The sequence below is a fragment of the Rattus norvegicus genome, chromosome 3 (genome assembly GCF_021556685.1).
Source record: "Rattus norvegicus strain SHRSP/BbbUtx chromosome 3, alternate assembly SHRSP_T2T, whole genome shotgun sequence".
NCBI lineage: Eukaryota > Metazoa > Chordata > Mammalia > Rodentia > Muridae > Rattus > Rattus norvegicus.
The window spans coordinates 138344639-138469845 of NC_141536.1; the positions used below are offsets into that span (position 1 = coordinate 138344639).

Below are 125207 nucleotides of genomic sequence, written 5' to 3' on the forward strand. Positions count from 1 at the left end.
ATATGTATTTCTTTTATACTAAAAGAAGAAGAAGAAGAAAAAGAAGGAGGAGGAGGAAGAGGAGCAGGAGGAGAAGAAGTAGAAGGAGAAGGAAAAGAAGAAGAAAAAGAAGAAGAAGGAGAAGAAGGAGAAGGAGAAGGAGAAGGAGAAGGAGAAGGAGAAGAAGAAGAAGAAGAAGAAGAAGAAGAAGAAGAAGAAGAAGAAGAAGAAGAAGAAGAAGAAGAAGAAGAAGGAGGAGGAGGAGGAGGAGGAGAAGAAGAAGAAGAAGAAGAAAGAAGAAAACAGAAACAGAAACTGGACCTCCTGCCACACCAAACACTAATATTAGTGGTGACCATATATTGCCCCCTTAAGCCACTTGTTAGAAGCCTATTTTTGATATCAAGATGGGCCTTGTAGCTTATTATGAACCAGAATTGTCTCCTTTGTTATTGTTTGTAGACAAATGTCTAATCCTGGTAAACAAACACATGTATACTAGCATTCTATTTTCTAACAGGCCTGGTTAGCATACAGTGTATGTGTCCAGTGTTTTAGAAGCAGTCATCCCTCCGCAACATTCTACTTGGTGTCACTAAATTTTGATAAACCCTTTCCATCATTATTTTTACTGTTCTACTTCACAGCTTAATATTGGGGAGTTACCTAACATATGAGATGCCTTTACAGCCTCCAAAAAGTTAACTCCAAATGGAACTTACACCTTCATGTTAACAGCTAAATGCTAACAGCTAAGGCCAGAACTTACTGAAGATAGTAGAGAAACTAGGGCTCTCTGAGTTTGGCATCCTGCCAAGTATGTTTATACACAGAAGCCCTTTTTCCAAATATTTTGTGCAGATGGAGCCACCCTGGTGAAGTTATTCACAGACCATCTCCTGATCCAGGGAGGGAAACAAACCACAAGGAACCACACAAGTCATTGCTTCTGTCTGGCTGCTGTTTACCACAGAGCCCAGGGACAACCCACCACACCAGCTCCCTCCCCCTTGTTGGAGATGGCCCTGCACTTACCATGTGCAGACTTCTGAGTTTGCCTGAGCTCTCTGCATAGCACCCAGCAGCTGTACTCAGAACAGAACAAAAAGAAACACTCCTGACTGCTCAGCTTCAAGAGGAACTTGCAGGAAACCATCCAGAAAAGCCCACCTTCCACTCTGATTGGCAGATCCACTTGGATGTTCTGATTGGCTAGTGAGTCCTTAGTGACATAAGCACCACCCTTAGGGTTAAGGGGACTCAGTGGAGTAGTTCCAGGCCAAGGCTACTCCTCACAGACCGGTCCCTTTGGAGATTTGCAGAGCTTTGCATTTCACACAACTTTTATCTGTTTTCCCACCCAGGTCCAGGGAGGACCCATTACTCCAGCTTCCAGATGTTCAGCCACCTGCTTATCCCCTTTGTGGACAGTGCCTCTATCCTCCCATGTTGCAGCTTTGGAACTTGCCTAAGCTCAAATCACAACACTCAGTAGGCACTTCCCCTTCTTCTACCTAGAATTAAGGTGCATAACTTGCACAGCCCATTTCTAAATTTGCAGTGAGGTTATCTGTAGTACCTCCACCTGAATTGGTGCCCGAAATCTTAACAATTAAGGAGGGATTTAGGAAACAAGATTTTTGTTTTGTGCCTTCTTCTGTGTTCAAGTAAACTGCAAATCCTTTTTGCGTGATAGTCATGAAACAACCCTCAGAGCAAAGGAGGAATCATATGACCAACAGGGTGGAGCATTCTTGTTAAGCAGCACATCTTCCTCAGTACCATAAACAAACAAAGAACAACAACAAAACCCACAGCTATATTAGTAAAGATTTCTAGATAAAGAGAACTGATAGATTCAATCTCTATCATGTTAGAAATGGATTTATTAGATTGGCTGAAGGGCTGTGTTGTTCTACTAGCCCAACAGTGCCTGTCTACCAGTGAAAACTTGAAGAAACCAGAAGTGCTTTAGTCCATGTGGCTGCATGCTTAACCTGGTCTTCAGTATATATCAGAATTCCTAAGAAACAGGCTCTGATGCCAGAAACAAACAAACAAACAAACAAACAACCTTCTTGGGCAGAAGTAGAGCAATCAGACAAAGAGAACGAGGTATCTATCATCTTTAGTGTCCTTAATATATGTAAGCTGTGGCACAGATTAAAGATGGATCTTATCATCTCAAAAAATCCAGATTAAAGAAGGGTTTTCCAAATTCAAAAGCTTTAAGAAAACCCCCCACAATAACCACCTATTTTGTTTTAGATAATTTCTGATAAGAGTTACATTGAGTACTACGAATTGCCAGTCCAACGATTTAGACAGGAGTGGTGAGAAAGACCCCCTCCCCCCTTGTGGGAGTCAAAAAAGCATGGAAGCCATTTCTAAAGCAACAATTTTCTTCTAAAAGAGGAAGTATTTAGACTTAGTGAATGTGGATACCTTCACATATAGGTTCGCCTTTTCTTAGCATGCTAAGTTACATCCTCTTCTGTACACTGTGATAATGCAAAAGAATAAATATTTAGGAGAATTCTTAGCTCAAAGTCATGCAGAAACAAATGTAAATCATGAAAATGATGGACAAAAATGCCTTTCTGGAATTTCCATCTTGCAGTACAAGGTCTTAGCTGACATCAAGCAAATGACATTGTAAAGCCTATGGCTAAAGAGCCAATGCTACTAATCATGACCTGTGATCTAAGCAATGACTATACCAGTGCCACTATTCTCACATATAGAAAGGACAAAGAACACAACAGCTAAGGACCAACCTTGAATAGGTCTGGGTTCCTAAGAGAAGGGGTGTTTGAGAGCAGCAGGGAAACAAACAAACAACTTGAAATCAAATCATGGGTCCAATGGTGCTGGTTCAACTGGAGGTCAGCATGTAGAGAATGCAAACCGATTCATGCTTATCACCACGTGCAAAGCTTAAGACCAAGTGGATCAAGGACCTCCACATCAAACCAGATACACTCAACCTAATAGAAGGAAAAGTGGGGAAGAGTCTTGGACATATGGGCATTGGGGAAAATTTCCTGAACAAAACACCAATGGTTCATGCTCTAAGATCAAGAATCAACAAATGGGACCTCATAAAACTGCAAAGCTTCTGTAAGACAAAAGACACTGTCATTAGGACAAAATGGCAACCAACAGATTGGGAAAGATCTTTACCAATCCTACATCTGACAGAAGGCTAATATCCAAAACATACAAAGAACTCAAGAAGCCACTACCGAAAGACTATACATGGACTGACCCTGGGCTCCAACTGCATAGGTAGGAATGAATAGCCCAGTAAGAGCACCAGTGGAAGGAGAAGCCCTTGGTCCTGCCAAGGGTGAATCCCCAATGAATGTGATTGTTGGGGGGAGGGTGGTAATGGGGGGAGGATGGGTAAGGCAACACGCATATAGAAGGGGAGGGGGAAGGGTTAGCGGGAAGTTGGCCAGGAAAAAGGGAAAGAGAATAACAATTGAAATGTAAATAAGAAATAACCAAATTAATAAAGATGGAGAAAAAAAGAAGTCAGACTCCAGAGAACCAAATAACCCTATTAAAAAATAGGGTACAGAGCTAAACAAAACATTTTAAACTGAGGATTATGGAACGGCCAAAAAGCACCTAAAGAAATGTTCAACATCTTTCATCATCAGGGAAATGCAAATCAAAACAACCCTGAGATTCTACTTCACTCCAGTCAGAATGTCTAAAATAAAAAACTCAGGTGACAGCAGAGGCTGGCAAGGATGTGGAGGAAGAGGAACACTCCTCCATTGTTGGTGGGATTGCAAACTGGTACAACCATTCTGGAAATCAGTCTGAAGGTTCCTCAGAAAATTGGACATTGCACCCCCTGAGGACCCAGCTATAACACTCCTGGGCATATACCCAAAAGATGATCCAACATACACCAAAGACACATGCTCCACTATGTTCATAGCAGCCTTATTTATAATAGCCAGAAGCTGGAAAGAACCCAGATGCTCTTCAACAGAGAAATGGATTCAAACAAATGTGGTACATCTACACAATGGAGTACTTGTCAGATAACAAAAACAATGACTTTATGAAATTCATAAGGAAAGGGAATGAACTAGAAAGTATCATCCTGAGTGAGATTACTCAATCACAGGAAAACACACTTGCTATGCATTCATTGATAAGTGGATATTAGCCAAAAAGCTCAAATTACCCAAGATGCAATCTACAGACCACAGGAAGCTCAAGAAGAAGGATGACCAAAATGCAGATGCTCCCACTCCTTCTTAAAAGGGGAAAAATATGTCCATAGGAGGATATATGGAAGCAAACTTTAGAAAAACTCAAAGAACGGCCATTGAGCCTGCCCCACATGTGGCCCATATATATACACAGCCACCAAAACTAGATAAGATTGATGAAGCAAAAAAAAAAAAAAAACCACATGCTGAAATGGACCAGATATAGATCTCTCCTGAGAGACACATCCAGAGCATGTCCAATACAGAGGTCAATGCTAGCAGCAAACCACTGAACTGAGAACAAGACCCCCTGAGGGGAATTAGAGGAAGTATTGAAAGAGTTGAAGGAGCTTGCAAACCCATAAGAACAACAATGCCAACCAACCAGAGCTTCTGTGTACTAAACCACTACAGAAAGACTATACATGGACTGACTCAGGGCTCCAACTGCATATATAGCAGAGTATAGCCTTATTGGGACACCAGTGGAAAAGGAAACCCTTAGTCCTGCCGTTGTTGAACCCCCAGTGCAGGGGAATATGGGGGTGTCAATAAGGAGGATGTATGGGGAAAATACCCATATGGGGGAAGGGGCAGGGAGGGGATGGGGGCTTATGGATGGGAAACCTGGAAGGGGAATAGCATTTGAAATGTAAGTAAAGAAATATATCTAATAAAAAAATAAAAGAAAATTTAGATGGGAAAAGATAATATGAAATTTAAATAAAGAGAATATTAAGGATTGAAGAAAAAAAAAGCACTGTTCATACTTTTGTCCTTCCCCAACACTCACATGGCAGCTCACCATGGTCTGTAACTACTCTTCCATAAGAAACATAAATCAAAATAGTTAGGTATATTCTAGTACTTGGGATTGACTTGTATGGTTTCATAAAGAATATGTTTTCTATAAGTCCGAACATATAGATTCAAAATTTAGCGGTATAAAAATAAACCTCTATTACCAAGGACCAAGAGGGATGTTCTAAAAGAAGGGATGTCTGGGAGCAGCAAAAACAAAGGAGTGACAGTCAAATCTTAGATCAACCTAGAGGCCTATGCCCTGCTGGAGACAGCTTTCCAGCGTGCTTTCTCTCTGTTCTGCTTCCTCTGGAGATCTCCAGACAGCTCTCTCTAAGTTCTGCTAAAGACCCTTCTCCAAGCAGTTCTCTCTTGTTATTCTATCTCTGGATCCTCACCTCCTGCATATAAGCACAGGCTTTTCTATATATCAATTCAGTCATTTTCACCTTTCCCTTTGACTATCTTAAGAATTAGCATCCTGTGACCCAGGCCCTTAATTCTTAGAAATCAACAATTCTGATTTTCTTTTTCTTTTAACATTGCAAAAGCACTCGGAGATCTGCTTGCCTCTGTTAAGCACAGAGGCTAAACTAGCTGGGTGGGACCTAGTCCTGAAATTAGCATTTCTACCATACCTGGGCCTAACCCGAAAAGTTAATTCTGGAGCCAAATATCAGAGATCACGACCTGGTAAAATAGACTGGATTACTACACACCACGCTCCTATATAACAGCACTGTCACAGTTTTTCTAATTTGTTCACAATAATAGAACAAAGGAAGTTATTAAGAGAAGCATTTAAAATATATGAATGGAAGCATGGCATAGGTATTTTACATCAAATTGGGGGATTTCATCTTATGGACTTCAGATTGGACTTCATGATAATGTTAGTCTCTCCAGGGTGAACATTGAGGCAGAATGGCCATGGGGACAATGATGATGCTAAAAGTTACATGGACCTCAAGAATGGATAAATTCCGATATCACCATGGATTTCAGTGTTGTCCTTCCTTTCTGTTTTCTTGGCTCACTTGTAAATGGAACGCTCATGCTAGAGGATCAATATGCTCTATATCAGTGACAACTGAACCATTTCTCTTCTCTTTTAGAAGAAAATCTAAGTGTAATGTGATTTGTAACTAGGGTAACATCAGTACTTATTCCCTTATATGGTGGTCAGAATGTTTTGCAGAAAAAGAGGAAGGCACTCACTTTCTCCTTATGTAATCAAGAACACATTATATTCAGTGGGACCGATTCTAGCCAATTTAGATTATGGCAAGAGTAAGGGGATGTTTCCCTGGTGATTTAAGAGAGATACTTAAAGAACCAGAATGGTAAATTTCTTAGGGGTACAAAGTTCTTGTCAGGTATCCCTTACAATTCCCTGAAGCAGGCCATTTGGCCATTTTTTAATCCCATTCACACATTGAGTTCTCTGGAGTCTCCAGCACTTGTTAAGTACTGCTGCCAGCTCATTTGGAGCAACCTTTCCTAATTATATCATATCCCCAAATACTGACAGTCTCACTTTTGCCTTGTTTGCCCATGTACCTCTCAGCAGTGAGAGGAAGTTATTTCTATCTTACTGCAGTTAATGATATTGTAGGTGTTTGTTGAAATATTTACATAGTTTCTAAAGGCCTTATAATAGCTAAATTTATGTACAGTGCAAATTTACATGCATTGCGGAAGGCTATACACATGACTGGTACATCTTTACTAATTTTGACGTGAAAAGGAAGCAACACAAGTATTTGGACAATTATAAAAATTCATCTGCCTATTTGATTACCTTTTACTGAAAAACCTTGATCATTGTTTTTGTTTTAAGACTACTTTTGGGAAAGAATTCATTCCCAATGCTACTAATTGAACAAAATGTCAGGATATATTTAGTGTTATCTGATCAAAATAAAGCATTAAAAATAGAATGCCGGGTTTTTAGCTGGATTCCCAACCTGGCTGATCCCCACCTGCAGCTCCTGCTCCCAAACCCCTTGGGAGAGAGAGCTCACCGTTCAGACAGGTGGGCACTCCTGAGACTGCAGAGCAGAAGAGACCACCAATACTGCCCACCCCTGCCCACATCCCTGGCCCAAAAGGAAACTGTATACAGCCTCTGGGAACGGGAAGATAGGGGCATGGAGCTACAGGTCCCCTGCGCCCCAGACACCGCTGGAACCTGAAGGACCCGGTCAAAAGCCCCCTGCACCCAAATCCAGTGGGAGGGAGAGCTAAACCTTCAGAGAGGCAGACACGCCTGGGAAGCCAGAAGAGACTACACTCTGCCCACATTTCTGACTCCAGAGGAAAACACCAAACACCATCTTGGACCCTGGTGCATGGGGGCTCCTGGAAAGGGGGGCTCAGGTTCTCCTGGTTGCTGCCCTCGTGGAGAGCTCATAAACAACTCCCCACGAGCAAACTTGAGCCTCCGGACCACAGGTAAGACCAGCTTTTCTGCTCCAAGTGACCTGCCTGGTGAACTCAGGACACAGGCCCACAGGAACAGCTGAAGACCTGTAGACAATAAAAACTACACGCCCAAAAGGAGAATGCTCTGTTCCCATAACTAGCTGAAAGAAAACAGGAAAACAGGTCTACAGCACTCCTGACACACAGGCCTATAGGACAGTCTAGCCACTGTCAGAATTAGCAGAACAAAGTAACACTAGAGATAATCTGATGACGAGAGGCAAGAGCAGGAACACAAGCAACAGAAATCAAGACTACGTGGCATCATTGGAGCAAAATTCTCCCATCAAAGCAAACACTGAACATCCAAACACACAAGAAAAGCAAAATCTAGATTAAAAATCATATTTGATCATGATGCTGGAGGACTTCAAGAAAGACATGAAGGACTCCCTTAGAGAAATGCAGAAAAATATAAATAAACAAGTAGAAGCCTATAGAGAGGAATCACAAAAATCCCTGAAAGAATTCCAGGAAAACACAATCAAACAGTTGAAGGTATTAAATATGGAAATAGAAGCAATGAAGAAAGAACACAGGGAAACAACCCTGGATATAGAAAACCAAAGGAAGAGACAAGGAGCCATAGATAAAAGCATCACCAACAGAATTCAAGAGATAGAAGAAAGAATCTCAGGAGCAGAAGATTCCATAGAAACCATCAACACAACTGTCAAAGATAATGTAAAATTCAAAAAGCTACTGGTCCAAAATACACAGGAAATCCAGGACTCAATGAGAAGATCAAACCTAAGGATAATACATATAGAAGAGAATGAAGACTTCCAGCTCAAAGGACCAGTAAATATCTTCAACAAAATCATAGAAGAAAACTTCCCTAACCTAAAGAAAGAGATGCCCATAAGCATACAAGAAGCCTACAGAAGTCCAAATAGATAGGACCAGAAAAGAAACTCCTCCCAACACATAATAGTCAAAACACCAAACGCACAAACTAAAGAAAGAATATTAAAAGAAGTAAGGGAAAAGGGTCAAGTAACATATAAAGGCAGACCTATCAGAATCACACCAGACATCTCACCAGAGACTATGAAAGCCAGAGGATCCTGGACAGATGTCATACAGACCCTAAGAGAACACAAATGCCAGTCCAGGTTACTGTATCCTGCAAAACTCTCAATTAACATAGATGGAGAAACCAAGATATTCCATGACAAAACCAAATTTACACAATATCTTTCTACAAATCAGGCCCTACAAAGGATAATAAATGGTAAAGCCCAACATAAGGAGGAAAGCTACACACTAGAAAAAGCAAGAAATTAATCGTCTTGGCAACCAAAGAGAAGAAAAGCACACAAACATAACCTCACACCCAAATATGAATATAACAGGAAGCAATAATCACTATTCCTTAATATCTCTCAACATCAATGGTCTCAACTCCCCATAAAAAGACAAAGATTAACAAACTGGATACACAATGAGGACCCTGCATTCTGCTGCCTACAGGAAACACACTTCAGAGACTAAGACAGACACTACCTCAGAGTGAAAGGCTGGAAAACAACCTTCCAAGCAAATGGTCGGAAGAAGCAAGCTGGAGTAGCCATTCTAATATTGAATAAAATCAATTTTCAACTAAGAGTCATCAAAAAAGATAAGGAAGGGCACTTCATATTCATTAAAGGAAAAATCCACCAAGATGAACTCTCAATCCTAAATATATATGCTCCAAATACAAGGGCACCTACATACATAAAAGAAACATTACTAAAGCTCAAAGCACACATTGCACCTCATACAATAATAGTAGGAGATTTCAACACCCCACTCGCATCAATGGACAGGTCATGGAAACAGAAATTAAACAGAGACGTAGAAAGACGAAGAGAAGTCATGAAACAAATGGACTTAGCAGATATTTATAGAACATTCTATACTAAAGCAAAAGGATATACATTCTTCTCAGCTCCTCATGGTACTTTCTCCAAAATTGACCATATAGTTGGTCAAAAAACAGGCCTCAACAGATACAGAAAGATAGAAATAATCCCATGTGTCCTATCAGACCACCACGGCCTAAAGCTGGTCTTCAATAACAATAAGGGAAGAACGCCCACATATACATGGAAGTTGAACAATGCTCTACTCAACAATAACCTGGTCAAGGAAGAAATAAGGAAAGAAATTAAAGACTTCCTAGAATTTAATGAAAATGAAGGTACAACATACCCAAACTTATGGGAGATAATGAAAGCTGTGCTAAGAGGAAAATTCTTACCTCTGAGTGCCTGCAGAAAGAAACAGGAGAGAACATATGTCACCAGCTTGACAGCACACCTAAAAGCTCTAGAACAAAAAGAAGCAAATACACCCAGGAGGAGTAGAAGGCAGGAACTAATGAAACTCAGAGCTGAAATCAACCAAGTAGAAACAAAAAGGACCATAGAAAGAATCAACAGAACTAAAAGTTGGTTCTTTGAGAAAATCAACAAGATAGATAAACCCTTAGCCAGACTAACGAGAGGATACAGAGAGTGTGTCCAAATTAACAAACCAGAAATGAAAAGGGAGACATAACTACAGAATCAGAGGAAATTCAAAAAACCATCAGATCCTACTACAAAAGCCAATATTCAACAAAACTTGAAAATCTGCAGGAAATGGACAATTTCCTACACAGATACCAGGTACCGAAGTTAAATCAGGAACAGATAAACCATTCAAACACCCCCATAACTCCCAAGGAAATAGAAGCAGTCATTAAAGGTCTCCCAATCAAAAAAAGCCCAGGTCCAGACGGGTTTTGTGCAGAATTCTATCAGACCTTCATAGAATACCTAATACCAATACTATCCAAACTATTCCATAAAATTGAAACAGATGGAGCATTACTGAATTCCTTCTATGAAGCCACAATTACTCTTATACCTAAACCACACAAAGACACAACAAAGAAAGAGAACTTCAGACCAATTTCCCTTATGAATATCGACACAAAAATACTCAATAAAATTCTGGCAAACCGAATCCAAGAGCATATCAAAACAATCATCCACTATGATCAAGAAGGCTTCATCCCAGGCATTCAGGGACGGTTTAATACACGGAAAACCATCAACATGATCCATTATATAAACAAACTGAAAGAACAGAACCACATGATCCTTTCATTAGATGCTGAGAAAGCATTTGACAAAATTCAACACCCCTTCATGATAAAAGTCCTGGAAAGAATAGGAATTCAAGGCCCATACCTAAACATAGTAAAACCCATATACAGCAAACCAGTTGCTAACATTAAACTAAATGGAGAGAAACTTGAAGCAATCCCACTAAAATCTGGGACTAGACAAGGCTGCCTACTCTCTCCTTACTTATTCAATATACTTCTTGAAGTTCTAGCCAGAGCAATCAGACAACAAAAGGAGATCAAAGGGATACAGATTGGAAAAGAAGAAGTCAAAATATCTCTATTTGCAGATGATATGATAGTATATTTAACTGATCCCAAAAGTTCCCCCAGAGAACTACTGAAGCTGATAAACAACTTCAGCAAAGTGGTTGGGTATAAAATTAACTCAAATAAATCAGTTGCCTTCCTCTACACAAAAGAGAAACAACCTGAGAAAGAAATTAGGGAAACGACACCCTTCATAATAGTCCCAAATAATATAAAGTACCTCGGTGTGACTTTAACCAAGCAGGTAAAAGATCTCTACAAGAAGAACTTCAAGCCTCTGAAGAAAGAAATTGAAGAAGACCTCAGAAGATTTGAAAGATCTCCCATGCTCATGGATTGGCAGGATTAATACAGTAAAAATGGCCACTTTACCAAAAGCGATCTACAGATTCAATGCAATCCCCATCAAAATACCAATCCAATTCTTCAAAGAGTTAGACAGAACAATTTGCAAATTCATCTGGAATAACAAAAAACCCAGGATAGCTAAAACTATCCTCAACAATAAAAGGACTTCAGGGGGAATCACTATCCCTGAACTCAAGCAGTATTACAGAGCAATAGTGATAAAAACTGCATGGTATTGGTACAGAGACAGACAGATACCAACGGAACAGAATTGAAGACCAAGAAATGAACCCACACACCTATGGGCACCTGATTTTTGACAAAGAAGACAAAACCATCCAATGGAAAAAAGATAGCATTTTCAGCAAATGGTGCTGGTTCAACTGGAGGGCAACATGTAGAAGAATGCAGATCGATCCATGCTTATCACCCTGTACAAAGCTTAAGTCCAAGTGGATTAAGGACCTCCACATCAAACCAGATACACTCAAACTAATAGAAGAAAAACTAGGGCAGCATCTGGAACACATGGGCACTGGAAAAAATTTCCTGAACAAAACACCAATGGCTTATGCTCTAAAATCAAGAATCGACAAATGGGATCTCATAAAACTGCAAAGCTTCTGTAAGGCAAAGGACACTGTGGTTAGGACAAAACAGCAACCAACAGATTGGGAAAAGATCTTTACCAATCCTACAACAGATAGAGGCCTTATATCCAAAATATACAAAGAACTCAAGAAGTTAGACCGCAGGGAGACAAATAATCCTATTAAAAAATGGGGTTCAGAACTAAACAAAGAATTCACAGCTGAGGAATGCCGAATGACTGAGAAACACCTAAAGAAATGTTCAACATCTTTAGTCATAAGGGAAATGCAAATCAAAACAACCCTGAGATTTCACCTCACACCAGTGAGAATGGCTAAGATCAAAAACTCAGGTGACAGCAAATGCTGGCAAGGATGTGGAGAAAGAGGAACACTCCTCCATTGTTGGTTGGATTGCAGACTGGTAAAACCATTCTGGAAATCAGTCTGGAGGTTCCTCAGAAAATTGGACATTGAACTATCTGAGGACCCAGCTATACCTCTCTTGGACATATACCCAAAAGATGCCCTAACATGTAACGAAGACACATGCTCCACTGTGTTCATATCAACCTTGTTTATAATAGCCAGAAGCTGGAAAGAACCCAGATGCCCTTCAACAGAGGAATGGATACAGAAAATGTGGTACATCTACACAATGGAATATTACTCAGCTATCAAAAACATTGACTTTATGAAATTCATAGGCAATTGGAGGGAACTGGAAAATATCATCCTGAGTGAGGTAACCTAATCACAGAAAAACACACATGGTATGCACTCATTGATATGTGGCTATTAGCCCAAATGCTTGAATTACCCTAGATACAGAGAACACATGAATCTCAAGACGGATGATCAAAATGTGAATGCTTCACTCCTTCTTTAAAAGGGGAACAAGAATACCCTTGGCAGGGAATAGAGAGGCAAAGATTAAAACAGAGACAGAAGGAACACCCATTCAGAGCCTGCCCCACATGTGGCCCATACATATACTGCCACCCAATTAGACAAGATAGATGAAGCAAAGTAGTGCAGGCTGACAGGAGCCGGATGTAGATCTCTCCTGAGAGACACAGCCAGAATACAGCAAATACAGAGGCGAATGCCAGCAGCAAACCACTAAACTGAGAACAGGACCCCCGTTGAAGGAATCAGAGAAAGAACTGGAAGAGCTTGAAGGGGCTCGAGACCCCATATGAACAACAATGCCAAGCAACCAGAGCTTCCAGGGACTAAGCCACTACCTAACGACTATACATGGACTGACCCTGGACTCTGACCTCATAGGTAGCAATGAATAGCCTAGTAAGAGCACCAGTGGAAGGGGAAGCCCTTGTTCCTGCTAAGACTGAACCTCCAGTGAACGTGATTGTTGGGGGGAGGGTGGTAATGGGGGGAAGATAGGGAGGGGAACACCCATATAGAAGGAGAGGGGGAGGAGTTAGGGGGATGTTGGTAGGGAAACCGGGAAAGGGAATAACATTCGAAATGTAAATAAGAAATACTCAATTTAATAAAGAAAAAAAGAGGAAAAAATAGAATGCCATGAGCTGGGCATGCTGCATGTGTCTTTAATGATAGCAGTCATGAGCTGGAGGCAAGAGGATCTCTGTGAGTTTGAGGGTATACTGGTCTATAAAGCATGCCCATTACAGCCAGTATTCAGTTACACAAAGAAATCCTGCCTAGAAAAATAACACAAGACAAAACAGAACAGGAAATATATAAAAATAAAAATTCCAGTTTACAGTCTTTCCTATTAGGTATGTGTGATAAGTGGGATGTGGCTTCTGGTAGTTCATTTTTTTTGTCAACTTGTTATGAGATAGAGTCATCGGGAAAGGAGAATTTCTATTGAATAAATGTATACAATACAGAGGTCTGCTGCCTAATCAGTGGGGGTTTTATTTGATTGATGTGTGAGGACTCAGACCATCATGTTTTATGACACCTTAGCAAGTTGTTCAGAACTGCCCAAGAAAGGTATGGAGTGGGGGGTTGGGGCAGATGGGGAGAGGAACACCCTTAAGAAGAAGGGGTGTGGGAGGGGATAGGAGCTTATGGACAGGAAACCGGGAAAGGGAATAACATTTGAAATGTGAATTAAAAAGTATCTAATTTGAAAAAAAAAGTTATGTAATGAACCTGGTGCCATGGCACCCTGAGTAAGAGCACACAAAGTCCTTTCAGCGAACCGGAGTTTAGTTCCTAACACCTACAGCAGGCAATGGAAAACTGTATGTTACCGTGACTTCATGGAGAATATATGTCATTAGTTGCCATAGGCCAGCCTGTGGAGTGGTCTTCTTTCTTGTTCTTGGTTCTCTATAAGGCAGCAGAGAAGGAAGGGCAATGTTGGAGGATAAGAGTTGTCTTTCAAGATTTCGGAATAAAATTCTGTCTTAAGAGATATAATAATAATATATATTATTATATATTATAATATATAATCTAAGTGTAATGTGATTCGTAACTAGGGTAACATCAGTGCTTATTCTCTTATATGGTGGTCTTGCTGTATAATAATAAAAGGTTTTCTTATCTAAATTTAAGATACTTTTCTACTGTGGCTGACCTACTTTCTGTGTTCCTCTGAGGCCAGAAACTACAGTGTCTGGCATTTAGCACCTCATCCTAAAACAGCAGGAGATTGAGTAATGTAGACTGTTTTATTTCTGAAGGAATTGAATGGCTCTCACTTTCAGCCAGCTAGTCTAAGACTCAGGTGGGGGGAAAAAGGACACTTTGAAAAGTGAACTTAGTGTTTATTTCTAGGTTGTAAAACTTTTCCGGATATAGGTCTCTCCTGAGAGATACATCCAGAGCATATCCAATACAGAGGTCAATACTAGCAGCAAACCACTGAACTAAGAACAGGACACCCTTGGGGGGAATTACAGGAAGTATTGAAAGAGTAGAAGGAGCTTGCAAACCCATAAGAACAACAATGCCAACCACCCAGAGTTTCCAGGAACTAAACCAAAAACTATACATGGACTGACCCAGGGCTCCAACTGCATATGTAGCAGAGAATAGCCTTGTTGGGGCACTAGGGGAAGGGGAAGCCCTTGGTCCTGCCAAGGTTGGACCACCAGAGCAGGGGAATATGGGGGGGCAGTACGGGGGATGTATGGGGGGAATACCCATATGGGGGACGGGGAAGGGAGTAGATGGGGACTTATGGGCAGGAAACCAGGAAGGGGAATAACATTTGAAATGTAAGTAAAGAAATATATCTAATAAAAACTAAAAAAAAAACAACTTTTCTTATGAAAGCTCTTGCAGGAAAAAGGAAAAAGCTGAATGATCAGAAAAGGGATAAGGAGTGCTAAGAAAAGGAGGAGGGATAAGAAAAGAGGAAAGGAGGAGAATGAGTGCATGAGAGTGAGAGTGTCCTGTTTGTCCTTGGCACTTAAACATCTTTCCGAATACAGGATCACATAATACAAGCTCATCACAAGTTTATACATAAATTCAAATCATAAATCAAATAACAAGTTTACAACGGACAGTGTTTGTATGCATCTCCATATGCATCTCCATTCAGAGTAATTGCTTGGCTCAACATTCATCACCTGTCTCAGCTCCACAAGTTCTTGAAGAGTTAAAACCCTCAACTAAGTTATTAGTGAAATTTTACATAGATAAACCCAGTCAATATTTTATCTTCTGTCCTAGCACCTATAATAAATCATTAGTTCTTTTCATGACCTTTCATTAATGGTTTTACAACCTCCTGGAATGTGTGCTCTTAGTAGTAGAATGTCTGCTTACTCTGAGAAACACATAATAGGCGACACTGGGAGACTGGCAGAGTTCTCCTTGCAGTTTTGAATATAAGGAATGCTTTGAATATAAGGAACTGCTTCCAGTAATAGCAGTCCCACAATAAAAGAGATTAATAAATACTGATGCAATTTTAGGAATTTTGATAGGATCATCATTAAGAATGAAGATATCATCTTCTGGAGAGATGACTCAGTGGTTAAGAGCACTGATTGTTCTTTCAGAGGTCCTGAGTTCAATTCCCAGCAATCACATGGTGACTCACCACCTTTGGTAATGGGATCTTATGTCCTCTTCTGGTGTGTCTGAAGACAGCTACAGTGTACTCATATACATAAAATGAATACATCTTTTTTTAAAAGTGTCATCTATTTGTCAACATGGCATCACTACAAGACAGTACATCTTTGTTGTTCTTCAGAGATCTGCTCAAAATGTTGGGCTGTTACCTAGTGATTGTTATATATTTAATAATAACAGGAAAAGTATGTTAATGGCAGGAATAGTTCCTAAAATTATTTTCTCCTGGGTCTTGTGTATTAGAGCAAATTTGCTGTGGATTATTTATTAATACAAGGCAGGCGTGTCTCAGGAAGTTCATCTGATAGTTATTATCTTGTTCACTCCTGAGAATTAGTTTGTGTTCTGTCTATTAACATTCATCCATGTACATTCACATATATGTGCATGCACACACACACACACAGAGTAAATACAAAGGCTAAATATATATCTTTTTAATGGAGGTAAATAAGAGTCTGAAGACAAAGGAGGTACAAAGCATTTCTGTGTGGTCTCAACTATAGTTCCAGCTACTAGATTCCTACACTAGTTTAATTCATTCTTTATTTTCCCTCCTTAATAAGTACAAATAAAATAAAGACATGTTCTTCCATATTGTTTTCCGTCATGGTATTTATCACAGTAAGGGAGAACAAAATAATACAAATTTTTGTACAAACAGCATGACAGTTTTGTTAGGACAAGTGTGATCTGTTGCTTATGTGACAATGGTGGACATCGTTTGAATTTCTGGTCAAAAGAGCCTTGGGCATTTAGAGCTTGCTAAGCTATTGTAGTAAATTAAAATATAATTCTAAGAGCAATCCTCATGATGTAGACCTGGTTTATAAAGCCCTAAAGCACCTGGAATGGCTATCACATTGCATGTTCGATGGCATGTTCATGGCTATAATTTGGCATGATACACACACACACACACACACACACACACACACACACTTTGGCAAACTCAAGGCTACATACCAATATTACCAGTATTTGTGGGGACTCATGGATGTAACTCACAACTCATGGTGAATGTATTATAACAGACTCATACCTGTAAGCCAGAACACATAATCTGTGTACTCTGATAGGCTCACTCCCATAGCCAAGCACTCATGGTGCCTCTAGTAATGGAAGGTCATTCCTATATCCTATCATTCGTGTTCTATTTACTTTAATCCTACTCCAGCAAACCCTGGGTACCCTTTTTCACAGATGAAAAGCAAAACTCTGATGCCGGGATCCAGCCTCAACACAGGATCGGGGTTCTCAACTGGAAGCAGGGATATCTGTAAGGCGCATAATAAATATACACAGACTACTCTTTGGGTACAAACTGACAGGCAATTTCAAGACTTAAAGTCTCTCTCTCTTTCTCTCTCTCTCTCAGCTTGAGGCTGCACAAATTTTGCATTCTTTTGTGCACTCTGCTTTTTTTTTAATGCAGGTTTCTTTTCTCAAACTCCCACACTCATTCACACCTCTGTTCATTACCCTTTCATTCTCACACATACTCTTCATACACACCTCACACATATCGCACACACACCACATGCACTCTCCTTTCACTCATACACACAGTCTTCACACACACCTCACATTCTCTCTTCACTCACTCTTCACATGCTCTTCTCATGCTCTCACTCACTCTCACATTTGTTCTCAGACTCGCTCTCTCATTCGCTTCCCCATACGCTCTCTCATTCACTCTTCACTTGCTCTCTCTCATTCCCTCTTCACATACTCTTCTCATTCTCTCTAGCCTTTCTCTTGCTCCAGTCTTTTATTGATAATTCAAAAGTAGGTAGAAAAAAGACATTGAATAATCATTGTCAAATCAAATTCAAAAGAATAACCACATCCCACAAAGAACTAAGAATTACAATTGTTCCTCAAAGTTTTAAGCTTCTTCTGTTCCCAGGCCTGTGGCCAAAATAATAATAATTGTAAACTTATCATTATTTAAACTTTCACTTTTAACTTATTATACTTCAGAGCTCAAAGCTCTGAGGTCAAGTACTTTGCATGATAAGTGACACAGGCAAAGCTGTCAGGCAGTGGCCAGAAAGAATCAAGTTAACCCTTCACTCAGTGGTTCCGCTAGCTTTCTGTTTCTTGCACACAATGACTCTTTAAGAGTCCCAGTATTTTGACTTAGTTTACTAGTATATAATTTTATATATTCTATACTTCCTTATCCAGAAACCACTCTCAAATATTATGTAAAACTCATTTCCTAACTTCAATAACTTTTTCCTTTCTTAGGGTCCCAATGTTGGCTCTAATTCATTTTCTAATAATTTCTTTAAAGTTTCTTCACAAGTCAAGCATTGATCTGGAACTACTATTGTGCAGTTATTACATTGTTTCCAAGATAAGAACACGCAGCATGCACCTGGGCCATTAGGGCTGTGCCATGCTGTGCCCCTGTGCCTCAATTTCCAATTGTTTAAGAATCATAACATCAAGGAACATCTAGTTTCACAGAATTCACCAGAGCAAAAGGAGAAAGAAGTAGGAAAGTCAGATATAATAGAATAATTATGCACACCAAGGCCAACTGAAAGGCAGTCATGCACAAATGAAATCTATACAGCCGTTGTCCAGGGCTAAGGTTAGGAGAAACAGGAACAACCAGTTTTTACAAAGAGCTGCTGTGGGCTACTGAGATGTCTGTATCCCAGCCTACTGCAGGCAGCCAGCCTCTTATTTCAGATGGCAGGTCTCATGGAGGGATGTGTCTCCTGCTTCTGAGGGTCCCAGACGCCACCCTACTTAACAAGGAGTTACCTTGGGCTTCTGAGATGTCTCCATTCTGGCCTACTGCTGGCAGTCCCTGTCATTGTATGCTATCCCCAGTACTCTGACTTTATATCTCAGCTTAAAAAGAGGATTGAGGGGCTGTAGAGTTGGCTCAGTGGTTAAGAGCACTGACTGCTCTTCCAAGAGGTCCTGAGTTCAAATCCCAGCAACCACATGGTGTCTTACAACCATCTGTAATGGGATCTGATGCCCTCTTCTGGTGTGTCTGAACACAGCTACAGTATACTTATATATAATAAATAAATAAATCTTTTTTTAAAAAAAGAGGATTGAGGTCTTTAAAGAGGACATAAATAAACCCCTTAAAGAAATAAATGAAATATAATCAAACATGGGAAGGTTTTGGACAAAACAGTCCAAGACCTAAATTTAGAAATAAAACAAGAAAGAAATCACAAATGCAGGCAAACCTGGAGATGGAAAATATGGGAAAGAGCAAAGGAACTACATATGCAGACATCACTACCAGAATACAAGAAAAGAGCGAATATCAGATGTAGAAGATACCATACAAGATGTTCATATACCAGTAAAAGAAACTGCAAAGTGTTAAAAGCTCCTAACAAAAAGAACAAACCTAAGAAGAACAGAAATAAAACAGGGTGAAGATTCCCAGTTCAAAGGGTCAGAAAACATTTTCAACAAAATCATACAATACTTTGCTAAACTAAAGAAAGAGATTGCCAAAAACACACAAGAAGTCTACAGAAACAAAACACTAAATTCACAGAACAACAACAAAAAGAATATGAAAAGCTAGCTATAAGGAGAATAGGCCAAGTGTCAAATAAAGACAGACCTATCAGAATATTCTAGACAGATGTCAGGCACACTCTTAGAGATCCTGGATGACTGAGTAGGCTACTCACCTAGCAAAACTCTCAATTACCATATATAGAGAAACCAATATATTCCACAAAGAAACAAATTTAAACAATTTAATCCAGGCATACAGAGGATACTCGAATGAACATTCCAACTCAAGGAGTGAATCTATACCCATGAAACCACAAGAAATAAATTTTCTCACAACACACCCCAAAGAAGAGAAACACACACACACACACACACACACACACTACTATCCCCCAAAACAAAAATCACAGGAACTAGCCATCATTGGTCTTTAATACCTCTCAACGTCAATATAGTGATGTCCCCAATAAAAAGACACATCATAACATATTGGATACTTAAACAGGATCCATCCTTCTGCTGTATACAAGAAACATACATCAGCAACAAGGATAAACTCTACCTCAGACTAAAGAGCTGGAAAAGACTTTTCCAAGCAACTGGTCACAAGACAAAACGCCGGATTACCCATTATAACATCCAATAAAACCGACTTTCGACCAAATGTAATCAAAAGATGTAGGCAAGACACTTCATTCTCATAAATGGAAAAACCCACCAAGATGCAGTATCAATTCTGAACATCAATGCCCCAAATGCAAAGACACTCTCATTTATAAAAGGAACTTTACTAAAGTTCTAAACACACATTGAACCCTGAACAATAATAGTGGGAGATTTCAAAATTCTAATCTCACTAATGCACAAGTCAGTGAAACAAAAATTACACAGAGACACAGTGAAACTAACAAACTTAATGAAACAAACGCATTTAATGCATTTAGTAGATATCTACAGAACATGTCACCCACAAACAAAAAAAATACCTTTTCAGCACCTCATGGAACCTTCTCCAAAATTGAAAACAAGCTTCAACAGATATAAGAATATAAAAGTAACCCTTAAGTAATAGAAGCCATTATTAAAAACCTTCAACCACAAAAAGCCCATGACCAGATGGTTTTACTGCAGAATTCTACCAGACCTTCAAAGAAAAGCTAATGGCAATACTCCTCAAACTATCCTGCAAAATAGAAATAAAAAGAACACTACCTAATTCATTCTAGGAAGCCAGATTTACTCTGAAATCTAAACCACAGAAAGACACAACAAAGAAAGAGGACTTCAGAAAATTTCACATATGAATATTGATACAAAATACTCAATAATATTCTCATAAACTAAGTCAAGAACACATTGAAACCAGCATTCATAATGATTAAGGAGGCTTCATTCCAGGGATACAGGAATGATTCAATATACAAAATTCAATCAACATAATTCACCGTATAAACAATCTCAAAACAAAAAACACCACATGATCATCACACTGGATGTTGATAAAGCCTTTAAAAATTCAAAAACCCATACATGTTAAAAGTCTTGGAGAGATCAGGAATTCATGGCAAAAATACCTAAACACAATAAATGTAATATTACAACAGCCAACATCAAATTAAATGGAAAGGCACTTGAAGGAATCCCACTAAAATCTGGGGCAAGACAAGGCTGACCATTCTCTCCCTATATAAGCAATAGAGTCCATGAAGTTCTAGCTGGAGCAGTTAGACAAGAAAAGAAGATGAAGGGAATAAAAATGGAAAAGGGAGAGTTGGTCTAGAGTGCTCAGCAGTTAAGAGCACTGACTGTTCTTCCAGTAGTTCTGTAGTGAGATCTGATGTCCTCTTCTGCTGTGTCTGAAGATAGCTACAGTGAAATTATGTATAATAAATAAATCTTTCAAAAAGAAAAGGGAAAGATATCAGTATTCTCAGAAGATATGATCATTTATATAAATGATTCCCGAAATTCTACCTGAGAACTTTTACAGGTGATAGCTTCAGAAAAGTGACTGGTATCAAATTAACTCAAAGAAATCAGTAGCCCTTTATAAAAGCATTAAATGGGCTCAGAAAGAATCTAAGAAAGGGACACTCTTCACAATGGCATAAATAATATAAAATATATTGGTGTGACTTTAACCAGGCAAGAAAAGACCTGTAAGACAAGACTTTTAAGTCCCTGAAAAAGAATCAAAGAAGACCTCAGAAGATTCAAAGATTTCCAATACTCATGGATAGATAGGATTAATAAGTGAAATGGCCATCTAGCTGAAAGCAATCTACAGATTCAATGCAATCCCCATAAAAATTACAATGCAATTCTTCATAGAGTTAGAAAGAGCAATTGGTAAATTCATTTGGAATAACGAAAAATCTGGGATAGCAAAACCTATCCTGAACAATAGAAGAACTTCTGGGGAAATCACCATCCCTAACCTCAAGCTGTATTACAGAGCAATAGTAATAAAAACTGTATGGTATTGGTACAGAGACAGGCAGGTAGAGCAATGGAATGGAATTGAAGACCCAGAAAAGAATGCACACATCTATGGTCACTTGATGTTTGACAAAGCAGCTAAAACCATCCAGTGGAAAAAAAACAGCATTTTCAACAAATGGTGCTAGTTCAACTGGAAATCAGCAAATCAAAGAATTCAAATTGATCCATTATTATCATCCTGTAAAAAGCTCAAGTCCAATTCAACCAATGACCTCCACATAAAATCAGATATAGTCAAACTAATAGAAGAGAAAGTGGGGAAAAGTCTCTAGCACATTTGTGCAGGGGAAAATTTACTGAACAGAACACCAAGGGTTTATGTTCTAAGATCAAAAATAGAAAAATGGGACCTCATAAAATTGCAAAGATTCTGTAAGGAAAAGACCCTGTCAATAGGGCAAATAAGCAACCAACAGATTGGGAAAAGATATTTTCCAACCAATACTACATCTGATAGACAGTTAATATCCATTATGTACAAAGAATTCAAGAAGTTAGACTCTAGAGAGCCAAATAACCATATTAAAAAGTGGGGTACAGAGTTAAACAAAGAATTCTCAATTAAGGAATATCCAATGACTGAAAAGCACCTAAAAATGTTCAACATCCTTAGTCATCAGGGAAGTGCAAATCAAAAGAACCCTGAGATTCCTCCTCACAACAGTCAGAATGGCTAAGATAAAAATTTCAAGTTTCGACAGACACTGGCAAGGATGTAGACAATGATGAAAACTCCACCATAGCCTGTGTGATTGGAAGCTGGTAAAACCACTCTGGAAATCAGTCTGAAAGTTCCTCAGAAAAATGAAAATAGTCATACTTGTGGACCTATCTATACCTCTCCTGGGCATATACTCAAAAGACGTTCTAACATATCACAAGGACACATGCTCCATTATGCTCATAGCAGCCTAATTTATAATAGCCAGAATCTAGAGAGAACTCAGATGTCCCTCAAAAGAAGAATAGATACAGAAAATGTAGCACATTTACACAATGGTGTACTACTCAGCTATGAAAAACAATGACTACGTGAAATTCATAGGCAAATATGTGGAGCTAGAAAATGTCATCCTGAGTGAAGTAACCCAGCCACAAAGAAAAACAAAACAAACAAAAACAAAAAACAAAAAAAAAACATGGTTTGCTCTCACTGATTAGACATTAACTTAAAAGCTCAGATTGCCCAAGATACAATCCATAGACGACATGAAGCCCAAGAAGAAAAACGACCAATGTGTGGATTCTTCAGTCCTTCTTAGAAGGCAGAACAAAAATATTTATAGGAGGAAATACAGAGATAAAGTTTGGAGCAGAGACTGAAGGAAAACCTATCCAGAGGACTGCCCTCCTGGGGATCCAGCCCATATTCCTACAGCCACCAAACCCAGACAATATTGCTGATACCAAGGAGTGCATGTTAAAAGGAACCTGATATAACTGCCTCCTGAGAGGCTCTCCCAGAGCATAACAAATACAGAGGTGGATGTTCATAGCCAAACTTTGAACTGAGAATGGGGTGCCCAATGAAGAGTTAGAGAAAGATTGAAGGAGTCGAAGGAGTTTGCAATCCCATAAGAACGACAATACCAACCAACCAGAGCTCACAGGGACTAAACTACCATCCAATGAGTACACATAGCCAGACCCATGGCTCCAGCACCATATGTAGCAGAGAATGACCTAGTTGGGTATCAATGGGAGGAGAAGCCCTTGGTCCTGTCCCAGTATTGTGGAATGTCAGAAAGGGGAGGCCAGAATGGTTGGGTGGCTGTGTGGGGGAACATGCTCATAGAAGTAGTGGGAGGGGGAATGGAATAGGGGTTTTCTGTAGGGGAAACCTGGAAACAGCATTTGAAATGTAAGAAAAAAAATACAATTGAAAACAAGAAATTTGCGAATTCAGTTGGAATAACAAAAAACCCATGATTGCAAAGACAATTCTTAACATTAAAAAAAAAAAAAACTTCTGGCAGAATCACCATACCTAACCTCAAGCTGTATTACAGAGCAATATTAATAAGAATTGTGCAGTGTTTGTCCAGAGACAGGCAGGTAGATCAATGGAATAGAACTGCACACTCAGAAAAGAACACACATACCCATGGTCACTTGATTTTTTCACAAAGGAGCCAAAACCATTCAGTAGAAAAAGGATAGCATTCTCAACAAACGGTGCTGGTTCAACTGGAGGTCAGCATGTAGAATAATGCAAATTGATCTATTTTATTGTCCTGTACAAAGTTCAAGCCCAAGTGGATCAAAGTCCCCCACATAAAACCAGATACACTCAAACTAATAGAAGAGAAAGTGGGTAAGAGTCTTGAACACATGGACACAGGGGGAAATTTCCTGGACAGAACACCAATGACTTATGCTCAAAGATCAAGAATTGACACGTGCAAAATTGCAAAGCTCCTGTAATGTAATGGGCCCTGTCAATAGGACAAATAGGCAACCAATAAATTGGGAAAGAGCTTTACCAGTACTGCATCTGATACAGGGTTAATATCCATTATGTATAAAGTACTCAAGAAGTTAGTGTCCAGATAATCAAATAACCCTATTAAAAATAGCATACACACCTAAACAAAGAATTGTCAAGTGAGGAATATCAACTGGCTATGAAGCTCCTAAAGAAATGTTCAGCATCTTTAATGATCAGGGAAATGCAAATCAAAACAACCCTGAGATTGTACCCCATACCAGTCAGAATGGCTAAGATCAAAAAATTCAGGTGACAGATGTGGGAGGGGGATATGGAAAAAGAGGACACTCTTCCACTGGGATTGCAAGCTGGTACAACCACTCTGGAAATCAGTCTGGCATTCCTCAGAAAATTGGACATAGTACTACCTGACGAACCAGCCATATCACTCCTGGGCATATGCCCAAAAGATTCTCCAACATATAACAAGGACACATGCTCCACTATGTTATAAAAGCCTTATTTATAATAGCCAGAAGCTGGAAAGAAGCCAAATGTCCTTCAACAGAAGAATGGATAGAGAAAATGTGATATATTTACACAATGGTTTACTACTCTGCTATTAAAAACAATGACTTCATGAAATTCTTAGTCAAATGGATGGAACTAGAAAAATATCATCCTTTGTGAGATAACCCAGTCACAAAACAACACACATGGTATGCACTCATTGATAAGTGAATTTTAGCCCCAAAACTCAGAATACTGAAAATACAATTTAAAGATCATATGAAGCTCAAGAAGTATGACTAAAGTGGGGAGGCTTCAGTCCTTCTTAGAAGGGGGAACAAAATACAGGAGGAAATACAGAGACAAAGTGTTGAGCAGAGACTGAAGGAAAGGCCATCCAGAGACTGCCACATCCAGGGATTTATTCCACATACAGTCACCAAACCCAGACACTATTGTGGATTCCAAGAAGCGCATGCTGATAGGAGCCTTATATAGCTGTCTTCTGATAATTTCTGCTAGAGCCTGACAAATACAGAGGTGGATGCTCACAGCCTACTATTGGACTGAAAACAGGCGTTAGAGAAAGGACTGAAGGAGCTGAAGCGGTTTGCAACCCCATAGCAAGAGCAAGAATACCAACCAAGCAGATACCCCAGAGGTCTCATGGACTAAACCATCAACCGAAAACTACACATGGGCAACTCCTGGTCCAGCTGCATATGAACCAGAGGATGGCCTTGTCAGGCATCAATGAGAGGAGAGGCCCTTTGTCCTGCCAAGGTTTATTGCCCCAATGTAGGAAAATGCCAAGGCCAGGAGTTGGAAGGGAGTGTGTGGGTGGGTTGGTGGGTGGGGGAGCACTCTCACAGAAGCATGGGGATGTGGAATGGGATAGGGTGTTTCTGCATGAAAAACCATGAAAGGGGATAAAATTTGAAATGTGAATAAAGTATTAATAATAGTAAATATTAATAATAATATTATCCATAGTAATAATAAACCCTGAAAGATATTGATACAGAGACAGATATTTCAATCAATGGAACAGAATCAAAGATACATAAATAAACCCACGTACCTATGGACACTTTATCTTTGAGAAAGAAGTTAAAAATCATACAGTGGGAAAAAAATAAGCTGATCTAATTGCAGTCTGCATCTAGAAGAATGTAAATTGACCCTTATTTATCACTCTGAAGAAAGTTCAATTCACAGTGGATCAAGGACCTCAACCTAATACCAGACACAGTGAATCTAATAGAAGAGAAAGTAGGAAATATCACAGGAGAATTTTTCTGACCATTGGACTAATGGCCAGGGCTCTATGCTCAATGATTAGAAAATGGGACCTCTAGAAACTCCAAAGTTTTGGCAAAGCAAAGGACTCTGTCAATAGGACAAGAAGGCAAGCTACAAATTAGGTAAAGATATTCATTAACTCTACATCCTATAGAGGGATCATATCTAAAATATATGAAGAACCCAAGAAATTAACATACCAAACACCAAATAACCCAATTTAAAATAAAATGGAGTACAGAGGTAAACAGAGAATTCTCAACAGAGGAATCTCAAATGGCCAAGTTGTGTCTTCTACCTGAAGATTCATCTATTCCAACCTAGGCATATATGCAAACATGTTCATATATATATATATATATATATATATATATATATATATTCGCCAGAAATTATAAACAACCCAGATGTACCCGGACTGAAGAATGGACAGAGACAATATGGTTTACTTATACAATACATGGTTAGGCAATGAAGATAGAGACTCTACACGAACACCAATAGAGTCAACTAACCTGGACTCTAACCCTTGGGCTCTCAGAGACTGAATCACCAGCCAAAGAGTGAGCACAGGGTAGACTAGGCCCTATGCACATATGTACTAGAAGAGTGAGCACAGGCTAGACTAGGCCCTATGCACATATGTACTAGGAGAGTGAGCACAGGCTAGACTAGGCCCTATGCACATATGCACTAGAAGAGTGAGCACAGGCTAGACTAGGCCCTATGCACATATGTACTAGGAGAGTGAGCACAGGCTAGACTAGGCCCTATGCACATATGCACTAGAAGAGTGAGCACAGGCTAGACTAGGCCCTATGCACATATGTACTAGGAGAGTGAGCACAGGCTAGACTAGGCCCTATGCACATATGCACTAGAAGAGTGAGCACAGGCTAGACTAGGCCATATGCACATATGCACTAGATGAGCATCTTGGTCTTCATGTGGGTCTCCACACAACTGGAACAGTGGCTGTCCCTGAGCCTGTTGCTTACCTGCCTGCCTAGGGATCCTGCACCTCTAAATGCACAGCCTTGTCCGGTTTCAGTGGGAAAGAATATGGCTAGTCCCAGAGAAACTTGAGAAGTAGGGTGGGGAGGTGAGGAGATAATGAGTTGGAGCTAGAAGTTGGGAGGATGAGAGGGTGAGGATGGAATGAGTGTGTGAGATGTTCACACCCAGAATGAAGATTCTCCTTCTAAGGTGAATGGGGACAAATTAAGTGAGGAGGGTACTGGGTAAAGAGGGACAGTTGATATTCATTCGTAAACAAATAAATAAAATAAAACAACAACAATAGGTTAAGAAAGAAAACCTTTAATAATAGAGATTATCTAGCTCTGGCTATTGCTAGGAGGAGCCAATGTAGAACAGACTCTGTGTTCCACGTATGCCATCATCCTTAAGTGTCTTTTAGGTTCCAGCCCTAGGTTACATTTGAACAACTTGAATAGATACAGAAGACTGAAAGTCTAACCACTTAGCAAGCTAGAGCTACACAGTAAAGATATTCCCAGAATTATTTCCTAAGTACACAGATGACATGAAACAGCACGTCGTTGTTCTGTAATAAGACCCTGAGGAGGAGATGCCAGGGAGGTGAAAAATAAGAAAAGTGGAAGACAGGACAGGATAAAAGTGGGTGGGAAATGTCTTGCATAGCTATGTCTCATGCATCCAATCTTATTAAGAAAAGTAGCTTACAAACTACTTCAGGGCAGAAAGGAAGAAAATCACAGACATCTGTGAAGTCAGCAGAAACTATCACACCTTGGGAAAAACTTCAGGGGCAGAAAAATAAACAACATTACACAACAGAAACCTATGATATCTCAAGAAAATTATTGACCAAGCTCACAGTTGCATTCAAACTGATAATCAGAGCTCCATATTTTGGGAAGACTTGGGTTCTCAGGATCTGAAGAAACCTCTTCCTAAAGGTATTGCCCATAATCCATTGCAAGCTTTCCTAAGCCTATTCCTGGTTTTAGGGATGATATTTTGGGTTTGCTCTATACCTCAGAACCTTAGGGAATACTGCTGAGGTCTCAAGCTGTTTCTGGCCTTTCCAAGGATATTCTTGGGATTGAGATGAAGCTACCTTCCTTTGTCTTCTCATACATGCATGCTTAAGGCAAAGCCCTTGCTTGGTCAGTCCAGCCCTCAACACAACTGTGTTTTTCCTTTTCAAATAGTTGTCACCCAGCATCCTGTTGCCCATGTGTAAGAAACATGCTTTTATCAAAAAGGAAAGTGGACTTTTATGCCACACCAGGCATTAATATCAGTTGTGATCCTGTAATGCCTCCATGAGCAGTGTTTTAGAGGACTTTTCTTTAATATGGATATGGGCCTAGTAGTTGGTTATAAGTCAGTGGTGTCTCCTTTGTCAGGTTTTGGAGACAAATGTCTTAACAATCCTAAGGAAGAAACATGTATCCTCGCGACCTCATATCTGGTTAGCATACTCATTATTTTCCAGGTATTTTATATTGTGTAATTTACTATTTCCTAAACATTGACAAATCCTTTATATCATCAACTGTATTCTTCTACAGCACAGCTTAGTAGTGTACTGCTACCCAACACATGAGAAGCCATTTACAATCTTCATAAACTTAACCAGAATGAAACTTACACTAAACTGTTAAATTCAGAGTACAGAACTTGTGGAAGATACTGGAGAAACTAAGCCTCTCTGACTTTGTCAGCCTGCATATCTAGGATGCACCAAAAGCACAGTGACCTTAACTACAAGGGTATTTGTACACACAGCTCCCTCTGTCCAATACTCTGAAGATGCAGCCCACTGAGGCAAGATATTCAAAAGCTGGCAGCTGGGTCCAGGGAGATGTACTTATTGCATGGGACCTCACAGGATACTGGTTCTCTCCTCGGGTTCCCACCCCTCCTCAGGGAGGACCAGCTTCCCAAGTTCTCTTGACTTACCATAGGATCCTTCCTACCTGGGGATGGCAGTACCTTGCTTACTAAGCCATGGCTTTCAAGCTCACCCATGATTCCCTCAGATCTCCTGCAGCTGCACTCAGAGCAACAAACAATCCCACTAGCACGGGCTCAGCTAACAAAGCCAAGCCTGCATCCTGGCTCTCTGAAGAACCTTGCATCACTTCAGACTGGTCTGACTGGAGGTCATGATTGGCTAATAAGGCCAGAGTGACATGAGAACTGTCCTTAGAGTTAAGTTACAGCAGGGTGAATAAACACTGCACAATGATTCCTGGTGTTGGCTCCCACTCTAGACTACAACATTTTCAAATTCTGCAGGGATATTCTTTTCTATAGTGCATGCCTATGGCCTCCAGTGGCTAATCCTTCTGTCTTTTTGCACTCCATCCCAACTTCTTTATCTTCCTTCTGGACATAATTTGCCTAGCTCAAGCAGCCCATTATGTAACATGGAGTGGATCAGTTTCCCTGACCCACATGAGAAGGGTGTCCAGAATATTGTTGGTTAATGAGAGTTTAGGACACAAAGGGTGATGTTTGTTCAGAGTTTTCAAGCAGTGGTCAGGTAAATTTGAAGGTACTGTGTACCTGGTAATCACAGGGACTTCACACAATCATGAGGCCATAGACAGGCCCAGGTGACAAACATCATGATGGATCTTTCTCCTACCAAGAATGTGGATGATGGCACCATTGCTTTGTCAGGTTTCTTTCTAAATTCAGGTCAATTTCTTGAAAAATAAACATTTGTAAAAAATGTATAGTTCATGATAAGTTGAATATTTAAAAAAATGGAACAAAGAGGATACCTTTATGAATACTAATGTTAGCCAGCAAATCCCACAGTGGGTAGATAAAAATAACAGAGGTTTATTAGTCAAGATTACTCACATGAAGAGGACTGGTAAAATGAATAGATATATTTAGAAAGTGCGTTATTAGAATGTTTCAAAGGTTGTGATTCAGCCAATTCAAGAATGGCTGTCTACCTATGGAAAGCTGAAGAATTTAGTAGTTGCTAAATACCTAAGACTGGATGTCTTAGCTCGTCTTCAATAGGTACCAGTATTCAAACAAACAGACAAACAAACAAAAATAAACAAATCCCCCTACTTTCTAATGTCCGTAAAGTAATGAACTTTCTTGCCAGATCTACTGCAAGAGTGCAGAGAGTGAAATCTTCCTTCTTAAATATTCATTATATATGTAGGCGGTCACTAGAAGTATTGGCCTGGATTAAAGATTAATTTTATAATCTCGAAGGATCCAGATTAAAGAAGTGCCTACCCACTTTAAAAGCTTTATTTAGTAAAAATCCCTCACAATTGTTTGGGGTATTTAGTAATCATTTTGACTACAAAAATAGCATTCACAAGAGCCAAGATGCAAGACCTAAGAAAGATTTCTTACCTATAGAAGGGCGAACATGGGAGTCATCTCCAAAACAATATTTTTCTTCCAAAAGAAAGCATGGGGATTTTACTTAGAGTGTAAACAAGTTCATGTAGACTATCCATGGTCAATTAAGAAATCCACTTCTGGACACAGTCACATAGTAAGAGCATAGGTACTTTTGGTCATGAATTTTGGTAAATTATTGATTAAAGTTATGCAGAAACATATGTAAATTATAAAATGGACAGAAATTTTTCTAGAATGTCCATCTTGTTACAGAAGATCATGGCTGAAAGTCAAGTAAATGATACCAAAAGTTGATTTCTTGAGATACAATGCTACTTGCTAATCATGATGTGTGATCTAAAAGGCACATGTATCAGTGCACTGAGCCAAATCCTGACTATCTGTACCTGGTTATCACAGGGGCTTCACACAATCATGAGGCAATAGCCAGGCCCACGTGACAAATATTATGAAGGCTCTTTCTTCTACCAGAAATGTGGATGATGGCATCATTGCTTTGGCAGTTTTCTTTCTGAATTCAGGTCAATTCCTTGTCACTGAGCCAAATCCTGACCATCACCAAGGCTAGAATGATTCATTACTAGCCTCTCCTCTAAAATGCTCCCAGGATATCCTTTCAGGCACCAGCCTCCCTAAGACCAGCTCTCCTGCAGCCTGATACAGACCTTGATGGGTCTCTGCATAACTGCTTGGTTATATTGTCCCCCATCCATGGAATGAGACCAGATCTTCAGGATACTCCCTTGATGGACACAGAGGTTAACATGGTTCACCAATGGCAACAGCCTCATTCAGGACAGACAGAGGTATACTGGGTCAGCAGTGGTTCCAAACACAGAGATCACAAGTGTGGGGTCACTCCTGGAAGGAATGTCAGCCCAGAAAGCTGAACTGGTAGCTTTAACCAATGCTTTAGAGCTGGGAAAAGACAAAATGCCTTTGCTACTGCTCATGTACATGGGCCTATTTATAGGGAGAGAGGCCTTCTGATGGCAGAAAGAAATACTATAAAACAAAATGCTTTCCCTACTTAGAGTCTTATTGGGGCCCAAAAAAGCTGGCCATCATCCACTGCTTGGGACACCAGAAAAGGAAGGACCTAGTTTTGGAGGACAACAATAGGGCAGATCAAGCAGCCAATCATGCTTGGACCTCTCATTCCCTTGACTGCCCTGGGTCTGGGGAATCCTATGCTCCCTGACCACCCTTCACATTCAAAAGATGAGATAATCTGGGCTAGGAATTTGCCATTCCACAACATTATGACAGATAGTGGAGAACAGCACATTTCAAACTCATTGTGCCAGAAGAAATGGGACTGTGCATATTTAAGAAGATCTACCACTCTTCCCATATTTGGACTGAAGAACACAGGATTTGAAAAGACATGCTACTTTCAGGATTAGAGATGGCAACTCAAAGCTAGCTGGGATTGTCTATTACTGTAAAGCTTGCCAGTGAGGCAGGAGGCATGGAGTCTACGAAGAGACAGAATCTCAGAGGTAAAACCAGAAATATTTAGATATAAATATTTACTGATGTTTCTAGATACCTTTTCAGGTTGGATTGAGGCTTTCCCCACCAAACATGAAACTATATCCTCAACAACAAAGAAGATCTTAAAGTACATACTGCCAAGGGATGGGATTTCTGAGATGATGGGGTCAGACAACAGACCACCTGCTGCATCCCAAATACATCAGAAACTGGCTAATATTCTGAGGATTGATTGAAAACTATACTGTGCATATAGACGCCAGAGTTCCAGATAGGTAGAGAGAATGAACAAAACCCTAAGAGACCGTAACTAAATTGACCTAAGAGATTAGAAATGACTGAGTAACTCTATTTCCTTTAGCTTTCTGCCAGGTATGAAACTCCCCTTACCAGATGGATTTCACTCCTTTTAAAATCATGGTCAAGATACCTTTCATAACCTCATTGTTATTAACATATGAGCAGAAGTCATCCCTGAGTTTGAGGATCACCAATTGCTAGACAATCTCAAAGATGTCCAGTAGGCTTATAAACATGTTTGGCCTAAACATTGTGTGCTCTATGAAACAGGTCCCCCTCCAGCCAGGGCTCATTGAGCCTCATTAAAAGGTTCAGGTGTTTTCTACTTGACCACACCCACATCCCTGAAGGTCAATGTGATTGCATCTAGGAAACACCATACCGCCAATTGCAGTTGAAGACAACGCTGATTGACAGGAAGAAAGAGCTGCATTACTCTCCCGTCTCCCATTGTTGGGCCCCTAGCCAAGGCCCAGGGACACCATGAGAAAAACAAACTTTATAATGGGCTGAGACAAATAATGTATACTAATATAAAAAAGCTTGAGACTATTCAGCTTAGGGTCATAAAGAGTCACTACCAGTCTCTCTATGACGACACCTATACGCTTTAGGAGCTCCCATGATGGGACCTTCTAATTACCAGAGAAAAGGGGAGAGACCAGAACTTTTGGGTTCAGACTTCATCTTAGAGAACCTGACATTAGGTTGACCTAACAGGCCCGTACATAGCACCAGTTTCCAGGCACAAGAAATCTACACCTCCAGGTTACAAGGCTACCCTTGACGTTTACTTCCTAACAACCACCAATCAGGAGGAAAACAGAAGTTAAGTTTATGGTTTGTCTCCCAGCACCAGCCAATACGGTAAAGGACATAATGGCCCCCACAATCAGGTGTACCAGGCTACTTAACCCCTTCTTCCCTCTATAAATGCTTGCCTGGAGCTGGGCTGGGGGCTCCATTTTCCCATCTGGCTGTGTCAGTGCTGCCGTGGTACCCAAGCTCAACTTTCAATAAGGAGACCCTAATGTGATTGCACCAGAATCAACTCCTTGGTGGGTTTTTTGGGGGGCGGTGCGGGGGGTTCACAGATGCTTCCTGGCACAATAGGAGGACTGCCAGTCACTACTCAACAGCTGCAGGCAGCTGCTTTGAGTTTATTCTTCTTAGCCTTTTTATACTCCACAGTACGGTAGGAAGCAAAGACACAATGTAACAGAAACAATTGCGGAAATAAACATGGGCATCTGTTCCCATTCAAAAGTCTCCCTATTCCTTCCCCTCAGGAAAATAGAATCTTCAGCTCCTAGCCCTTCAGCCTTAAATGCAGATCCCCTTACCATCCCATGGCTCTCAGGCCTGGAAATCTGCCCACAGGCTTGACCTGCCTTGACTCTGCCTGGTAAGTAGATTTTCTCTCTCTCCTTTCCCTGTTTTAGAGAAGTGGCAAACAACTTCCAACACCACAGCACAAATATACACACATGCATAACTAAGGCTATGTAACTGGCATTTTGTTTTGACGTATGCATGTATGTATGTATGTATGTAGGTAGGTATGTATGTATTTATGTATGTATGTATGCATTTAGTTAAGTAGTAATGTATTTATTTATTTATTTATTTATCTATTTTGGTTTTTTGTGATAGAGATTCTCTGTGTAACTGAGATCTGGCTGTCCTAGACTCAATTTGTAGACCAGGACTGCTCCAAATCACAGAGATCCTCTGCCTCTGCCTCTTGAGTGTTCACATTTAAAGGATATGCTGTCATGCCCAGCCCACCTCATTTGATTTTAATGCTTTCTATTGATCAAATATCACTAAATGTATGCTGAACTATTTGTTTAAATACTTCCATTGGAAATGGATTATCTCAGTTCTTAGTACTCTTACTACAAAGAAAATGACCAACCTATTTTTTCCTAAAAGTATATCATATAGACAGTCAAATTTGTATGGTTGTCACAATTATTTGTGTTGCTTCCTTTTCATATCAATATTAGTGAAGATGTAGTGCCCACGAGGACAACCTTCCACAAATGTTGTAAGTGTGCTCTGTATACTACAAATTGGATGTGAATATGGGCTTTTAAGCCATGACAGATACATGGAGACTGGGTGACACAATTATAGTGCCTACTTTAGCCATCTTTATGTAATGATCAAGGTCAGGTTGCCAGCATTGCATACCATTGACATTCCTACTAAGCCATCTCAATGATGCACAAATAAAATGAGCTCAAACATTGCATTAGTAAAATATTCTCTTCTTATCAGATGGCAAACAGCAAGTCACTTTTTGCTATTTCCATTTCCATAAGAAAAAGTTTCCAGGAGAGTAATGCAAAGTTATGAAAACTTCCAAATTTGCATGACAATAGCATTACACTCTCTTATGTCATACATTTTGCAGTTATTGAAAGTTGTGCTTTCAATTTTAAATAGTGTATTATTGAAAAATAGAAGCCATTCTGGACTTTTGCCTCATGACCATGACAAGGAGAGGAGAACAAAACAGTGATAACTAGGAAAATTGCAATGAAGTGTTGATATTCCCTAAGTAGGAATTCTACATATTAACCCCTCACATAGCTTAGAGTGATCTATGGAAATGAAGTACTATGTAAAAAGTAGAATGTGGAAATAAAAGTGACTTTAAGGTGTAGCTTCTAAAAGGATACCATCCATGATGGAGTGGTGATTAGCAGTAATTCTGATTCTATTAGTAAACTTCATCCATGGTCTACAAAAAGGCCAATAAACTCACTAGTCACACAAAAAAATTAATTAAATAAAATATTTGTGTTTAAAATAATCTCTAAAGGTCAAAATATTCTTCATATAACATTTTTCCAGTCCTTTTCCTAAAAACCTAACTTCTTTGTCTACCACAAAGACCAAGAGAAAGACATCATGGCCAAGATACCTTGAACACCTTCTGGAGCAACGGAGACACATTCTGGGAGTCTATCCTTTCTGCCCATGGGTGCTTGAAGCACTAAGAGCAACTTCTCTCAATGTTTGCCTATGGAACATGTGTCCTCAGTGTGCGACATGAAAGGCTTGCTGTCAGGAAAGTTCATACCATTCAGTAATATGAGTACAAAATTCTGTCCTTTATCCACCGGATGGTTTTAGCTCCTTTGTCAAAGATCAAGTGACCTTAGATATGTGGGATCATTTCTGGGTCTTTAATTCTATTCCATTGACCTACCTGTCAATCTCTGTACCAATACCATACAGTATTTATCATGGTTACTCTACAATACAGATTGAGGTCAGGGATGGTGATTCACTCAGAAGTTCTTTTATTGTTGAGAGTAGTTTTAGCTATTTTCAACAAATGGTGCTGGTTCAACTGGAGGTCAGCAGGTAGAAGAATGCAAATCGATCCATTCTTATCTCCTTGTACAAAGCTCAAGTCCAAGTGGATCAAGGACCTCCACATAAAACCAGATACATTCAAACTAATAGAAGAAAAGGGGGAAGAGCCTGGAACACAAAGGCACAGGGGAAATTTTCCTGAACAAAACACCAATGGCTTAGGCTCTAAGATCAAAAATTGAAAAATGGGACCTCATAAAATTGCGAAACTTCTATAAGGCAAAGGACACTGTCAACAGGACAAGATGGCAACCAACAGACTGGGAAAGATCTTTACCAATTCTACATCTGATAGAAAGCTAATATCTAATATATACAAAAACACAAAAAAGTAGACTCCAGAGAACCAAATAACCCTATTAAAAATGGGGTACAGAGCTAAACAAAGAATTCTCAACTGTGGAATACCAAATGGCTGAGAAGTACCTAAAGAAATGTTCAACATCCTTCGTCATCAGGGAAATGCAAATCAAAATAACCCTGAGATCCCACCTCACACCTGTCAGAATGGCTAAGACCAGAAACTCAGGTGACAGCAGATGCTTGCAAAAATGTGGAGAAAAAGAAACACTTGATTGCTCTGGAAAGCAGTTTTGTGGTTCCTCATAAAATTGGACATAGTGCTACCTGAGAACCCAGCTACAACACTACTTGGCATATACCCAAAAGATGCTCCAACACATAACTGGGACACATTCTCCATTATGTTCATAGCAGCTTTATTTATAATAGCCAGAAGATGGAAAGAACCCAGATGTCCTTAAACACATGAATGGAAACAGAAAATGTGATAGATTTACACAATGGTATACTGCTCAGCTCTTAAAAACAATGAATTCATTTAATTCACAGGCAAGTGGATGGAACTAGACAATATCATCCTGAGTGAGGTAACACAAAAGAACACATATGGTTTGCACTCACTGATCAACGGATATACTCGGAATACCCAAGATACAATTTACAGACCACATGAAGCTCAAGAAGAAAGACCTGCTTCAGTACTTATTAGAAGAGGGAGCAAAATATTCAAGGAAGGAAATATGGAGACAAATTGTAGAGCAGAGAATGAAGGAAAGTCCATCTAGAGACTGCGCAAACTGGGGATCCAGCCCATACACATACAGCTACTGAACCAAGACAATATTGTGGATGCCAAAAAGTGCATGCTGACAGAAGCCTGATATAGCTGTCTCATGAGAGGCTCTGCCAGAGCCTGACAAATACAGAGGCAGATGCTTACAGCCAACTACTGAACTGAGAACGGAGTCCCCAATGGAAGAGTTAGAGAAAGGACTGAAGGAGATGAAAGGGTTTGCAATCCCATGAAAACAGCAACAATATCAGCCAACCTTACCACCTCAAAGTCTCAGGGACTAAACCACCATCCCATGAGTCAGAGAGATGGACCTATGGCTCTAGCTGCATATATCACAAAGGATGGCCTTGGCAGGCATCAATGTGAGGAAAGGCCCTTGGTCCTGTAAAGGCTCAGTACATCAGTGTAGAGGAATGTCAGGGTGGGGAGATTGAAGGGGATGGTTGTGTGGGTGGGGGTGCACACTCACAAAAGCAGGGAAAGGGGGGATGGGATAGAGAGATTCTCTTGGGGAAACCTGGAAAGAGGATAATATTTGAAATGTAAATTAAAAACAGCAAATGAAAGAAACATTTAAAAAACTTGAGGTACAGCAGCAGAAGCTGCCAAGGCCACTGCAGAATATCCTTCCGACACTTACTGAAGAGCTCCATGACTGTGCCCTAGAACCTAAGCCGAAGCATCCTGTGGCCTGAAAGGACTTCCCATCCTGAACAATGGACCATGTGTAGGAACAAACCGGGTGAAGCAAGCAATTAAACCAAAAAACAAACCTGAGTAATCACTGAGCAAGAAAAGTCACCAGATCCTCAACAGAAAAGCCACCCATCTCTGATCTCCATAAGATCAAGACATGAATCTCCATAAGATCCAATCCTGATCCTTGGAAATGCCTACCCTCAGAAATCTCTGCTCACTAAGGAATCCAATCTAAGCCTTGACTACTGTTCAATTTGCTCTTGCTTGTTCTTGGAGCAGAGATGTTTCGTTCCCCCCAAATTCCCCCCACGTGAATTTTGCTGTAATTTTACACATCAGGGTGGACACACACACAAATACAAAAACGCACATGCGCGCGCACACACACACACACACACACAGAGAGACAGAGACAGATACAGAGACAGACACAGAGACAGAAAGACAGAAACAGAGACAAACAGAAACAGAGACAGAGAGAGAGAAGAGAGAGACAGAGAAAGATCATATATATCTTGTTATTTGCCTTTCTGGAATCTAGATGTTTCCCAAACAAAGCACCCCTATCTAAAACATTCTTTTTCTCAGGAGACTAATGCCCCAGTAAGGGGGGACCCCAACATTCTGAGCAAATCCCTCATACCCTGAATCTAAATGAATTCTCTGTCCCTTAAGGTGCCTCTTGTCTGGTCATTGTTCTCAGTAAAATGAACAGCAACAGGTAGAGCCCCTTGATGCTAAGAAGTAAGAAAAGTCACTGTGGGTTATGCCAGCTCTGAGTGGTCACTAATGCTGTGATGTCACAGAGAGCCATTGTGAGAAATGACCAACAGCTGATCATATAACTCACTGTCTGGACTGTTTTGTGTCCTTCTGTACAGAGAGTGGTTTGGTGGACTGTGGGACTTGGAGATTGGTGGTCGGATTGAAATTGGCGGTCAGTGATTGGATTGGATTTGGACTTTGGTGACTGGAGTTTGACATTGATCATCAGCTACACTTACACCCACAGGGTGAGTTCTTTCCTTCTGTTTTCTTTCCACGAGCTCAGAGGTTTAGTTTCCTGTTTATGTCACTTTATTCATTTGTAGGGTTTATTTACAGTTTTGCCTTCTTGTTTTTTTGTTTAATTTTATTTCTTTTTTTCTTCCTGAATTAATGTCTATTCTGCTTTCATTCTTTCTTCCTTCTTTCTCTTCTTTTGCCTTTTTTTCTTTCGTCCAGTCTACTTTAGTTTGGTTCGGTTTTCTTGTTCTTTTGAGGCTGCGTTTCATCGTGTGGCCTTGGAAAGCCTGAACTTTCTCTGTAGACCAGGGCAGCCTCAAACTAAGAGATTTGCCTGCCTTGCCTCCCAAGTGCTATGATGAAATGTGGGGACAAATCTAAGTAGCACCCTGCCTGGCTGTCTAAGTTAGGGTCTTATTGCTTTGAACAGACACCATGACCAATGTAAGTTTTATAACGGACAACATATAATTGGGATTGGCTTACAGGTTCAGAGGTTCAGTCCATTATCACCAAGACAGGAGCATGGCAGCACCTAGGCAAGCATGGTACAGGAGGAGCTGAGTTCTACATCTTCACCCGAAGGAAGCCAGGAACAGATTGAGAGCTTCCCCAGGCAGCTAGGAGGAGGGTCTCCAAGCCCACCGCCATAGTGACACTCTTCCTCCAACAAGGCCACACCTTCTAATAGTCCCACTCCCTGGGTCAGGCATATGCAAACCATCACACTGGCCAACATCCGTATTTCTTTTCCTGACATCTTCTGACTTTGTCACTTTCTGGTACTCTACAGCTCATCCTACCTCTTATCCTCCAGTCCTCTCATAGTTCCCCTTTCCTTTAACTCGGCTGCAATCCACCCAGATACTACATATGAGGAAAAATTTGTGGTATTTATCTCTGTTGGGCTGTATTATTCCATATATAACAGTGACCTCAAAGTGAATCCATTTTCAGAAAAAAATTGACAAATTTTCATTCTTATTCATAGGTGCTGTGCTACTCTTGCCCTCATCCCGTGTATAAACTAGGGCAGCTTATATCCCTTACCTTTCTTGATCCCTTGATCAAGTGCAGCCTTTCACTCAGTGCTTCCCTTCATAATGGACGTCTTAGGTAAGTTATTCAAAGGGTTGTCCTTTGAAATGGGGATCCTTGTTCTCCTGAGGAAAATGTTGTCTTGCGTTGCCTTTGCTTTCTTTCTACTGTGAGCCTTCTTCCTTCTTTCCATCCACTGTGTTTGTCTTTGCTATATTCTGGTTTCCCTGTGCCCTGGAGCCATAGCTGGACTTTTTTTTGAAGATATCTCTGAATTTTAATCTTAGAATCTTTAGTACTAAGTTTTCCTAGCAGTAATTCTAATTTGTTTCTCTGCCATTTTTACATGCTGTAGTTTCTGGGACCCCGGCTGAAGATGAGCAAATTTCGATGAAGTCAAGGGAGCTTGAGGCCAGTGGCCACGAAGGGAACACTCTGACAGAGGATTATTACATACTGGGCACCGTAGGGGAAGGGTCCTTTGCTCAAGTCAAGGTTGCTCTCCACCTTATTACCCAGACTCTGGTAGCCATCAAGATATTGAAAAGAGGCACAAGAAAAGACTTCTTAGTAATCTCTGAGATTGACCTAATGACCTCACTATACCATAATCATGTAATAAGGCTTCTCCAGATCATTGACACCGATCGCAAAACTTTCCTTGTGATGGAATACGCAGCCCAGGGATCCCTGCGGAAACTCGTCAACAAGCGTGGGCCTCTGGGTGAAGAAGAGGCACGCAGCATATTTAGGGAGTTGTGCTTGGCCGTCAACTATATTCACAGTCAGAATATTGCCCACCGTGACATCAAGGCGGAGAATGTCCTATTAGATTGGGAGGGGCATGTGAAGCTTTCTGACTTTGGTTTAAGCAAAAGACTGGCCTCTGGGGAAAAAGCCAAGGGCTTTTGTGGCACGGCACAATATTGCGCTCCTGAAGTGTTTGGTCACACACAATATGATATGCTCCCTGCCGATATATGGAGCATGGGAATTTTATTATATTACTTAGTTCTCGGAAAGCTCCCATATAAGGGGACAGTGCACAGCAAGATAAGGTATCAAATACTGTCCCGGAGCTGTTGGATACCATATCACCTCTCTCCGCAGCTCCGAAACCTGTTGAAGAGATTAATGACAATAGACCCAACAATGAGACCATCTACAACAGAAATATTGGCCCACCCTTGGCTGTGCCATGATCAAGAGATATTGAGCTCCTCAGGGGAAATCCCTAGATATCCTGAGTCCAACATTGCTTTCACCATGTTTCAAATGGGATACAGCATTCAAGAGCTCAGAAAGGCTTTGTGGGAAAGGAAATATAACGAAGCCATGGCTACATATCTTATTTTAAAAAGGAAATCGCCCTGGCAGCCCCAATTTTATCATGATGGAGGTCACAGTGGTACACTGGACCCTAGAGAAGATACCAACCTTTCTCGTTCTGTACGAAGAGTAGTAAGTGCCCCTAGCCTTCCCATCTTCCCTTTGTACACACACTCTGAGGTGCGTGGAGATAGGATAAGAGGCTGTAAGAGGAGGCACAGTTCGCTTACTGCCCTTTCTTCTCTTAAGGATAGCTTCCAGGAAAACAATTTCTCAGTGCAGATGCTTATGCCACACATCGGAAAGGGGACATTTAGAGAGAATGAGGGCAGCATTGATTCCACTGCTTCATCTTCAAGGAAAGGAAATGCAACAACACAAACAACAACGACGATGACAACGACGACGACAGAAACAACATCAACAACAATGACAATGATAACAACCACTACATCTGAAAACACTTCCTCACTGTTCGCATTCTCACAAAGCTCAATCTTTGAAAGCAGGCAACATGCAGTCAGTGAGAGCTCTGAGTCTCCAGACACAAGTAGCAGCACATCCTCTTGGGGGTCCACAAACAGCAGCCCCTTCCCCAGTAAGATCCAGGAAGAGAATATAGTCACCGAATCATTGCAAGTGAACAGATCATCTTCCATAGACTCAGACCATGAGAAGAAACTCAGAATGCAGCACCAGGAAGTGCCCAGAGTCCCTCTGAGAAGGTCGCGATGGAAGGGCCTGAAGAAGAGGATTGGCAAAGCCCTAAGAACCTTGTGTTGTTGCATCCCAGTGACAAATAACAACATGGCAGCCAATGAAGAGGGCTGCAGAGATACAGGCTAAGACAAGTAGGTGGGGTGTGATGGGAAAGGATACACTCTCTAGTTCTTTCTTCCCTTGTCAGCATGCACATTGAGGGGTTTGGTGACATTGTATCTATCATGCCAGAGTGAAAATCTCATTCTGCCCTCTCTCCTATAAGGAGTCCTCCAAAACCTGAGCTACTTGTAGACAGCAGAAGACAGTGACCCATTGCTAGGCAAGGATGCTGGAGAGGGATTCATGGAGCACGTGGGAAGAAGCAACCCGAGGGCCCATGTCAGCATAGGGAGAGCACAGAGAAGCATAAGTCCTACAAATCTGTGCTAAGATTTTTTGTCTGTTTAAAGGGCTGTAGGATGCTCTGTGGTCTCTGGAGGATGACAACAGAGAGTGGAGAGGAGTCTGCTGAGGATGCAGACAGTAGCAGGGAGGATAGAGTCAGGATGGAATTTCAAGTGGCTGTGTGACAGTGGGACAGAGGTCCATGTTGCTGACTTAAACTAGAGGCACAATTTTGTTTTTCCCTGAAGTCTGAAGGAAGATTCTGGGAAAAAAGTCTGAATGTTGTTCCTTCTGCCTATTCTCTGTACAGAGTTCCACCCTGGGCTGCAGTCCCGGAATAGCTATGGCCCAGTACAGTGCTTTTCATAGCACTCAGAAGCCCCTGGAAGAAACATCCATGCAGTACTGGTAATTAGCAAGAAAATGGAGAAGAAACAAGAGACTCTAGAGAACCTTTAAGCACAGTGAGAGTGTCAACCCTGCTGCCTGTCTCATGGTGTACTTGTGAGCTAAGGAGACAGTGGTCCTGGAGGCACTCAGAGGACTATGTTCCATGTCTCCAAGAGATCTGTGTGAACTGGTTAGAGGCAGCAACAGAACTGAGAAGCAGCGAAAGTGCATCTGGAGCAGAGAGGAGAATTCAGAGGGTGCAGAGACCGCTCAGCCCCACAGCTCTGCTGCAGTCCTCCATAGCACAGTCACGACGAGATGGATCCTGAAGCCCTCACAAATCTACCAGCTCTAGTCACTTATTTTATATGGTGCACTCAAATTTGAGTCATTTGATAGGTATTCTTTACATTCTATACACACACGTGCACACACTTACATACACACACACACACACACACACACACACACACACACACACACACACACACAAATGAGTTTTATTTGAAATGGAGAGAATCCCCATTCCAAACCAGGTAATTTCATATTGAGTGATTCTGCCTTCTGGAAACATTTCTCCAAATCAGCTTTCTCTTTTCTCCACTCCCTTCTGACACTTTAACTACCTATTGTACTGCTTTCTAGGAGTCATCGGAGGCCAGTATGTGTCTTGTTCCCCACTTTGGGCAAGGGTACCTAGCCATGTGCAAAGTGAGGCTTACCTATGGTCTGTCTTTTGAGGCGATCCAAGGTGAGGTCTGAAGTGCTTGAGTCCAGAGAAGGTGCTGGTAAGAAATATTGCAAGGTCGGGTGGGGCAGGGATATGTTGATAAAACAGATGAGATCCCCTGATATGACAGTGTGGGGTTTCCTCTGATTGGCCCATGGTGACTTGCCCCATTTCCACCAAGTACAAAGACACAGGGACCGCCAATTGTGTTAAGGAGGAACTGGATTTCTCTATCCTCTGGCCCCACTCTCTATTGCAAACTATTTGTTGTATATTGATCATTGTTACCACAGAACTTACTCTTGGCATGCTCAGATCCTTGCTACCTCTGCCACCCCTGCTGCTGCTTCTGCTTCTGCTTCTGCTTCTGGTGCTTCTGCTTCAATGTTTTGTCCATTGCAGGCTTGGAAGGGCCAGGAGCTTCTGGAGCCAATAAGTGAGCATTCCAAAGCCTCATGCTCAGGAAACTGCAGAAAACACCAGTAATGTCACTCAACACAGAATAACCCTTGCAGCCAGAGTCACCTGCAGGGACTTGGGAAAGGCTATACCTTTTTGAGCAAAGAAAACCTGGGTGGAAGAGAGGCACACAGTTGGTGCTTCTTGGCTCAGGCCATATGGGAAGGGACGGTCATTTACAGATTCACAACTGGCCTTTTCTAATTCTTTGAAAAACTCCTTATTTTCAGATCTCTTTCAGGGAAGAGGCTCCAGTTGGTTGATACAGATGTGGGGCAAAGGCAGACCCACAAGTGCATGGGTCAAGAAGTACAAGAAAAGAAATATGTGTTCTGATTCCAGGAGCATATAGCACCTTATCCTGACCAGTGTCGTGAGAGAACACTATCTGAGGCAGCTTGAAGAACTTCCTCACTGGGAACAGTTCCTTTCTGTTCTGGCAAGAGTCAAGTGACCAGGGTAAGGTTTTCTCACGTCCCATCCAACTATCGCCTCCACTCCTGTATGAATGGGACAAGGAGAGATAGCTGGGGGCTGTTGCAGTAAAAAATGAAAAAGGGTGGAACAGTTCACATGAGTGTCCTAGTGCTCTACCTAGTTCAATGTTTTGCTGCTAGCATTCGCCTCTGTATTTGTCATGACCCTCTCAGGAGAGAGATATATGAGGCTCCTGTCAGCTTATACTTCTTGATATCAGCAATATTTCTTGGTTTCGTGGCTGAATGGGGTTGATCCACAGAGGGGGAGGCACCAAAAGGCCATTCCTTCAGTCTCTGCTCCAAACTTTGTCTCCATACTCCTCCTATGAATATTTTTGTTCTCCCTTCTAAGAAGGACTGAAGCATCTGCTCTTTGGTCGCCCTTTTTCTTGAGGTTCCTGTGGTCTGTGGATTGTATTTTGGGTAGTCCTAGATTTTAGGCTAATATCCACTTATCAGTGAGTGCATACCATGTGTGCTTTTTTGTGCTTGGGTTACATCACTCAGGATTTTGCCTAAAAATTTCATGAAGTCATTGTTTTTGACAGCTAAGTAGTACTCCATTGTGTAGATGTACCATATTTTTCTATCTATTCCTCTGTTGAAGGACATCCTGGTTCTTTTCCAGCTTCTGGCTATTATAAAAAGAAGCTGCTATGAACACAGAAGAGCATGTGTCCTTGTTATAGGTTGGAGCATGTTTTGAGTATATGCCCAGGAGTGGTATAGCTGGGTCCTCAGGTAGAACTATATCCAATTTTCTGAGGAACTTCCAGACTGATATCCAGAGTGGTTGCACCAGCTTGCAATCCCACCAATTATGGAGGAGTGTTTCTCTTTCTCCACATCCTTGCCAGCATCTGTTGTCACCTGAGTTTTTGATCTTAGCCATTCTGACTGGTGTGATGTGGAATCTGAATTGTTTTGCTTTGCATTTCCCTGATGACTAAGGATGTTGAACATTTCTTTAGGTACTTCTCAGCCATACAATATCCCTCAGTTGAGAATTCTTTTTTAGTTCTGTGCCCCATTTTTAATAGAGTTATTTGACTCTCTGCACTCTAACTTCTTGACTTATCTGTATATATTGGATATTAGCCCTCTATCGAATGTAAAATTGGTAAAGTTCTTTTCCCAATAGATTGGTTGCCATTTTGTCCTAATGACAGTGTCCTTTGCCTTACAGAAGCTTTGCAATTTTATGTGGTCCCATTTGTCATTGCTTGATCGTTGAGTATAAGCCATTGGCGTTCTGTTCAGGAAATTTTCTACTGTGCCTTTGTGTTTAAGGCTCTTCCCTACTTTCTCTTCTATAACTTTGAGTGTATCTGGTTTAATGTAGAGATCCTGGATACATTTGGACTTGAGCTTTGTACATGACGGTACAATCTGCATTCTTCTACATGTTGACTTCCAGTTGAACTTGCACCATTTGTTCAAAATGCAATCTTTTTCCCCTGGATGGTTTTAGCTTCTTTGTCAAACATCAAATGACCATAGGTGTGTGCCTTCTTTTCTGTGTCCTCAATTCTACTCCATTGAGCTACCTCCTGTCTCTGAACCAATAGCATACAGTTTTTATCACTATAGTTCTGTAATATAGCTTGAAGTTAGGATGTTGATTCTTCTAGAAGTTCTTTTAGAGTTGAAGATAGTTTTTGCTATCCTGAGTTTTTCATTATTCCAAACGAATTTGTAAATTGCTCTAACTTTATGAAGAATTGAGGTGGAAATGTGATGGGTATTGCATTGAATCAGTTGATTGCTTTTGGCAAGATGGCCATTTTCACTATATTAATCCTACCTATCCATGAGCATGGGAGATCTTTGAATCTTCTGAGATCATCTTTGATTTCTTTATTCAGGGACTTGAAATTCTTGTCATACATTTCTTACGCTTTCCTAGATAAAATCACACCAATATATTCTATATTATGTATGCCATTGTGAAGGGAGTCCTTTCCTAAACTTCTTCTGAGCCCATTTAATGCTTTTATGAAGGACTACTGATTTCTTTGAGCTAATTTAATACCAGTCACTAGAACATTCAGTGCTCTTAACTGCTGAGTCATCTCTCCAGCTTGACTCTCCCTTTGCAATTTGTGTTCCCTTGTTCTTCTTTTCTTGTCTAATTGCTCCAACTAGAATTTCATGAACTATATTGAAATCCTTGCCTTTTCCCAGATTTTAGAGGATCACTTCAAGTGTCTCCATTTAATTTGGTGTTGGCTGTTGTTTTGCTCAATATTAAATTTATCATGTTTAGGTATTTTGCCATGAATTCCTGATCTCTCCAAGACTTTTAACATGAGTCGGTTTGATTTTATTAAAAGCTTTATCATTTCTCTTGTTCATGCCCATATAATGCTCTCTGGACAGCCCTGAATGTCAGCTCACGATTCTGATCCCATAGATTTTGGAAATATGCTGTGATAGCAGTCTTTACCCAGCTGTTTGCATGCCAACAATAGCTGAAGATTCCAAATCTGTCACTTTATGGTGATAATCCGTAACGATAGTGTCTGGATCTTTCAAACCTTTCTGAGTATAAAGATTCCAACAAGGTAAACCCTCCTATGCTAGAATAAAATTCTGACTGTGCATGGTTCATGCATTTAGCTGCTTACCTGTTACCTCTGCACTTACTAAGCAACACTGTGGGAGGTTTGGACTTTCTCTGTTTGGTAGTCCGTATTTCACTGTCTATCACACAGAACCAAATTCTCTCTTCCCTAGAACACAAACAGCTGTGCAACTGATACACTTGGACTTCCGCAGGACCTTGGAAAACAGAGCTCTTTCTCATACGGCATAAGCTTCACATCAAGTCACTTTAGGTTTCTACAAGTCCATCGCTGTAATCACACCTCGTTCACTGGAGTACCTTAAAAAAATCACACATTTCTCATAGGATATGGAGTTCATTCCAAGTCACCTCAAGTCTTCAGAAATTCATCTTCGTAATCCCCATCTAACACTTGGAAATCTAAGGCTCCCTTTGCCCTTCTGCCACCTCCAGCTAGATTATGCTTCCGTCAGTGGGATTGGCAGAACTCTTTGCTACTGGTACAATGGCGATGGGTAGAAATGTGTGCCAGGAACCCTTCTGTCTATGCTGCAACCCGGCCGCAAAGCCTCTAGTGAAGTACTTAGCAGGATATAGCACAAAGGCGCAAAGGCCTCTGGGTAGAGCTGTTGACTGGGAATAGCGCGAGGAAAAGAAGGGCGCTGGGTGAAGCAGTTGCTCAGGTACTGCACTAGGGTTCAAAGGCCTCTGAGTAAAACAGTTCGTAGGTGTTCCTGTTTCTTGCCATGGAGATCACTGGGAGCATCTCAGGAGTTGTAGTCTTTGGGCTTTTTGCCATAGGTAAAAAGGGACAGATTAAAAATATGCAACTGCATAACGGTACTCTATAATACAAGTACAATTGCTTGGGTCTTTTAATTTTGTATGTACGAGAACTTCCGTCCTAAGTTACACTGGTTTAAAATAACGTATCTACAGTAATTCCCAACATGTACACATTATAGTTAGATAAGGTTCACTTGTTTCTCCGGTCTCTAACTGCAGCAGGGCATTTTTTTTGTTAACCAAGTGAAGTGAGTACTGTCTCCTGTAATTATGTCTTCAAGTAGCCACAGCTTTGTCCTCCTTTAAGGACCACATGGAAACATGCATGTGTGCACCAAAACCTACATACTCATGAACGCATACAAACCAATACAATCTCTCCTTATCACTCTCTAACCCCGCGCCCTTCTGCTTTTTGTAGAAGTTCCTTGCCTTGCTTGTACCTAGTCCTTGAGCTTTCATAGATTCTGTTGGAATTCACATCAAGTAGATTTTCATCTTTCTTACTTTATTGAAATTCTTGCTATCTTGCAGGTCCCTGAAAGCCCTTTCTTCGCATTCAAATTCAGTGGTCAGGCCTTGGCACTAACCGGCCTGTCCTAGCGTTAGCACAGTGCATCACTGAGTCTTCTGTGATGCTGTGTTCAGCTGCTCCTGGTGATTCACTCTAGACTTTACCTCATGTCCCAGTGGCTACTTCTGAGTCCTGCTTGCTGGGACTCCTGCCTGAGGTGATGATTTTGATGGAATTTCTGTGCAATTCTTTTAATGTTTTTTTTTTATTTTCATGGATGTCTGCATTCTTTTCCTTGTGGTGCTAATTTCACAATCTTTTTAATATTGAAGATATTGATCATAATTTAAATAACAGAAGAATTTTTATTGTTTTGTTGATGGAATTAGTGAATCCAGAAGTTGCTCGACATATTCTGAACTAGTTGCTAAAGTATAAGAACAATTGCAAGATTTTGTATATAAACTTATTTAGATGGCTGCTCAAAGGCTAAACTGTGGTAGACATCTGCCACCAAGGTTTATGAAGTGACTTCAATCTCTGGAACTCATTTATTGGGAGGAAGGAAGGGACTCCTACAAGTTTTCCTCTGACCTTCACAAGTGAACTGTGCCTGATGTCCACCCACATACAAACAACTACTCACATTTAAATCTAATTAAAATAACCACTTTTCTTGCTTGCTTAAATGATGCTGGCCTCTTTCTGGACCACTCAATGATTTATTCACACAGAATGATAGAAATATCATTTACAATCTAGAAATAAATTCAATAAACAAATGAGGCTGGCCAAACTCCAGATTACAAATTGATTTAAAGGGAATAATTAATATAATCAATACCATCAATGCTGATAAACAGGGTATCAAATTTGTTCTGGGTTAAACTGAACAGAAGATCCTGTGATTGGTTCCCACAGGAGAACACACTGTGTCGTATGCTTCCAAGTGCTTTGCCATGAAATAAGGCTAAGGAAAGGAATAGCAAAAGATGAAATATTCTGGAACTAGACCAAGCTCCCCAAATGGCACTAACACAGATAATTTAAGGCAGCGTACACAGGTCTCAGAGCACAGTTGAGCCCTGCAGCATAATTTATTAAGAGATGTGAGCGGTTGACTTCTGAGGCAAGGAAATAGGAGCAAATAAGGGACTTCTCTTACAATCCCATAGGACATTTCTCTGGCAAGGATCGTCACAAACGTGTGAAATGTTTGCCCGGGGAAAACACACAGAATGAAATGTGATGCCAGAGCTTACTGCTGTTTTGTCACATGAGTGTTTTCGACTAAGATAAGCCAACTTCCCAGATTCCCAGAGAGGTAGGTATTCAGCGGAAATGACTTGGGTTTTGTACCTCTTAGATACTTGGGACTCTTATCAGTGACTGTTAGAAACTTTCTTTGCAGCCCGCTTTCTGTCTCCCAGGATGAGCACACATATGTAAAAGTCAGACTTTGAGAGAAGCCGTTCTTTGTGCTTCAAGCATCCATGAATGAAAAGGGCAGAGTGCCAGGGTATGTCTTCATTGCTCTGTGAGATGTCAAGGATTATGCGTGATCTTTTTGTCTTGCTTCTGGTGATGGATCAAGGGCGAAAGTTAGTGTTTGTCAATAGCAGGAGCTAGTCCTGCAGCTAAAATGTCACAGAAAGAATGGTTTTTACCTTTAGAGATTATTTTAAACAAAATGAGTTTTAAAATGTTTACAGATTTTATTTGCCTTGTACTTTTAAATAGATTATTTCTTCTGCTGCCGAAAGAATCCCAGGATGTAGCAGTGGAAATAGAGAACTTCAACAGTAAACTTGGATTGGGAAGTCCTAACCTGTATCTGTAAGTATGCATAACCTGGAGGTAGAGGAATAAAAATGAAAAGTGTGACGTAAGCCCAGGAGTTCATATACTAGAAGAACGAATTTCCACACATGGAATCCATTGTCATGGGATCCACAGAAGTAGCATGCTGGTTATTCCACCCTGTTTCCTTAAGGCATCTCTAATTTTATTTCTACTTTAATGACAATCAATTCCATACAATTATGACACCAGTGTTACTTTATACATGTATAGGTATATTTTGACCATGCCAACCCCTACTCATCTCATCTCTCTCTCTCTCTCCCTCCCTCTCTCTCTCTCTCTCTCTCTCTCTCTCTCTCTCTCTCTCCCATGAGAGGCTCCCACTCCAACCCAGTCACTCCACCTCAATACCCTAGCATTCTGCTACATTGGAGAAAGGAGCTTTCACAGGACCAAGGGCTTTTCCTCCTATTGATTTTGGACAATGCCATCCTCGGCTACATATGAAGCTGGAGCCATGGATCCTTCCATGCTTACTCATTGGTTGGTGGTTTAGTCTCTGGGAACTCTGCTGGGGTCTGGTTGGTTGCTGTTATTGTTCTTCCTATGGGGTTGCAAACTCCTTCTGCTCCTTCAGTCCTTTCTCTAACTTCTCCATTTTGCTCCCTATGCTCAGCCCAATGGTTAACTGCAAGCATCCTCATCTGTATCAGTAAGGCTCTATCAGAGTCTCTTAGGAGACATCTATATCTGGCTCTTGGCAGCAAACACTTCTTGGCATCAGCAATAGTGACTGGGTTTGGTGGACATTCCCCCCATGCCACCCCATTGTTTCTAATCCTGCTTCCAATACCTGTTAAACCACCAATTCTTCTCAATGAGTAGCTGTCCAGTTTTGAGATCTTTCATTCTATTGTGCGTTCAATGAACTAGGTTTAAATAGGGGTGCTATGTGAGTGTGGGTGTAATTTATTCAGGAGAACATGAAAACATCACTCCAGAAGAGCACAACATTTCTCCCCCTAGCAGCCATTGACTGTTAAGGACATTTTAGTATAGAAATGTGACAAATGACTCTTCATCCTCATAACCATATGTGGTTTCATGAGTGTAATGGCCATGGTAGTGCTTCACAGCAGTTAGTTCTGTCACATGGCTCTCATATACTTTCCTCCCTCTTTCCATGGTGTTTTCTTAGCATGGGAGGATAGATATCCATGTTCTGCTGGGCACTCAATGGTTGCTTACTCCTAGCACTTTAATCAGGCATGAGTCTGTGCATAAGTTTCCTGTTAGTCACCTATTTTCTTTCTCTGAAATAAAACAATCACCCTTGTGAGGGGGAAAGGGAAGGTGTGAAAATCATTCCACCCATCTCCAGGGTTCTCCTCTCAGAGATATTTCAGAAGCCTTTGGCGTTGGTGGATTCATATAAGCCAATAGTAGATCGCTCCCAAGTGACACAGCATGAGCTGTAGCAGGATCACCAGCATCCCTCTAAAGGGAACTCCATTCTAGCCATAACTCTTGGTTGGTTGAGAACTATCAAGTTGACTGGGTATGCCCATTCACACAAGATCTCCAATCTGCTGCCCAGCATCTTTGAGTCTCGGTATGATTTACTGTGAAGGTATTTGGGAAAATTTGGGAGGTGACAGAGACCAGACCTTTTGCCTCATAAAAACATAGTTCCCCAATTTAACAAGGCTTTTTAAAAAAAATATCACTCTGAGGGCTTGTACTCCTTTGTCTCATTCCTAAACCTCACCAGTTTCTTTGTGGTAGTGTGTCCTGGCATGCTGGGAGCTCACGTCTTCTGTAAACTGTTGGCATCTAGGAGTGTGGAGCTTCGATGATCTCGGAGCTGGATATGGATGAAGAACCTAGGGAGAGGGGACAGAAAAGGTGGGCAAATTTTGGAAAGTAAATAAAAAATATCTTAACAACAACAGCAACAACAAAGCAATAATAATAATAACAATAATGGGAAAAAACACATAGATCCTGAGATCTAAAACCTGAAGGTGTCCTTTGGCCTTCACATGCACCTACATACATTTAAACATTAATATGCACCCTCTTAGAGTCACTGGATTACAAAAATACAAGCCCTATTCTTGCAAAAAAAAAAGTAGCATAAATTTCAGTAGTAAAGTAAGGACTCTGATAGAATGAATACCCATAAAAGTCTAAATTCAATGAGATGAATTAATTGGACCCCAATTCTATCAATTCTATACCTTTCCCCATTTGATGTCACAATGCTCTGAATGAAGCAGTAGCCAGGATGACACTAGAATAAGGCCCAATAGAAGAAACCCAATACTTAGCAGACCACCTGCTTGCTGCTCCATTTTTATCTGGTTCCTGGGACATCAATCTCATGCTGACATCAGGGAGGACCAGTAGCCATGCACAACAGGTACGCCTCCTGTACCTCCTTGGCAATAGAGGGTCCCATAGCATGGTGATGTCTAATGCAGGTCGAGTACTCAGGATCCCATGTCATAGTGGTCTGCAGGCTGTAATACTAATTCTAGAGGGAATTCCGTGTTTTAATTTTTTTTAATTTTGTATTTGGTTATTTTCTTTATTTACATTTCAAATGTTATTTTTCTTTCTGGTTTCTCCTCCACAAACCCCATATCCTATTGCACCTCCCCTGTGCTGTGCTTCTGTGATAGTGCTGCCCCACCTACCTTGGCACTCTTGCCTCACTGACCTAGCATACCCCTACTCTGGGGCATCTAGCCATCAGAGGAACAAGTGCTTCCCTTTCCATTGATACCAGGTGAGGCCATGATCTACTACATATGCAGCTGGAGCCATGGGTACATGCCTCCATGTATATTCTTTAGTTGGTGGTTTAGTGCCTGGGAACTTTGGAGCTTCTGGTTCATTGATATTGTTGTTCTTCCTATGGGGATGCAAACTCCTTTAGCTTCACACCTTCCCCTAACCTTCCCGTGGGTTCCCCGGGCTCAGCCCAATGGTTGGCTGCAGTAATCGGAATCTGTATTGGTAAGGCACTGGTAAAACTTCTAGCAGACAGCTATATCAGGATCCTGTTAGCAAGCTCTTCTTGGCATCAGCAATAGTGTCTGGGTTTGCTTGGTGCATATGGGATGGATCCTCAGCCTGGGAAGACTCTGGATGACCTTTCCTTCAGTCTCTGCTGCATTCTTTGTCCCTGTATTTCCTTTAAACAGAAGCAATACTGGGTTAATATTTTTCAAAGGGGTGGGTGGCCCCATTCCTCAAAAGGGCGCTGTTCCTAACCCCTGTATATGGTCTCCACAGGTTCTCTCTTCCCTTTGTTGGTTATTTCAGCTAATGGCATCCCAGTTGGTGCCTGGGAACCTCTTGCTTTCCTGGCACCTGGGACTTTCTGGTGGCTGCCTCTAATTCCCTATTCCTTTACTACACAAGTCTGTTCAATTTCCTAACCCTCTGTATATATTTCCTGTCTCCTCCCACACTCGATCCTGCCCCCTCCCACTCCCCCTCCTCTCTCAGTCCCAGGTCCCTTCCTTCCTCTACCTCCTGCGATCATTTTGTTCATCCAACTCAGTAGTACTGAAGCATCCACACTTTGATTTTCCTTCTTCTTGAGCTCATATGATACATCTGCGAGTTAAATCATGGGTACTCTGAACTTTGTTTCTAGTATCTGATTGTCAGTGAATACACACCATGTGTGTACTTTTGTGACTTGGGCTATTGCACTTAGGATATTTTCTAGTTCCCTTCATTTGCCTAAGAATTTCATGAAGTTGTTTTAATAGCTGAGTAGTAGTACCCCATTGTGTAAATGTACCACATTTTCTGTATCTATTCCTCTGTTGAAGGACATCTGGTTCTTTCCAGGTTCTGGATATTATAAATATTGCTGCTATGAACATAGCGGAGGATGTGTCCTTGTTATGTGTTGGAGCACATTTTGGGTGCCCAGGACTGGGTATTGCTGGTTCCTCAGTTAGTACTGTGTCCAATTTTCAGAGTAGCTGCCAGACTGATTTCCAGAGTGGTTTTACCATCTTGCAATCCCACCAGCAATGGAGGAGTGTTTGTCTTTGTTCACAGTTCACATCCTTGTCAGTCTCTGTTGTCACCTGACATTTTTATCTTAGCCATTCTGACTCATGAGTGGTGGAATCTCAGGGTTGCTTTGATGTGCATTTCCCTGAAGACTAAGGATATTGAACATTTATTTAAGAGTTTCTCATCCATTTGAGATTCCTCAGTTGAGAATTCTTTGTTTAGCTCTGTACCCCATTTTTAATAGGGTTATTTGGTTCTCTGGAGTCTAGCTTCTTGAGTTCTTTGGGTATATTGGATATTAGCCCTCTATCTGATATATGATTGGTAAAGATCTTTTCCCAAACTGTTGGTTGCCATTTTGTCCTAATGACAGTGTCCATTGACTTACAGAATCTTTGCAATTTTATGAGATCCCATTTGTCTGTGGTTGATCTTAGAGCCTTGGCCATTGGTGTTCTGTTTAGGCAAATTTTGCCCATGTCTATGTATTGAAGGTTTCTCAATTTCCCTTCTAATAGATTCAGTGTATTTGTCTTTGACTCCTCCACCCCCTTGGCCTTGAGCTTTATACTGAGAGATAAGAATATATCACATGCTGACATCAAGGAAAAACTGGTAGCTATGAAACAACTCTTATGTTGCCTGTACTTCCTTGGCAATAGATGATCCCATAGCATGTTGATGTCTAACATAGATCTAGTAAACAGGATCCTATCTCATACTGGTCTGCAGGTTGTAGTACTAAAAGTCCAGGCACTGACAGACCAAGTAAACCGTACATGCAGTGCTATACATGAAAGAGAGGGGAATGCAACCCAACCCATTCAATCAGTCTATGCCTTCTTTATCTAGCAAACATCTCACCCATCCCAACCGTGTCTAAATGTCTACTTTGTACATGTCCTTGTCTGATGTCCTAGATCTGTCTTCTCTGGGATCCCACTACCTGGCTCTTTCCCAAATCTTCTAGTCACAAGTTTACTCAGAGCATTTTGTGATTCATGGCCTCTCCAAAAGATAATACCTGTTCATATCTATAATTAAAATCTAATTTGATGATTGCTGTTACAGAAAACTCTGTCTCAGCTGCCATTTTGAGAGCTTTAGTACTTGAAGTAATTAATAAATATATATATTTATTTATTCATTCATTCATTTATATTAACTTTATATCTGCTTCATCCCCTCCTTTCTAATTTGCCCCTCACAAATCAGTGAGAACTCCCTGCTCCTATTGTTGAGGACCCCTTATGAAGACTAAGCTGCAATCTGTTACATATGACTTGAAAGTGCTAGATCTAGTCCATGCATCCTGTTAGATTAGTGGTTAGGTCTCTTGGAGCCACCAAGTTTTGAGGATAGTTGAATCTGTTGGGATTTATGTAGGAATCATGAAGGGTTCCTTTCCATTCCAGGTCCCCCAATCTTTCCCCCAACTCTTCTACAAGATGCCCGTGGTCTGTTTAATTTTTGACTGTGCATCTCTTCATCTGTTTAGGTCTGTTGAGGAGTGTAGCCTCTCAGCGGACCGTTACACTAGTCTACTGTCTGCAAGAATAAAAGACTGTTAATTAATAGTGTCATGAATGAGTTCTTGCCTATGGGATGGATCTCAAGTTGGTTCATCAATTCCTCAGTTTCTGCAACCTCTTTGTCTTTGTATTTCTTGAAAGTTACCAATTTTAGGGTTGAAATTTTGTGGGTATGTCGTTGCCCTTTCCCTCCACTGGGAGTTCTGGCTGTCCACAGCAGGTGGCCACTTTAAGCTCCATTTCCCCACTGCCAAAAGTCTCAGCTAGAATCCTCTTTATAGACTTTCTGGACTCTTCCTCATCACAGGTCTCTGGCACATTCTACGAATGACCACCCACCCACCCACCCACACAAAAACACTTTTGGTCACTATCCCCTACCCTCTCTTCTTAGTTTCCCCTATAACTGATGTCCTTGTTCTAGTTTCTATTCTCTCTATCCCTTCCAGTTCCCTCTCGCACTCCATCTCAGATGACTATTTTATTTCCTCTTGGGTGAGATTCAAGCATCTTCCTTTGTACCTTCCTTGTTTTTAGATTCTTTTAGGTCTGTGGATTGTAGCATGTATAGCCTGTACTTTACAGTTAATATGTACTTTTGAATGAGTACATAACATACATGTCCTTTCACATATGGGTTACCTCACCCAGGATATTTTATAGTTCCAATGAGGAATAATTATTAATTAATTAATTAATTAAATGAACATCCTACTCACCCACTGTCCCATTCTCAAAATCCTTTTCCATCCCCTTCTGCTTTTCTGCTCTAAGAAAATAGAGGTCACCTGAGTAGCCCCCAACTTTGGCTGTTCAAGTCTCTATTAAGGCTAGGAGTTTCTTCTCCCACTGAGGCTCGACAAGACAACCCAGTTGGAAGAACATATCCCACATATAGGCAACAGTTTTTAGGATAGATCCCAATCAAGTTCTTTGGAATCTACATGAAGACCAATGTGCACATCTGCTACTTATGTGCGGAAAGGCTTCCATCCAGCCTGATACTGTTCTTTGGTTGGTGGTTCAATTTCTGAGAACCCAAAGCATCCAGATCTTCCTGTAGAGTTCCTATCCTCTTACAGGGTGTAATCCTTCCTTCCACTCAAACTCCACCCACTCTTTGGCTATGGTTGTCTGTACCTATCTGAGTCAGTTGTTGAATGGGGGCTCTCAGAGAACATATGTCTGTAAGCCTAACAGAGAATCATTAATAGTGTAAGGAACTGGTGCTTACCCATGAGTTGGGTCTCGAGTTGGGTAGGTTATTGATTGGCTGTTCATTAGTCTCTGATCCACCCCCTGTGCCTGAATCTTTTATAGACTGGATAAGTTTTGGGTTGAAATTTTTGTGGGTTATTTCATGTGCCTATTTCTCCACTGGGATTCCTGCATGGCTACAAGAGGCAACCTCCTCAGGCTTCATATTCCCACTGCTGTGAGTCACAGCTAATGAGACCCTCACTGACTTTTAGGCACCTATCCTATCCCAGGTCTCTGTCTCTTCCTGGAGATGCCCCTATTTTCCTCTACTCTGTTAGTTGCAGATTTGACAGGAAGAATTTTTAAGATTGGTCTTCTATGAGGTCTTGATACCTACAAAAGGGTACCTTCCCTTGTGCAGTACTTGAAGGCCAGATGTGGGCAATAATGTGCAGAAACATGAATTTTGTTGAATGTTTATATCCCAAGCCTTCCAAAATACTGGGAGCCCACTGAAGCATATTGGGACTGTTTGAATTACTACCTTTTAATTTTGCTTTCCACAGTGTAAACATCTTGAGTGCTTTTGCTCTCAGAAGCTGAGCTGTTCTTTTCATGTGTTCCTAGGTGTCCCGACTTAAGAACAACCAAAGGGAAGTTCTTTCAGTCACTTGAGTAAATATCTCCATTGAAGGAGTCCAAGAAAGAAGCTGACTGAAGGACAGTTGTCTCTGTTCATGCAGTGGTCACATGCTTTGGAGATGATTTGAAGGTATACTACACATGGATCTAAGGTTGAGTACTTCTACCCGGCCTGTTAATACAGAGAGACAGTATACATTTTCCGAGGTGGGGTCCAATGTGGCATGATTAGGGTACTAGATGCCCACCTTGTGAAAGCTCCATTGGTGTGATGACGCGTTATTCTGAAAGTATCTCTTCTTTCCTAACACACTGTAACTTTCCGTGGACCTCAGAGCCACAGTTAGTGAGACACTGTGAGGTCACTTAAGAGTGATATTTCACTGTGTAATCAGGCTGTCTGCTGAATCTGATTTTAAGAGAACAATATGACAAACAACTGTACTTGCCTTGGATCTCCAGTGAAAACCCCTCTTACAGCCTAAGCTTTCAAATGATCTACTCTTCGATGCTTCCAAACTATTAGCAGTTATGGGAATGCATGCTGGGAAGGAAAAATACAGTTTGAAAGCACTGCTACTAAATGACAATTGATCAGCCATATATGGGCAAAACAGCTTCTTGTTGTTTGTTACCTGTGGAATGTGGGGTCAGCTGAAGTCAGTGACTCAATCCCCTATGAGTGTTAAAGATTTCTGTGAAGTATTCCTCATTCTCACCACATGGGATATTTTCTCTGTTGTTCAAGGAAAGGGATAATGAAGATCTTTGTTTGGGGCATAGACATACAGAGACAGAAATGCAAACACAGACATGTAAACAAATTAATAAGACAACATTCAGGCAGGCACAAATTCAGACTCATACAACACACAGGAAAAATTCAAGACCTAGGGAGAGAGAAGTAGAGAATTCTAATCTGGGCTTGCTCTTGGGGTAGTTCTGCCCTTGAATTTATTTTCCTTAATGCAACACAGTCACATTTGGGTTGGTCTGGAGATTTATAATTTATTCAAGTCAAACCTTTGGAGGGAAGGAATATCTCTGGCATCATTTTCATCCTGCTACCTGTTATGGATGCCTGCCAGCTGCAATGATGCCACCGCTGTGAGGTTGTCCTCAGAGGACTCCAAAACAGGATGTTTGTTTTCTTTCTTTATGAGACTTTAATTTAATCTGGGTGCTTTATTTTTTGATTATGTGTAGTATATTTGTATCAGTGTAGGGTATGGTGGATATGGGCACACAAACAGAGATAAATAAGGAGATCAAGAGATCACTTTTGAACACCAGGAGCATAGCCAATTTTGGCTACCTATGTGCTTACTGATAATTAAACTAGAAAGTACTGAGCCATCAATCCATCCCAAGACTCAGAATTTGTTAGGCAAGTGCAAATCAAAGTACCATTTAGTTTGCATTGATTGATTGATGCAGCGCAATAAATCTACTAAAACTGTCAACCTTGTGCTATCAAACTACCATGTGGGTTTTCTTCTTTCATTTTACAGTTGGTGAAACTGAGGCCCAGAGACAGATACAATTTTCCTAAGTCATTGTGACTATTCCAGCAGCACATTGGCCAGACAAGCTCTTTATACGTAAGGTATGGTCTTCAGAAGAGTTGCTCAAATGAATGTGGGTGTGGCAGAGAGCAGGCAGAGCATCTGCTGGATCCCTATGGTGTTCGGAAAGACTGGCCTTGTCAGGAATGATGTGTCACTGCAATGCTTCTCATGAGAGTGCTCTTTCCTACTGCTGTTCTTCATGCAGATGTGTGTGGAGAGACTTTGGAAGCCTGGTGACTTGGTTCTTGCTCCACACACTGAACACAAAAGGCAGAGAGAGGGCATGCATGCTAGGAAGAGACACAGTACTTAGAAAGGCAGTGGAGACGAGTCTGGGACACGGAGCCATGGGAAACCTGCCACCATCCCATGGCTCTGGCATCTGTCACTCCTCCAGGTTTACGGAAGTGATTTGTGTGTTCCTGTCACCTACAGATTCTCATGATCTTCTCTGGGGAAGAGCTTTGTCATGAATGTGAACACATTCACTGATCAATAGAAGAAGAACATATGGGATTGGATGTGGTTTGGGGAGGGTTCTGAAGAACATGCATTAGGACCCTGTGTTCTCAGTCTTGAGTCTGCTTTGTGGGTGGATGAAGCACTTGCTGATAATTACCAGTCAGAAAAAAATGGCATGATTCTGTCACCATGTCCCTTCTCAGTAGGAGCACAGCTCTGTAATGAGAACCAACTGGAAAAGAACTACACAAAAACTTGCTGCTGTGCCAAGCTCACCTTATCATGCTTATTACTCATTTATATTTAGTCCTCTTATGGAGAGCCCGCAGCAGCGTGACAGAGGACTGTGATGCTCCCAGGTGATCTGTCTGGAACAGACATCACTGTGTTTGAGACATAGAGAAAAGGGGATGAGTTACAGATCCCTGCAGAGTACACACACAGGGACTTTTGGCTGTGCTCATATGGACCATAGGTAAGGGAAGGGAAAGTAAAAGCCTGTATGTAACACATTCTGCTGGGGCAAAAGAGCAGTCTGTCCAGGGAAATGAAGTGGTTTAAGGAAAGTGGATGTGCTGGCTAGTTATGGGTCAACTTGACACACACTAGAGTCATCAGAGAGAAGGGGGTCACAGTTGAGAAAATGTCTCCGAGAGCAGGCCATGTGTTATCAACCAGTAAGAAGCACCCATCCATGACCTCTGCATCAGCTTCAGCCTACAGATTCCTGCCCTGTTTTATTTTCTATCCTGACATCCTCTGATGATTTCTAGTGCTGTGGAAGTGTAATCATTACACACACACACACACACACACACACACACACACACACACACACACACACATTCTCCACATGCATACAAACACATATATACATACATATCTAATATGCATATATATGTTTGTATGTATATGTACCAGAGAATTATTGCATTTAACTTATGTAGAAAATGAAATATTTGAATAGTAGTAACATTATTATTGAAGTATATTGTTTTGCCTACCCTTTGTGTGACATTTTGGTTAGTACATCTATAGACCACAATCTTGAGCATAGCTCCCTGTGTGTACCTCAGACAGCTTCATTGAGATGCTCTATTTTATCAGTGAAACAGTCCCTGCATTCTAGGTTATTTTTAATATTAATGAATGAAACAATTTTATTAAATTTCATACATTTTTTTTACTTTGTCAGGACCATAAGCATAAGGTAGATGGTTTATCTTGTATTCTGCTCAAATTAATAGTCCATTAGTACCTTAGGGGTAATTAGAGGAAATATTGAAAGAGTCAGAGGAGCTTGCAACCCCATAAAAACAACAATGCCAACCAACCAGAGCTTCCAGGGACTAAACCACTACCAAAAGTCTATACATGGACTGACCCAGGGTCCACCTGCATATGTAGCAGAGAATAGACTTGTTGGGGCACCAGGGGAAGGGGAAGCCCTTGGTTGTGCCAAGGTTTGACCCCCCCCAGTGCAGGGGAATAATGGGGGTGGGCAATAAGGGGGATGGACAGGGGAAATACCCATATGGGGTAGGGGAAGGGGAGGGAATGGGGGCTTATGGACAGGAAACCGGGAAGGGGAATAAAGTTTGAAATGTAAGTAAAGAAATAAATCTAATAAAAGATTAAAAAATAATACATTAATTCTTTATCTATCTCTGTAAACTACTATATTACTTTGTCTGGTACCAAATATGGTCGAGGAATAGAGTAGTGTGAGAAGACTTCTCAGTGCTTGTGAGAATATTCCTAAAAATCCAGACATTGGCCTTGTGACCAAAGTTTCCTCAAAATACCAAATTGTCCATGGACTGTGTTTTCATGCTCCTCACGTGTTTTGGATAGAAGTGAGTTTACTTCAAATTACTCATTATTACTTGCTATTGTAAGTGTTTAAATTACCCTTTATATACCTTTATGGAAAACCATATTTGGCAACCTGTAGCTAGTTCTTGTGATTGTATACAGCTTGAAATCAGGAGAATTATATTTTGAACTTCATATATACATACATATAAATACACACACACACACACACACACACACACACACACTGAGGCTTTACATGAATTTGGCTTTAGCATAAGCCTTTAATATACCTTATATTGGGGCTCCATTCTCCTAGGTCCACTGCCTATAGAGCAGTGGCAGACAGGTGTGAATAAACTGGGTAAACAAAACCCAGAGGCAGGAAGAACTTAAGGTTACATTGTATTTTAATATTGAGCTCCTTGAAAACACACAAGTATTGTATTTTTATTATTAATGGTACCAGGGCTGCGGTATTAATACACAATTTTGCATGGGCTGACCACTAATGTAAACATTTTTATCTTTAGGTCACAGTGCTGATTTGTCCCTGCCCTTAATCTGCCTGTTGGGATTACAGTGATTCTGGAAGAATTACAGCACTTTTTATGTGATGCTGATTTTCAGGGTTAATTTAATAAAATTTTGTTCTCTAATGTTTTGCAGCTATAATTATGTTTCGACATGTAGTCATCTTCATTTTCGCTTAACTTTTTGTATCCTGTTAAAAACATTTTGAATGCAACATTGAGATCTGGATCTTAAAGGATTTTGACTGCTGAAATCTTTGATGTATGTACATCAAAGCGCAGGTTAGGGTGTTTAAAACACTTCATTCCATCAACTGCTATTAGTACTCAAAGAAATATACATGTATGCTTTGGGAGAAACAATTGAGGACACATGTTTCAAGAAAAAGTTTGATATTGAACCTTAAATTCTGTTTTTCTGACTAGGGTGAGATTGTTAACTAAAACTTAGAGGACCACTCCAAGGCTCTGCTTGTAAATGTGACCTAGTTCTGCTCCTTAGAATGAGAGGAGGGTGGAGAGGTCATGAATATTTCATGATACTGCTCTGATCTTTATTGTGGGCAAATTTGTGCTACCAATAAGGACTTCGTTTTCAGGATTAAGTAGGTTTTTATTTCATGGTACTGTTTCTCTAAAGGGCCTTTGATCTTTTCCTACCACATTGAGAACGTTTCTAATGATACCTTTGTGCAAGGTCCCTATGGATTTTTTCTTAAAGAATCATTGACAATTATATATATATATATATATATATATATATATATCAATAAATTTTGTTCATGGATAAGAGCTGTTATTTGAATTTTCAGTCTCAATATAAATTCTTCATCACTAAAAAGCAGAGGACAACTGCAAGGCCCAAGGTATCAGTGGGAAACCCTTCAGATAATCCTCCTGACCACCCATGCAGCACAGTATTTTGCCTTATTCACACCATTGCACAGACATCACAGCTTCTCCTGAGCATCTCTTTCCTTAGAGGATGGGCTGTCTCTGAGGATTCTAGGCTTGTGCTCTTACTCTGAACATCTTCACTAGAAAAGGGCCTCAGTCCAGAGAGGAGCCTGTGTTTGACCCTAGGTTCTTTGTGATGTCAGTGGTCACAGCATAGTATGAGGTTGGTAAATATGTGCTTCTCGGTAATAATTCCTCAGAGCTAATACTACCTACACCTAGTCTCTCTGTGAGTCCTGTTTGAGACAAGGCTTAAGTGATGGGGGCAGATTTTGCCCGGCAATGTCCTCTTTTGCATAGGCAGAGTAGAAGCTGTGGCAAGTGTAGAAACAATGGTTTCCCTCTTTAGAAGCAGAGGAAGTTCTGGAGATTTTACTTGGGTCTTTGTTCCCTGCTTCTATTGTGTTCAAATATTCATTGGCAAATTAAATCCTAGCATATGATTAAATGTGGTACCATGTACTTTGTTACTGTAAAGAGTATTTGATATCCCATAATTTCCACTCCCATTTATGAAGTCTGGTTCCTTCCAGATTTCTTCTGTTGACGTGGATCATATTTCTTCAGATTGGTGTAGCTACAAGTGTGCCAGAACCTCCAGAATTATGGGCCTGTTGTGGCATCCTCCACAATTTATTGATTATATAGATTTTCAGGCTCTGGGGTTAGATGACGTGAGGGTATATGTTTCATAAAGGTACCTACAATTTAGCCTTTGAATTCTGCTTCTAAGAATGGAACGTTCATAGAGCTTCATTGTGTGTGTGCTTCTCAGTACCCCAGGGACACAATGATCAGTTTAATAGGAACCCTGTTTAACCCTTGAAGTGCTGCAGAGGGTGTGTTTCACTAAAGGACAGGCTTCTAACATTTATAGGTTTTATGCTTGTGTTCTTCCTGTGGGTATCTTCCCTGGAAAAGAACCCAATACTCCTGTGAAGAAGGATGTGCTTTTATCTAGCTTCTGAATCTAGACCAGAATTAAAGGACCGTTTGTATTTTATGTTCAATTATTCATTTAGTAGATCTTTAAGCTTTTGGGAAATGTTATTAAGTATCAAAGTTTCCATCCGTAAACCTGGCTTTTTGATTTTTGAATTCTCTCTCTGACGTGGGAGATGTCATGTTACTAAATAATATAGTATCAATATAGGTCACACCATGTCAATAGAAGCCCTTCAGACTCTGTGTGCCACAACACCTTGGGAGAACGGTATTCACTGATACCATGAAACTTGTGACCTTTTAGTTTCGAGTAGAGTCTTTTTTTCTAAACGAACACAACAGAGTTTAATGAGCCCTCTCTAATCTACTGAGATGTTTTCATGCTCAGTATGTTACTAACAGCACACTGACTATACAAAGCTATGATAGCCAAAGTAATTTCTGTAAAGAGAGGATGGGCCTCCTCTACATATGAACTGGTAGCAACCAATTTCAGCAGGGTTCCCTATGCTGCATACTCCATAACCAGGTAGGACTTTTTCCTTGTCTCCATGGCCTGAAGCAGTTGTGTGATGTGAGCATGAGGCAATGCTTTCAGGAACCCAGGCTGAGAACTAATCAAGGCACCTGGACACTTGTCCCTTCTCAGAAGTTGATGGCCACCAGGTAGTGAGTGATAGGATAGAAAACAAAGGGCTCTGACCCTAGGGTGCCAAGAGAGAACACATTTTGTAAAAATGTTCTCTTTAGAAAAACTGACCTTGAGCTCCCATATCAGCATCAGAATTTGCTTTTTTTGAAAGACATGAAAACTACCAACAGCAAATATTGATGTTAGGGAAGTAAATTACATCCAGAATAAGCCATTTATAGTATAAATCCTGACATGAATTATCACAGATACTTAAAGAACCAGTCAAAACATAGATGAAGGGCTTAGGGAAATATAAGAGCAAATCAAGGCCAAACAGTGGGTTGTACGAATGAATAAGTGTCATCGTAGAAAATCAAGAAAGGCAAAACAAATGAAAGGGCCGGTATCCACTGTCATTACATGGTGACGTACATCATTACGCGCTGGGGAGAATTCATCTGGGATACAAGTCTCAGCATGGAATCTGCCCTTTGATTTGTTCCAGGAACACAGGATGGAAGCAATTCTGTGCCTCCTACAGCCTTTCCTGCTGTGTCCAGGAAGCTCAGGCAGAGTAGGCAACAGGAAGGTGGGAGAGGAAGGGGAAGTGGTTCTCCTTACAAATAGAGAGGAAGTTGGTGAGTTTGTAAATGTGACCGTGTACTACACTGCCCTTTATTGTGCTTAAATTTGTTCTATCAGGAGGACTTCCTTTTCAAAATTAAGATAAGTTATCATCACATGGCTGTGGTTTTGCCATTTTAGAATATGTTTGACATCCTGTATTTCTAACCCCATTAACACATTTCTGATGCTACCTTTGGGTAATGTCCTTCTGGATTTCTTCTAAAGAAACCTATATTGATTCTATGTCATAGAACTTCCATAGGAGTGCCATGCAGTGATCATTTTTGGCCTATTTTTGTTACTATTTAAACATACGGCACTTCAAATTCTTGGAAGAAACAATGAGGTGATCACAGAAAGAACAAATTCTATCTATGTTCTTATTTGAACTTTCTGAGTCTCTTAATTAAGAAGCCTTATCACTGAAAAGCAGAGGACCACTTCAAGGCTGCAGATATCAGTGAGAAGTTCTTCAGATTGTGCCATGCTGTGGACCTGCGGGGTCAAATATTCACACCTATGCAGAGGCACCATAGTCGCTCCTGGGCATCTCTTTCCTTCAGAATTGGCTGCTGTTTTCTGTAGATTCTATCCTTGTGCTCTTACTTCAATACATTGAGAAGACCATACTTGTGCTTGGGTTCTTAATTCTCTCAGTGATAATAAGAAAATTTGATTTTTGTGACTATCTGATTGTTGATAAAAATTCCTTTATGCTTGTGCTCCACTCAGTCTCATTGCAAGACTTGTTTTGAGATGAATCAATGATGGGGTCAGAACTTTTCTGGGAATGCCCACTTCAGTGTAGATAGGGGAAGAGGCACACTCTACCTCATATAGTCCTTTTTGTTGTCTCCTACCTGCTCAAATAGAGGGTCCCTAAATACTCTGGCAACTGTAGAAAAACTGGTTTACCTCTACACAATCAGAAAGTTAAAGAGGTTTTACAGGTATCATTGTTCCCCCCCTCTAGTGTGTTAAAATTTTCAATGGCAAGTGAAATTCTTATTTATAATTAAACATGTTACCATGTATTTTTCTTGTTTTAAAGCATATTTGATACCCTGTATCTTATACTCTATGTAAATTATTTACAATTCAGATTTAGAATCTGGTTCCCTCTGGATTTCTTCTAGGATCCTCCTTAGTTGTCTTCAGCTTGGTGCATCTACAGGTGTGCAAAACCTTCCATTATTACGGTGCTCTTTTTTGCATCTTCTGTCTTGAATCGATTAAGTACATCGTCAATCTCTATTCGGTGATGCAATGATTGGTGATGTGAGGGTACAAGATTTCAGCATGAAATCTACCATGTATTCTTTGAATTTTCTGTCAGGCTGAAGGGGAGATACCCAATTAGTATATAGTAACACTCCAAGGCTCTATATGTCAGTGGGAAATGTGTGCTACACAGCCTTTCTGGGACACAATATTCAGTCTAATGCAAACCCTGGTTCTAACCATGGAAGGGCTCCAGAGGGTGTGTTTCTTGGAGGATAGGCTGCTAAATGTGTTGTCTTTTATGCTTGTGCTCTTACTCTTGTCTATTTCCTTGGAAAAATGAAGCGATCCTTCTATAAAGGGGGATGTGCTTGTGTCTAGGTTCTGAGCTATGAGTGGTCACACCTTGGGTTTTTCATGTTTGATGTTTGTGAAGATGTATACTCTGCAAACCTGCTCAGTACAGTGAATCCTTGGAGCTGGTGCTGCTGTTCTGTCTCTCAGGTTCTCCTGTTCCTCAGGAAAGGACAGTGTCCATGCTGTGGGGAGCTTTTGCCTTATACAATCTTTTTAAAGGATGAAAGATTGGAAGGTACACTGTTTCCTCATGCCATTTCCTCTCATCTCCAGGCAGCTCTGGCAGAGAAGGAGAAAAGAAGGTTTGAAGGGAAGGACACTTTTTCACCTCAGATTCAATGGGAAGTTGGGAGGTTTTGTGTGTGTTTGTGTGTGTGTGTGTGTGTGTGTGTGTGTGTGTGTGTATGTTATTGTACAACTCTCCCCTTTCTAATTTGCACTGCTAGGTGAACTGCTATTTTTTTAATTAATTTATTGTTATTACAGAGTAATATTTTAGATGCTTTAAAGCATCTCTGACTATCTGGGTTCAGTTAACCATTAAAAAATTCTATTGATTGGTTGAGAATCAGGGTTCTCTTTGGATTTCTTCCAAGGAAATTTTTGTTTTGTCCTCATCATAGGTGTGTCGTGGGTGTGTCATTAGTACCAGGATTGTCTGACTTTACATGATTCTATCTTCAGTTACTGACAACTTTGTTCTTTGTACAGGTGATCTGGCATATAAGTTGGCTTACATTAAAATCTGCCTTTTGATCTTCAAATTGTCTGCCTCTATAAATGAGAGGTGTCCAGTCTCTAAAAATGGAGGGTAAAAATCAGTCCTTGGTTGTCAGAGGGAAGCCCTCTGTGTCCTTGAACACCTCAGGAGAACAGTACTCAAGATTCCATAGAAGCTTTTGACCAATTACCCAGAGCTGAGTCATTTCCTCACATCTAAATCACTAAATTTAATGAGCTCTTCATAAGCTACTGAGTTGTTTTCATGCTTACTAACTCACTTGGAAACATGGTGGATATGTGATTGTTAGACATAGACAGTTCCCTAAATAATATATATGTAGCCTCCCCTCCTCCTCCAGATACCCACATTTAGTGACATGTTTCAGAAGGGTTAACTTTGCTCCCTCTTCCATAACCAGGTAAGGTTTCATGCTGGTCTCAATGACCTGCAACAGTTGTTTGATGTGAGAATGATGTAATGATTTCAGGAGCTCAATACCAGAGCTAATCAGGAGCCTGTACGCTTACCTCCTCTCAGTATTTGGACGGGCACTAAGGTCTCAGTCCTAAGACGGAAAGACAAAGACTCCTGAAACAAGGGTACCCATGACATAATTTTTACAAGATTTTTCTTCAAAGGAACTGGCCTTAAGCCCCTTTGACATTGTCACTACTTCCTTCTGTTGGTAGAAGTGGTCAATTATAATAGCAAATAAAGATGAAGATATGATATCTTCCTGGAATAAATCCGTTCTAGGAATGATTATATTTACAAATACTAATGCTGCATATCAGAGATACCTAAATGAACTACAGTGCTAGGGAACTGCTAGTGATCCCCCCCAAAAAAATTAATAAAACAGACATGAGCTGATCTGATGCAACTCTCACAGCAGGCTCCTTGTAATATATGAGCTAGTTCAGGCCCTTCGGGTCAGTACTTACTGGCAGGAAGGTTTTGAGTGGAGATGGGAGCCCTGAATATCTACTGGTCAAGGTTTTATAGTAAACTGCAAGATGGGGTGGGAGAGAGAGTGTGCAAGCATCTAATTGGTGATCTACTCTGACCTTTAACCTACTTGGCTGGTGCTGGGGATCATAGCATAAACTTCATTTCTGCTTGCTTCTGTGTTGTTGGTCCTTAGGCAGGGGGTGTGCTTGTGACCTGGGGGTGTGTATTTGTTGGGGTAATAACCTGGAGACAGTGGGCTTGTTGGGGGGTATAACCTGTTCTAGGTAAGCCTAGAGAAAGGAGCAAGATTCAGATTTTCTTTGGGGGTAACTAATGCTAGGTGCCAGATTACCTGAGTTCAAACTTAGGTCAGATCCTCTAAAATGTCACCTGAATTTAAAAGATTTGGCCTCTCATATACCCTTTCTCTTGTGACTAGAAGGCCCAATCATGGGACTTTCTGATGCTTTATGAGAACAGTAACAGGGCTATGCCTTTGTGGTGTCCCTGGGACATGGGTAGGGGCCCGTTAGTGGGAGACCTCGTGGAGTTCTGAGGTTGAATTCTCCTCCTGTTGGCCAGGGTGTTCTTTAACTGCAACTGGATATGCAGTGCACCCACCCTGTATCACAGGGACCCTTTCAGTGAGGCTGTAGTAACCCGTGGCAGTGTCAGTTGAACAGGGCCCAGTCTCAGGGTTAAAGTTGGTGGAAAGCAGAAAGTTTAAGCCAAATATATTTGTATACCCACTGGATACCTTCAAAATCATATATTAATTAGCATTTTCTGCTTCTGTAATAACTTCTGTAAGTTGTTGAATCAGACATAATGTTAAACGGCGTGAGTCCCATCTACGATGAAGTGCTCTGCACTCTATAAAGGATTAAGGGGAGAAGGGTCATCCAGTCACCATCAGTCTTTAAGGTGAATTTAGTTAGTCTCCTGTAGGGGTTTGTTTATTTTCTCTATCTCTGCTGAACTCTGGGGTCTGTAAGGACAATGAAGTTTCCAATGAATCCCCAGAATATTAATTTCTAGCTTACCTGGGACACAAATGTAGGTCATTTATCTGACCCTATAAACTTAGAAAAACCATATCTTGGAAGAATTTATTTTAATATTTCCTATGTTAGCATCTGCAAAGTCTCTTGCTTAGTGGCAAAAGACTCAGTCCATCCTGAAAAGGTATCTATAAATATCAGAAATATTTGTATCTGATTTTTCCTGAGTTTACCTCAATGAATTGTGTGTCCTGATAGAGTCCTGGCTTTTTGCTCTGCTACTAAGTACTGTGTTTCTTTAACTGGCAACCACATAGGTCAATTGACAGGTACAGGGTGAATTTCCTTCTTCTAGTCAAATATGTTGCCATTACACGCTCTTGAATTTGTTTCTTTAGTAATGCTTGATATCCTGTTTTTAGCATTGTATGAAAAAGCTCTCTAATTAGGGGATGGGAATTTTTCCCCTTGGGATTCCTTGTAAGGATATTGGTGATATGTCTTTTCATGGCTCATCCATGTGTATGCCACAAACTCAATGACTGTGCACCTCTTTGTGTCATCCAAGGTCAATAATTGATTTAAGAGAATTGTATAAGAGGTGATCCGGGATGCAAGATTCTGGACAAATTTCTGCCAAATGTTCTTGAAATTCTTCATCATTCTGGATGGGACATGCCTTATCACTGAACTATAGAGGACATGGGATGGACATGGCAATTGGAATCCTTTCATGCTTTGTGCTACTAAGTCCCCAGCGTACAACACGCACTCCAGGGCTCTCTCTGGTACTTCTAGCAGAGGTGCTCCTGGGAGTCTGTTTCCCTGGATGAGGCAATGCAGAGGCTCCTATGGTTGTTTGCTCACCCAGAGACCCTTGATACTTTCTAGGAGGATGTGCTTATGTCTAGGTTCTCAGTGCTATCAGTGATGACATCTGGGATTTTTCCTGTTTTAAGTTTGTGAAGATTTTCTTATTGACACTAAATCCTTAGCATCTATGACACTCTAAGTCTTCCCTCAAGTTGTGCTCCTGTCGAGAGGCTTATGTTCATGTTGGGGTTAGGTTATGTAAGGAAAGCTCCTCTTTAAGAGGACAAAATGAGAAGGGTAGGGGTAATGGTTCAGCTCCTTAGAGGCAGAGGCGAGTTGAGAAATTGTGTCTGTTTTATTGTACAACATATGTAGAGCCCTATCCTCTGCTGTAGTCTAATTTGATCTGCCAGGTTGACATCATATTCATGATTAAATGTTACCTTTACATGGTCATACATAAAGGGCTTTGAAGCATCATTTATATCTTGGATTTGGTATACCATTAAAAATATTTCCAATGAGATTTTGGCAGTCCTCTCTCAGGACTGCTCTTGAGGCTGATGGGTTTTTGTTGTGGTGGTGGTTTTATCACGGCATATTCACATTTCTTATGTCTTCTATGATTGTGGGCCTCTTTGTGGATTGTAATATCCATTGCTGATTAAACTTTCTCAATTTTGTAGACATGATAGGGAAAAAAATAAAACTTTGAGGTAAAAATGCTATTCAACTTTATGTTCTTTGTGACCATGACTAGAGCTTGTACAATAAAAAGTTTATAGGCCAACTGTCAGCCTCAGATTGTCCATTGAAAGAACTTTGTACTGCGTGCTACTGGACACCTCTATTGAAATTTATTCAGTATAACACCCTGGCACAGCCATTAGATATCTGCATGCGAGTTTGTTTCCATGAAGCATGGGCTGATGATTTCTAAGGCTTCTATAGCTGGTCTCTCATCCTGAGACCACAATACAATTGTTCTTTGCTGCACAATACAATCAATCCTTTCTAGGAGGATAAGCTTGTGTCTAGGTTCTGTTTGTTCCTAAGGTTCACATCTTGGATTTGTAGAGGAAGGAGCAAAGCAGTGATCATCTCATAAATAAAGGACAGAAACAAGAAAAGGGCGATGTGACTAGCAATTCCGTCTGAACCTCTGCTTTGGCCAGAAAACAAAGAACAGATGAGCGGGTGAGAGTTAAGAGCAATGAAAGATGCCCTTCAAGTCCAAGTTTCAGTAGGAAAAGAGAGAAAATCTGTAGTCTAACAAGCAGTTGGGTCATTAACATCGTTCTCTTACATAAACTTAGGGTCATCAGAAAATACTCAGCACTTGAACTGCTGGAATAAGAGAAGGCTTTAAAACAAGGAATAAAAGCCCCTTGTGCAACCTAGCTCATGGTGCTATAGGAAAAAATAGGAACCAAATGTAATCAGTGTGAGTGCTGGGAAAGAAGGGAAACTGAGTAATGTAGCTTTCCACCATTCCTTAAGGCAAAAAATATGTAACTTGGGACAGTATGAGGGAGACCACTCACTAATACATTGGTATATAAAATCCACTATGAACACATGGCTAACTTCATGGCATGTCCCCATAAATATCAGACGATGGAAGACTGAAAGAGAGGGACAAAGGCTTCAGTGGGCAATCAGAAGAGATTGTGTTTGGCTCTAATTACCAGGATATGTCATTTGTATTCATCTGACTGATAAAAGGAAGTCTTTATGCAGTGGGCAGATTCAGACTAGGGTGAGCTAGTTGCTGCACCTTTGAAAATAGACAAGGCTTTTGCTGATCTGAATATGTTAGAGGAAGAAGGAAACTGTCTGGAAAATGAGAAGTCACTCTAAATGAGCTAAGACTATGGAAAAGCAGAAGTGGTCTGTCTGGGTTCCTCAAAGGTAAAGGTAGCTTGATTTGTGACAAGTGGGTGTTCTTTCCTCAAAAACAAACAAACACCCCCCCCCCACTGCTGATGTCAAATTTTTGCTAAAGGATTTCTGGAATGCTTTAAAGCCTGAGGGATAGTTGGCAGATGGCATCTGTGCTAGAATAATTCAGGTGAAGATTATCAGGTCAGAGGCAAACATTCCCAAGGAATAAGCAGTGTGTATTTCCTTCTCGGAAAATGTTAGGATAGGCATGGAGATGGTTTGCTCAGCAATAAACTCTGAAATAGTGATGTTTGTTGAATGGGGGAAGCTAAAGCTATATGAGACAGCAACAGTGCCAACCAAGTACCCCACACTCCCCATATATGAAGCTAACAGGTGCATCAGGCAAGAGCACCGCCAGGTATCCCATTGCTCCTGAGGAGGTCTGAAGACAGTAAGGCAGGCACACGGAGTTGGTCATGAAAGAATAATAAATGTAGTAGGCTCCATGGAAGAGCTCCAGGATATAGAAACATAACTGTTCAGGGGGGATGACTGAGCTTTACTGCGAGCTCATTAGTCAGCAGCTTCTGTCCATGGTTTATATCCACCTTGATCTGTGGAGGAACTGATACTGACACAAGTACGTAGAACCTTTTCATGCTATGTAAGACCTTGCTTATGTTCATCTTTAGTATCTTCTTAGTTGTGAGCTTCCAGGAACAACTGTCACTTGCTAAGAACAAAAGAAACAAACAGTTTGAGTGCCTCAACAAGGTCACTTTTGTCATCTCATTGTTTGTTAGGGGATGGTGGTTCAGGGTGTGGCCTTGTCCGGCCTATCCTCTGGAAAACATTTGGTTACATGGATGCCACAAGGCTAACCTTTGACTGTGTTACAGATTTGACAAGCTGTTTGAGAGATACAAATGTAGAATGGGAATTATTTCTTCCTTACAGTCCTACTGGAGTAGGTGTGTAAGGTATGTGTAGGTAGCTACACAGCACTCTATCCCCATCCTGAAGCTCTTACATTCTTTCTGACACCTCTTCCACAATGGTCCCCAAGCCTTGGAAGGGGCGGCATATTATTCGTATAATGCTAAGAATTATGCCACAGTATCACAGCAACAGTCCCTTGATCTCAAGAGCTTCACTGGTGGTTGAGTTGATGCTAACAAATACAGCAATCTATGTCATTAAAAACACACTTGAGCTCACCACCCCTCGCGCCCCTTTTCCTACACTTTCCTCCTCTCCCAGGCTGAGGGAGCTGCTCTCCACGAGTTGCATTCTGGGCATGGAGGCCAAGGCTGCTTCTGCCACCCCCCGTTGCCTACGGGGAGTGAGGAGAGGCTGCGACCCGGTAGAGACCTTAGAGACCACTGGAGTCCCTGCTGGAGAGGAGTCGACTGCCAGCTGCAGCCAGCGAGGCCTGCCCACACTTTCGCCTGGCCCTCTGCCCTGTTCACCATGCAGCCTGCTTCTGCAAAGTGGTACGACCGAAGGGACTACGTATTCATTGAATTTTGTGTTGAAGACAGTAAAGATGTTAATATAAACTTTGAAAAATCCAAACTTACTTTCAGTTGTCTTGGAGGAAATGATTTAAGCATTTAAATGAAATTGATCTTTTTCACTGTATTAATCCAAATGATTCCAAGCATAAAAGAATGGACAGGTCAATTTTACGTTGTTTACGAAAAGGAGAATCAGGCCAGTCCTGGCCTAGGTTAACAAAGGAAAGGGCAAAGCTTAATTGGCTTAGTGTGGACTTCAATAATTGGAAAGACTCGGAGGATGACTGAGATGAAGACGTGTCTAATTTTGACCGTTTCTCTGAGATCAAACATGGGTGGTGATGAGGATGTAGATTTACCAGAAATAGATGGAGCAGATGATGATTCACAAGACAGTGATGATGAAAAAATGCCAGATCTGGAGTAAAGAGTGGTATTATTGCCTGGATTTTGAGGGAAAAAAATAACTTCTGCAAGATTTCATAATTGAGAAAATCCCTGAGTTGATAGCTCTAAAGGCAGATATGCTGTACTTGCCTCCTTTAACCCACTTTTCAACCTTTTTTTTTAAAGACTTCACTAAGGATTGATTATGTACCATTGTATGCGGCAATTTAAGTCAGCGAAGGCAATATCTGTATGCATGAACATTTCCCAGGATTCCATGAAGCAGTTGAGATCCTAGGCAGCTGCTACAGCAGCTCTGATGAATAACTGCATCTCATCTAAGTCTTCTTTCGTCATAATACACTTAACTTCTCCATTAAGAAAGTTCTCAGCTTAGGGAAAGATAAAGGTTTTAGATCCTAGACCATGGGCTTGAAGGAGGTGGAAACAAATTGGCTAATATCTTAAACTGATACTCCGCCATTCTTCCAGGATGCCTTTCAGAATTATTCCACTGAAGTTTATTTTTCAAAAAAAATGTACTTTACATCATTGTATGTGATCACTTGTCAGTGTTCAGGTGTATTTTAGCTAAGCCTAGTGGATGCCCTAACTTAGATGGTTTTTGAAGCCTATACATTGGGTATAGTTTGGCCCTTAAGGTTTACATCTCTTAGCATGGAGGACACAGAAAGCTGTACATTGTTGCTTGAGAATATGTACATTTTAGACCAGATTTGTACTTGCACTGTCAGTGTGGCAAATGCGTGGAAAATGTTAATACGCTATTGGATTTTTTAGTTCCTGTTTCGATTTCAGCTTTTTTATGCCCTGGCTGGAAAACCTCAATCTATGTTCATGAGAGTGGGGATTTTTTAAATGTCTACATTCTTTCTAATAAACTGTTAGAAGATTTCTTGGCTGTCCTCTTAAGTGTCTGTTTGCTGTAATTTCATGTATTTACCCTTTACTGGAATGGAGCTTGTTTTTTAGGGAAATTTGGGGCTGGTCCTGTTTGAACAGAGGCTTGCTGTACTGTCACAGGAACCCTGTACAGTGTGTCTGTAATGGGAGGCTCTGGGTGCACTTTGCAAAGCAGCTGGACAAGTACTGTGACTCGATTGAAATAAACTGAATGTGTTGTCCTCCTGTACATTTTTCACTCCTGCATTTTAGCAGTGTCGCCTCTTTGATGGCTTCTGAAATCTGTCCAGCCTGAAGTGTCAAAAATAAAAAGCTTAGTAATTTCCATGTGTACATAGCTCAGAATTTGAATCAGTTAGAAAACAAGCTGCAGACTGGACAACCTTCTCACAGGACTCACGGGTCAGATACTTATTTACATTCAGATCCATTCAGATGGCAGTGGTTCTCAACCTTCCTTATGCTGTTAGTTCCTCATGCCATGGTGACCCCAACCACAAAAATTATTTTCATTGCTACTTCATAACTAGTTTCACTGCTGTTGGGAATCATAATGTAAATGTCTGGGTTCTGATGGTCTTAGGAAACCCCAAAGGGGTTTTGATCCACAGGTTGAGAACCACTGACTTAAGAGTATGCTTCTATGCTTTAAACTAATAGTGGTAACAAACACACTAACCTCATAGTTTAAGGGAGAATTCAAGAGAAGTTTGGTTGGTGGTTTTGGTTGTGTTTTTTTGTTTTTTGTTTGTTTTTTTGTTTTTTTTTGTTTTGAGAGAGAGAGAGAGGGTATGGGGTTTTTTGCTGGTTGCTGGCTTTTTTTGTTGTTTTGGTTTGGTTTTTTTGGGTTTTTTTGTTTGTTTGTTTGTTTTCTTTTTTTTTTTTACTTTGTGAGTGTGTGTTTCTCTACATGTGTGAATGTTCCCCTGAGAGCACTGGGGATTGAGAGGTGCAGGCAATGCTCTGAACTGTTAAGCTACCTTTCCAGTTCCCTGTTTGTTTGTTTGTTTGTTTGTTTGTTTGTTTTTTATTGTTTTTTGTAACTGGTTCCTGCTAGGGAGCTTAAGCTGGTCTTTAGCAACCCTGCTTCCACCCTGAGTGCTAGATTAAGAATTATTGCATCAGTATGCTCAGTTCTTCATGAACTGAGGTGTTGAGGTAGATTCTTGGTTCTCTCATGTAGTCAGCAAGAACCCTATTTCTGGGTTTTAACCTCAAGTTTTGTCCTAAGTAAAAATTGTGTTTCAGGGCTGGAGAAATGGCTCATCAATCCAGAGGGCCCTGATTCAATTCCTAGCACCCGCATGGCAGCTCACAACTATTAACTCCTGTTCTAAGTGATCTGACTCCCTTACATACCAATGCAATAAAATGAGAAAGATAATTAAGATTTTGGGTTTCCAAGTTGTGAAAATAGGTTCAATAACTATAGGTCCCAACCTTAGTTAGTAGTACCATAGCACTAAGCCATAACTGTCATTTAGCTCGGCTACTCTTGTAAGCAGTCTATCTTGTAAGGATGAGTATTGTATGGTGATGGAATTTGAGAAAGTCTATATAACAAAATTGTACAGGCTTGTGGCACAGCATTTCACTTGGGTTTAATCATGAACCCTGAAAAAATAATTGTGTTAGTGCCTAATATGTAGGTTAAGCTTTACCATAATCATTTACAGGGTTCATGCCTCTGCCTCCCAAGCAAAAAGGGAAAATGCCCCGACCCGCAGGGCAGTCGACCAGGGTCTGGGGTCCACCTAGGAGAGAATGGGGGACAAGAGACGCAAAGAACGGACAGCAAGTCAAGAAGTCTGATCAAGCTGACAATTTTTAATTTTTCTCAGGCTGAAGATATACTGGTAGAAGCAAAATGTGGGGAGGGGTTGGGTGACCACAAAGAATGGGCCTGGCTTGATAACCAGGATATTGGCTGGGTAAATCGGCCAAGCGGGGGAACAGCAGGGTGGGTTGCTTAGTGACCTGACCATCAGTGCCTGACCACCGGTACTCAGTGATCTGACACCTAGATTTATGCTATCTATTGAATTTATGTAGAGCTGCAGGTGCTGCTTTGATCTAACCTAAGGCTATTGTTTTTTGTTCTATCATAAGGCTAAAATATAATTGCTTTTTAACCTGAAGAATATTGCTTATTATTCCAGCATAAGGCTAGAACACAATTGCTTTTTAACTTGAAGGCTGCTTTCGCCATCTCAAGGCTGCTCCCAACAGGAAAATATGGGTTTCATTTTACAAAGTTGTAGACATCTGCTAGGGGTCCTGGAATGTGTCCCTGGCGGGTAATGCAAACTATAATGGACCGTGATCAGTGTGGACATGAGTACGGTAGGATGAGTTGGTTCAGTATTTTCATCATAAGGGTGATGCTTCCAGTTAGGAGCTGTGGGACACTGTCACTCGATACAAATTATATGCCAAGTACATCTGACTGGAAACTTGAATTTCACGGGAATTTCACTTGGATAATCTGGTGCCAAAAGTTTAAAAAGTCAGTTCAGAAAGCCAATTAATGCTATCTCAGCCAAAGCTACTCAGTTATTTTAGTATAATTAAACAGGACTGGTTTCAGTAAAGAAGTGAGGCAGAGATACAGCTAAGTGGTAAAATGCTTATCTGGCCCTAGGTTCAATCCCCCGGGATTGGGTGGGTGGGGGAGGTCAAGAGGTTGTTGCAGGAAAACATTAACAAAATTAGGAGGTAACAAATGTGAGCATGATGGACTTTTTAAAAATGCATATGCCCCTGGTGTATGTATGTATACGTCTATAACTCGGTTCCAGTGGTCAGATCTGTCTAACCTGTGGACCTTAACCATGTGTGTGGTATACACATCTACACAATATGTAAAACACATGCATAGAAAAAAAAGATACTTTAAGAAGTCTTTAAAAAAAACACTTGAAAGGAACATCTAATCCACCTAATCAAAGAATAGAAGCTGATCCCCATTGTGACCTATGACCACCGCATCCACAGGTTTTCGTTCAGACTTACAGTATTAGATATAAACCCCCTTTTATGCAGTGGGCCTTAATTCCAATCAGAAGTCTTTTTGACTTCCTCATATTAACATAGCCACTACAGAACGAGAGGAACATCCTGTCCTGCTTGAAACTAATTTAATCAGCAGGGTTCATAGGTAAACAGGAATGCTGGTGACAGATTTCTACCAACAACCTGCGTGGCACCCTCTGGGACAATGATTGCCTCCATCAGGGTGGGAGTTTCCAGTTCAGTCCCAGCTTCATTCCTATGTCCTATAGTCAAAGAATTGTCTTCAGCAAACAGTGTCTTACTTCTGGCATATAACCAGGATAAGTAGCATAAAATGTATGCTTTGTGGGCCCTCAGGGGTGTCAAGGGTTTCCATGGCCAACAACTCTCAGGTGAGTAGCTGATCCATTGAACTGGGTTTTCATTTAGTTACCGCATGCCTTCTGGGAGTATCATTCTTCATACAAGAAAGGTACCTTTTGTACTTTTTCCTTTCAATTAACCCAGCCACAGTAGTAGTTCTAGATTAACTGAGTCACTTTAAAGTACACACTCCAAGCAACTGAGCTGCCTCAAACAACAGTCTCCCAATCGTGATGTCTGTAGGCTATGCAGTGTGATGCCACTTTCCAGCGTTTGTGAGGGCTCATCTGGGCTTTGGTGTGCTTGATGAATAATTTCTACTTCTGTAAATAACCTTTCCCCGTGATTCTGAAAATAACCCCAATGAAACTCATTGTTCACAAAGGTAGAATTTGTTCCTATTTATTCTTATGTCCTGGACTCCATGTCTGCAGTGAATAGTCATTTGTATATTGTCTCAAAAGATAAGTCTCACACAAAAATCTTAAACCTCATTCCATTTTCACCATATGTATGGAAAGGTACCGCACAAAATAAAGCACATTTTGAAAGTGTAAGCCTGGTGTCCCAGTACTTAGGAAGAAGAGGCAGCAGGATCATAAGTGTTAGGCTGAAACACCTGCTCATTCCCTGCACAAGCTGCAAAACTGCTTTTGCATTCTTTCCCCAACCCTGGCCCCCACTGAGAAAACTTCCTGCCAGTTGCAGCAAACTCTGGACCAACATATCATCAAGCCTGGTACTTTAGTTTCCAGCAGCTTACCCCAGAGTGCCCACAGAGGGGTTCAGTTTTTGACTATGTTTGGACATATTCCCAGCTCCTACCTTACAAGTCACCACCATCCCAAGACCCACAACCGCACCCCTTCCTTTAGCCTAGAAACATGACTTCACTCTCCTTCAGCTGTGATGTCTCTGAACCCACCTCACAGCTGCTTCCTTATACACATGCCCTTATCTACTGTTAATCTGCTCTAACCTGGCCTGTATCTTTCTCGCTGAGGGAAAGAGAAAGCCTATCAATATGCTTGGGGCCAATCTGAATTTTGTACCCAGTTCTGTGTCAATCTTTTCTATGAAAGGGCATCCAGTGTCAACCACAAAAAAGAAAACAATGAAAGAAAATACCCTAGACACAGGACTTTACAAATCATATAAGGTAAGTTTCTTAGACAACCACACAATAAAAGGGAATTGAAGAAATCTCCAATATTTCCTGAATTTATTATAAAGTTGAGATTCTGGCCAGAGCAATGTAGACATTGCTACAGAGCTCATAGAAGACAGCAACTGCAAAGAATGAACCCAACAGTTCTTTTTGAAAAAAATTTTTGTTTCATGTGTAGGTACTTTTTGTCTGTTTACATGTGTGCTGCCTTAACTTCCTGGTGTTTGCAAGGCTAGAAAAGGGCAATGTATTCATTGGCACTCACATTATACATGGTCTTGATCTCTATCTGTGTTCTGGGTATTGATCCCACATTTCTGCAACAGCAGCCAATGCCCTGACACATTGCTCCATACCTTGTCCACAGTAACAGTACTATATCCCCATATGAAATGTATACAGACAATAGAGACAGAAAGGGTCTACTTTCCCAAGGAAACTAGCTTGCATAGATGGCCAAAGTAGGAAAGCTTGTCATCTGACGACAGGTAAACCCCTTTGCTGCTGACCAATGAGCAGATTGGCCTGTGTCATGCAATAATCTTTTTCATTTCATTTTGGTTTTTTTTTCCTTTTGGCAATAGAACATTTGTTAATCATTTACTTATGTATTTCTAATTTACAATAGCATCATTGGTTTGTGATGGGTTATGGACAGCATAGGTTTTATGTGTGTAGGTGAAAGGACAACTTGTGGGAGTCAGTGTGAACTGAGGTCATCTAGACTAGAGGCAGGGGCCTTTACCTATGGAGTCACCAACAGAAGAGATGATTTTATTTCTCTGTTTCTGTGTGTGTGTGTGTGTGTGTGTGTGTGTGTGTGTGTGTGTGTGTACATACATCCTTGTGTAGTTGGGTATATATACTGGGTGGTTGGAAAGTACATTCAAGGGTATACATGATCCATGACAGATGATTAGTTAGAGGACAATTATATGGAGTTTGTTTTTCCTTCTACCATTACATGGTTTCAAAAGATCAAATTTCTCTCACCAGGCTGAGTGCCAAGCATCATTACCAACTGTGATTCCCTGCCAGCCTCAGGAATGAGATAATTAGAATATACTTGCAAATCAGTCATGTAGCCCAAATATTTAAACAGTGATAACAATGGATATATCCACAACACATTCTCCTGTCAGACCCATTCTAGTACTTCCTACTACAAAATACAAAATGATTATAGATAATAAAATTATTAAAACATATGTCCCATCATATTTTGGCTGCTCCGGATGCCATTCTAGGACAGACAAATATAAACAAGTATGAAGGGGTTACACAAGTATACGGCTGAACTTCCTTTAGCCACCTGTTGTCATCATCTGGTGATTTCAAGAATGAGGAGTATCTAGGAGGTGCAGAGAACACATCTCAGAGGAGATGGCCACACCAGTTAACTGACCTTCTTCATAAACAGTGACCTCTGCCACATCTTATATATCTGACACCACATATATGCAACACACAGAGTAACCTATTCATTCACATTCATGTTATCAGCACAGCTTACACTCAGCAGTGGTCTGTTGAAAGTTAAATTTAGGAGAGTCAAAGTTTACATGCAGATTTTCAGCTGTGGCAGATTTTATCACTCCCTTTCCTACTCTTGTTCATGGTCATCAATTATATCAATGATGATGTGATAAAAAGGCAGATTAAAAACTTCAGGTGAAAGTCTATCAGACTGGACAAGAATAAGATCCACCTATTCTACTGGTAAAAAGATCTCTTGTGTGAAAAGACTTCTATTGCTTTAAAGTTTGCTTTGAAAAGCTATACCACATAAACACTGGGAAAAGAATGATGGACCAAGAAGGGCTGTACTGATATCAACATCGATTTTACTGAGACTAGGAGAAAGAAACTGGTCAGGTAGGTGACAGGCAGAGACCTTCAAACACTAAGTTCTACATTCTCTCCTCAGTCAGAAGTTGGCATTCTTTAGCAGTTCTGTCCTGTCTGTAAGGCTGAAGTGCAAATAGTGTTTACGAACTCAGGCTCTGATTTCTGATCATCTTTCCGACCCTTTACATAGGAATGACCACAGCTACATGTGAGGGTGAGCCTGAAACTCTAGACCCGACACCTAGAAGAATGTGCCTTTCTTAGAGGCAGCACATAGTTGATTGTACTCTTGTTCCCTCTGACAGGCTTTAGAGCATCTTCATATGAAGTGATCAGAGAAGTACTGCTCTTCTTGGACTTCAATAAATCCTGAGTGGACAGTCGTGCTGACCAACATACCTGCCATGGTCATGTCAGGAAAGCCCTAACAGGCCCTAGAGCAGCACCACTGAGCACAGTGCACCACATCTTGGCAATGGCTCCTGTCAGACAGCCTTGCTTTCTTCCTTTCCTGAGCGTCTCACTCGAGTCCTAGAACAGTGTTCTTTCTAAAATCCCTTGTCTTTGGCCTTGAAAGTCATTCTTTATATTTTTAAAATAGTGGTCAAGGGTGAATTTGTAATCCTAGATAAAGCACCGTGTTGAGATCAAATTAGTTTGAATACACAATTTAAAAATAGATTATTTTATACGTTGTGTTTTGATTGTGGTTCAACATCCTGCAACTCACCCCAGATCCTCCTAAGCCCCCACCCCTCCACGTCCATACCCTTTCTTTATATCATCAGAAAAAAATAATAATAAAAATAATTAACAATGGAAGACCCCACCGCCACCAGTGCAGCTGTGCCAAAGGCGCTAGGAGACCAGCGGCCTGAGTTCCCACCTTGCTGACTGCTGCGTCCTGGGATTTGTTCCAACAGTCTGTTAAAACATGGTGGATTACTATGAAGTGCTGGCCGTCCAGAGACATGCCTCGCCTGAGGACATTAAAAAGGCGTATCGAAAACAGGCACTCAAATGGCACCCAGACAAAAATCCTGAAAATAAAGAAGGAGCAGAAATTCAAACAAGTAGCTGAGGCATAGAAGTGTTATCGGATGCTAAAAAGCGGGACATCTATGACAAATGTGACAAAGAAGGATTAAATGGCGGTGGAGGAGGAGGTGAAAGTCATTTTGACAGCCCATTTGAGTTTGGGTTCCCATTCCGGAACCCAGTTGATGTCTTCAGGGAATTTTTTGGTGGAAGGGACCCATTTTCATTTGACTTCTTTGAAGACCCATTTGATGACATTTTTGGAAACCGAAGGGGTCCCCAAGGAAGTAGAAGCCAAGGTGCTGGCTCCTTTTTCTCTGCCTTCGGTGGATTTCCTTCTTTTGGAAGTGGATTTCCTGCTTTTGATACAGGCTTTACTCCATTCGGGCCACTAGATCATGGGGGTCTCACTTCATTTTCTTCAGCGTCATTTGGTAGAAGTGGAATGGGTAACTTCAAATCAATATCAACTTCAACTAAAATAGTTAATGGAAAAAAAAATCACTACAAAGAGAATTGTGGAGAACGGTCAGAAAAGAGTAGGAGTTGAAGAAGACAGACAGTTAAAGTCCCTGACGATAAATGCTGTGGCCGACAAGAATGCCCTCGCAGAAGAATGCAGGCAGAGAGGCTAACCCACACCAGCTCTGGCCCCTGGCCCGGTCCCAGCACCAGCCCCGGTCCCCTCTCAGGCCCGACCCCCGACCCCAGCTCCTGCCCCAGCTCCAGCCCAGACTCCAGCCCCTTCTGTCAGCACCCGCCCACAGAGCCACCCCAACAATAGGCCTGCCCCAAAGGCCAAACTTGTGTCTAAAAGCAACTGGAAAGATGGAGAGCAGGACAGGCAGCAGGTTCCTGGCAACTGTGATGCTCCTATGACCTCAGCAGGGCTCAAAGAAGGTGGCAAGAGGAAGAAGCAGAAACAGAAAGAGGACTCGAAGAAGAAGTCGACCAAAGGGAACCACTAAACTGGACTTGGCAGCAGTCACAGCAGCCGCTCTCGTGTGTGTGTGTGTGTGTGTGTGTGTGTGTGTGTGTGTGTGTGTGTGTGTGTGTGTGTGTGTTGCTCACACGCATGGCAGCCGCATCCTTTCCTTTAAGTGCTGCCCAGGGTCACTTCACTTAGCAGGATTATGGACATGTGCCCACGGATCTATAGGATTAGGGGCGTTGGAGACCGAGGCGACAATCCTGGGTGGCCTGTATAAGCTTGTGACATAGCCTCAGCCTTGTAACTCTGCTTTTCCCCCAACACCAAATCCATAGCGTTTTCCTCGAGTCTTAAGGGTCTGCCTCATTGTTTTCAGCAGGGCAAGCCCTGCTTTGAGCTCTGGGGTATTTGTAGTCGTAGGAGTCCATAGGGTCCAGTAGGGAGCTGGGTTTGTGTTCATGATAGACTGCCTCCTGGTGGCGATACAGTGCGCAGTTTTAAGTACAGCGGAACTTATGATAAAGTAAGCTGTGCCTTGAGCCATGAGATGCTTTTGATTCAGGGTACTCTGGCAACATACAGGCCATCAGGATGTAGAGTCTTTCCTTACTTATTGTTCAACTTTTAATCTTCTCCAGGTCGTCAAAAATTGACACCAAATATAGTTTAATTTTTGGAAAATCTCAGTCTTGGAGAAATATTTGTCCTTGTTCAGTCAAAAGGTTTTGCTTAGCAATAGCATTTCTAGTAATGCTAGGTCAGTGTGCTACTGGCTATTTACACAAGCACACAAGCACACAGAGGTGTGTGCAAGATAATCAGCTCTGAAGCAGGAAGCTTGACCTCAGTTCTTTAAATTGCAGATAATGGCCCCTTCACAAGCTTCATCGGGTCACAACCCATGCCACGCTATCACCTAACCTGTGGTTTGCATTAAGCACCAGGTAGTTCTGATGCCATCTCACGTCTGGGCTGCACGTGCCTCTTTGGGGCTGTGTTCCTTCCTTTTGGCCATGAAGGTCTGTTGCTTGAACTTTGTCCCCTTGGCAGTGAGGATTTTGTAAAGGGTGTTGGTGAGCTTGAGATGGGCCCAGCAGTGTGGAAAGGGGAAGTTCTGTGAGTTATGGGCACTGCTGTAGCTAGGAGCTGGAACAGGGTTACCTGGGTTTTGAAGAAGTAACCATGAAGGGTTTGCTGTGTTTGCTTGGTTTTGGTGGGAGGTGGTGTGGGCACTTATGGAGTGTGGATTGGTATTAATGTGTGTTGTGGAAATGTGACCCTCAAGGAGGAATGTATTTTAGTGCTACCGATGTAAATAAAATGTAAACGTCAAAAAAAATAATTAACAATAAATAATAAAAAATAAGACAAAAGTAAAACATACTAGTAGAATAAAACAAACAGACAAAATAAATGAGTTAAAGAAAAAGGTTAAGAGGCTCTGACCGTGGGTGGAAAAGCCAGGGCATAGGTGCATGGCCTGAGGCCTTGGGATGTCGCAGGCATGCCAACACCCTGTATGTACTCAGTGTGCTTCTCCATGGCAAACTCTGTGGGCTATGCTAGGGCCTCACCAGCCCCGGTGCCCCAGTGCAGGGTGCAGGGAAGTGAGCCCAGCAGAGAAGCTGGAGCTGGGCCATGAGCTCCCAAATCCCCAGAGAAGTAGCTGAGATCTTCAGTGCCCCCAGTGATGATGAAGAATTTGTGTGTTTCCAGGATGATGTTCCCATGGAAAACCTGTCAGAGAGCTTTGGTAGTTTGGACTTCCTGGAGTTGGAGAAACAGAATGTGTGTTTGCATTCCAAATACTTCACAGAAGAATTTAGGATTTTCAAAGAGGACACGGGCTCAGAAAATAAAGATTTTTGAAGGATTTACGGAGAGTGAGCTGAACATAAGCAGTAACCCAGAGCTCATAGAGTCAGAGCTGAGCGACTGTGACAAAGCATGTCCCATGGTGAGTGACAGGGAGGAGGAGGATGAAGAGGAGGCTGTACCTGGAAGAGGCAGGTCTAAGAGAAGCAGTTTTGGTCTTGAGGTAGCCTTTCAATTCTCCACCAAAAAATCGGCAAAAACACCAGATAAAAATAGCTCATGCTTGCTGGACAGTAAGACCCATCTGAGAAGAGAGAAGAGCTGCAGACAGCACAAGGAAAAGGAAGACCCTGCTTCTGATGCTGAGGATGAGTCCAGGGCTGAGATCCAGGAGAACTCAGATGCTCTGCTGAAAAGGGTCATGGACATCGACGTGAACAAGGCCATGCTCGATCAGTTGTTTGCAGAATTGAATTCGGTGCCAGATTTTTTTCCCTGTGAGGACACTACCCTCAGCTTCTAGGAGGACAGCACTGCAACAGGCCTTCACAGATGGACAAATCACACTGCCCATGAACCGAACCAGAGCACAACCTCCAGAAAACTTTGCTCTGGAAAACTTCCCCTTGTCCACCAAGCTTATCAAAGAGCTTTACAGCTTCAGAAGAAGAAGAAAGGCAATCACTGGGGGGAAATACCAGAAGCATAGAAGGCACTGGGTATCTTCTTTCTGCTCAGTGAAAGACATCACTGAGGAAGACTTGGAAAATGTTGCCGTAACTGTGCAAGATAAAGTCTATGATAAAGTGCCTGGTAACAGGTGCCATCAGTGCTGGCAGAAGACCTTCAATTCCAAGACGATCTGGAACCAGAGTTGTGGCGATGTGAAGACAGTTCTGTGGGCTGTGCCTGCGGAATCACTCTGGGGAGGATGTGTGGACAGCATTGCTGGGTCTAAGGGGAGATGTCCTCCCTGCCTTGGGATCTGCATTTGCTGTTACTGCGGGAGGTGACATAGCTGCTGTGCCACTGGGATTCTCATTCATCTGGCCAAGTTCTACGGTTATGATAATGTCAAGGAGTACCTGGAGAGCTTTCAGAAGGAGCTGTAGAAGATATTTAAGAGGAGAGGCATTGCTCAAACTTAATAGGCGGAGTCCCACAAGATGGATCTCTCTTGTGCCAGCCTTAGACGCTTATTTTCTAGAATTTACTGGTTCTAATACTATTGTTTTTGTTTGTTTGTTTGTTTGTTTGTTTGTTTTTAATTGTTCATATGCTTAAAAAGATTTCTCAGGAAAATAGTAAAGCAGAGAAATTTGCATACATACCTGCACAGACCTGTGTTGTTACAAGTGCCTGCTGAAGATTTAAAAGCACAGTTTGAATGGGGCAGAGTTAAAGCCTCAGATAAACTGTGAGGAAGACCTTGTTTAACAGCTCTTGCCTTTGAGTTGTTTGACCGGTTCGGTTCAGTTCCGTTCTGGGCGGGGACCAGAACCGCAGCTACCTGCCGCTGACTGTTCCTAGATTCCTGTGTCCAGAGGCGCTGTGCAGTTTCCTCTTGGGTCAGGGATGTGGGCAAAGGTGCGCAGAAGTGGCAGTCTGTCCTGCGGTCTCACGATGGTCCGCACTTCTGGGTGTTCAGCTCTCCAACTCCTTTGAGATTTCTTCTGAGGACCTCCTTTATGTCTTCACCTTGGTACAGCTACAGGTCCCTAAGCCTAAATTCATCTCAGCACATTCTCACCTGGCTGACAGAATCCATCCTGGGATCACCTGTGGGGCGGCTGACTCGGGAATTGCTGAAACCTGGTGCTAACCAGTCCAGCCGCTGCAACTGCTCCTCTTTCATCAGTATCAGCTTCTGATAAATCCCCCATCCCCCAGTCTTTGCCTAGTATCTCAGCCTTCCTGGGTCCCTGTGCATGTTCTAATGTCAGCAGGAAACAGATACAGAAGAGCAATCTGACATCCATTGTCCCACTTTACAGACTGAAATGCTATTTCAAAAAAAGTGCCCTGGGCACACTGTGAAAATGACCCCTCTTCATGATTCTGTTCATCCTGGTGGCTGTGAAAATAGATGGAATGCAATGCTGGATTCATCATTCTCATCAGAAATTTGCCCTCTGGAACCTGAAATGGCTGATCAGACAACACTCCCAGGACCATCAAAAATCAGGCTGGGAAACGACTATAGGGACTAGCTTTCTAATTTGTACTTCTCCAGAGTGGTCATGAACACCAAAAGAAAATCCACAGAAGAAAAAACCTGAGGTCATAGGACCTCACAGAGACTTGACTGCCAGTCAATCAGGGAGCCTGAACGAGGCTGACCTAGGCACTGGGCACATATGTTATGGTTGTGCTGCTTGGTCTTCTTGAGGGACCCCTAACAGTGGGAGCACAGGCTGTATTTGACTCTTTTACTGTGTCTGAGACCTTTTCCTCTAACTGTGCTGCCTTGCCTAGACTTAATATGAGGGAAGGTGCCTAGACTAATCGCAACTTGATATGCATTATTTGGTTGATATCCCTGGGGGATAGGGCTGCAGTTTTTTTGAAGGGATCCGCAGTGGGCTGTGGAATTGAGCAGGAATGGGAGGAAATGAGGGAGAGGAAACTACAGTTAGAATATATTATTGACAGAAGAATGAATAAAAATGTAATACTAGCTAGAGATGGGATTACTCAGGGATTCAAACAAGAATCTGGCAGGGATATTCCAGAGTCTAACCAATAATAAGGCCTTTAAGATTGAATCACGTTGAGTTCATGTTAGTGCAGACCCTAAACCAATAATGTTCATGGACAAAGATGAAGAGGTAGGGAAAAGGGAAGAGAACGGTAGAAAAGGGATTTGAAGACAGGCGGATTTTCAAATACTGACTCTGCAAAGCAAACAACTAGTACTTGACAAGACCTGATTAGGTTTGACAAGCAGTCTCCATGAGCCTCCTGTGGAATCTGCTAGGAAAAAGACAGTTCTTAAAGTCTTGGATGCCAGTCTGAGTGATAATCCATTTTTATTTAAAGACAATGTTTGCCCCATTCTGTTATAGAAGTTCTATCACTGAGTTAGTTAGATTTTTTTTTTCTGTGACCAGACATCATGATCATAGCAACTCTTACAAGAGAAAACATTTAATTGGGGTTGGCTTACCCTTCAGTACTTTAGTCCATTATCACAATGGAGGGAAGCATGGTGGCATACAGACAGACAGAGTGCTGCAGTGGTAGCTGAGAGTCATATATCTGGATCTGCAGACAGCAAGAAAGTGACCATAAGCCACTATATCTGGTTTGAGGTTTGGGGATCTCAAAGTACACCCTCAATATACACTTCCTTAATTGACACCACAGTTACTTCAAAAAGTCACATCTGCTAGGAGTGCCATTGCTTATGGGGGTGTGGGGGTCATTTTTATTCAAGCCAACTGAGTCAGACACTCAGACGGAAACTTATTCACATACATACAAAGAGGGGAATATAGGGAAGCACTCTGTGGAAACTATTCTGGATATTAAGATGGGGTAATATTCTTCAGTAAGCAAGTTCTAAAAACCTGGGTAACCTGCTTCATATGCTTGCTGACTCTATATGATAAGAAGGACAGGTCAAAGCTGTGGACCATCTCAGGACAGAAGTAAGTGAAGGAGACATCTCTCACTGTTTCTATTGGGTGAAAAAGAAATTATCCTGTTGCTGTTGGATACAGTAAAGGCAATGCACCTTGTCTAAGTGCACTCTTCTCATGTGGGAACTACCAAAGATAAGTTATTTCCAAGACGACCTAACATTGCCATGAATTTGACATATATATATATATGTATATATATATATATATGTATATATATATATATATATAAATGTGAAGACACATTCATTTATTACTTGGAATAAGGAGGAAATAATTAAGCATTTTAATTTTGTTACATGTTTTTTTTCTTTTCTTTTTTTTATTGAAATTTTATTTATATTTCAGATGTTATTCCATACCCTGGTTTCCCGTTGAGAAGCCCCCTATGCCATCATGCATGCCCCTTTCTATGAGGGTTTCACCCTTCCAAACCACTCCCTTCCTGCTTCCCCCTGACATTCCCCTATGCTTGGGGGGGTCCAGCCTTAGCAGGACCAAGGGCTTGTTCTCCTATTGGTGCCCAACAAGGCCATCCTCGGCTACATATGTAGCTGGAGCCATGGGTCTGTCCATGTGTATTCGTTGGGGAGTGGTTTAACCCTGGTTGGTATTGTTGTTCTTATGGGGTTGCAAACCCCTTCAGCTCCTTCAAACCTCTCTCTAACTCCTCCAATGTGGACCCCATTCTCAATTCAATGGTTTGCCACTAGCAATTGCTTCTGTATTTATTCTGCTCTGGCTGAGCATTTCAGGAGACAGCTATATCAGGCTCCTGTCAGCACACACTTCTTGGCTTCATCAATATTGTCTAAGTTTGTGGCTGTATATGTATGGGCTGCATCCCCAGGTAGGGCAGTCTCTGGATGATCATTCCTTCAGTCTCTACTCCAAATTTATTGTGCATATCTCCTTCTATGAATATTTTTATTCTCCCTTCTATGAAGGACTGAAGTGTCTGCACATTGGTCATCCTTCTTGTGCTTCATGTTGTCTGTGGATTGTATATTGGGATGTTCAGTTATCAGTGAGTTCATACCGTGTGTGTTTTCCTGTGATTGGATTACGTCAGTCAGGTTGACATTTTCTAGTTCCATCCATTGGCCTGTGAATTTCATGAAGTCATTGTTTTTGATAGCTGAATAGTACTCCATTGTGTAGATATATGACTTTTGCTCTATCCTTACCTCTGTTGAAGGGTATCTGGGTTCTTTCCAGCTTCTGGCTATTATGAAAATGTTTCTATGAACATAATGGAGTATGTTTTTGTTGTATGTTGGAGCATCATTTGGGTATATGCACAGGAGTGTTATAGCTGGGTCCTCAGGTAGTACTATGTCCAATTTTCTGAAGAATCTCCAGATTGATTTCGAGAGTGGTTGTACCAGCTTTCAATCCCACCATCAATGGACAAGTGTTTATCTTTCTCCACATCCTTACCAGCATCTATTATCATCTGAGTTTTTGGTCTTAGCCATTCTGACTGGTGTGAGGTGGAATCTCTGGGTTGTTTTGATTTACATTTCCCTGATGACTAAGGATTTTGAACATTTCTTTAGGTACTTCTCAGCCATTTGATATTTCTCAGCTGACAATTCTTTGTTTAGCTCCGCACCCATTTTTTTAATAGGATTATTTGACTCTCTGGATTCTAACCTCTCGAGTTCTTTGTAAATATTAGATATTAGCCCTCTATCAGATATAGGATTGGTAAAGATCTTTTTCCAATCTGTTGGTTGCCGTTTTTGTCATAATGACAGTGTCCTTTGCCTGACAGAAGCTTTGAAGTTTTATGAGATCCCATTTGTCAATTCTTGATCTTAGAGCATAAGCCATTGGTGTTTTGTTCAGGAAATTTTCCCCAGTGCCCATGTGCTCCAGGCTCTTCCCCACTTTTTCTTCTATTAGTTTGAGTGTATCTGGTTTCATGTGGAGGTCCTTGATCCACTTGTACTTAAGCCTTGTACAGGGCTATTGTTTAATATTTTAAAAACGTTTCTTTTGTGTCTTCTTGACACATTAATTATTGGTTTTTTTTCATTTCCAGAAGTTTGCACATTTCTTTTTTTTTTTATTAACTTGAGTATTTCTTATATACATTTCAAGTGTTATTCCCTTTCCCGGTTTCCGGGCAAACATCCCCCTCCCCCCTCCCCTTCCTTATGGGTGTTCCCCTCCCAACCCTCCCCCCATTGCCGCCCTCCCCCCATAGTCTAGTTCACTGGGGGTTCAGTCTTAGCAGGACCCAGGGCTTCCCCTTCCACTGGTGCTCTTACTAGGATATTCATTGCTACCTATGGGGTCAGAGTCCAGGGTCAGTCCATGTATAGTCTTTAGGTAGTGGCTTAGTCCCTGGAAGCTCTGGTTGCTTGACATTGTTGTACTTTTGGGGTCTCGAGCCCCTTCAAGCTCTTCCAGTTCTTTCTCTGATTCCTTCAACGGGGGACCTATTCTCAGTTCAGTGGTTTGCTGCTGGCATTCGCCTCTGTATTTGCTGTACTCTGGCTGTGTCTCTCAGGAGCGATCTACATCCGGCTCCTGTCGGTCTGCACTTCTTTGCTTCATCCATCTTGTCTAATTGGGTGGCTGTATATGTATGGGCCACATGTGGGGCAGGCTCTGAATGGGTGTTCCTTCAGTTCTGTTTTAATCTTTGCCTCTCCCTTCCCTGCCAAGGGTATTCTTTTTCCTCATTTAAAGAAGGAGTGAAGCATTCACATTTTGATCATCCGTCTTGAGTTTCGTTTGTTCTAGGCATCTAGGGTAATTCAAGCATTTGGACTAATAGCCACTTATCAATGAGTGCATACCATGTATGTCATTCTGTGATTGGGTTAGCTCACTCAGGATGATATTTTCCAGTTCCAACCATTTGCCTACGAATTTCATAAACTCGTTGTTTTTGATAGCTGAGTAATATTCCATTGTGTAAGCCAGAATACAGCAAATACAGAGGCGAATGCCAGCAGCAAACCACTGAACTGAGAATAGGTCCCCCATTGAAGGAATCAGAGAAAGAACTGGAAGAGCTTGAAGGAGCTCGAGACCCCAAAAGTACAACAATATCAAGCAACCAGAGCTTCCAGGGACTAAGCCACTACCTAAAGACTATATATGGACTGACCCTGGACTCTGACCCCATAGGTAGCAATGAATATCCTAGTAAGAGCACCAGTGGAAGGGGAAGCCCTGGGTCCTGCTAAGACTGAACCCCCAGTGAACTAGACTATGGGGGGAGGGCGGCAATGGGGGGAGGGTTGGGAGGGGAACACCCATAAGGAAGGGGAGGGGGGAGGGGGATTTTGCCCGGAAACCGGGAAAGGGAATAACACTTGAAATGTATATAAGAAATACTCAAGTTAATAAAAAAAAAAAAAAAGAAAAAAAAATATTCCATTGTGTAGATGTACCACATTTTCTGTATCCATTCCTCTGTTGAAGGGCATCTGGGTTCTTTCCAGTTTCTGGCTATTATAAATAAGGCTGTGATGAACATAGTGGAGCATGTGTCTCTTTTATATGTTGAGGCATCTTTTGGGTATATGCCCAAGAGAGGTATAGCTGGATCCTCAGGCAGTTCAATGTCCAATTTTCTGAGGAACCTCCAGACTGATTTCCAGAATGGTTTTACCAGTCTGCAATCCCACCAACAATGGAGGAGTGTTCCTCTTTCTCCACATCCTCGCCAGCATCTGCTGTCACCTGAGTTTTTGATCTTAGCCATTCTCACTGGTGTGAGGTGAAATCTCAGGGTTGTTTTGATTTGCATTTCCCTTATGACTAAAAATGTTGAACATTTCTTCAGGTGTTTCTCAGCCATTCGGCATTCCTCAGCTGTGAATTCTTTGTTTAGCTCTGAACCCCATTTTTTAATAGGGTTATTTGTTTCCCTGCGGTCTAACTTCTTGAGTTCTTTGTATATTTTGGATATAAGGCCTCTATCTGTTGTAGGATTGGTAAAGATCTTTTCCCAATCTGTTGGTTGCCGTTTTGTCCTAACCACAGTGTCCTTTGCCTTACAGAAGCTTTGCAGTTTTATGAGATCCCATTTGTCGATTCTTGATCTTAGAGCATAAGCCATTGGTGTTTTGTTCAGGAAATTTTTTCCAGTGCCCATGTGTTCCAGATAGTTTGCACATTTCTTAGGGATTTATTTGTTTTCAGTTTTAAATTAATAAAACTTAGAATATTGTGCTCAGATTGTAGTCCCCAACTTATATGCAGTTGTTATCAGTCCCTACCTCCATTCTGTGAGGTAAAAACAGTCGGTACATAAACAGGCTGAGATGGAATTTAGGGAAACAACACCCTTTACAATAGTCACAAATAATATAAAATACCTTGGTGTGACTCAAACCAAGCAAGTGAAAGATCTGTATGACAAGAACTTCAATTCTTTGAAGGAAGAAACTGAAGAAGATCACAGAAGATGGAAAGGTCTCCCAAGCTCCTGGGTTGGCAGAATTAATATGTAAAATTGGGCATTGTGCGAAAAGCACTGTATACCTTTAGAAGACAGGCGAACCCTGAACAATCCATAAAGTACAAATCTAAACATTTCATAAAGGGCAGGTCACAGCAATAGAGATTGGGCATATGGGGGCATTGGTGAGCCTTAGGTCACTACACAGGAGGGCACTGTCGGGGTCCTTGAAATGCATTCCTTTAGATAATGTTAAGACAGCCCTGCTGTGAAGACAGGGCTCCTGGTGACCTCAGGAACTGATGGAGACATGATTGCTGCTCTCCCTCCTGGATAGGAGAGGCTGTCTGAGACTAGTGGAAAAATACTAGCCCTCACAGGATCCCATCAAAATTCCCAAGCAGCACACACTGTGCCTCAAGGCAAAAGTAATACCCAGGGTTGGGACTGCAGAGTTGACATCAGGCCACCAACACTTAGGGGTGTACCAAATGGCACTCCCCAAGAAGAAACCATAGCCAGGAACCACCACATTGTACTTCTGTGTTGGGAAATATGTCCAAGGCTTATTCCCAAAATGACATCATAGAAGATACCATGCTGGGTGCTGGATCTTGGGCTGTGCCCCAGGCAGAGCAGTATCTATCAGGTACTATCACATTTTGACTGTTTTAGGCCCAGTACTCTGGTAGCCCACACACTGCCCCCTAAAACATGTCTGGAATCCTGGACACCAGCTATGAGATGACTGTAGGTCAGGCCTTGAGTCAGGGGGCCACACCAATGATCCAGTGATGGCAGTAGTAGTATCGAGGATGCAAAACTTCCTTTTATGGAAAACTCAGTACCCAGGTGCATGTGCAGCAGGAACAGAGGCCATCTAGAACATATAAATGATATGAGGGGAGGAAACAGATGTCCCACTTCCACTGCAGTCCCTCCCATGTCACAATGGGGACTTTTTTCTGTTCAAATAAAATTATAGTTCATTCTATTATATATCCCCCTCCCATCAGTGGCCCACTTCTTTCTGCCTGCAGCTTTTGATTTTTCCTGCCTGGAACTTATGTCTAGTGCATATAATTATTTGTAAATCACATGAACATCTTAGTTTCCCTACATGAACATATTTCGTTCCCCCCAAGAGCCTTATAATGCTGTCTTCTTGCAAATCAACATTGTACCCCACAAACCCTAGATTACACTCCATTTTTTTTAATTTTTAATTAGATATATTTCTTTAGGTTCATTTCAAAGGTTATTCCCCTTCCTGGTTTCCTGTCCATAAGCCCCCATTTCCTTCCCTCTCCCTCCCCAATGTGGGTATTACCCCTATACTTCTCCCTTATTGCCCCCCCATATCCCCCTGCACTGGGGTCCAACTTCGGCAAGACCAAGGGCTTCCCCTTCCACTAGTGACTCAACAAGGTTATTCTCTGCTACATATGCAGTTGGAGCCCTGGGTCAGCCCATGTACAGTCTTTCTGTAGTGGTTTAGTCCCTGGAAGCTCTGGTTGGTTGGCATTGTTGTTTGTATGGGGTTGCAAACTCTATCAACTCTTTCAATACTTCCTCTAATTCCGCCCAAGGGGGTCCTATTCTCAGTTCAGTGGTTTGCTGGTAGTGTTGACCTCTGTATTGGACATGCTCTGGATGTGTCTCTCAGGAGATATCTATATCCAGTCCATTTCAGCAAGCATTTTTTTTAGTTTCATCAATCTTATCTAATTCTGATGGCTGTATATATATGGGACACGTGTGTCAGGCCCTGAATGGCCATTCCTTGAGTCACTGCTATAAACTTTGCTTCCATACTCCCTCCTATGGATATTTCCCCCTTTTAAGGAGGAGGGGGAGCATCTACATTTTGGTCATCCTTCTTCTTGACCTTCCTGTGGTCTGTGGATTGCATCTTGGGTAATTTGAGCTTTTTGGCTAATATCCACTTATCAATGAGTTCATACCAAGTGTGTTTTTCTGTGATTGAGTAACCTCACTCAGGATGATATTTTCTAGTTCATTCCATTTGCCTATTAATTTATGAAGTCATTGGTTTTGATAGCTGAGTAGTACTCCATTGTGTAGATGTACCACATTTTTTTGTATCCATTCTTCTCTTGATGTGTATCTGGGTTCTTTCCACCTTATGGCTATTATAAATAAGGCTACTGTGAACATAGTGGACCATGTGTCTTTGTTGTATGTTAGAGCATCTTTTGGGTATATGCCCAAGAGAGGTATAGCTGGGTCCTCAGACAGTGGAATGTCCAATGTTCTGAGGAACCTCCAGATTGATTTCCAGAATGGTTCTACCAGTTTGCAATTCCACCACCAATGGAGGAGTGTTCCTCTTTCTCCACATCCTCACCAGCATCTGCTGTCACCTGAGCTTTTTATCTTAGCCATTCTGACTTCTGTGAGGTAGAATCTCACTGTTGTTTTGATTTGCATTTCCCTGATGACAAAGGATGTTGAACATTTCTTTAGGTGCCTTTTGGCCATTTGATAATCCTCAGCTGAGAATGTTTTGTTTAGCTCTGTACTCAATTTTTAATAAGGTGATTTGGCTCTCTGGAATCTAACTTCTTGAATTCTTTGTATATTTTGGATATTAGCCCTCTATCAGATATAGTATTGGTAAAGATCTTTTCCCAATCTTTTGGTTGCCATTTTGTCCTAATGACAGTGTCTTTTGCTTTACAAAAGCTTTGCAGTTTTGTGAAGTCCCATTTGTTGATGCTTGATCTTAGAGCATGAGCCATTGGTGTTTTGTTCAGGAAATTTTCCCCAGTGTCCATGTGTTCAAGACTCTTCCCCACTATTTCTTCTATTAGTTTGAGTGTATCTGGTTTGATGTGGAGGTCCTTGATCTACTTGTACTTAAGTTTTGTACATGGTGATAAGAATGGATTGATTTGCATTCTTCTATATGTTGACCTCCAGTTGAACCAGCACCATTTGTTGAAAATGCTATCTTTCTTCCATTGGATGGTTTTAGTTCCTTTGTCAAAGATCAAGTGACCATAGGTGTGTGTGTTCATTTCTGGGTCTTCAATTCTGTTCCATTTATCTACCTCCCTGTCTCTGTACCAATACCATACAGATTTATGACTATTTCTCTGTAATACTGCTTAAAGTCAGGGATGGTGATTCTCCCAGAAGTTCTTTTATTGTTGAGTATAGTCTTCCCTATCCTGGGTTTTTTGTTATTCCAAATGAATTTGCAAATTGCTCTTTCTATCTCTATAAAGAATTGAGTAGGAATTTTGATGGGGATTGCATTGAATCTGTAGATTCAAGTAGTATATTGAATATGTAGTGAGAGAGTGGGCAGCCTTGTCTAGTCCCTGATTTTAGTGGGATTGCTTCAAGTTTCTCTCCATTTAGTTTAGACTGCACCCTCTGAACCAGAGTGCTGGGAGTAGCCATGAGTAAAGTGTCAGCCTTTCTTTACTTACTGGTGGATTATGTATTCAGGCCCCTGCCATTTGTTCCAGAGAAAGGCCCATAAACTGGGAATGAGCCAGAACATGGAAGAAATTACCCTAGTGTCAAAAGTCTGAGGTTCTAGGAAGACCTTAAAGCCATCAACTCTTTAAAGCACTCAAACTAACAGATGTGTAAAAAGAAACAAACAAAACAAAAAAAAAGCACAGAAAAATGCCAGTCACAATTAATGCTTGTCAAAACCTGTGTGTACAATAAGGGTTGGGATCCATGAATGCCTTCTCCACACACCCACATGACTAGGCACAGGAGCATTAGGGATAGGTCTAAAAATGCAGAATGTGTAAACCTGTCACCATAATACTCAGGATCTTGAAAAATATGGAGAATTACTACCAGCCAGTCTATGTTTGACAAAACCAGCCTGCTTCTAAGAAAGAAGGGGCCATTTATGTCAAGATGGGTAAAATGGGAAGAGAATATGTGGAGGAATGGAAGCCACAAAGGGAGGAAAATATTGGATAGAGGAACCTAAAATAGGAAGCTAAAATGATGGAAGATGATGATTTAAAACTGGAAATGAGCCAATGTATAGCAAGAAGTCAGAGATCTACTGCAGGCAATGAATGTGGTGGTTTATTCTGAATTACCTAGGTTTGGGTCACCTGGGCTACTAGTATAATGAGATGATGTATCAAGAAATAGTGGTGGCATTTTGCAGTGATAGTGGACAATAAAATTTATTCTGAGGACTGCACCTGGGACCAACCCTGTGTCACAGATCTCTGTACCCAGATCCCACCAGGAGAGAGTTGGGCTACCAGGATTGCTGACACACCACTTCTCCTCAAAGGAAACTGCCTGGAACCCTCAGGACACAGGCACCTAAGAGCAATCTGGGATACGATCCTGACAGTTTCCATATGTTCCCTGAGCTGACACAGTACCACAGCTCTCTGTACCCAAATCCAGCCAGGAGAGAGCTGGTCTCTCAGGAGTGCTGACACACAGGCTTACAGGAGGATCAAGCTGCTGTCAGAGACAGCTAGACAAGCTAACACCAGAAATAACTAGATGTGGAGAGATAAGTACAAGAACTGAAGCAACAGAAAGCGAGGCCACTTGGCATCATCAGAACCCAGTTCTCCCACCACAGCCAGCCCAAGATACCCCAAGACACTGGAAAAGCAAGACTCTGATTTAAAATCACATCTCATGATGACGTTAGAAGACTTTAAGAAGGACATATATAACTCCCTTAAAAAAAACACAGGACAATACAGGTAAAAAGGTAGAAACCCTTAAAGAGGAAACACAAAAATTCCTTAAGGAATTACAGAAAAACACAACCAAACAGGTGAAGGAATTAAACAAAACCATCCAGGATCTAAAAATGGAAATTGAAACAATAAAGAAATCACAAAGGGAGACAACCCCAGAGATAGAAAACCTAGGGAAGTGATGAGGAGTCTAGATACAATCATCACCAACAGAATACAAGAGATAGAAGAGAGAATATCAGGGGCAGAAGATACCATAGAAAACATTGACACAACAATCAAAGAAAATGCAAAAACACAAAGTGTCCAAGAAATCCAGGATACAATGAGAAAATCAAACCTAAGGATAATAGGTATAGAAGAGAGTGAAGATTCCCAAATTAATGGGCCAGTAAAACATCTTCAACAAAATTATAGGAGAAAACTTCCCTATCCTAAATACAAGAAGCCTACAGAATTCCAATTAGATTGGACCAGAAAAGAAATTCCTTTCATCCCATAATACTCAAAACACCAAATGCACTAAACAAAGAAAGAATATTAAAAGCAGTAAGGGGAAAAGTTCAGGTAACATATAAAGGCAGACCTCTGAATTACACCAGACTTCTCAACAGAGACTATGCAAGGTAGAAGATCCTGGGCAAATGTTGTATAGACCCTAAGAAAACACAAATGCCAGCCCAGGCTGCTATATCCAGGAAAACTCTCAAGTGACATAGAAGGAAAAACCAAGAAATTCCATGACAAAACTAAATTTACACAATATATTCCCACAAATCCAGCCCTACAAAGGATAATAAATGAAAAACTCCAATACAAGAATGGAAACTAACCCAAAAAAAAGATAACCATACAAACACAATTCTATCTTCGACAACAAAAGTAATAAGAATTAATAATCATTGGTCCCTAATATCTCTCAACATCAATAGACTGAATTCTCCAATAAAAAGACATAGACTAACAGACTGCATAAATAAACAGGATCCAGCATTTTGTTGCATACAGGAAATGCACCTCAGTGACAAAGACAGATACTTACTCAGAGTAAGAGGGAGGGAATTTTTTTTTCAAAACAAATGGTTCCAACAAACAAGCTGGAATAGCCATTATAATACCAAATAAAATTGAATTTCAACTAAAAGTTATCATAAGAGATAACTCAGGACACTTCATATTCATCAAAGGAAAAGTCCAAGATTAATTCTTAATTTTGAATATATATGCTCCAAATGCAAGGGCACCAACATTCATAAAAGAAAATTTACTAAAGCTCAAAGCACACATTGCAACTCAAACAATAATAGGGGGTGACTTCAATACCCCACTCTTATCAATGTAGAGATTCGACTCAATTCTTCATAGAATTAGAAAGAGCAATTTGTAAATTCATTTGGAATAACAAAATCCCAGTGTAGCAAAAACTTCTCCACAATTAAAAAACCTCTGGAGAAAATCACCATCCTTAACCTCAAGCTGTATTACAGACCAATAGTGATAAAAACTGTATCGTATTGGTACGGAGACAGATAGATCAATGGAATATAGAACTGAGGACAAAAAATAAACCCACACACCTATGGTCACGTGATCTTTGCCAAAGGAACAAAAAACAGCCAGTAGGAAAAGAAATAGCATTTTCAACAAGTGGTGTAGAATCATCTGGAGATCAGCATGTAGAAGAATGTAAATAGATCCATTCTTACTGCCTCGGACAAAGCTCAAGGACAAGTAGATCAAGGACCTCCACATAAAACCGAATACACTCAAACTAATAAAAGAGAAAGTGGGGAAGAGCCTCAAACACATGAGCACAGGGAAAATTTTCCTGAACAGAACATCAATGGCTTATGTTCTAAGATCAAGAATCGACAAATGGGACCTCAAAAAAATTGCAAAGGTCAGGCAAAGATCCACTGTCATTAGGACAAAATGGGAACCAAGAGATTGGAGAAAGATCTTTATCTACCTTACATCTGATAGAGGGCTAACAACCAATATATGCAAAGAACACAAGAAGTTAGACTTCAGAAGAACAAATAACCCTACCAAAAATGGATTATTGAGCTGAACAAAGACTCTCAATTAAGGAATATAGAATACCCAAGAAGCACATAAAGAAATGTTCAACAACCTTAGGCATCAGGGAAATGCAAATCAAAAGAACCCCAAGATTCTACCCACACCTGTCAAAATGACTAAGATCAAAATCTCAGGTTACATCAGATGCTTGCTAGGATATGGAGAAAGAGGAACAATCCTCCATTTTTAATTGGATTGTAAGCTGGTGCAACCACTCTTAAAATCAGTCTGGTGGTTCCTCAAAAGTTGAACATAGGACTTCCTGACTCAGCTATACCACTCCTAGGCATATACCCAAAAGATGCTCCAACATATAACAAGGACACATGCTCCACTATGTTCATAGTGGCCTCATTGATAATAGCCAGACACTGAAAAGAACCCAGAAGCCCTTCCACAGAGGAAAGGATACTAAAAATATGGTACATTTACGCAATGGAATACTACTCAGCTCTTAAAAACAATGACTCCATGAAATTCACAGGCAAATGAATGGAACTCGAAAATGTCAACCTGAGTGAGGTAACCCAATCACAATACAACACGCAAGATATGCACTCAGTGATAAGTGAATATTAGTCCCAAAGCTTGGAATACCCAAGACACAATTTACATACATTCTGAAGATCAAGAAGAAGAAAGACCAAAGTATGGATGCCTGACATAGCTGTCTTCTGAGAGGCTCTGCCAGAGCCTGACAAACACAGAGGCAGTTGCTTGCAGCTAACCACTGAACTGAGAATGAGATCCACATTGAAGGAGTTAAGAGAAAGGACTGAAGGAGCTGATAGGATTTGCAACCCCGTAAGAACAATACAAATATGAACCAACCATAACTCCTTGAGTTCCCGGGGACTAAACCACCATCCCGAGAGTACACAGGGATGGATCTATGGCTCTAGCTGCATATGTAGAAGAGGATGCCTTTGTCAGGCATCAATTGAAGGAGGGACCCTTGGTCCTGTCAAGGCTTGGTGCCCCAGTGTAGGGTAATGTCAGAATGGGGAGGTGGGAGGTAATAGGTGGGTGGAGGTGCACCGTCACAAAAGCAGAGGAAGTGGGGATAGTTTCTGGAGGGGAAACCAGGAAATGGAATAACATTTGAAATGTAAAAAAAAAATCCAATAACAGAAATAAATGTAAAAACAACTTGAGGTACAGCTACAGAAGCTGCCAAGCGACTGCACCTCCTTTTCTACCTCAGCCTGGGACCCCTGTGAGGTAACTCAGCAGGAACTGCCAGGGCAATGACACTTACCCTCCAGACTTTGCCTGCCATCAGAGTGAGGTAACACCACAGGGGCTGCCATGGGGGCAGACGTCCTTTCCACACTCCTGAAGAGCTCCATGACTGTGTCCCAGAACCTAAGCTGAAGCATCCTGTGGCCTGAAAGGACTTCCCATCCTGAACAATGGACCATGTGTAGGAACAAACCGGGTGAAGCAAGCAATTAAACCAAAAAACAAACCTGAGTAATCACTGAGCAAGAAAAGTCACCAGATCCTGAACAGAAAAGCCACCCAACTCTGATCTCCATAAGATCAGGACACAAAATTCCAGCAATCCTGATCTTGGAAATTTGTACCCTTAGAATTGTTTGCCCACTAGGAAATCCAATTTAACCCTTGACTGCTGTTCAATTTGCTGTTGCTTGTAATTGGTGCAGAGTCCCCACCCCAGATGTTTTTCTTCCCCCCAAATCTCCTATGTGAATTTTACTGTGCTTTTACACATCTGGTTGGAAACACACACACACACACACACACACACACACACACACACACAATGCTTTCCCTTCATAATAGATGTCTTAGGTAAGTTCATCAATGTGTTCTCCTTTGAAATGGGGATCCTTGTTCTCCTGTAGAATTTGTTGTCTTCCATTGTCCTTGCTTTCTTTCTGCTCTGAGCTTCTTCCTTCTTTCCATCCACTGTGTTTGTCTTTGCTTCGTTCTGGTTTCCCTGTGCCCTGGAGCCACAGCCAGACTCTTCTTTGGAGGTATCTCTGACTTTTAATCTTAGAATCTCTAGTAGTCAGCTTTGCTAGAAGAAATTTTAATTTGTGTTTCCTGCCAACTATCCTCACTGTAGTTCCTGGTGACTCTGACCAAGAGGACGGAAGTGTGACGATGTCGATAGAACTCAAGGCCAGTTACAAGGAAAGGAACACCCTGGTACTGGATTACTACATCCTGGCACCCTAGATGAAGGTTCCTTTGAACAAGGCAAAGTGGCTCTCTACCTTCTGACTCAGACTCTGGTAGCCATCAAGATATTGGAAAAGATCACAAGTATAGACTTATTAGTCATCTCTGAGATTGACCTCATGAAATTAGTATACCATAGTCCCATAATATAGCTTCTACAGGTCATTGAGACCTTGTGATGGAATATGCAACCCAGGGATCCCCGAGGAACTACATCAACAAGTATGGGCGTCTGCAAGAGGAAGAGGCACGTAGCATATTTAGGGAGCTCTGTCCATCAGCTATATCCATAGTCAGAATATTGCCCACCCTGACTTCAAGGCTGAGAACATCTTATTGGATTGGGAGGGGCATGTGAAACTCACTGAATTTTGTTTACATAAAAGATTGGCCTCTGAGGAAAAGTTCAAGGGCTTTTGTGGCACAGCACAATACTGTGCTCCTCAAGTGTTCTGTCACACACCATGTGATGTCCTTCCAACTGACATATTGAGCCTAGGACTCCTATTATATTATTTATATTATATATATATTTTCCTCCCATTTAGAGAAATCAAAAGATTGCTTTCCAAGATAAAGAAAGAAATCCTATCCTGGAGCTGTTGGACCCCATATCACCTCTCCCCAGAGCTTCAAGACCTATTGAAGAGATTAATGAAAATAAACCCCACGATGAGACCATCCATCAAAGATATAATGACACACCTATGGCTGTGCCATGTTCCAGACACATTGAGTTCCTCAGAGGAAATTCCTAGAGAACCAGAGCCCAACATTGCCTTTGGGATGTTTGTGATTGGATACAACATTCAAGAACTCAGATATACTTTGAGGGAGTGGAAGTATAGTCATGCCATGGCAACATACTTGACTATCAGAAGGGAGTCGACCTAGCAGGCACAATTGAATCACTATGGAGGCCAGGGTGGTACACTGGACCCTACAACAGCTTCCAACCTTCCTCTGCCTGCAAGGAGGTTAACCAGTGCCCTGAGCCTTCCTACCTTCTCTTTCTCTGAGGTGCTTGGAAATGGGGGGAAAGGGTGTAAGAGGAGGCACAGTATGCCTCCCTCCCTTTTTTCAATTAAGAATAGCTTCCTAGAAAACACCTCCCCACTGCAGGGGCTTATGCCTCACTTCGGAAAAGGGACATTCAGGCAGAATGAGGGCAGCATCAATTCCACAATTTCATCATCAAGGAAAGGAAATGCAACAAAAACTACAACAACAACAACAACAACAATGACATCATCAGGAACCACTTGTTCACATCCTCACAAAAGTCAACCTTTGAAAACACACAAGATGTGGTCACTGAAAGCTCTGAGTCCTCAGAGACAAATAGCAGCATGTCCTCTTGGGAGTCCAAGACCAGAAGCCTCTTCCTCAGTAAGAAGATACAGGAAGAGAATCCAGGCAAGTAATTCTTAGAAGACAGCACCTGGGCCTCCAGGGAAACAGACCATCAGGAGCAACTACGAAGGCAGTGCCAGGGTATGCCCAGAGTCTCTCTGAGCAGGTTAGGCTGGAAGGGCATGAAGAAGATGATTCCCAAATCCTTAAGAAGATTGTCTTGCTGCCTCCAAGTGACAAATATCAAAATCATGGCAGCCACTGTAGAGTGCTTCAGAGACACAGGCTAAGTCAATTAGCTGGGATGTGATGGGAAAGGATACACTCTGGTTCTTTCTTCCATTAAAATAACCTCAGCATTCACATTGAGGAGTTTGGTGACATTGTATCTATCATGGCAGAGAGAAAATCCCATCCTTTCCCCTCTCCTATGACCAGTCCTCCAAAACTTGAGCTACCTGTAGACAGCAGAAGATAGTGGCCCAATGCTAGGCAAGGATGCTGGAGACGGTTGGAAAGGGATCCATGGTGCACTCAGGAAGGATCAGCCTGAGGGCCCATGTCAACACAGGACCAGCACAGCCAACCATAAGTCTGGCCGATTTCTACTAAGATTTCTTTTCCTTTTCTTTTTCTTTTCCTTTTTCTTTTTCAACACCGTAAACGGCACATGTTTATTAAACACCCAGACACAGGAGGAGGATGCCTGATTCAGGGCTGAAGTACCCACCAGCTGCCTCTGCCTAATGCCTGTGGTTATATAAGTCACAGGGACACCTCACAAACTCAGCACCTGAGCTCCATCGGCAGCATGAGAGAGGTAGAAGGTGGCTGTCCCACTTTCCTGCTCCTGTAAGTGATGCTTGACAAGGGGGGCAGCAGAGGCCTCCAGCAATGTGACAGTGCAGCCACCAAAGCTAAGGCCTGTCATGCAATTGCCATAAATCCCAGGTACAGAGAGCGAGTCCTCAACTAATCGGTCCAGCTCAGGACAGCTCACGCCATAGACATCCCTGAGTGAATAGTGACTGTCCACCATGAGACCCCAAAGTCCCTGAGTCTCATCGATTTAGAGCAGTTGCTGCGTGGCCTGTTCTCCAGATCTCACCTACTACATGTAAGGGCTGCCAGAAGCCCTCCTTGCTCATCAGCTCTCTGCCTGCCTCAAGCTCCTCCATCCGCACCTCTAGAAGGCTCACCTTGCCCAGGGCCTGGGCCATTTCTTCATACTGGCGTCAATGAATCTGGTACTTGCTGGAGCCCAAGGAATGGCGGACATTGGAGTTCGTGGTGAGCACAGCCAGCTTAGGGTCTGATAGTAACACCACGCTCTTTTCCATGGACCTGCAGTCAATGAGTAGCAAATAGCCTTTCTGCCCCAGCAGTGCGATGACTGGTTCATGATGCTACAGGGCACCCCAGCGAAGCTGTGCTCAGTCCTTTGACTAACCCGGGCCCGGGTTGCTATTGCCAGTGAGTCTGGGCAGAGCTGCTGGAGGAAGGTGTATGTGGCGACTTCCAGAGAAGCTGAGCTGGAAAGTCTACCCCACCCTACCCCAGGGACACTGAGCTGACCTCCACTGCATTGAAACCAGAGAGGGACAAAAGCTGGGTAATATTGAATCACTCCCTTGACATAATTGTCCCACTGTGGGATTCAAAGCTCCAAGGACCACTGAGCTGAGGTCAGTGGGAATAGCAGTTGCTGGGGTTCTTCTTCATCTTTGGAAACGGTGAGGAGAGAAAGAAGCCCATCTGCCCGCGGGCTCCAACCAGCAAGTTCACAAGCTCCAGAGCCATGGGCAGTCCCAGGACCTGGTTGTAGTCCCTGTACTCCTCGTTGTGGTTGACATGGCCAGGCGCCAACACTGCCAGCACTTGCTCGGCTCCTAACTCGTCCATGAAGGCCCGCCAGACCCTGGCCAGCACCTCCACCATCCAGGGCAGTCTCCAAACAGCCATGATGCTCATCTGCAGCTGACACACCGCCCGGCGGGAAGCTGGGGTTCTACTAAGATTTATGTGTCTGTTGCGAGTGCTGTCAGAGACCCTGTGGTCCCTGGAGGATGATAGCAGAGGGTGGAGAGGAGCCTGCTGAGGATGCACACAGGAGCAGGGAGGAGAGATCCAGGAATTTCAGGTGGCTGTGTGTTAGTCAGGGGGAAGCTCTGTCCATATCTCAAGCTTAAACGAGAGGCACAATGTTTTTCCCTGAAGTCTGGAGGATGAATCAGAGAAGAAAGTCTGGGTGGTGTTCCTTCTGCCTATCCCATAGAGGAGCTCCACACTGGGCAGCCGTCAAACAATAGCTGTGGTCCAGTGCACTGCTCTTCACAGCATTCAGAAGCTTGGAAAAAAGCATCCATGGAGCACTGGTGATTACCAAGGCAACTGAGAATAAACGCCAGGCTACAGAGAACCCTCGTGCACAGTGAGGACATCAGCTCAGCTGCCTGTCTTCAGGTGTACCTGTAAGCTGAGAAGACAGTGGTCCTGGAGGCAGAGGAAGGAACCCAGAGGAACATGTTCCATGTGTCCGAAAGATATGCATGACCAGGTTAAGGCAGCAACAAAACTGAGAAGCAGTAAAAGTGCATCTGGAGTCCCAAGTGAATTCAGAGGGGCAGAGACTGCTCAGCCCCACAGTTCTGCTGCAGTCCTCCATAGCATCCTGGGTAATGCTCAGATCCTGAGAGGTATCCAGAGCCTTATAAAGCTACCAGCTCTAGTCTCTGGTTGTGCAGATTACATTCAAACTTGAGTCATTTGATGGGTATTCTTCATCTAGCGGGACACACACACACACACACACACACACACACACACACACACACAGAGTGACTCACATACAAACAGACACATGCACAGTGGAGAATAATGAAGATTCCTTGAAGTGGATGGAATCCTCAACAAACAAGGTAATTTCATATTTTGAGAGATGCCTTCTTCTGGAAATAATCCTCCAAGTTAGTTTTGTTTAGTCTCCACACCCTTCTGATACATCAATTCCCTATTCTACTGCTTTCTAGAAGTCATGGGAAGCCAGGATGTGCCTCGTTCCCCATTTTGGCTCAGAGTATGCAGTCCTGTGCAAGGTGAGGCTTAACTATGATCTGTCATTTGAGGAGATCCAAGATGAGGTCTGAAGTGCTTGCCTCTAGAGTCCAGAGAAGTTGCTGGTAAGAAGGATTGCATGGGCAGGGAAATGATGGTAAATAGATGAGATCCCCTGATATGACAATGTGGGGTTTCCTCTGGGTAGCCCATTGTTATATGCCACATTCCCACCAAGTAGAAAGACCCAGAGAACCTCAAATATGTTAAAGAGGAACTGGATTCCTCTATCTCCTTACCCCACTCTATTGAAAATTGGTGTATATTGTTCAGATTTAACATAAAGGTGGTTAATGGCATGTGTATGTCCTTGCTCCCTGTGTAATCTCTGCTGCTGCTGCTGCTGCTGCTGCTGCTGCTGCTGCTGCTGCTGCTGCTGCTGCTGCTGCTGCTTCATTGTTTTTTCCATTGAAGTTTGGGAAGGGCCAAGAGATTCTGAAGCCATTCAATCCGCATTCAAAAGCCGTGTGCTCATCAAACTACAGAACACACCAGTAACATCGCTCAACACAGAACAAGGCTTGCAGCCAGCCTCACCTGCAGCGATGTGGGAAATGGCCACCTTTTTGAGCACAGAAAACCTGAGTGGAAGAGTACCACCCACAGCAGAGACATCACCTCATGCCTGCAGAAATGCTCAGTTCTCAAAGGACTCCACGTTTTAAAGCTGTGTCATTGCCGATATTAGGCATTGTGTGTCTGGGTGATTATTACCCTCCCATGATGTCGACAGAGAGCTGGACTGCATGCTCTGCCTGCAACAGAAGTGTTACCAAGAAACACACACAGCAACCTGGAATAACCCTCTGTTTCTGCAAAGGAAGGATTATTATTTTGTCTTCAAAATAAATGTTGAGAGCTTCAGCTGCCCAATGCCTCCCCTAATTCTTGATACATCATCTCTTCCTACTAGTAGATGAACAGAACTGGCAATTCACGAGACTCTACCACATTCATTGCCTGCAGTACAGCTCTGACTTCTTATTGTTTTCCACTGGCTCATTTCCCTGATTTTACACCAACATCTGCCAATCATTTTAGCATCTCTTTTTAGGTTGCCTAATTTCTTTTCCTTTTTTTATTGGATATTTTTATTTACATTTCAAATGTTATTCACTTAGCTGGTTTCCCGGACATAAGACCACCAACCAATCTCCCCTCCTCTTCTTGTGTAAGGGTGTTCCCTCTCCAACCACCTCTCTACTTCCTGCCCCTACCCCAACTTTCCCCTACACTGCAGGGTCCAGCCGTGGCAGGACCAAAGGCTTCTCCTTCCATTGGTGCCCAACAAGGCCATCCTCTGCTATATATGCAGCTGGAACCATGGGTCTGTTCGTGTCTAGTCTTTGGGTAGTGGTTTAGTCACTGGGACTTTTGGTTGGTTGGTATTGTTGTTCTTACTGGGTTGCAAATCCCTGCAATCCTTCAATCCTTTCTCTGACCCCTCCAAGGGGGACTCCATTCTCAGTTCAATGGTTTCCTGCTAGCATTCACACCTGTATTGGTCATGCTCTAGCTGTGCCTCTCAGGAGACAGCTATATCAGGCTCTGATCAGCATGCACTTGTTAGCTTCATCAATATTATCTAGTTTTGCTGGATATATACATATATATTGTTTTGCTGGAGATATATATATATATATATATATATATATATATATATATAAGTTATATACCAATGTGGGGCAGGGTCTGAATGGCCATTCCTTCCATTTCTGCTCCAAACTTTGTCTACATATCCTGTTCTATGAATGTTTTTGTTACTTCTTTGAAGAAGTAGTAAAGCATCCCCACTTTGCTCATCCTTCTTTAGCTTCATGTGGTCTATGGATTATATCTTCGGTAATTCTAGCTTTTGGGCTAATATCCACTTATCAGTGAGTGCATACCATTTGTCTTTTTCTGTGATTGGGTTACTTCACTCAGGATGATATCTTCTAGTTCAATACATTTGCTTATGAATTTCATGAAGTCATTGTTTTTGATAGCTGAGTAGTACTCCGTTGTGTAGGTGTAACACATTTTCTGTATCCATTCTTCTGTTGAAGGGTATCTGGGTTCTTTACAGCTTCTAGCTTTTACAAAGACTGCTATGAACATGGTGATACATGTGTCTTTGTTTTATGCTGGAGCAGCCTTTGGGTATCTGCCCAGAAGTGATATAGCTGGGTCCTCAGGTAATGCAGTGTCCAGTTTTCAGAGGAATGTCCAGACTGATTTCCAGAGTGGTTGTACCAGTTTGCAATCCCACCAACAGGGGAGGAGTGGTCCCCTTTGTCCACATCCTCGCCAGAGTCTGTTGTCACCTGAGTTTTTGATCTTAGCCATTCTGACTGATATGAGGTGGAATCTCAGGGATGTTTCAATTTGCATTTCCCTGATGTCTAAAGATGTTGAACATTTCTTTAGGTACTTCTCAGCCATTCGATATTCCTCATCTGAGAATTCTGTGTTTAGCTCTGTATCCCATTTTTTGTTTTTTCATTTATATTTGTTTATCTTTTATTGGATACTATTTTATTTACATTTCAAATGTTATTTCCTTTCCCGGTTTCCAGGACATTAGCCCCCTATGACATCCCCATCCCCTTCTTCTATAACGGTGTTCCCCTCCCCATCCAACCCCCTTTCCCCCACCTCCCCAACATTCCCCTACACTGGGGGTCCAACCTTAGCAGGACCAATGGCTTCTCCTTCTATTGGAGCCCAACAAGGCCATCCTCTGCTACCTATACAGCTGGAGCAATGGGTCAGTCTATGTATAGTTTTTGGGCAGTGGTTTAGTCCCTGGGCGCTCTGGTTGGTTGGCATTGTTGTTATTATGTTTTGCCAACCTCTTCAGCTCTTTCAATCCTTTTGTTAATTCCTCCAAGGCGGGTATAATTCTCAGATCAATGGTTTGCTGCTAGCATTCGCCTCTGTTTGACATGCTCTGGCTGTGTCACTCAGGAGAGATCTGTAACTGCTTCCTGTCGGCATGCACTTCTTAGCTTCATCAATCTTATCTAGTTTTGGTGGCTGTGTATGTGTGTGTGTGTGTGTGTGTGTGTGTGTGTGTGTGTGTGTGTGTGTGTGTGTGTGTGTGCCACATGTGGAGCAGGCTGTGAATGGCCAGTCCTTCTGCCTGTGCTCCAAATTTTGCCTCCATATCCCCTATTTCTGTTCTACCTTTTTGGAAAAAGTGAAGCATCTGCACTTTGGTCATCCTTCTTGAGCTGTGTGTAGTCTGGGTGATTGAAGCTTTTGGGCTAATATCCACTTATTAGTGAGTGCATACCATGTATGTTTTTCTGTGATTGGGTTACCTCATTCAGGATGATATTTTCTAGTTCAATCTATTTGCCTATGAATTTCATGAAGTCACTGTTATTGATAACTGTATAGTACTCCATTTTACCACAATTTCTGTATCCATTCCATTGTTGAAGGGCATCTGGGCTCTTTTCAGCTTCTGGGTTTTAAATAAGGCTGGTATGATCATAGTGGAGCATGCGTGTTTACTGTATGTTGGAGCAGCTTTTGTGTATTTGTCCAGGAAAGATATAGCTGGGTCCTCATGTAGTGTAATGTCTAATTTTCTGAGGAACCTCCAGACTGATTCCCAGAGTGACTGTACCAGTTTGAAATCCCACCAACAAATAAGGAGTGTTCCTCTTTCACCATATCCTCGTCAGCATCTGTTGTCACCTGTGTTTTTGATCTTAACGGTTCTGACTGGTGTGAAGTAGAATTGCAGGGTTGTTTTGATTTGTGTGTCCCTGATGACAAAGGATGTTGAACATTTCTTTAGCTACTTCTCAGCCATTTGATTTCCTCAGATGAGAACTCTTTGTTTATCTCTGTACCCCATTTTAATAGGGTTATTTGGCTCTCTGGAGTCAAACTCTTTGTATTCTTTGAATATTTTGGAGAGTAGCCCTGTATCCGACGGAGGATTGGTAAAGATCTTTTCCAAGTCTGTTGGTTGCCGTTTCACCCTAATGACGATACTCTTTGCCTTGCAGAAGTTTTGTCATTTTATGAGGTTCCGTTTGTTGATTCTTGCTCTTAGAACATAAGCCATTGATGTTTTCTTCAGGAAATTTTCCCCAGAGCCCATGTGATGGAGACTCTTACACACTTTTTCTTCTATCAGTTTGAGTGTATCTGGTTTTATATGGAGGTCCTTGATCTACTTGGATTTAAGCTTTGTCCAGGGTGATAAGAATGGATCTATTTTCATTCTTCTACATGCTGACCTCCAGTTGAACCAGCACCATTTGTTGGAAATGCTATCTTTTTTTCCATTAAATGGTTTTAGCTCCTTTGTCACAGATCAAGTGAAAATAGGTATATGGATTCATTTCTGGGTCTTCAATTCTATTCCACAGATCTATCTGCCTGTCTCTGTACAAATACCATACAGTTTTTTTTCTTTCTTTTTTTTGTTTTTTTTTTTCATTTTTGGGTTTTTTTTCTTGTTTGTTTGTTTGTTTTGTTGGTTGGTTGGTTTTTTATCGCTACTGGGCTGTAATACTGCTTGAGGTCAGGGATGGTGATTCCCCCAGAAGTTCTTTTATTCGCTCTCCTGGGTTTTTTGTTATTCCAAACGAATTAGCAAATTGCTATTTCTAACTCTATGGAGAATTGAGTTGGGATTTTGATGGGGATTGCATTGAATTTTTGGATTGTTTTTGACAAAATGTCCATTTTTACTATATTAACCCTGCCTATCCATGAGCATGGGTGGTCTTCCCATCTTCTGAGATGTTCCTCAATTTCTTTCTTCACAGACTTGAAATTTTTGTCATACAGATCTTTCACTTGCTTGGCTAGAGTCACAATGAGGTATTTTATATTATTAGGGACTATTTTGAAGGACTATTTGTCATTTTCCTAATTTCATTTTAACCTGTTTATTCTTTCAGTAGAGGAAGGCTACTGATTTGTTTCAGTTAATTTTATATCCACCCACTTTGCTGGATGTTTATCAGGTTGAGTAGTTCTCTGGTGGAACTTTTGTGGTCATTTAAGTATACTATCCTATCACCTGCAAATAGTGGTATTTTGTCTTCTTCCTTTCCAATTTGTATATCGTGTCTTCCTTTCATTGTCTGATTCCTGTGGATAGGACTTCGAGTACTATATTGAATAAGTAGGAACTAAGTGAGCAGCCTTCTCTAATGGAATTGCTTCAAGGTTTTCTCCTTTTAGTTTAATGTTAGCTACTGGTTTGCTGTATATTGCTTTTACTATGTTTAGTTATGGGCCTTGAATTACTAATCTTTCCAACAGTTTCATCTTGAAGGAATGTTGAATTTTTGTCAAGTGCATTCTCAGCATGTAATGAAATGATTTTGTGGTTTTTTTCTTTGAGTTTGTTTATATAGTGGATTACATTGATGGATATCCACACATTGAACCATTCTTGATTCCCTGGTATGAAGCCTACTTGATCATGATGGATGATTGTTTTGATGTGTTATTGGATTCGGTTTGTAAGAATTCTATTGAGTATTTTTGCTTGATATTCCTAAGGTAAATTGGTCTGAAGTACTCTTTCTTTGTTGGGTATTTGTGTGGTTTAAGCATAAGCATAATTGTGGCTTCATTGAAAGGATTGGGTAGTACTCAGTCTGTTTCTATTTTGTGGAATAATTTGGACAGTATTGATATAAGGTCATCTATGAAGATCTGATAGAATTCTGCAGTAAACCCATCTGGTCCTGGACTCTTTTTGGTTGGGAGATTTTTAATAACCTTCTCTATTTCTTTAGGAGTTATGGGGTTGTTTAGATGGTTTATGTGATCCTATTTTAACTTTGGTACCTGGTATTTTGCTAGAAAATTGTCCATTTCCTCCAGATTTTCCAGTTTTGTTGAATATTGGCTTTTGTTTTAAGATCTAATGATTTTTTTAATTTCCTCAGATTCTGTTGATATGTCTCCCTTTGCATTTCTGATTTTCTTAATTTGGAAACTGTCTCATTGCCCTCTGGTTAATCTGACTAAGGGTTTATCTATCTTTTCTTTTCTCAAGGAACCAGCTCCTGGTTTTGTTGTTTCTTTGTATAGTCCCTTTTATTTCTCTTTTGTTGATTTCAGGCTTGAGTCTGATTATACCTTGTTTTCTACTCCTCTTGGGTATATTTGCTTCTTTTTGTTCTAGATCTTTTGGGTGTGCTGTCTAGCTGCTAATGTATGCTCTCTCCTTTTTCTTTTTGGAGGCAGTCAGAGCTAGGAGTTTTCCTCTTAGCACTCTTTTCATTGTGTCGTATAAGTTTGGGTATGCTGCGCCTTCATTTTCATTAAATTCTAAAAAAATCTTTAATTTCATTCTTTAGTTCTTCTTTGCCCAATTTATCTTTGAGCAGAGTGTTGTTCAACTCCCATGTGTATGAGTGCATTCTGTGTTTTTGCTTTTTTATTGAAGTCCAGCTTTATTCCATGGTGACCTGATAGATGCATTGCATTATTTCAGTCTTCTTATTTCTGTTGAGGCCTGTTTTGTGACCAATTATATGGCCAATTTAGAGAAGATACCATGAGGTGCTGAGAAGAAGGTATACACTTTTGTTTTAGGATGAAATGTTCTATAAATATCTGTTAAATTCATTTGGTTCATCACTTCAGTGAAACTAACTGTTTATGTCTCTGTTTAATTTCTGTTTCCATGATCTGTCCATTGATGAGAGCAGGCAGGGTCTTCAAATCTCCTACTATTATTGTGTGAGATAAAAGACCTCTTTTATTTCGGACAGATCTGGGAACAGAAAGGTGCACCTTGGTTTGTGTGACCTGAAGCCTTCACTCAGGTTGCTTGGTGCAGAACAGTTAGTCTTACCTCTGCTCCCAGGTGTGTAGTCACTTCTGGCAGCTGGCTTTCAGTTTTTGGTGCAGGCAGAAACCCGAAGGATCCTGCCACTGACTGCTCCTAGGTCACTGCGCCAGGAGAGCAAAGAGGGCACTAGGCAGTTTCCTCTTGGATCAGGAATGTGGGTAGAAAGTAGTTGTTTCCTCTGAGCTCTCAGGATTATTAGCACCTCTGAGGATCCAGCACTCTGCCCCCAGGATTTGGGTGCAGGGAACTGTGGGACTGGCTCAGTTTAGTTCCAGGGGCAGGCAGAGAAAATCAGGTTCCTGCCACTGACATGCTCCCACATTCCTGTATCTAGAGGCCACTAGCCAAGTTAATCTTGGTCCAGGAATTTGAGCAGGAGTGGCAGTCTCCCGCTGAGCTATCAGGATTGTCCTCACTTTTGGGAAGATTGCTCTATTCAATATTTTCCTCCTTTCTTGATTCTTTTCCTGAGCATATTCCTCTCTCAATTTACTTTTCTTGATGTAAATGTCAGAATCTCTTGGCACTGTCTTTCTCTGAAGCATGTTGCTAATGTGAAGGCAGGCTGGCCAGTAGTAACATCTTTTTCTGAATCCTGGGTGCTGTGCTGACAGATTTGTACCTCTTGCATTTTTGGCCCTAATTTGTAAAATTTTTCTTCCTATACATGTGTCCTGAACAACCATTCCACACGTTCAAACCCTTATCATAAATGCATGTGTTGACATATTCACAAACATTTACTATGACTAGAATTTTTCTGTACTTTTTTCTTTACATGACTGGTGACTTCATTTCCTTAAGGAGTTGATAGCTTGAATATGTTCTCACGAGACATCTTTGGTGTGGAGAACCTTTGATCCAGTGTCACTCTCACACCCAGTCTATATCTCTCCTTCTGAAACAACAGGGAGGGGCCTAGTTGTGCACATCCTTCAGAGTGATCTTAACAAGCATGACACTTTTATTCAGAGGCCCCTCTATCTACTCCAGTTAAGAGCTTGTAGCCTGGGGCTGGTTGGATGGAATGTTCATTCATTCATTCACGAGATGACAGTGTTATAAGGGTCTGGGGTGGATGTACTATACCCTTGAGATGAAACAAATTTCCTAGACCTAGGTCTATGCAGAAAATGTAAAAGTTGCAAGCAAAGAGAGGTGGATGGCTGTTGTGGGGAATACATGGTACAATAATAAACTGAAACTTTATTTGAACACACAAATAGTCCCCAGAGGGTCGTAGAAGAAACTGCAGACAGAAGTGGCTGTCCTTTTCTCTCCAACTAATCTTTAATATGCTCTAAAGTACCTCTGTTCCTTCTACACATGAGAATGGTTCATAGATAATGAACCTTACCTAAAGGGAAGAAGTTTGAGCTCTGTGGATACTACTACACTCATATGACCTCATGGATTCATTGGTGTTCATTCTTGATAGAAGCCTGATATTTGGTCATCATGTAGTTGACACCTAGGATACTAGACCTGTCCAGGGGTTGGGCAGTGTGTGGGTCTGACATGTATTCTGCTTAAAATTTTCATAAATATGATAGTGCCCCACAGATCCTGATCTGCCTTATGCACAGACTAAGTCCCATCTCCATAGATATATATCGTCTCTGATGTGGTGATAGGGCATGGATAATTTCTCCAACATGGAGGTACAATATGGTGGCCCCTGGCTATTGATCACTCCTGGAATATTCCACTTCTTTGGCTCCCCTGAGTGCGGTTCTCTTATGATATCTTTCTGCAGTCCCCTCATAGGTCACTTGTTTTGCCTTGAGGAAGTATGTGGCATCAGCCCTGCCTTGTACTAAAAATGGGCAGGACCCTATGTGCACTGGACACTTAAGAGGTCATGGCAAACAATAACAGTAAGAGATTTCAACACCCCATTCTCATCAATGGACAGATCATGGAAACAGAAATTAAACAGAGACATAGACAGACTAAGAGAAGTCATACCAAATGGACTTAAGAAATATTTATACAATATTCTATCCTAAAACAAAAGGATATACCTTCTTCTAACCACCTCATGGTACTTTCTCCAAAATTGAGCATATAATTGGTCATAAAACAGTCCTCAATAGATACAGAAAGATAGAAATAATACCATGCATCCTATCAGACCACCAGGGGCTAAAGCTGGTCTTCAACAACAATAAGGGAAGAACACCCACATATACATGGAAATTGAACAATGCTCTACTCAATGATAACCTGGTCAAGGAAGAAATAAAGAAAGAAATTAAAGAGTTCTTAGAATTTAATGAAAAATGAAGATATGATATTCCCGAACTTATGAGACACAATGAAAGCTGTGCTAAGAGGAAAACTCATAGCTCTGACTGCCTGCAGAAAGAAACAGGAGAGAGCATATGTCAGCAGCTTGACAACACATCTAAAAGCTCTAGAACAAAAAGAAGCAAATGCACCCAGGAGGAGTAGAAGGCAGGAAATAATCAAACTCAGAGCTGAAATCAACCAAGTAGAAACAAAAAGGACCATAGAAAGAATCAACAGAACCAAAAGTTGGTTCTTTGAGAAAATCAACAAGATAGATAAACACTTAGCCAGACTAACGAGAGGACACAGAGAGTGTGTCCAAATTAACAAAATCAGAAATGAGAAGGGAGACATGACTACAGATTCAGAGGAAATTCAAAAAATCATCAGATCCTACTATAAAAGCCTATATTCAACAAAACTTGAAAATTTGCAAGAAATGGACAATTTCCTAGACAGATCCCAGGTACTGAAGTTAAATCAGGAACAGATAAACCAGTTCAACAACCCCATAACTCCTAAGGAAATAGAAGCAGTCATTAAAGGTCTCCCAACCAAAAAGAGCCCAGGTCCAGACGGGTTTAGTGCAGAATTCTATCAGACCTTCATAGAAGACCTCATACCAATATTATCCAAACTATTCCACAAAATTGAAACAGATGGAGCATTACCGAATTCCTTCTATGAAGCCACAATTACACTTATACCTAAACCACACAAAGACCCAACAAAGAAAGAGAACTTCAGACCAATTTCCCTTATGAATATTGACGCAAAAATACTCAATAAAATTATGGCAAACCAAATCCATGAGCACATCAAAACAATCATCCACCATGATCAAGTAAGCTTCATCCCAGGCATGCAGGGATGGTTTAATATACGGAAAACCATCAACGTAATCCATTATATAAAGAAACTGAAAGAACAAAACCTCATGATCATTTCATTAGATCCTGAGAAAGCCTTTGAAAAAATTGAACACCACTTCATGATAAAAGTCCTGGAAAGAATAGAAATTCAAGGTCCATACCTAAACATAGTAAAATCCATATTCAGCACACCAGTAGCTAACATTAAACTAAATGGAGAGAAACTTGAAGCAATCCCACTAAAATCAGGGAAAAGACAAGGTTGCCCACTCTCTCCCTACTTATTCAATATAGTTCGTGAAGTTCTAGCCAGAGCAATCAGACAACAAAAGGAGATCAAAGGGATACAGATCGGAAAAGGAGAAGTCAAAATATCACTATTTGCAGATGATATGATAGTATATTTAAGTGATCCCAAAAGTTCCACCAGAGAACTACTAAAGCTGATAAACAACTTCAGCAAAGTGACTGGGTATAAAATTAACTCAAATAAATCAGTACCCTTCCTCTACACAAACAAGAAACAAGCCAAAAAAGAAATTAGGGAAATGACACCATTCATAATAGTCCCAAATAATATAAAATAACTTGGTGTAACTTTAGCAAGCAAGTGAAAGATCTATATGATAAGAACTTCAAGCCTCTGAAGAAAGAAATTGAAGAAAATCTCAGAAGATGGAAAGATCTCCCATGCTCATGGATTGGCAAGATTAATATAGTAAAAATGGCCATTTTACCAAAATCGATCTACAGATTCAATGCAATCCCCATCAAAATACCAATCCAATTCTTCAAAGAATTAGACAGAACAATTTGCAAATTCATCTGGAATAACAAAAAACCCAGGAGAGCTAAAACTATCCTCAACAATAAAAGGACTTCCTGGGGAATCACTATCCCTGAATTCAAGCAGTATTACAGAGCAATAGTTATAAAAACTGCATGGTATTGGTACAGAGACAGACAGACAGACCAGTGGAATAGAATTGAAAACCCAAAAATGAATGTACACACCTATGGTCCCTTGATTTTTGACAAAGGAACCAAAACCATCCAATGGGAAAAAAGATAGCATTTTCAGCAAATGGTGCTGGTTCAACTGGAGGTCAACATGTAGAAGAATGCAGATCGATCTGTGCTTATCACCCTGTACAAAGCTTAAGTCCAAGTGGATCAAGGACCTCTACATCAAACCAGACACACTCAAACTAATAGAAGAAAAACTGGGGAAGCATCTTGAACACATGGGCACTGGAGAAAATTTCCTGAAAAAAACACCAATGGCTTATGCGCTAAGTTCAAGAATCGACGAATGGGATCTCATAAAACTGCGAAGCTTCTGTAAGGCAAATGACACTGTTGTTATGACAAAATGCAACCATCAGATTGGGAAAAGTTCTTTACCAATCCTCCAACTGATAGAGGGCTTATATCCAAAATATAGAAAGAACTCCAGGATTTAGACTGCAGGGAGACAAATAACCCTATTAAAAATGGGGTTTGGGGTTGGGGATTTAGCTCAGTGGTAGAGCACTTGCCTAGCAAGCACAAGTCCCTGGGTTCAGTCCTCAGCTCCTGGAAAAAATATGGGGTTCAGAGCTAAACAAAGAATTCACAGCTGAAGAATGCCTAATGGCTGAGAAACACCTAAAGAAATGTTCAACATCTTTAGTCATAAGGGAAATACAAATCAAAACAACCCTGAGATTTCACCTCACACCAGTGAGAATGGCTAAGATCAAAAACTCACGTGACAGCAGATGCTGGCAAGGATGTGGAGAAAGAACACTCCTCCATTGTTGGTGGGATTGCAGACTGGTACAACCATTCTGGAAATCAGTCTGGAGGTTCCTCAGAAAATTGGACATTGAACTACCTGAGGACACAGATATACCTCTCTTGGGCATATACCCAAAAGATGCCCCAACATATAAAAGAGACACGTGCTCCACTATGTTCATAGCAGCCTTATTTATAATAACCAGAAGCTGGAAAGTACCCAGATGCCCTTCAACAGAGGAATGGATACAGAAAATGTGGTACATCTACATGATGGAATATTACTCAGCTATCAAAAACAACGACTTTATGAAATTCATAGGCAAATGGATGGAACTGGAAAATATCATCTTGAGTGAGTTACCCCAATCACAGAAAAACACACATGGTATGAACTCATTGATAAGTTGATATTAGCCCGAAACCTTGAATTACCCTAGAACCTTGAATTACACCTGAAACTCAAGAAAGATGACCAAAATGCGAATGCTTCACTCCTTCTTTAAAAGGGGAACAAGAATACCCTTGGGAGGGAATAGGGAAGCAAAGTTTAGAACAGAGGCAGAAGGAACACCCCATTCAGAGCCTGCCCCACATGTGGCCCATACATATACAGCCACCAAACTAGATAAGATGGATGAAGCAAAGAAGTGCAGGCTGAAAGAACCGGGTGTAGATCTCTCTTAAGAGACACAGCCAGAATACAGCAAATACATAGGCGAATGCCATCATTAAACCACTGAACTGAGAATAGGACCCCCGTTGAAGGAATCTTAGAAAGAACTGAAAGAGCTTGAAGGGGCTTGAGACCCCATTTGAACAACAATGCCAACCAACCAGAGGTTCCAGGGACTAAGCCCCTACCCAAAGACTATACATGAACTGACCCTGGACTCCAACTTCGTACGTAGCAGTGAATAGCCTAGTAAGAGCACCAGTGGAAGGGGAAGCCCTTGGTCCTTCCAAGACTGAACCCTCAGTGAATGTGGTTGTTGGGGGGAGGGCGGTAATGGGGGGAGGATGGGGAGGGGAACACCCATGTAGAAGGAGAGGGGGAGAGGTTAGGGGGATGTTGGCCTGGAAACTGGGAAAGGGAATAACAATTGATTAAAAAAAAATACTCAAGTTAATAAAGATGAAAAAATAAAATAAACCATCCCTTAATGCCTGGGATGAAGCTTACTTGAAAAAAAAAAGAGGTCATTGCATGTCTTTTCAGTTATTGATATTACAAAGTTGTCATTTGTTGATCCTCGAGGCTACTTGATGAATCCTGGTGCAATATATGGCCTCTACCCCATGAGTTTTGGTTCTGCAGTGGAGAGCAGCATGTGAGCTGATCAGTAGGGACTTGGATTGGTCCTGAGGTTAAGTGTGCATTCAACCTTGAGGATAGCAAGTAGCTGTGTATATGTGGCATTTACTAAGACCCTAGGTGTTGGGTCTGTCCTGTGCTTTCCTATTGTGTCCTAGATAATAGGTTTGCCCTAGTACTAGCATTCAGTAAACCTGGGTCTGAAGACTTCCTCTAGGCCAACATGTGGTTGGGCCACTGACATCTTGGCCTTACCTCCAGCCAGCTGTTGCCCGTCCCCTAGTCACTGTGCTTGATTGTGGAGCTGTATGTAAATTATCTTCTTCTGTACTGGAGACCTGGTGTGTGTGTGTGTGTGTGTGTGTGTGTGTGTGTGTGTGTGTGTGTGTGTGTGTGTGTGTTTCTTTGTGCTTGTAGGGTGTGCACTTGTTTGTGTACCTTCCTTTGTTTTTCTCTCCTGTGCAATTTTTATTTTCTGTGTTTCCTTCAGTGTAGTTAACCTGGTCAGATTGGAGTTTTCCTTCCAGTACCTTCTGCAGGGCTCAATTTGTTGATAGATATAGTTTAACCATATTTTTCCCACAGAACATTGTATTTTCTTCAACTGTGTTGATTGAGAAGTTTGCTGGGTATCATAGTCTGGAATTGCATCTCTGGTGTCTGAGAGTTGTAAGTCAGCTTTTTAGTTCTTTCTGGGTTTTAAAGTATCCATCCAAAATTCTGTGGAAATTTAAAAGGGTCTGCCTTTATATGTTACTTTTTCCTTTCCCTTTCAGTTTAAAATTCCTTTTATATATATTTAGTGTTTTCATTATCATATAGTCGGAGGTCTTTCTTTTCTGGCTCAATATATGTGGTGTTTTATGAGCTACATGGACATTTATAGAGATGTTTTTAGCTTAGGGAAACTCTCCTCTTCAATTTTGTTGACATTATTTACTGGTCCTTTGAGCTGGGGATTTTCTTTTCATGTAGCTGTTATTCTGAGGTTTGGTGCTTTCAGAGTCTCTGAGACACCATGTGTGTCTGTGTGAGTAACTTCTACAAACATATTCTTGGTGATTCATGAAGTTCTCATGTTTCTTCTACACCTGAAACTCTCTCTTTTATGTCCTGTATTTTATTGGTTATAATTATGTCTGTACTTTCTGTTTGCTTAGATTTTCCATCTCCAGGATTCCCTCACTTTGTGTTTTCTTTATTTTCTATATCTATTTTTAGTCTTGAACAGTTTATTCATTTTCTTCTCTTGTTTTTGTTTTCCAGTGTTAACCATCTATTCATCTTCTCTTTAAAGGCCTCCTCTACCATCTTCAACAAATTTGATTTAAGGATATTTTCATGTGTTTTGGCTGTGTTGGCTTGTCCAAGGCTTGCTGTAGTAAGATCCATTGCCTCTAGTGGGGTTTTATTGTCCTGGATGTATTTTACTTTACTCTTCCACTCGTGTCTGATTACAAGGGGTAGGTTTATTATAGGTTAAGGTTCTGATTTCTTAGTTTACTTTGTGAACTGGATGGGTGTTTTTCCCGCTTGAATTTTGTTTCTTTTCTGATCTTCTGGACTGGGTAGCATACAGTTTTCATTATCAGCCAGACGTCATGTCAAGTAGGGCCTCTTTACTGGGATTTCAAGGCCTGAATGACATCTGGGATTTTGGGAACCAACAATACCTCTGGTATCCCAAGAACTTGCATTGCCTTTGGGAAAGCAGAGATGGTCTACCAAAGTTGTGGTGTTTAATATTGTGCCCAGGAAATGGGGTGTACTTCATGCTATTGGGTATACACTATGGGAAGTTAGTATGCAGGGTACCATATATTGCCTGTGGTCCCTAGTGTTCTCATGGCATGAGAGGCTTACATAATTGTGAACCAGAATATGGAACCCAGAGATCGTGTGCCCTTTGGGGATATTGGTCTAGTTTAAGTGGAAATGTTGGGCATGAGATGGGGTAATATCTAGGGTCCATGGTCCTTCAATGAATGACCTCTAGGAAGGCAGTCAGGAACTCAGCATGTCTTCTGAAACTTTGGAGCTTTCGTAGAGTTCAGAGCAGTAGTCCATTGTCATCATGTTGGGAATCATGGTGGAATGCAGATAGACATAGTGTTGAAGACATAGCTAAAAGTTCTATATCTGGATTGACAAGCTGTGGACAATGACAAGGAACTAGCCTCAGCATTTGGAAATTCTAGGCCCATCCCCAGTCACACTATCTCACACTTAGTCCAAGGAGGCCATGTTTCCTAAAAGTGTCACTCACTCCCTATGAAACTACCAAGGGCATTTTCACTCAAACTACTACATTCTACTCCATTGTGTCCATAGTCTTATAGACCTATCATGCAAAAACCATTCAGTCTTTCTCTGAATGTCTATACTAGCACAGCACTGTTTGAAAGTATTAATTTCAAAGTCTCTTCTGAGACATATGCAATCTCTTAAATGAAATCCCCTGTAAAATCACAAAGAAGAAAGAAGCAAGTCACATTCTTCAAAAAAACAATGACAGGGAATATTCATTACCATTCCCAAATGATATAAGAAAAACATAGTGAAGAAATGAGGTACAAAGAAAGACTGAATACCAGCTAGACATACTCCCAACTCTGCAACTTCATGTCTCATGCCAAAATACTCTTCAAATCTCCAACTCTTTTCAGCCTTGTTCACTACAACACATTTCTTTTTCTTGGGCTGATTCAACCCATTGTTCACAGGTTTGTTCAAGAAATATCCCCAGGCTATGGCATCTCCAACATCTTTGGGGCTTTAAGGCCATCCAGTCTTCATTGTCACAGATTCATGCAATGGTCTCTATGCAAGGAAACCCCTAACATGTGTCTGACCTCTGAACTTTCCTTCTCCATGGACAGAGATTCTACAATCTCTTTCTTGGAACCTTGACTCTGAACCCCAAACCACAAGGCCAACGCTGCCAACTTCCATTACTTGTTGGACTGGAACATGGCCCCTTATGAAAATACATTGCCCTCTTTTTCAAACACATTATAACCAGCTTTTTGTTTTCAATGAGTTTCTTTAATGACTAGGGTTGGATATCATGGAAAATGCTATGAAAACTAGGGTGGCCTTGAACTCTGAAATCTGCTTGTCTCTGCATCCCTAGTGCTAGTATTAAGATATATGCAAGGCCCTAAGCTGAACTCATATACCATTTCACAAGTTGGGAGTTTGTCTGGGTAGCATTTTAACTTGATGTCAACCATTCCTTAATTTCCATTTAGAATCAAGCATTACCATTTTTCAATGTCCACAGACAGAGGATTTGATTGCATTAAACTCCCTGGTGCTCTCTTTCTCAACTGTAAATTTAGTTTTGTTCCTAGCTCAGCTTGCTCCTTTTCATTAGAGAACTTTATAAGACAGGCCAGCAGGAACCACATGACACAATCAATGCTTGGCTGCCTTAATTGTCCTCTGACAAAACTTTTAAAGATATAATATTTGAATTTGGCTTCAGGTTGATTTTTAACACAATGGCAGAAAGCAGCAATGCTCTTAAGCTAAAATATCATAAGATTATTTTCTAGGCCCCATACTAATATTCTCCTCTGAATCCTCTGGAGCCAGGCCCTCAACATTTAAATAACTTCAAACATCACTGTCTTCCATGATCATACAACTATGACCCATTAAACCTGCTTGAATTGTCCATTTACTCATTTTGCTCAAAGCCCCAAGTTGTTCCTTATTTCCTCGAAATGAAAACATGGTCTGTCCTATCATGGCAATATCTCAGTTTGTAGATGAACCTTAACCATGGCAACTCTTCAAATGGAAAACATTTAATTGATGCTGGGTTATATTCAAAGGTGCAGTCCATTATTATTGTGACAGGAAACATGGTGGCATAGAGGCCTACATGGTACTGGAGTGTTAACTGAGAATTCTACATCTGGATTGGGAGGCAGCAGGAAGAGAGAGGGACATTGGACCTGGGCTGAGCATTTGAAACCTCATGTCCCATCCCCACTCACACAACCTCCACCATGTCCATTTATGCTCCAACGAAGGCACACCACTTAATAGTGCTACTCCCTATGAACCTATGGTGCCATTATTATTGAAACCACCACAGTCTTATTTTAGAAAATGAGTAATTTTTCTTTTTCTTCTTCCTCCTCCTGCTCTTCCTACTCTTCCTCCCATATTTCTAGTAGCAGCCAAAGATTATGAATGCATTCCTGCATTTTTCTATACTCTGTGTTTTCACACACTATCTTTAGCCTTTGCACATACTTCTACACATGGCTGCTTGGTGACCTCCACTGCAAGGGGAAAGGCTTTCTGCTATGCTCTTCACTCAGTCTTTTGGCAGGTCCTAATATTTCTGGCTATCCTTTCATGTTTTTCTCACAATACTTAAATAAAACTGTTCATGAGCTTCTATCAAAAGATTTACAATATTAAGTCATTCACAAAACTAAAACCTGAACAAAGAAACTCTGATATCACTAGTACTATCACCAAAGCATGAGCCTACCTATATCTTGATTCCTGTATCCTTGGTTTTTATAAACAAGAATCCTTGACCTATTGCCATCATTTATTAACCAACTCTGTCAAGCAAATGCCTCTACATGTGAAAAGATCCCCCACCTTTCACATGTCATTTTTACAAACACACTCATTGTTATTATAGTACTAAAACTATATACTTTGTTCATTTTTCTATGTGTGTATGTATGTATATATAGATGTGTGTGTGTGTATGTGTGTGTGTGTGTGCATGCTTATATGAGGTTTACATGCAACAAGTGTGTTGGCTGGATTTCAGGGAGTCCTGAGGAAAACGTCTCATTCCTCAAAGTTGTGTTGCAGGTGTTTGTGAGCCAGCAGGGCTTTGCTGAGACCCAAACAAGGATTTTCATAAGATCAGGAGGCACTGGGCCATCTCCCTAGCAGCATTGTTTTACTGAGAATGATACAGCTTTAACTTATGGTTTTGCTTGCCTATGCTAATTATACAAAGTGAGTGAGTGTTAATCATGATAAATCCATCTGTGTGTATACTGAAATTTGACTGTAACAACACTTCTACTACTTTTTCTTGCCTTTTTCAAATCCATTGAAGCTCCCTGTCCTTTTTAAATAATACATCAGTACCAATGTTCCAAAGTATATTATTTAACACAAGAGTTTATACTTTAATTCTGTGGTACATAACTTGTGTGCTGTTCATATTTCGGAGACCAAAATAAAAACTTCCCCACACATTAAATGACGAAAACATTAAGAATACATGCCACTCCACAGCCCTTTACATAAAGCTATACATTTGCCAATGCTTGCTCCTAATCATAAGGATTATTGGACGTGTAAGAGATTCTTTTTCCTATAAGGACATTCAACTCTGAAAGAAAAGAATAACATGAAAAGAGAAAATGCCACTGATATTATCATGACAATTTTACCAAAGTTGCTATCCTTTGAGGGAAAGGAAAACAGTATTTGTTTTACTGCATGCAGAGAAAAACAGCAAGAACTTTTTGTAACCTTGTCATGTCCATAAGAATAAGCTCTCCTTGCCATTAAATTCTAAATGGATATTAGGACCTGAGTGCTTATCAGAGAGGCCAACCTTTGATACTGGAGGCCAGCCTAGCCTGGTGGTTATAAGAGAGACTAAAACAAATGAGTAAGCTTTCCCAGGTCCTGCCATGGAGGTGTAAGGCCTTACTCAAAGCTCTGTACATGTGGTAATCTCATTGGAGGTAGATTATGTTTATGTGTATAAGGAGAACCAGGCAGGACAAGCCAGTTCCCGTGGTCATGCCCATATTATGCTCTCTGGACAACCCTCAATGTCAGCCCAAGATTCTGAATCCATAGCCTTTGGAAATATGCTGTGACAGC

The 125207-nt window shown here is 41.3% G+C and overlaps 1 protein-coding gene and 5 pseudogenes across 14 annotated transcripts; 5 read left to right on the plus strand and 1 right to left on the minus strand.

The window, feature by feature from the left end:
* The first annotated feature begins 33035 nt into the window (after positions 1–33035).
* On the plus strand, positions 33036–61704 carry LOC120101733 (uncharacterized). Of its 14 annotated transcripts, none has more exons than XM_087654973.1 (12): positions 33077–33258; positions 33681–33796; positions 38461–38592; positions 39576–39700; positions 39978–41802; positions 42369–44096; positions 48003–48199; positions 49158–49306; positions 49723–49818; positions 57186–57330; positions 58712–58806; positions 61579–61704. In XM_087654973.1, the coding sequence occupies exons 4-5, from the start codon at positions 39688–39690 to the stop codon at positions 41795–41797; spliced, it is 1833 nt and encodes a 610-aa protein (XP_087511099.1). In that variant the 5' UTR covers positions 33077–33258; positions 33681–33796; positions 38461–38592; positions 39576–39687; the 3' UTR covers positions 41798–41802; positions 42369–44096; positions 48003–48199; positions 49158–49306; positions 49723–49818; positions 57186–57330; positions 58712–58806; positions 61579–61704. The 14 variants fall into 14 exon arrangements, 12 of the variants coding, with proteins under 12 accessions (XP_087511102.1, XP_087511099.1, XP_087511101.1 ...); XM_087654975.1 differs by lacking the exon at positions 33077–33258 and adding an exon at positions 51571–51690; XM_087654982.1 differs by lacking the exons at positions 33077–33258; positions 33681–33796 and having other exon boundaries at positions 38428–38592; positions 42369–42984; positions 43094–43236; positions 43868–44096.
* Positions 61705–73110: 11406 nt separating this feature from the next.
* On the plus strand, positions 73111–74230 carry LOC134486177 (prostaglandin E synthase 3-like; annotated as a pseudogene).
* Positions 74231–81840: 7610 nt separating this feature from the next.
* Positions 81841–82920, plus strand: Dnajb6-ps7 (DnaJ heat shock protein family (Hsp40) member B6, pseudogene 7; annotated as a pseudogene).
* A 1613-nt stretch (positions 82921–84533) lies between these two features.
* On the plus strand, positions 84534–85810 carry Cdca7l-ps2 (cell division cycle associated 7 like, pseudogene 2; annotated as a pseudogene).
* A 16088-nt stretch (positions 85811–101898) lies between these two features.
* LOC148006563 (sperm motility kinase Z-like) lies at positions 101899–102537 on the plus strand (annotated as a pseudogene).
* A 1373-nt stretch (positions 102538–103910) lies between these two features.
* Positions 103911–105094, minus strand: LOC148006564 (galactokinase pseudogene; annotated as a pseudogene).
* Positions 105095–125207: the final 20113 nt, after the last annotated feature.